This window comes from Microcebus murinus, chromosome 7, assembly GCF_040939455.1.
Source record: "Microcebus murinus isolate Inina chromosome 7, M.murinus_Inina_mat1.0, whole genome shotgun sequence".
Classification (NCBI taxonomy): Eukaryota; Metazoa; Chordata; class Mammalia; order Primates; family Cheirogaleidae; genus Microcebus; species Microcebus murinus.
In genome coordinates, this window is record NC_134110.1 from 100,769,560 (window position 1) to 100,913,738 (window position 144,179).

Below are 144,179 nucleotides of genomic sequence, written 5' to 3' on the forward strand. Positions count from 1 at the left end.
CTAAGTAGTATTCTATAGTATAAATATATCTCAGTTTACTCAACAGTGAATTTGGGGGCAAAATTAATTTCTTTCTTTCTTTCTTTCTTTCTTTCTTTCTTTCTTTCTTTCTTTCTTTCTTTCTTTCTTTCTTTCTTTCTTTCTTTCTTTCAAGATTAACAAGGAATGCCCATTTTCTTCTTGGATTGTTTGTTTTTCTAACCTTGAGCTTTGAGAATTCTTTATATCTTTTAGATACTAGTCCTTTGTTTGATATGTGATTGCAAATATTTTCTCCCCATCTGTAATTTGTCTTTTTATCCTCTTAAAAGGGTCTTTCAGGGAACAAAATATTTTAATTTTGGTGAGATCCAATTTACCACATTTTGTTTAATGGCTTATGCTTTTGGTGTCATTCTTTCCCTGGTCTTAGGATCTGAAGACTTTCTCCTATGTTCTTTTCTAGAAGTTTTATAGTTTTATTTTACATTTAAGTCCATGATCTATTTTAAGTTTTTTTTGGTATAAGGTGTGAAAGTTTTGTCAATTTTGTTTTGTTATAATTATGGATGTCCTATTGCTCTAGCACCATGTATCGTAAAGACTATACTTCCTTCAATGAATTCCTTTTGTTCCATTGTTAATTGGGCATATTTGTATTGGTCTATTCCTGGGTTTTCTGTTCTTTCCACTGACCTATGTGTCTAACCACTCACCAATACCACACTGTCTTAATTGCTGTACTGAGTCTTAGCACCAGGGAGAGTGATTCCTCCCACTTTATTCTGCTTTTTAAAAATTGCTCCATCTGTTCTAGGTCCTTTCCCTTTTTATATAGATTTTAAAAGAAGTTTTTTCCATGTCTACAAAACAGCTTGTTGATATTTGCATAGGAATTGCATTAAACCTATAGATCAATTTAGGGAGATTTGACATCTTTACAATGTTGAGCCTTCCAATCCAAGAACATAGAATGTCTTTCCAAAATGTTTAATTCTTCTTTGATTTCTTTCATCAGCATTTTATAATTCTCAGCATACAGATCCTGTCCATGTCTTGTTAAATTTATACTTAAGCATTTTATTTCCTTCAAAGCAATCGTAAATGGCATTGTATTTTTGATTTTTGTTTCCACTTGATCATTGTCATTATGTAGAATGGAATTAATTTTTGTGTGTGGATCATGTATTCTATGATATTACTGAGATTATTTATTAATTTTAGGAGTCATTTTATAGATTATTTGAGATTATCTGTGTAGCCAATTATGTCATCTACAAAGACAGTTTTTTTTTAAAATTTTTATTTATTTCAGCATATTATAGGGGTACAAATGTTTAGGTTACATATATTGCCCTTGCCTCACTGCCCCAGTCAGAGCTTCAAACGTGTCCATCCCCCAGACAGTGCGCATCACACTCATTATGTATGTATATATCCATCCGCTCTCCCCCACCTGCCTGACACCCGATGAATGCTATTCCTATATGTCCACTTAGGTGTTGATCAGTGAAACTAATTTGATGGTGAATACATGTGGTGATTATTTTTCCATTCTTGGGATACTTCATTTAGTAGATGGGCTCCAGCGCTATCCAGGATAATACGAGAGGTGCTATATCACCATTGTTTCTTATAGCTGAATAGTAGTACTCCATTATATATATATATATATATATATATACACCACATTTTATTAATCCACTCATGTATCGATAGGCACTTGGGTTGTTCCACATCTTTGCAATTGTGAATCGTGCTGCTATAAACATTCGAGAGTGCAGATGTCTTTTTTATAGAATGTCTTTTGTTCTTTTGGGTAGATGCCCAGTAATGGGATTGCTGGATCAAATGGTATCAGTTTTATTTCTTTTATTCCCAATCTATTTTTTCCTTGCCTTAGTGCAGTGGCTAAAATTCCAATATTACTTGAACAAGAGTATAAGAAAAGACATCCTTGCCTTTTACAAGTTTCAGAGAAAAAGCATTCAGTCTTTCATTGTTAACTTATTATCTATAGGTTTTTGTAGATGTTTTTTATGAAGTTGAGGAATTTACCCTTCATTTCCTATTTTTCTGAGAGTTTTTATCATGAACAAGTGTTGAGTTTCATCTAATATTTTCAGTGTGTCAATTGATATATTATTTTTCTTCCTTAGCATGTTGATATGGTGAATCACACAGTTTGATTATTGACTATTACATACTTGGACTAAATCCTTCCTGGTTGTAGTATATTATTCTTTTTATGCACTGTTAGATTTAACTTGCTAAAATATTTTTGAGAATTATTGCTTTTAAGTTTATAAGATACCCCCATTCCTTTCTTCTTTTCTGCTCTCTTTGCCTGATCTTAGCATCATCAATACTGGCTTTATAAAAATTAGGCAAGTGTTTCTTCCTCTTCTATTTCTGGAAAATACTGTGTGAAATCAGTGTTAATTCTTTGAATGATTGCTAAAAATCTCCAGTGTAATTAGTTACCTGAGCTTTAAGATTTCTTTTTCTGAAGTTATCAATTCCAAATTTAATTTCTTTAATAGTTGTGGGGCCCTTCAAGTTATATATTTTTTTTAATTTCAAAATATTAAAGGGGTACAAATGTTTCTGTTACATGGATAGCTTTTATAATGCTCAAGTCAGGACTATTAGTGTGCCCATCACCTGAATAGTGCTCACTGTACCTGTTACGTAGGTTTTTACCCCTTCCCTTCTCCCTTCTCACCAATTCTTGATTTCCAGGGACTTTTACTTGTCTCTGTGCCCACATGTGCCCATTGATCAGTTTCAAATTACTTGAGAGTACACGTGGTGTTTGTTTTCCATCCTTAAGATACTTCACTTAGGATAATGGTATCCAGTTTCATTCAAATTACTGCAAAAGATATCATTTCTTTTTATGCCTGAGTAGTACATCAGGTTGTCTCTTTCATTTTGACTGAATTTTGGTAGTTTGTGGTTTTTGAAGAGTTGCTCCATTTCTTCTAGTTGTCACGTTGAAAAGTGCAAAGTTACTCACAGCACTTCTTTATTATCTTCATAATAACTGCAGGATATGTTTTTATAGCTCTAGTTTTATTCTTGATATTAGTGATTTAAGTCTTCTCTTTTTGCTTTTGTCAATTTTGCAAGAGGTTTATCAATGTTATTTTGCTTTTGGAAGAACCAGCTTTTTCATTTATTCATTTTCATATTGTTTTCCCGTTTTCAATTTCATTCCTTTCTGCTCATTATTATTTCCTTTGCTTGCTTTGGGCATATTTTACTCTTCATTTTCTAGTTTTTAAAGTAAGAACTTTGACTATTGATTTGAGATCTTTCATCTCATGTAATGTAAATATTTAATGCCATAAATTCCCATCTCATCACTGTTTTACTTCATCCCACAAATTTTGATATGTTGTGATTTCATTTCCCTTCAGTTCTATGTATTTTTAATTTCCTTTGAGATTTTCTCTTTAGCCCATGGAGTGTTTAAAGAGTGTTATTTTCCAAGTGTTTGGATATTTTTCATTTGCCCTTCTCTTATTTATTTCTAGTTTGATTCTGTAATATGGCCAGAGAACTTACTCTGTATGGTTTCCATTTTTAAAAAAATTTGTTCAGTTTTGTTTCATGTCCCGGGATATTGTCTTTCTTGGTGGATGTTTCATAAGCTTTTGAAAAGAATGCATATTCCACAGTTGTTTAGTAGAATGTTCAATAATTGTCAATTAGATGCTCTTAGTCAGGGGTCCTCAAACTTTTTAAACAGGGGGCCAGTTCACTGTCCCTCAGACCCTTGGAGGGCCATTGGAGAGTGCAGCGCACATTCCACACATGCGCACTGTGGGCCCAGGATGAGTTGGCTGCTAAGCAGGACAGGCAGCGGTGGCAAAAACACCGGGTGGGCTGGATAAATGTCCTTGGCTGGCCGCATGTGGCCCGTGGGCTGTAGTTTGAGGACCCCTGCAAGTCTTACTTAATGGTGTTATTAAATCTTTCTGTATCCTTCCTGACTTTTTGTCTTGTATCTTGTAGTTCTGTTGGTTAGCTACAGTGTTGTAGTCCCCAAATTTTCTAATTATGGATTTGTCTATTTCTGTTTTCAGCTATATCACTTTTGTTTCATATAATTTGAATGTCTGTTGTTTTGTGTATGCACATTTAGAATTGCTGTGCCTTCCTGGTAGACCGACCCTTTCATCATTATGTAATGTTCATCTTTGTCCTTAGTAAATGTCTTTGCTGTGAAGTCTATTTTCACTGATATTGATATAGCCACTTCTGCTTTTTTTTTTTTTAAATTAATGTTTATATGTTTTTCCATCCTTTTACTTTTAACATACCCATGTTATGTTTGAAGTGAGTTTTTTTGGAGACAGAATAATTAGGTCATATTTTAAAAGTCGCTCTGCCATGCTCTGTCTTTTAATTGGTGTAATTAGACCATAATTACTTTAATCGTTATGCAGGGTTGAGTCTGCATTTTTCTCCTGCATTTATGTGTTTTCTGTTTGTGTTCTTTGTTTCTTCTATTTCTTTTTTCTCGTCTTCCCGTGGGTTACTTGAACATTTTTTAGAGTTCAATTTTTATTTATTTATAATGTTTTACTACATTGCATTGTACAGTTATCTTAGTCATTGCTGTAGGTATTATCATAGACATGTGTAACTTATCAAGCCTACTGGTATTGAATTTAACTACTTCTAGAATAGTATAGAAATTGTATTTCCATTTATGTCCCTTGACCATGCAACTTTTCAAATATTGTCTTCAGATTTCTTTTATTTACATTGAACAGCACATCATGTTCTATTATAATTTTTGCTTCAACCTAAAATGTGAGCAAGGAAACTCATGAACTGAAGGATAGTCTATTACATTTACTTCTAGTTTTATCTATTGTGGTGGTGTTCTTTCTTTTTGGAAGGATTTTTTTCACTGCAGGTAGAATTTGATGTTTCTTCCTTTTCAGCACTTAAAAAATGTTATACCACTTCCTTTGGCTTCCTCCAAGGAAAAAATGTGTTAGCATCCTAATTGATATCCTTGTATAGGTGATGTGTCATTTCTCTGTAACTGTTCTGAAGACTTTTTTTTTCTATCTTTAGTTTTCAGAAGTTTTTTTCTATCGTTAATTTTCAGAAGTTTAATAATGATGAGTGTTGAGGTGAGTTTCTTTGGGCATATTTTACTTTGGATTTGATCAGCTTCTTGAATCTGCAGGTTTGTATATTTCACCAACTTTGGGAAGTTTTCAGCTATTTCTTTCAATCCTTTTTTATTACCACATTTTTTTCTTCTTTTCTTCTGGAACTTTGATGATATAAAAGCTAGATATTTTGTGTTTGTTCCACAGATCCTTGAGTCTATAATCCATCTCCTGTCGAGATGGAATAAATTCCATTGATTTGTCTTTTAGTTTGCTGTCATCCTCATTCTACCAGTAGGACTTTTTAAAATTTTGGCTATTGTATTTTTCAGTTCTATAATTTCTATTTGTTTTTTTTTCCAGAGCTTCCATTTCATTGTTAAAAATTTATATTTCTAAATTTCTTTTAGAAATTTATCTTACAAATTTCTAAGGGAATTTATAATTAATTATCAAGAGTTTATGACAGCTGTTTTAGGACCCTTGTCGGATATCTCTAGTGTCTGACTCATGCTGGGACGGGCTTGCCTTGGTTGTCTTTTCCCATTCAAACTGTGGTTTTCCTGGTTCGCCATCTGGTGAGTGATTTTTAATTTTATCCTAAATGTTTTGGTTATGATGTTAGAAAAGTATTCTAGTTATAACTTCTTTTATTAGCAATTTCCCCTTTTGGGGATTTAGCAAGTAAGTCTGGCCTACGTTAGTATCCCAGTGGCAATTTGGTCTTCAGAGAGCTTGCAGTGCTGTTCCGTCTTCCCTGTGCTGTGGGTGCTGCCGGGGCTCCTCCTGGACCTCTGCTGCAGGAGAAGGCACTTGCCTGGGCTGCCTGCTGTCATCAGGTGACCTTCTGGGATTGGGGCTGAAGCTGCTGGGTCTGCATCTCCCTGTGCCACTGGGTGGAGAGCAGGGAGCCACAGAGTTCCTTTGGCTGCCACTGTGGGTGGATGGGGCCACCTATCTTGTCCCATCTGCTGGTAGATGGGGGCTGGGATGGTCCTGGGTTTTACTGTTGCATTGCTGGTGGACCAGGCAGTGCACAGGGGCTCCTGTTGTGAGGTGGAGGTTGGGGTTTTGCATGAGCTCTTCCTAGTTGGGCTTCTCCTTTCCTAGCCATTTGGCCAGAGAAAGCAGCTCTTTGTTTTCTTTTTCCTTTTCCTTTTTCTTTCCTTTTCCTTTCTCCCTCCCTCTTTCCCTCCCTCCCTCCCTTCCTTCCTTCATTTTTCTATGACTGTTGGTGGTCCTGAGTTACAGGACTGTCTCCAACCTTTGGAGGTTTGGAGGGTAGACGGTGTAGCAAAAGAAAACCCAGGTAACTCACCAAGTTATTGACCTTCCTAGTCAGGCTTCCTTTTGTCTTTGTAACTTTCAGAGTCACTTTATTGTTGTATGTGGAATAATCTCAAGGTATTTATTGTACCTAGAGAGAGGGAGCAGTGCAAAGTGAGTTGCACTTGTTGTAGCTCCGTCTTTTCATGTGCTAGAGGACCAGGTGTTGGTCAGATCAATCAATGGAGAATTATTGTTTATACACATCGTATGAGGCATTGAGTTTGTTAGAATTCAGACTCCATAGTGCCAGGACAGTATTGGGAACCACATAGTTAAAGCAGAGGGAGAAACCAGATAATTTAAAAATAATAATGATATTATAGTAATAACAGCAAATATTTATTGAGTGCTTAGTCTGTTAAGCATTTTGCTAAGCACTTTTGTAGGGTCATCTTATTTAATCCCTTAAAGTAGACATTAAGGAGGATACTATCTCCATTTTACAGCGAAGGGAACTTTTCTTTAAGGAGATTCATAACTTGCCTAAAGGCATATTTCTGCAATCTATAGATTGAGGATTCAAACACAGAGCTGAGCCCAGCCTCAGTCTTACCCATTTCCCACAGCATCAGGTGTCAATGGGAGAATGTTCCAGTCCTATAAGGCAGGGCATGGAAAAGATGCATATCCTTGGGCAATTTACAACCTTTCTGAACCTGTTTTCTCACCTATAAATGTGATTAATATCAATTTCATAGTATTGTTATTAGGCTTTTAAAAGGCCTACTTTGTAAGCTGCCAGGAGAGGCAGGAAGGAATGTAGGTCCACAGAGGACTGCGCTGGAAGGTCTGGTTGTAAGGGGAGGTGTTTCTTCATCTGCTCCCAGGGGGCCTGGGCTGGGGTGGTGCCAGCTCAGTGTGTCCTGACAGGCAGGAAGCATACATATGGCCACAGGGGAAAGGCTGTGTAGGGAGATGGGAAATTTCAACTCCAATTATTTTGTTGAGCCGGTCCTTTTATTTTTTATTCTAAAAGGAAATCCACTTTTAATATGTATGACTCCTAAATTACTCTAACCTTATTAGACAAAGCCCTTCAAGTACTTCCTCAATTATCCCTCTTTATCTCCATTACCTGGTAGCAATGTTCTCTGCCACTCTGTTCCTTTTTGTTTTGTTTCTTTCTTTTTTTTTTTAACAACTAAACACAAAAGTATATGGACTCATATTACTAGAATCTGAGAAAACTTCCTTAGACTTTAAAAAATAGGGTAATGGTTTACTCAAATATTTAACATCATTACATGTGCTCTTCTGTAATGTCTAAATATAAAAGTGAAACATCATCATTTATAAAAAGAAACCCAGATAGCCTGCCCAGTTATAGGCCTTAGCACCATTAGCTAATATTTATCGAATACTAAGTGCAAAAGGTTGCTGCTATTTTTTAGGCCAGCAAAGAGCAAATGCTGATTTTATGGAAAGAACGACAGCATTACCAAGCCAAGCTGCAGCCCAAACTGCACAGGGCTGGAAAAGTACAAGAGTATGTAATCAAAATATCAATTTACAACCTCCCCTAAAAACTGGGTGATACTCAGCAGGCCTGTGAAAGCAACAAATCCTATGAGGCTAATCAAATATTTCAGTGCATGGACAAGGCACTCTCTCGGTGAAAAATGGAAGTCTTCCACATTTCTGTGAATGCTAATGGTCAACAGGAACATTTCAAAATCAATACACATAAAAGCATAGGTGAGGATTTCATGACAATAGCATGACCCTCCTGGAAGATGAAAATATAGCCTGGAATATCTTGTAACTGAACATTTTACCTTAATTGTGATTTTTTAAACAGCAAGAAAAATGTATGGATAACAATACAGCATTCTTCAACATGTAGCCCCTAAATCTTCAAATAACTCGAAGGAAGATGGAATTTAACGGGTTTTTATTGTTGTTGTTGTTAAAATGTCCTCCCACGCTGAAAGCACGTGGTAATTTTGTAGTCTCACGGAGGGCGCCAAGTGCGCCGGCAGGTTGAGGACGCGGGGAGGGTGCGGCGCGGGTCTGTCGGCGGGCCAGTCTTCTCCCAAGTGCCAGGGGAGGAGGCGGGAAGGAAGCGTGGCCCAAATCCTTTTTCTGGTTATGGGAGGACCCGCCCCACTTCCCCAGGGCCCTGGCACGCAATGGGCACGCGGTCCCAGGCCTGCCCCGACGCCGTTCCTCGGTTTTGGTTAGGGGAGCACTTCAGCAGCCACAGGGGTGGAGATTCTGGGTCGGTACAAGTGCCTGCGGGCTTGCAGTAATAGATCTTGTGCGATTTTATCACGCTCAGTTCCCATGGCCCTTTGGGAGTTAGGATATAAGGATTTCCCTCCACCTCCCACTCAGCCCCTCAGTGAACTCTCTCAGCAAAGACCTTCTTACCCCTGCCAGCGTACTTTTCTCCCAGAGATACCTGGTAGGTGTTCTGCTTTCCTTCTTTTCCTCCGTGAGGTCCTAGCTTCTAATGACTTTTCAGTTCAACATAGTTTCTGCTACTGCCCAACCGGATGCCTTGCCCTGGGCCCAGACAGGGGCAATGCAGAGTCAGCAGGAGTTGCGGCACAGAAAGAGTTACTATCACACGGCTCCAAGGGAGGAGATGGGAGAATTTGGGGCGTAAGAGTTTTAAAGTTGGGTTGGCGAACAAAGGGCTAGGGAATTAGGTCCGCCGATTGGCTCGGAATGAACTCACAGGGGTGGGAAGCAGAAATTGTCTTCTTGGTAGAGTGGGTTCTTGCGAAGGGGTTGGTGGGACTTGTGGGATCTCTTCCCATGTGTAGTCCCTGGCCTGGCTGACATTGGTTGATCTCCCCAGTGCCGGGTCTGGAAGACATCTCAAAGGCCAGTCCTAGGTTTTGCAATAGTGATGATATCTATAGAAGCTATTGGGGGAGTCATAAATCTTGCCCCTAGCAAGGCTCTGTGATATTTAAGCAATTACAGCAGTAGGCAAGATAGGGAACAATGGCTGCTTCACTTTTAGCTATCTCTACACTTTTGTAGAAATCAGACTTTTATCACAGCTCCTGTCTTATGGCCTTACATATTTAAACATAGGCAGTTTCATTTCCATGTTTGGCATTATAAGCTCTGAAAGCACAAACTGGCGAAACATGCATATTCTACTTTACCTTAACCATTTTATTCCTCAAAGAGGGCTCTAGTGGTCCCCAAGCCCAGGTACTAAATAGAAATCTGTCATGTAAACAGTATATTTAGCACCAGGAAGAAAATGTTGGTCTTGGATTAAACTTGGGCAGGGGAGACAGGAACAGAACTGCACTTTGCACATTGCAAGTTGCACATATCACTGGGTCCCCCAATGGAAGGGACATCTTGTGAAGGATGAGTGGAGGGAATCTGTGTGGAGGCAGATGGGGAGAAGAGTGGAGCACGAGGAAGCTCTGTCTCATCAGCACCCCATACGGCAGTTTCTTGCCCAAAGTACAGCTGGAATGGAGGGGAGGCAGTGCAGGGGAGGCAGCAAAGAGTCAGAGGCCAGGAGGCACCTGCCCAGGGTTAGAGTCCTGGGACATCAGGTGTGGGTGCTTACCTGTGGAGAGACGGGCTTTCTTATCTTGCATTTTGGCTATTTGCATGCTAGACTGGTATTCCAGGGGACAGCAAACAGTTTAGCTTGACTAGAGATAGCATGCTTATTTTCATTAATGTGTGATTTTATTTTTCTTTTCTTTCTCAGGAGAGCTATGTATTAAAAAAATGTCTAGTAACTTCTTTACAGAAATATAGAGTTGAAATAAAAAATCAGAACAAGTAAGTACTAGTGAAAAGGGTACCAAATTATAACTGGGTGTTACATTTTTAAGATCATGTTCAACAGTATAGTTTTTGTATATTACACTTAATGTATTAATAAATGCAAAATTTCTCTGATTTTTTGTTTGAGTCTTAGATAACTGTTCCACAGAAATCCTAACCAAAATGCTACTCTCTCTATGCTAGCAGGCTACCTGAGTTTTTGGCAAAGTAAAGTATCCAAGAGGGAATAACCCACTGAGTGTTACAAAGTGTAAAGTTAATCCCATAAAGTGAGAGTAAAACTACAGGGAGAAAGGCAGTGAATGCAGCAGTCTAAGGTAAAAGGTATCATCAAAACAAATGAAATTTGATTGGTTTTGCTTGTAGTTCCTAGAAGTTGCATGGAGCTAAGAGAAGTCCTGTTAAATGCATTCGGAGATTTAACATTTTAATTAAAGATTACTTTTTTGGGTGATTTTTACATTACTTAAATTTACTTTTGAACTTCATTGCTTTTATCAAGGACACTTTTTACCAGCCAGGTGGCTGGGGTAGGAGTTTGGTTCCTCGGGGTTATGGCAAAGAATATTGACCAAACAAATATGAACAGACAAACCATGGTGACCTAGGTTCATTGGGAAAAGCTAAAATTTTAGGTACAGAGGGACTGTATTTAATCAAAATTCACCCAAGGCAGCCAAATTTTAAATATAGGAAAGATATATCCAAACAACCAGATCCTGGGGCCAGTGACAGATAATTAAGGTAGGCATCACAGATCTGAGAGGTAGAAGTCAAGCACTGTGGTACTAGTGTCTAAATACTGAGTGCAATGCTAGGCCCTTTGTGTGGTAGCTAACATGGTTCTAGATTATCCCCAATGTTACGGACGAGAGACGTGAACTCTGACAGTGACTCATCTTAGGTTGCATGGCTAAGAAATACTGTTGTGGATTGGAACCAAGGTCTACTTGGCACCAACGCCCATGCTATTTCCAGTATACTAGACGAAAATAAGAAGTCAGGGGCCAATGAGGAAAGTTGCAGGGAAGCTGCCATGATCATCGGTGCCTCTGTGTGTGTGTGTGTGTGTGTGTGTGTGTGTGTGTGTGTGGTTTGACTTCCTAAACTGATGGAGAATGGAGAATGGGCAGGTTGGACTGGCCTGATGGGTGAGGGGTAGGGTCCATAAAAAGTTGTGGAACTCTCCAGGGTTGAGGACCTGCTATTCAGCAGAAATCAGAGTAAAGGAAAGAGTGTGCCAACTCTTTAAATAAAATCTGTACCCCAAGGAGATTTGTTTGATCTTTTCCTACATGATGAGGTGTCCCCTCAGGAAGACCCCTACCTCTCCAGACACTGGGATAAAGCCGCAGTGGTCCCTGGTCAGTGAGAGACGATGGCTTCCGTCCATCCCCAGTGACATCTGGGTTCAGAAGGCATCCAGCTAGCATTTGCATTTCACACAGGGTCACCTTGGTTTCAGGACTGGAGGTCAACCCTCACTCTCATGGCTAATGATCATGAGGACCAATTGGTACCTGCTGGTGACCTAGGAACCACCCTTTTTTTTATTCTGGTGGAGTAAAATTTGAAAATCTAAATATAATGTAATTCTCTCCTCTGTGGTATGTGATATAGTCTGCTGACATTTATTTTCTTAGTGCTTGCGTGCGTTTCCTTAGGCATAAGTTTTGTTCAGCTGCTAAGCTTCTTTCTTGGTCCCTTAGCATGTAAATTCCACATGCTCGGCTTAGCAGTCACACGGAGCCTGCTGATGACCATCTCCTTCACGGTGTCCTCATTCTTCCACAAAGAGTTTGCGCTCAAAGACCCAGAGCTGATCATTACAAACTCTTTTAAAAGTGTGAGGAGAAGAAACCATTAAAAACTGCAGATTAGCATGAGAAAAGTCATTGCATATCTAGTTACTATCACATGCAGAAAGTACTTAATAAGCTATAGTTTCCTCTTTGTAAATCACATTCATATTTATTTAGTTTTTAAATGGTTATGGACCAAAATTGAAAGTGCTTATAACCTCCACATCCTCACTCTGCCCCATGTTGAGGTTGTCGTATCTTAATTTTTCCACAAACTTGTAAGTGAATTGAAAAAGGAGGCCATTCTTCCCATCTGAAACAAGTTTCTTGGACAAATTATCCTACTAATGTTAAAGAAAAACATTATTCAATCATGCTTGTTAATGCACAGTAAGGAAGACTTTATTCAGGACTTTCCTAATAGGTACAGGGACCATTGAATGGCATTGTGCAGTGGTGAAGACATTGGGCTTACCTCCGAATACAGCACAGGCAAGTGGGAATCTATAGCCAAGCAGCAGGGTGGGGCTCAGTGGATAAAAAAGGCTGAAAGGCAACATCAGGAGTGAGGGGGATTCTGAAACCGGCTAAGAGGATTCTTGCTGAGGCAGGCCAGGTGGTCAGACTCCCCTGAGGTGTGGTGGAGGATGAGGAACCTGATCAGATATCCAGGGTGATCAGACATTGAGGGTGGGGCTTAAATGGACTTCTGTTGTTCAAAGGGAAGATTCTTCACCTAACCAAACTTTAGTCAGACTCCTGACCCTTCTCCTAGGCCCATCTGTGCACATCCTTGTAAAATCCAGTTTTAGCGAGAACCCTGCTAAGTCACTTCAGCAAGAACCCCTACCCTTGGTATCTGATCCCCTCGATATCTAACTGGGGTCCTCACCCTCCACCATCCCCCAGGCGCTGTCTGATCAGCCTGGCCTGTCTTCAGCAAGACTCTTGTTATGTTGGCTTAGCCCGAACCCCCCTCACCCCTGAGGTTTCCGGGTAGTGATTTTCCATCCTGACCCCACCTTGCTGCTGGCTAACAGTGCCTACTTGCCCAGCTCTACACTGAGGTCTCTTTTCCCCTGTTGAGATAGCTCTGAATAAAATCTGTTTTTACTGCTTTAACTACAGCCCAGCTCTGCTTTTTCTTTGATAGCGTCATAAAAACCACAAACTAGTTTTATAGGCGGTGTCTTAGTTTAGGCTGCCTACCATAAACTAGGTGGCTTTTAAACAACAGAAACTTATTTATCACAGTTCTGGAGGCTCAGGGTCTGAGATCAGGGTGCCAGTATGATTGGGTTCTGGTGAGGACCCTCTTCTGGGCTGTAGACAGCCAACTTCTTGTTTTATCTTCACATGGCAGAAGGAGGGAGAACTAGGTCCCAGGCCTCGTCTTGTAAGGTGCTAATCCCATTCGTGAGGGCTCCACCCTCAGGACCCAGTCACCTCCCAGAGGCCTCCTCTCTATACACCATCACACTGGGGATTACATTTCAATGTATATGAATTTTGGAGGGACACAAACATTCAATCCATAATGGGGATGAAAAGCCAAAAACTATTATTTCCGTGCAAATTAGTAGGGGGTAATTTTACTTTTCCCAATCTGATTTCAGCCCCACTCTCTGCACTGCACGGCCTCCGCACTCTGCACCGCTCCTCTCAGTGCTGCATTTGTTGGGTTACATTGACCCGAGAGAGAGAAGCACGTTGACTCTTGCATTACTTAGTGTTGCTGGAGGGCGACAGTTGTCTCACGGCTCTAAAAGGGCAAAATAATTTATTATGTTCTTATTGGAACAGAGGTTTAAAGTCATGTGTTTATTTTTCATTTGTGTTAATAAATGGAAATATTAATGTGCTATGCACTTCTGAGGTACAGATGTACAGATTTTATGTTTAGAAGTTTCTCACCTGTGTTCATTTGCTGTTCCTATTTAAAGGAATTTAAAAATTGCTAAACCACATGGCACAGAGGCAATACTATACAGAGAACAGCTGAGTAATTATCAAGGAACAATAGCACTCTTCACACAGACTGTCTTTCTGGATTTGAGGAAAGAACAAAACTTCAATGAGAGTCCAATCTGTAAAAGCGCAGTGAATCACAAATGCTATGCATCTATCCTTGATTGTTTGCATAGGTAATAACCATCATTAAAAGAAATTTCATGAATAAAATTGCGTCTTCTCATTAAGATTCAAATTATGATAGAAAATTACCTCTGGTTTATTTAAAATATGAGTGAAGTTTTGCATATAGTCTATGTGCAGCATCAGTAGCTTTCCCTAGTCCCTTGTTCCAAGCAAGGTTAAAGGATATTTGAAAAGGGTAGCTGAATACTAGCAGAAGGATGATTTTTTTCCCTCTAATGTGAATTGAAGCTAATTCTCTAATTCTTTAATTTTTTGTATAAGATGGCGTTTTCTTAGTTAAGAAAAACATCACAGAATCACTGAATATTCAGAGCTAATAGAGAAATTAGGATTATGTGCTTTCTTATCATTTTGAGGAACTGGAATCTGAGGTCAGTGTTCCATCCAGGGAATCCCAGGTAGACCAGTAGACTCAAAAACAAGCAGGAGCCAGTCCCAGACACTTTCCACTGTGTGCAGACTTCATGAATGCAAAGAGAGAACATGTGCACATTTCCCTTCTCAAGTCCATTGCCTCTGCCCTTATTTAAGTTCTCATCACCTGTCATTGGATATAGTTTATATTCAGTCCTTTATGTTATGTGGCACCATGCCAACAACACAACAGAAAATTGTGTTGGTTTGTTAGCAAAAGTTTATCTTTATTCTTTCTTAATAAAAACCACTGAACTATCATTGAATACCAAGACCAACCACTTTTGTGATGTATTTAAATACTCAACAAATGTTTAGGATAATGAATCTATCAGTTTTTTTAAAGTTTTTTTTTTTTTGAAAGAGAATGAAATGGTTTGCTTACATTTCTCTACTTCAATGCATTCTCCACAGTTTCCAGCTGTCTTTTCAAAATCTGTATCAATTTACATCATTGCCCTCTGCAAAAACTCTCCCCTGTTTCAGTGGGTAAACATCTGAAGGCCTCAGGATGACATCAGCAAGGACCCACATAATTAGGCTTCAACATTCTACATAGCAGCACCAGATTGTGGTAAGCATACAGACTCAAGGTGAATATTTAGAAAATCAAGGATGGATCAACATGAAGTTGGAACAACTACTGAAGTGTAGTTAGATTTCATTTATTTCTTTTGTCACTTTTTAATAAAAGGCCATATAATAGTAATTCTGGCATTCATAATGTGATCTCAGACTGCAGTCCAACTTGTATTAAAATCATAATGAGTGAGATGTGCACCGTCTGGGGGATGGTCACGCTCAAAGCTCTGACTCCAGGGGGGAAGGGGGCAAGGGTAATATATGTAACCTTAACATTTGTACCCCCATAATATGCTGAAATAAAAAAAAATTGTTTTAAAATGCAGAATTCATATCTTTTACAAACTTTTGTGGACCACTGTTTTATTTTTCAAGCATATCTGAACCCTTCAGCTGGGTACAAGTGTCAGAATTAGTTGGTCCCCTTTAAAGTTATTGTAGAAAATTTTTAAAAAGCAAAAAAATAAAATCAAACAAAAGGAAACAAAAAATCTTGAGTTAGAATGGAGGTATGTCTTGAAATTATGTCTAGATCTAGGTGAGGTTTAGTATAATTTTAAATTAGGTGATATTGGTATTGCTTCCAGTATTAATTAGTTTTTCTGACAGTGTAAAATCTGGTTGACTTTTATTGGATTTCCTACATGGTTCTATATTGCTGAGATAGACACTATTTAACCCTTAATCATTGTTTTCTTTAGTTTGATAGTTGGGTACCGTTAAGTGAATAGTAATTTTCTTCTGTTGACAGGTGGGTAGACTTTCTCATATTACTCTGAATATAAAGGAAGATAAGATATTATTTTTCTTTCCTTTCATGGGGTTGCCTGTCTTTGGCACCATTCTCCCATAGATCAGGAGATCGGGCTCTCTGAACTCCATTTCTAAGGTTTTCATAGCCAGCAGGGCTAAAACAAAATACACAGATATATAAATAATTAAGGCAATAGCCAAATCCCCTGACCTTGGCTTTGGACAAATGTCTGCAATTTGTTTGACATCCCAGAGAGCACTTCCACTGAGGCCTCTGACATATGTTGAAGAGGTCCACGAAATACTTCCAATATCACAGTTCCACTGTCATCACATTATACACTTAATACGGGAAATGTTCCATCTCTCACTTATAGGCATATATCACTCCAGAAACATAGGAAGTAATCTAATAAAATATTCATTCCAATAGAGTAAAAAACAGAGGTTTACATTCTCTAATCTCTAGAAGAGTAGATATTGAGCCCAGCTTTATGAAATAAGAGAAAAAAACTCTGCTATCACATTACACCACATTCTATAAAACAAGGTCAGTTGAATAAGTTGCATAAAAGTTTAAAACTACTCAGATGGTATATTAATTAGTCTGTTAGGGCTGCCATAACACAATGCCATACACTGGAAGGCTTAAACAATGGAAATCTATTTTCTCATATTTCTGGATGCTGGAAGTCCAGGACCAAGGTTTCAGCAGGTTTGATTTCTCCGGGGACCTTTCTCCCTGGCTTGTAGATGATGCCTTCTCACTGTGTTCTTATGTGGTCTTTCCTCTGTGTGCACGTCCCTGGCATCTCCCCATGTATCCAAATTTCCTCCCCTTAGGAGAACACCAGTCATTCTGGATTAAGGCCCACCCTAATTGCCTCATTTTAACTTAATTACCTCTTTAAAGGTCTATCTCCAAATACAGTCACATTCTAAGGTGCAGGGGGATAGAGCTTCAGTATATGAATTTGGTGAAAGGGCATAATTCAGTCTATAACTGGTGGATCTCCTGAAATCATTCTGATCTCTCTCTTCATCCACAATCCTCTTCTAACTCTGCTGGCCTTCTTTCTGAGTCAAACCCAATTATCTATGGGTCTAAATATTGATAGTCCCTAAGAGGTATATGATGGCAACTGGCCCCAGTACCTCTGTTTTAGATCTAAGTTGGTCCCAATTTGAAGAGAGTTGACTTTTCATACACCATTTCCCACATCCTGTGTATTTACCAGATTTCATCACAGAAGAGTCTAAAATCCTTTTCTTCAAGATCCTGCAAAGATCTCCAGGATCCTGCAAGATCTTGCATTTTTGATTGAATATGCACTCAAGTTGATCACCAGCAACCTTAGGAGTCTTGGCTAGTATTCTTAAAATGACCATGAATCCAGACCATAGATACATCTTCCTAAATCTGTAAGATCTGAGTTTGACTTGGCTGGAGTGACACTCATTTGTATGCGATTCTGACTCTTTGGTCAGACTCTGAGTCTGATCTTCTGGCAGAATTATCTCATGGTTGGATTTTGAGTTATTTATGCATTGGAGACTGTCATTCAATATTGACCAAATATATTTTGTTTAACATGGAATCCAGAAATAACCCAGTTATACATTAAATATTTTTATAGGAGAGGAGAGTATCAAGAGTATAAATATTAATAAACTACATTATCTCTGCACCATTGGCTGTTCCCATTCTTTGGATAATTCCTCTACATTTCTAATCCAACATCAGTTAGAAGGCTTGGGGATCATAACTAATTCAAATAATTACAGAAAATAAGAGTTTATTTTGAGTGTTCTTTATCAAGAAGCAATGTGCTAAGGAAACACAATGAGAAAATGTGCTGCTGCTTCATTTGTAAAACAAATAAAAATTCATTTACATTCATTCTTTAAACATCTGAATTCTCAACACAAATGACAAGACTCTTGTCCCATTAGAAAAACAAGTATAGTTTCTTTAATGATTAGGATTATAATTGGGTAATATGCTTAATATATATTTACCAATTCAAGAAGTTAGAAAATACAACATAATACACATTGCTCACACATTCACATGAATTGCTCACACATTCATTTTCAATATTAATTCATTCTAGAACAAGCAATTATTGGTAATGACAATTATGTAAATGACAACTGAAATAATATAATTTCATGTGATAATATCTTCCCAAGAAACTAATAAAATTTGAATAGCAAAAATAATCTAAGATAAATGAATGAAAAGTCTATTTTTTAAAGTGCTATCGTAATTAGCTATAATGTAATCATTTGAAACTGCCGTGTTTTTCTCAAGTTGGAAGTTATTGCTGCATAGATAAGGAACTTCATAGCTGAATGGAACCTGGATAAATTACAAATGACAGGCTTTTAATATGTGTTATTTAATTCACAGCTTCAAAATTTTGCAAAGGAACAAATGAAATTACATTTTCTACATGGTAAGATGAGTGTCACTTTTAGTTTGTCATGGAAATATTCCCTTTATTGCAAGAATCATTCATTCAATTTTAAGTAAAATTGGGCAATATATATGGGCTACCTACAAGTGTTTGAACACGATCTTTTTAGAATTTTATTTGCTGTCAATGAAACATTCTTACTTAACTGAGAAATAAATGTGAACAGTATATTTTTTCCTTTTCAAAGTTTTCTAATGGTCTGGGCAAGAAGGTAGAATTTGGAGGCCTTCAGGAAAGGTTAGTGGATAACTGATGCTTGAATCTCTATTTCCTGCTCTTTATTAATATTTTCATCAAACTATTAAAAAACAGCTCTTTGGGGGCTGATTTTCCCTGTGTGCCTTAAAGATAGTATATACAGAATAAATCCTTGTTAAATGTGCTAGAATTCTGTAATATATGCAGAGATTAGAAGTGCATGTCTCTAGTACTAAAGTTTTGACATAGTCTACAAAGGAAAAATGTCTTAGCTATAAAGTGATGTAATTTTAGAGTTAGAAGAAAACTGTTGACTTAAAAGACAGTTAGCTTGATTTCCCATTCTTGTGCTGATTTGTTCACTTATTTATCTGAGATATATAAGGCCCCCCAGGCGCCAGGCGTGGGGCTGGGCTTGGGAGTGCAGAGACCGCTGGAAGGAGGGTCAGTATCTAAGAAGCTCAAGTGAAACGCGTGGAGCCAGGCTTCAAAAGGGCACCGTTCCCGGGGAGAGAGCCAACTTTGTACTACTGGATGGTCGAACGTGCACTTCCTAAGGTGACTCCCACTGCCTCGACTTACCCGAGACGGACTGGCCGGCTCAGGAAGCCACTCGCGGAAACACCGCGCCCTGCAGGCCCGGGAGCAACAGATGGATGCGGCCAGGACAGTGTGGCTGAGGGTGTGATCAGAACCCCCAGCTTTTGCTGACTTTCCTACGTTAAACAAGCACTTTCTTCTTGGGCGTAACACCTGCTCAGTGACATTCACATTTCGAACAGTAAATACCCTGATTGCGCCCCTTAGGCCCCTCTGCTCTGCACCCCAGCACACAGCGACTCTGCCGGCAAAGCCTCGCGCCGCTGTGCAACAGCGGGCTCTTTTCTTTGAACTGTTGATAGTTTTCTTTCGCAGACTTTTCTCCAGCGTCTGTGCCTCTGATTCTTGTTTACATGACCGCCCCACGCAACTCCCGCTTCCGCCTGGAACCGCCCTGGCGTCCGCACTCCTCTCTGTGCTCCAGAGCCTCACAGCCCCGGCCGCCCTGCGCCACCTGATGGGATCCTGTTTTCGGAACACCCCTCCTTGTCTCTTTCCCCAAGTCCCCTTCACACCCCACTTCCTTCCGTCTGGCTCCCTCGCTGTTTACACCGCATTCCCACGTGCAGATTATTAAACATCAGTCAGGCTAAAACATAAAAATAATCTAGTTTCATTCAATTTCAACACTGCACTCTGCCCATCTGCTCAGAGCTTAGTGTGCTGCAGAGGGGCCATTCTCCTGGGGCCCTGTATCCGACACCAGGTAGTGTAGTCTACAGTACTGTCAAAGAACAAAATTTCAAGAAATCGAGTTTTGAGATCTAATTGGCTTTTATTAGTGCTTCATGAATTGGACGACATTCCATCTGTGAAACAGAAAGGTGTTCTGCAGAGCTGAGCAGAGGGGTGGGCTCCATAGGCAGCAAAGACTGAAGAAAGCGGAAAGAAGGAACAAAAAGTGGATCTGTCATTTCAAAGTTCCCTTGATGAGTTAGACCACAGGGCACTTCTTTCTCATGCAGGCTCACGTTGACTGGGCCCCTCTCAGTTGGTTTTTGTGAATCTTCTAGGTTTCTTGTTTTTGTTTTTGATTTTTTTAAAACCTGGCTTGTTTTTAAGTTTAATTATGTAACATCTAGCATGACTGATTCCATTCCGGTGGAGTCTGGTCTGGTCTAATGTGGGAGTTTAGCCTACAACAATGGCCTTTCGTGAACTTTATTTGACAATTTCCTCCTTTTGACCAGACTCTCAGCCTATACTGAGAGATGTCATCAAAATCTATGGCACTAGCACTGCTCTCAGTCGCCCTGACAGCTGGGTTGTCTTTGTCTTAGCATGGAACTCAGAAGTCACAGTGTCGGGCTTGTGGAAGAAATGTTCCTGTTGTTGTTCACCTTGCTTTTGTTGCTCTAATCATAGTGAGACCATCTGGTATATCGTTGATGGCAACAAACAGACATTTAAAGCCCTTGAGAGAATGCACCAAGGAGATTACCATGAGGACTGTTGGGAGGATATACCAAGAGATTGCAGGATCCTTCTTAGCCGAGGCTCCTGCGAACCAAACTGAACAACAACAACAACAACAACAAACCCAAATAAACTAAACAAATAAATAAAAAATAAACTAAAAATAAACAAACAAAAAAACCCCTAAAGGTAATGGCTAGAAAAAACTATCAACTTGGACTCTGAGTCCAGAGGGCAGTCAGTTGACAAGATACCTAGAGGTCAAAGCATATTTTCCTGGTTGGGGTGTGACTGTCTCTGGTTATGGCATCGGGTGTTCCAGTGCGCTCCTCGAGCCACCCAGACATCAGGTGTGAGGGTCGTCTCCTGAAATCTACATCAAGCTGTCCTGCTCCAACTTGTAGGGTTTTAGGAAAAGAATAATCTTTGTCCTTAGCGATTCCAAATTAGGAAGGTGAAAGAAAATTGAAAACATGAGTTTGGAAAGCCACATTCAGATATTGGAGGAAACTAGAAGAATTCAGGATCCAGTCTTGTCTACAGATAAATAAGAGAAACCTTGAAAACAATGAACAGAGCTACAATCTAAAAACTGGTGTATTATAGTTTTCTTTTGAGGCATAATTTTTCTCTCTATAGCTGCCCCATTTTTGCCAAAGATGATCACAATAAGACTAATTTATTTGTAAAATAAGTCTAGTCTCACTAAACTGGCCTGATTATTTACTTAAGTGCAGCAAGAATAGTGATTGACCATATATAGGATCTTTTTAGGCCAGCCTTGCTGGAACTTTTGATGAGGTATCCCAGATTAGACTTTTAAAAGTCTCTTGAGACCAGGAAGCCAAGCCAAGGACTCACCATCAGACTTTGCCCACAATATCTATAAATGTGGGTGATTCTTCTCTTTTTGAGATCCCCAAAATGTTTTAAGGTTCCTGGACATTCTTTTCATAACACTGGTAAACCCTTAAAGCCAGGTGTTCTACACACATTGTCAAATATGGCATTCCAGTCAAAGCCTTGATAATATGACCAGCATTTCCTAATTGTGTTCTTTTATAAAGAAAACAAATTCTTATTGAACTTGGCAAATAGCTATATTGCCATGAAACTAAAAATACATGCTAATAGTTTTTGAAATCTGGAAAGATCATGTAGACATAAAAAGCAATTGTTTCAATTCTGTTTACAAAGGTATAATCTGACAAATATCTGTAAGCTATAAATAACTTAAGAGAAGAAAAAAAGGTTCCCTTAAATCTGGAAAACAAAACATTAAAGAACCAGCAAATTTTCAAATAAAAAGGCTGTAATAACCTGTAATTCCTGTAATAACCTGTAGTAACCTGTAAAATTCTTCCTCATTAGTTCATTGAGTCCCATGTTGTTAATTCTGATTATGCTTGATCTTGGTTGCCTGTTTCTTAAACCTGTGGACCCATCAGATTATTCATCAGAATTCTGGAAATTCTTACCCAGTCTAATGGTATAATTTTAAAGTTATCAAAAACTTGTACTTTTCAGTGTCCTTTAAATTGTGATCCCCAACCTCCAGGGCCGTGGACCGGTACTGTTATTTATAGCCTGTTAGGAATTGGGCTGTGCAGCAGGAGGTGAGCAGTGGGCAAGAGAGCAAAGCTTCATCTGTGTTTACAGCCGCTCCCCATCCCTCACATCGCTGCATAAGCTCCGCCTCCTGTCAGATGGGTGGCAACATCAGCTTCTCATAGGAGCATGAACCGTACTGTAAACTGAGCATGGAAGGGATCTAGGTTGCAGCTCCTTGTGAGAATGCAATGCCTGATGATCTGAGGTTGAGCTGAGGTGGTGATGCAAACCCTGGGGAGCGGCTGCAAATACAGATTCTCATTAGCAGAGAGGTTTGACTGCACAATAAATGTAATATGCTTGAATTATCCCTAAACCATCCTCTCCCTGACCCCACCCTACCCCTGCATCTTCCATGACACTTGTCCCTGGTGCCAAAAAGGTTAGGGACCGCTGCTTTAAATGAATCTCCTTGAAGATGAAACACTTAAGGATGATAGTGCTTGCAGAAGCTTTCAGGGAACGACTAGAGCAAACCAACCAACTGTTTTGTGAATGACAAGACTTAAAATGACCATAGTGAAAATGTGATGAGATTTCATTATAATAATGACGCCAGTGACAAGGAAATTTGGTTATTTCTGCAGCATACAGGCATACAACATTTAAACACAATAACTGAAATTAGGACTGACATACAAAGAGATATAAAATTTCTAGGAATTTTATACAATTTCTGGAATATTCATATCAATAATATACCCACAGAAAAAACTTAAAGGTTTAGTATTCCTTATTATTTGACAATGCTTCTTATATAATTTAATATATTAGATAAGCCTAATTAGTTTAATATTTCTCTTTTGCAAGGTGAGAGAAAATCCCTTTGAGACTTTTTTTGTGTGTGAATTTGTTTTTATTGCGGTATAGGACATGGGGTGGAAAACGTCACCATGGGGTATGGCCCCTCACAGGAATGTCCATTCTCATCTTCCTGGGGTGCTTTGTGGAGCTTTTCCTTCTTCTTGGAGCTGCTCTTGCTCCCGGCAGTGTTTTCAGGCCCGCTGCTGACTGTCCCTCCTTGGAAGAGAATTTCTTCTTTTTCCCGGAGACGTTCTTGTTTCCTGCTTCTTCGGGATCACTAACTGCTTCCTCTGTGGGTGAAGATTCCCTCCTCTGGGGACGACGTGTGCTGCCAGTGGCCTCCTTGAGGTCACGACTGCCCAGCTCCTCCTTGGAAAAAGGTGTTTTTTTCTTGGGTTTGGAGACAGACAGATGGGCAGCCTTCCACTCCATTCTCCCGAGGAAGCTCCTGGAGCTTTTGCTTTTTCTTCTTTTTGGATTTTTCAGCTGTCTCCTCACACTTCTCCAGAGCACAGCTGCTGTTTTCTGAAGACACAAGGGCAAGCGCAGCGGCTGTTTCTCTCCCTTCTTCAAGGGTTTCTTCTCCTGTTTCTTAGTTTCCTGGTGATCTCAGCCACTGCTTCCTCTGGCTGAACCATTACTTCCTTCCTGCCACCACCATCCAGATTCTGTCATGAATCTCTCCAGTCCCATAGAAGGACAGCCATTCCTCCACTTGTTTTCAAAGCTTCTCCCCAGATACACTCACAGGCACCTCAGAGAAGCAGTCATTCATGGGGCAATACTGCATTTGTTTGCCAGGTTTCAGAAGATACGGCCTTTCTTCTCGGCAGGTGTTCGGCCAGTGAAGGTGGGGTGGAAAATGAGTCCAGATTTTGGTGAGTTACCCTTGTCTTTAGGGCTCTGAACAGGGCCTTTTCGGTCCCAAGGATCTGTTCTGTGGATGCTAGGTACCTGGCCAGGCGGGGGAGGCAGCCAGCCTGAGGGATGACAGCACCTGCCACTTCCCTGGTTAGGGCTGACAGGCTGGAGGCTACTTGGCTCGTCTTGGAGTGCAGGCAAGTGTGTAGGCTTGGCAGTGCTCTGACAAAGACAGCACGATGGGAGAAGCTCTCAATGTTCGTCAAGCCAATGGCAGACATATCCGTGCCCATGGAGGACCATGAGGCATCCAGAATAGCCTTCGTCTTGGCCCCAACCACTGTTAGCTCCTCCAGCTTCTCCAGCTTTTCCTCATTCAGCTCCCTTCCCTTCGCAATGAACTGGATGAGGAGGCAGTATGTGGCATTGCTGTTGATCTTCACCAGCTCCAGAAAGTGACACCCATACCACTTTCTGTCACCCACAGAGCAGGTATTGATGTCTTTATCCAGTTGATCCAGGAGACTAATGGACTGGATGATCACACTCCCACTTGGTTCACATTACATTTAACTTTGGCACAAGAATAGCTGTGCCCCAGTGCCAGTTGGACTTTACAAGCTGACAGGTCGGTCAGACTCTTCACCACGTTATGGAAGTGCAGATGAACTCCTCGCAGGACCTCGGCCATCACGCCTCCGATCTACACCCTAACGCCTCTTGTACCACAGCACCAACTTTGGAATGCCCTACCCCCAGGAGTACTTTCTTCTTTCTGGAGGGCAAGTGGATCTCCAAAAGCCGATGGAGGTGCTCATGAGCAACACCTTCAGACTCCACACTGGCATCTTCCAAGGCAACCTGGGATGAGGCAGAGGGACAGACGGCCACTAGGGGAACGCGGCTGTGGAATCTGCCCAGGTTGAGCACGTGCTCCTCCACCTGCGGCCGCAGCAGACCCATCTCCTCCGCCTTCAGGGCCAGCGGTGCACAGCCCACCGCACTCTCAGCAGCACGTGCACCAGTGCCACGCGCCCACTCTGTGCGGCCGCAATCCCTGGAGATGTTGAAGGGGCTCTCTGGAACATCTGCAAACTAGTTAGATGTCAAAAAGATTGAATTTAGAGTTTTGAGAAGTTTGTCAAAAATATCAAAGGTTTGAGACAGTTGATCAAATAGGATCCCAGGTCATTGTGGAACAATATTCACTTAACCAGAGTAATAATTAAAAGACTTCAAGGAAAATACAGAAAGTTACATAGTTATAAAAAAATTTAGTAGAATGGATACAGTTTTCTTATGTTATCAAATATCTGATAAGAGACAACATGAAACATAGGAAATTATTTTATAAGACAAAAAAATCTTTGTTTTCAAGGAAGATCACTTAAAGGATTTTAAAAAATCTTTTAAGAAGATCAATGCTCCAAGAAAACTTTGTCCTTTTAACAGACATAATATCAACTTCTAGGTTTGTACCAATATACTTTTGATAGTAAGGCTCATTTTTAAAACCCTTAGATGCCTAGGAGTATAGAGAGATATGTCAAGATCTAATCTCAGGTCTTCCAAACTGTTACTCTCAATTAATAATTCTCTTGGAAGAAACCTAATGATTGTGACAACTACCTCAAATCTTTTATGGATATACAAAGAGAAGCATTTATATAAAATATTACAGACAGATTTATATATTATATGCTTATGTAAAGAGAAACATTTATATAAAATATTATAGGTAGGTTTTTCCCACCTGTGGTCATTTTGATTGCCCTGGCTAAATAAAACATATTGGTTGGGGTTACATGGCATCCCTGATGGGTATTTAATTAAGAGAAGGAAATAAAGAAGCATAAAGCTCACCACATGGTGCACGGTTGGAGCCAGCACTTTTTGATTACCATTGGGGTCAAATGAGACAAAAGCCACACAGTTGCAGGTCCTAGAATGCCCAGAGATTTAGCCCTTGGGCTTTTCCTTTCTGTCAGTAGCCCTCGATCATCAATCAAGAAATTGGTTAACATATATTTGGGAAAAGCAAGAAACAGAATATGCTTTAGAAACTTCAATTCTGGGGGGAAAAAGTTTAAAGAATGTATTTGGTTGTGTTTTTACCCACAAGGAATTATTCTTGTTTTTCATACCTGGCTGAATGTTGCTAAAGGACAGAGAATTCTTGTTTTTGTAATATGCATACTGGACCTGTACATCTCAAATAGAATCTGGCAAGAATTTTGCTCTGTATGGAGATACCTTTTATCTTGGTCGGAGTTATAATCATCATAAAATCTGTGAACTTAAATAAAATAAATAATACAAATTAAGCAATCATAGCAGACGAAGCTCTTAGTAATCTTTAAGTGAAAACAATGAGGAAGCATGTTATACAGCATGATATTGAGTTCAAATAACTATCGAACTATGCCCAAAGTACAGGTAGTAAATGCATATTAAATGAGTTCAATATGAAAGCTTAGGTGTCATTTAGATGTAAACATGATACTTGAATAAAATCTGGGGATATTTATTAAGGAAACAAAAATTGTAGGCAAAGATTACTATGTTGATAGAGTTTTTTATAGTCAAACATCTTTTACATACATTATCATCACATTTCATCTTCAATCATTCTTAGAGGAAATCAAAGAAGCATCATAATTTGCATTTTAAAGATGAGGGAAGTGAGGATGAGAGGGCCACACCACTGCTAAGTGTTCATCCCTAAAAAACTTCATCCATTGCTATATAGGAATCAGAAGGCACATCTCTGATGGGAACCATGCTTTTCAAGGTAGAATCATGGCATCCAGCATTTAAGTAAGTGGAGGGAACAGAGAGAAGTTATCAAGCAGGAGAATACCAAAGGCCACTGTGAGGTTGAAATCACAATTTATAAATTCACTGATTCCCACAACCAGGATGGATGTATTTTCTACGTAGCAGTTATGCAGTTGGCAGAGAGCATGGAGAGCAATACTAGGAAACTCCCACTCAGATATCACTGTGCGAACTTGAAAGTGACCACACAACACATAGTGACCACATAACAGAAATCATATTAACTAGGCAGAAATAAACTATGCCTGGGCAGATCAATATTTTAGATCCAAAGATGTTCAAAGAAGAGACAGAAGACCATATTTCAGGAACCCTACAATGTCATATAGTGCACACTTAATTAATGTATTGAATTGAATGACAGAGTGAGTGACATGGTTTTACTGATTGACAAAATCCTCTTCATCTACAAGCTACTGCTCAAGAAAATGGAACACATGTCCTAACTGCCTTATTCAATGTCTAGTTAAGCTTTTATAACATTTAACTTATCATTGAATATGTTTCTGTACCTATCTCTGGTTGAGACAAATTCTAATCAAGGAGTATATTTTCCACACTTCCTATTGGCCTTTAGTTTGATTATTTTTTAAAGATCTGTTTATTTATATGTGAAATGAAAATACTTTGTCTCAACTTTTAGAAATGGGGAAGAGAAGAGAGCTATTGTACTAGTCAGGATTCTCAATCCAAACATACGTATGAAGGGGAAGAGAGGGAGATTTTAAGAGGTTGCTCATGCAGTTATGGAGCCTGACAAAACGCACATGCTGGCTGGAGCTTCCTAAGAGTTGCGGTTGCAGTCTTGAAAATGAAGGCTGGAAACAGGCAGAATTTCTATGTTGCACTTTGGAGGCAGAATTCCTTCTTTTTTGTGGGAACTTAGTCTTTATTTTGGATGCCTTCAAATGATTAAATGAGTCACACAAACATTGTGGAGGCTTATCTGTTTTACTCAAAAGACCACTGATTTAAATGTCAATCATGTCTAAAAATACCTTCACAGCAACACCTAGACTCTTGCTGGGCCAAAAAACTGGGCGGCATGACTATCCAAGTTGACATAAAATTAATCATCATAGCCTTAAAAAAAAGAAGTATATGTTATATTTTATATTCTTTATTCCATTTTGTTCTCAACTCACAAATATCACCTGTCACCTTTCTATGTCACACAAACATAATGGCAAGAGTTTGGCATTGGTAGTCATTGTTTATGTTGATTTGAATCATTGGATGACTTGTGAAACAAGACACCAATTTCAGGACAGAAAAGGGATGGTAAAGCCTGCGTAGAGGAACCTGATCTTCTTTTCTATTTGTTTCTTTCACTTAGGATGAGTTTCCTTACTTATATGTTTGTAATGTGCAGCTATCCAAGAGCTAAGGAAAATCCATTGTATCAGCCATGGTCCTTAGTTCCAACTTTGCTTCATATTTCACAATAACAATGTAGCATTGTACTTAATATGTTTATGTTTCTGTATGTTTATATGTGTATAGAGTCTTCTAAAACTTTTCTGTCTACAACTTAACAGTTGTAAACATTTTCTGAACATGCCCCCGAGTGTTGCTCTATTGCTGTGTCTGTAATTTATACACACTATGCTGTACGTTGTACACATGTGTGGTCCCCAACCCCTGGGCGGTGGATTGGTCCTGGTCTGTGGCCTGTTTCGGAACCAGGCCACACAGCAGGAAGTGAGCAGGGACAAGCAAGTGAAGCTTCATCTGTACGTACAGCCGCTCCCCATTGCTCTCATCACCGCCTGAGCTCCACCTCCTGCCAGATCACCAGTGGCATTAGATTCTCATGGAAGTGTGAGCCCTCCTGTAAACTGAGCATGTGGGGGGAGGGATCTAGGTTGCACACTCCTTATGAGAAGCTAATGCCTGATGACCTGAGACGGAGCTGGGGTGGTGATGCTAGTGCTGCGAAGCGCCTGCAAATACAGATTATCATTAGCAGAGAGGTTTACTGCACAGACACCATAATAAATCAATTGATTAGAGACTCATACCAAAACCTATCAGTCAGTGGCAAGTGACAATTAAGCTGCATCTAATAGCAGGCTTTATAGTGGCAAGCGAGTTGATGTTCTTCAATTGTACGGCTGCATTTGGTGGCAGGGTTTAAGTCAGAATCAGACACTGATTTTAGTCTGCACATGGCATGCCCATTATTTTAGTTACCACTTCTGTCTGAGCCTCTTTCCCACACTAATCCTAGAGCTAACCCACAAGCTAACCCTAGCAAAAATGAGTAAAAACCCAAACATCGCTGGAGAGCTTCTTTGGAAAGGGGGAAAGATCCAGTGATGAAACAGCAGAAGACGCTAAGGCTGCCGACAAAATGAAAGCTGCATTTAAAAGAAAATTTAAAAGAAAATACCAAGAGTCCTACTTAAATCGTGGGTCTATTGCAACAGGTGATTCACATTCCCTAAGCCCACTTTGTACAATATGGGGCGACTGGCTTTCCAACGAAGCCATGAAACCTTCAAAACTGCTTTGCCACACGGAGACCAAGAACCCTGCATTAAAAGACAAGCCTTTGAAGTTTTTCAAAAGAAAAGAGATGTGAACACAAAGAACAGAAGCAATTATTGAGGGCCACCACTCCGTCAACTGTGTCTGCACTGAGAGCATCATTCTTAGTGGCTACCACATTGCTAATGCTAAGAAACCCTTCACTACTGGTGAAGAGTTGATCCTGCCTGCTGTTAAGGCCATTTGCTATGAACTTTTAGGAGAGGCTACAGTTTAAAAGGTGGCACATGTTCCTCTTTCAGCTAGAACCATAGCTAGACAAATTGATGGAATAGCAGAGGATATCGAGGCACAACTGTTAGAAAGGATTAGTGTGTCACTGTGGTTCACAATCCAGGCTGACGAGTCTACTGATGTTGACAACTAGGTAACGATGCTTGTTTTGTGCAATATAATTTTCAGAAATATGTACATGAGGATATGTTATGTACACTTTTATTGCCAACCAACACCATAGCTGCAGAACTATTCAAGTCTTTGAATGATTACATATCAGGAAAAACTGAATTGGTATTTTTGTGTTGATACCTGCATGGACGGAGTAGCCTCCATGACTGGACAGCTTTCTGGTTTCACTACTCAGGTCAAAGGAGGTCGCTTCCGAATGTGATTCTACACGCTGTGTCATCCATAGAGAAATGCTGGCTAGCCAAAGAATGTCATCTGAGCTAAACAACATTTTGCAGGATATGGTTAAAATTATCAACCACATTAAAGTGCATGCCCTTAACTCACATCTGTTTGCGAAGCTCTGTGAAGAGATGGATGCAGAGCACAAACGTCTTCCCTTATACAGAGAAGTGAGATGGCTTTCTAAAGATAGATCACTGGCCAGAGTTTTTGAGTTACAAGAGCCACTCCAGAGATTTCTTTTAGAAAAACAATCACCACTGGCAGCATATTTCAGTGACACAGGATGGTTCAAAAAACTTGCTTACTTGTGTGACATATTCAACCTGCTCAAAAACTCAATCTTTCACTTCAGGGGAGAATGACAACTGTCTTCAAATTGGAAGATAAAGTGGCTGCATTCAAACCCAAACTGGAATTATGAGGATGACAAGTGAACATGGGTATTTTTGACATATTCCAAACATTAGCAGAGATCATGAAAGAGGCTGAGCCAGAGCCTTCTTTCTCCCAGTTGGAGAATGATCACTTATCTCAGCTTTCAAAAGAGTCTGAGCATTACTTCCCAACCACAAAAGATCCTGAACTGGGAAGGAATGGATCCATTTGTGAATAAGCCAGGTGAATCAACTTTGTCTGTGGAGGTAGAGGATTAGTTGCTTGAGATCACAAATGATGGTGGCCTTAAAAGTATGATTGAGACAACTTCAAATCTCCATACTCTCTGGATTAAAGTCAAGGTGCAATATCCTGAGATTGCCACAAAAGCACTGAAAAGCCTGCTTCCATTTCCAACATCGTATCTTTGTGAAGCAGGGTTTTCTGCAGTGACAGCAACCAAGGATTATGGAGTAGACTGGACATAAGCAACACCCTTAGGATGTCACAGTCTCCCATCACCCCCAGATGGGACTGTCTAGTTGCAGGAAAACAAGTTCAGGGCTCCCTCTGATTCTGCATTATAGTGAGTTGTATAATTATTTCATTGTATATTACAATGTGATAATAATAGAAATAAAGTGCACAATAAACGTAATGTGCTTGGATCATCCTGAAACCATGACCCATGCCCTGCCTGGTCCATGGAAAAATTGTCTTCCATAAAACCAGTCCCTGGTGTCAAAAAAGTTGGGGACCACTGGATACATGATAAAACATATAAAAATAGAATAGAAAAGGATGAGAGGGAAATAAACACAAATGGAGGCTCTGATAATTTTTCTTGCTCCCAGTGGATTGTCCTGAACACAGCCAGGGGGAAGCTGCTCTTCCTTGGGTGTTCACTGGTCTGGAGCACGCACCTGCCAAACTGCACAGGCTGTGCTCATCAGAGACGATGGACGTGCACCACCTTGGAGTGCCAAAGCTATCTTCATTTTGTGAATTTTCTAAGAATCTTTCTAAAATGTGAAGCTCATTGCACTGCCCTTTAAAAAGAATATACCAACTTAATCTAACCTTTTTAGGTGATTCATGGCTGTCAAGTTTTATGCAGGAGTTTGGAGAAGGCCCTTTGAGGCCAGGCTGTTTGGTTCTTCATTAAAAGGATTCCACGCCTTGCACTGCTGAGCCTCCTCCCTGTAGCTTCATCTCCTCAGCCGCGATCTGGCCTCGGGTGGCATTCCCGGCCTTCTCCAGAGGGCTTCCTCTCTGCCATCGGTAAAGAAACTGTAACAAATAGTTTTAAATTGTTATAAATAGCATTGCCACAGAAAAATAGAAAATGAATCATATAATAAATGTTCCTCCCTTGGGCATTTTATCCTCAGGCTCACCTATTCCGTCTAGAGACCAGGGAAAGAGTAATGACAAGTTGTTCTGTTTTTTTCTTTGAGGAGAATGAAGTGAACCATTTATATCTTTAAGGTCAAATATTTAAAAATTTTTGGTACATGGAGAAAAAGCTACATTATTTTCAAATCTTGATTGTCACAGATTTACTGTATTGAATTATTATGATTGCAAGCAGGATTTGGCACATTTCTCCATAAATGACCAGAGAGTAAATATTTCTGGCTTTTCAGAAAAGAAGCAAAATTAAGGATATTATATAACAATAGAAAAAAACAAATTTCTATAGTTATTTTATTGGAGAACTTCAAGATATAAAAATTAAGCACTATGTCTTTTACAATACAGGTCTATTAATGAGAAGAATGGTATACTTTTTTTCAGGCCATACTGTTTCACTTCACTGGGTTTCAAAGTTAGTGTTCCTCCCAGCAAACTGATTGCAAATGTTCATCTGGAAAACTGTACCTTACCTTGAAGGCCACAAAAACACAGGCAGCCATATGACCCCTGCTCTGATTGATTTTCAACATTTTGTTGTTTATAATTCTTGGGAAGATTGCCGTGAATGCAGACTTCTGGGTCCCACTGAGAAGGTTTTGATTCCATTTGCTTGAAATAGAGGCTAATAAGTGCAATGCTAGAGAGTGGCTGCCCCACGGTGGCCTCACACCTGCCATAAGGGACGACGGTCAGACTGAAGCCTGAGACTGGCTTTGGGGTCTCTGTGAAGGGTAGAAGGAGAGAGCAGATGCTCAGGTTTGGGTGTCTTGAGGCTGAAGTCTCAGGGTGACAGGTTAAATGGTATTTTCACTTTGCTGCAGGACAAAAGCAGCTGGTTGGGATACCCTCACCAATGTTTCCACGTCCAGCGGGTTTATGTCCACTGTTTTTCTCTCCAGTCAAGAAATCCTCCTTCACTTTCTGATTTTGGCTGGTTGCAGTTGCAGAGTTGGACTCACTGATGAGTGAGATTCTGTTATATATCAGTGTCAACGCCAGGCCCCAGCCCAGTTATGACTCCAAATTCTGCACTCTGCTTTTCCACCATTCTCCAAGCCATGTATGATCTAGTAGCAGACAAATCCAGTATTTTTTTTTCTCTCACTAAATACCTAAAGTACAGGAAACTGCTAAAGTCTCTGGATAAGAAAATGAATTCCAAGTAGGTTCTAATTCACTTGAGGTGATACAATCTCTTCCTGAGTACCCACCAAACAAGGAGAATGTGACCAGTGCCACAGAGATGTAGCTAAAAAGCTATGGAGTTTAGTGGAAGGTGACATTACCCGCAATTAGGAGAAATCTGGGAAGACTTTGTGGAGGAAGAGGCATTTGAATCAAGCCTTTAAAGAATAGACTTTAGATATGTAAAAACAGGAATGTGGGGAGCTGGTGCAAAGGGCACCATTTCAGGTAGGAAAATAACGAGCAAAGACACAGGTGTGAAATACTGGATGCAGGCCAGCAAGTTCTTTAACTAGTGAGCATGCAGGTCATATGAAAAGAAGCAGCAGCAAAAAGATGGGGGATTGAGGCTGAAGACTTTGAGAACCATGTAGATCTTTGAAGACCATATTACAGAACTAGATGTTTCCCAGTGTAGATTTCCTGCAGAGTTTGGGGAAGGGGAGCAAGAGAAGGCTTGTTCTTTAGGAAGGTTAGTCTGGAAGCAGGTTGCTGTAGGCCTGTAGCAGGGAAAGCGTGGTGTTTAAGAAGGGGGTAAGGAGGGCCTGGCTCCCCCAGGCTGGGACACCTACGAGGGAGGAGAGGGGTGGATGTCAATACCTGGGACATGAAGTCTATGGAGTAGGTGACACTGTGTAGTCTGGGACAAGAGTAAGTGGGAGAAAATGTCACAGTGTGGTGGGGTCATCGGCAGGTGATGGTTGCAGAAGGAAAAGGACTGGCTTGGAAAGGGCAGTGCTCAGGTGCGCCATCCTACCACTGCAAGTTCAATTACCTAGGTCATAGCTAAATTATACTTGCTTGGTTGAGATGGCCACATTGGGCTGGAGCAGGTGCAACACTGGGTACCTGGCAAGGCCTGCACCAGCCATGACAGTGAGGTGGGCGTTGCTGGACAGAGCAGCTTGGTCCTTCCTGCACATCATCTTTCTGGTCAGCAGCGCAGGCCACAGAGCCAGGCGGCCTGCCTGGGAGTCCTGGATCCGTGCTTGTTTGCTGTGAAACACCATGCAAGGCACTCGACCCCTCTAGGCCTGTTTTCTCCTTGTAAAATGGGGATCATAACAATGTGTACAAAATAGGGATGGTGTGACAGTTAGATGAGAATGTAAGCAAAGTGCTTGGAGCAGTGGCTGGCATCTGTTGAGTTAGTGATTGTCATCATCATTTTATACTTGTGATGGTTAATTTTATGTGTCAGTTTGACTGGGCTAAGGGACACCCAGATAGCTGGTGAAACATTCTTTCTGAGTGTGTCTGTGAGGGTGTTTCCAGAAGAGCTTGGCATTTGGATCAGTGGACTGAGTAAAGAAGATCTGCCCTCACCAACATGGACTCACATTATCTAATCTGTTGAGGGCTCAGAGAGAACAAAAATCAGAGGAAGGGTGAATTCTCTTTCTTCTTCTTCTCCTCCTCCTCCTCCTCCTCCTCCTCCTCCTCTTCCTTCTTCTTGACAGACTCTTACTCTGTTGCCCAGGCTAGAGTGTTCTGGTGTCAGCCTACTCACAACCACCTCAAACTTCTGGGCTCGAGCGATCCTTCTGCCTCAGCCTCTCAAGTAGCTGGGACCACAGGCTTGTGCCACATGCCCAGAGAATTTTTTTCTATATATTTTTAGTTGTCCAGCAAATTTCTTTCTATATTTTTAGTAGAGACAGGGTCTTGCTCTTGCTCAGGCTGGTCTCAAACTCCTGAGCTCAAATGATCCACCCGCCTCGGCCTCCCAGATTGCTAGGATTACAGGCGTGAGCCACCGCACCTGGTCTCTTTCTCATTTCTTAAGCTAGAACACCCTTATCTCCAGAGCCCCAGGTTTTCAGGCCTCCAATCTCAGACTGAACTACACCACCAGCTTTCCTGGTTTTCCAGCTAGCAGTCAGCAGATCATGGGACTTACTGGCTCCATAATCACAGGAGCCAATTCCCATCATAAATCCCCTCTTATATATCTCATTTATCTATATCTATTCTATTGGTTCTGTTTCTCTAGAAAACTTAATACAACGTTTAAGGCTTCATCCCTCACCTTTGAAGAACTGATATCAATAATCAGTGTACTTATTTTAGAGATGAGTTGTAAATATTGAGAGTTCCCATTTCTTGACTCAAATTAGAGTCTTTACCCCTCTTCCTCATCTTTGGCAAGAAAGGGAGGTCATCATCCAAGGATCCCCCAATCTCCCCTCCTCTGGCTGTGCAACACTGTGGAAACATTTTTCCTACATTCTATCCTCCTTACACTGATTTAGTTCCCATTTATCTGGAATATTCTGATGCTCAGTTTGGTCTAAAAACCACACTCAAAAACCCATTTACCAAAAAAAAAAAAAGAAAAAAAAAACAAACAAAAAAAAAAACAAAAAACAAACCCATTTACCCAAAGTAGGGGACATTAAATGTGTGGTTTGGGATGTATTTGGATTGTGGTATAGATGCCAGAGATTAACCAGTGTTTTCAACTCCCTTTAGAGCAACACCAGGACCTTATGGAATGGGATGGGACTTTCTAATCAGTGCTTCTTTCAACATTATCAATGATACATGGTACCTTATTTCTTCTCTCTTCCCAGACTGAATCTCAGAAGCCTTTAGAACTTCACTTACAAAAAGCCCTTCTTTCCCTGTGCCATGATTCTCTTTAGTGTTCAAAGTTTGAACTTTGTGGTCCCCAAGTAGATATTTAAAACTGACCTGGTTACATGTTTCTCTTAGAATCTTTAGCCATCTTTAATGCCTCCTCATAGATGATTTTCAAAATATTTATTAAAAGCTCAAGTCCAATTCCTGAGTTTCTGAATCAGATTCTTCACTCTCTACATTTCAAGTTTCTACCATCAAATTTAATATGTCTAAATCTAAACCCATTAGCTTTCCCACACCAGATTTGCTTCTGAACGTCCAGATTTCAGTCAGTATCTCTCTCTACTTCATCATCTTGCCTGGCACAGGCAACCTGTCTCTGTGCCTGAAAAATTGTTGGTTATTTGTCAGCTTACATTCCAGTGTTCACTGCCTTGAGACTTCCTTTGCTTCTGTTTGGTTGGCCAATTCCTTAGGAAGAAAGAAAGATGGGCAACCTAATAGAGGTTTTACTGCTCTTCCATGTTTTCCCTTTCCTCCCTGCATTAGAAGCAGGATCTTTTCCTAATTCTGAAAACCACACAACTAAACACCTTCTCTTTTACCTGGTACTCACATTTCTGCCTCCTCACCAGGAGACAGACGGAAACTCTGTCTTCACATATGAAACTGCACATGAATCTACTGCCATGGGAGCAGGGGTTTGAGTTGCTCCTTTCCCAGAAGTCATGAGAGATTTACTCAGAGTCATCTGTATTTTGTTCCTGGCTCAAGGTACAATTTACCCTCCACGTTGCAAGATGGCTGTTGGCTGCCTAGACCAGAGGACGTCAGTGGCTGTTCACAGGTCACATGTGTTAGAAGTCATGACTGGGCCTAAGTAGCATAAGATAGGCTAGTTGATCCATGAATCCCAGACAAGTGTCCTATGGATATCAGCCTAAGAATTCTCTCTGTATGTATTTCAAGAAATAAAAATAGGCAAGAACTGCATCTTAGGTTTGGTAAGATGGCAATAAATGATACGACTTGCTATGTTTGGGGGCCTAATAAGGTTCACTATTTTAGAAACAGGTTAAAGGTAAACATCAACAAATGTTATGCACTCCCTGCAGAGTACCATGTTGTATCTACCTATTTATAGCTTCCTCCTTTAGACTCCTTAAGGATGTGATTTGTGTCCTTCTCCCATTGGTTTTCTTTGGGCCTAACACAGGGCCTGGCACCCAGGAAGCCCTCAGCAAATGCTTATCATTGTAGGATTGAGTCCGTCTATATGATGGGAGCCTTTCCATTGATTCTTTAGTCTGTTTTCACTGATTCTGGGGGAAATGCTAGTCTTGGCCTGGGTATTCTTTCTTAATTTGAATACTGTTGAAGTAGTCAAAGACTATGCCATACAAAAAGTAGTTATTTAGGAATAAATAGTTACTCATTCTAATTCTTTTATCCATTGTTCTCTATTTTTTTACAGTTTGCCCCAGCTACTTGCAATATTATGGCTCTTTCTAAAAAAGACATCAAGAGTGCGTGTGTGCACACGTGGTGTATGTGTATGTGAGGTTATGCACGCATGGGGGCTGTGTGTGTGTGCCCACCTGGTGTATGTGTATGTGTGGGTATGCATGCATGGGGGCTATGTGTATGTGTGCACACGTGGTGTGTATGTGTGGATATGCATGCATAGGGGCTGTGTGTGTGCACCCACCTGGTGTATGTGTATGTGCGGGTATGCACACATGGGGGCTGTGTGTATGTGTGCACACATGGTGTATGTGTATGTGCGCACACAGGGTGTATGTGTATGTGCAGGTATGCATGCATGGGGGCTGTGTGTGTGCACACGTGGTGTATGTGTATGTGTAGGTATGCATGCATGGGGGCTGTGTGTGTGTGTGTGTGTGTGCACACGTGGTGTATGTGTATGTGTAGGTATGCATGCATGAGGGCTGTGTGTGTGTGCACATGTGGTGTATGTGTATGTGTAGGTATGTATGCATGGGGGCTGTGTGTGTGTGCACACGTGGTGTATATATGCACATGTGGTATATGTGTATGTGAGGGTATGCATGCATGGGGGCTGTGTGTGTGTGTGTGTGTGCACACAAAAGGAATAGTAGCTACACACAGATATGTAAAAGACCTTATGACAAAATTCCATCTTTAATTACCTTTCTCTTTCTTTCTGATAAGAAGCAGTACCAGGATGAATTGGCTACAGTGGCTGAGGTCAATTAATCATGTTTGATGGGAGGAATATGATGTCACCCCTATGAGTTCATTGAATTGTGTTTATTTCAGAAGTCAGTACTGTGCTCCAGCCCAGTGCTCCAGAACCCTGGTATCTGTCGCCCGCAGCACAAATTCAAACGTAGCCTCATCAGATGCTTTCTTAGAATCATCTAGTTAGACCATGTGACGTGGCAGCATGTCATTAGGGTAAATTATCTCTGTTCACAGAATACTCATATTTTCTGCCTAGTTAGAAACATAATTATAAATGTAGAGATAGCAGAAATCAATAATAAAAGTAATCACTCTCTCAGATCACTTATAGTGGACTCAGTATGTTTTTATTTATTGAATTCATGAGCAGAATGGAAAGAGACTGAGTGCAGGAATTTGGAAGGAATGAAGATTTAAGAATGACTAAATGGATTAATTTTCCCTCTTTTTTTAAAAAAGAATTAAAATGTTTTAAATATACACAAAAATGAATGAATTATGTGCAGCATATTGATAAATTTCATAAACAGAAAGTGTCCATCGAACCAGCACCCACATCAGGAAACTGAATCCACCGGCGTCCCGTACCTCTGCCTGGAGCCCTGTCCAAGCTACTATCCCCCAAACCCACCTCTTAGGCACTGTCATGACTTGCAGCCCCATAAATTAATTTTGAGACTGGCAATATTTTGGGAGGATAAATGCAGGTAGAGTAAAAGGATAACATAAACATTCATATCATTGAGGATCAAAAATCTTCTAAGGATGAAAAAAAGTCAAAAATAGTGAGTTTGTTTTGGTTTGTATGAAGTAAAAGGAATGGAAAGAGTAGGCAAAAAGGAAAATAAATCTATATAAGGGTAGTATAAAATGAGTTTTTCAGAGATCACATTTAAAAATGTATAGTTTGGTTATTTTGGAAAGTAAGTTTATAAGTACGTATGTGGTCCTCTTGATAGATTATAAGTATTTCAAATGTGAAGACTGCTAGAGTCTCTTCACAGGAACTTTCCCTAAAAGCATTGGACAGTGCCAATATTTATTTAAAATCACAGAGTGGTATGTTAATAAGGCCAGGGAGAAAACATTTAGGGATGGAGTGATATCATAGAGAGAGAGTTGTTTTAGATATTACATAGAGGAGGTATTTGCATGCCAGCGGTGGCTGTGCCATGAGGTCTGTTCCCTACAGAGCACCCGAGCACGGGTGTACCCTGGGGCGTAGGTGCTGAGGGGAGGTCACAGCTGGGGACCTTCCACAGGAGAGAATTAAGTTTTATAGACAGCAGAGTGAGTCCTGCAACTCTGCACCTTGGAATCTGAGGTTTAACTGTTACAATAAGTAAGCAGTGATAAATAGTAAAAAGTTCAGAATGGGGAGATCCAAAAAATATTTGAAAATCAGCATCCTTGCCAAATGGAATTTTTCAGGCTGGAGGAAGTAGGGTGAGGAGGGGGTTGACCCGGAAGATACGTCCATAGCAGATGTATGGAAACCACCCGAGCTTGCCTGATAAGCATAAAGGAATATAAGGCCACATGTGTGGGGAGACATTGCATATGTTCCTTGTTCCTTTTTCTTTAAAGAATATACTCGGGGCTTTTAAAAAGCTAACTAGCAGCAATATAATTGCACAATGAAATAGCAATACCTAAATTATTTGGGGGAATTGAATGCTCCTTTGAAGCATTCTTGGCACTTATCTTAATGTAGTCTGTTTAAGCCTTCTGTAAAAGCAGTGTCAGTTAATGCAGTGCCTGAAAGTACCGAGCCAAACACAGCCTGTTGAAACTGCCCCCATGGTGCACAAGAAACATATCCACAGATGATTTAGCGAAAGAGCGGTGTCATCTGATGACTCTCGCATTCTAGATCTCAGTGTCTGAGTAATAAACTTGTCAGACATGTTCTTTCCTTTATTCCAGCTGGTGTTTTATCTCCCATAATCAGGGAAGAAAGTTATTGAGGAGAAATACAAGCAGTGCAACATGTGCTGCCCACCACAAAAGGCCCTGCCAAGTCCACAATCAATAATATGCCAATTTGGTTTTATTTATTTATTTTCTTTTAGACAAAATTATCCTTTATCTTTCAATAAAGACCACATTTTTATGTCATTCTTTTATTTTTATTTTTTTTTTGAGGCAGAGTCTCACCCTGTCACTCAGGCCGGAGTACAGTGGTGCTATCACAAGTAACTGCAGTCTCACACTCCTGGGCTCAAGGGATCCAGGGATCCTCCTGCCTCAGCCTCCCAAGTAGCTGGGATTATAGATGCATGCCACCATAGCCAGATAATTTTTCTATTATTTTTAGAGATAGGGTCTCACTACGTTGCTCAGGCTGGTTTCGAAATCCTAGCCTCAAGTGATCCTCCAGCCTTGGCCTCTCAAAATGCTGGGATTGCAGGCATGAGCCACTGTGCCCAGCCTAATTTTTCTTTTTATTTATTTCTGCATATTATGGGGGTACAAATGTTTAGGTAACATATGTTGCCCTTGCACCCCCCCCCCAGTCAGAGCTTCAAGTGTGCCCATCCTCCAGAAGGTGTGCATCGCACTCATTATGTATGTATGTACCCATACCCTCCTCCCCCTCCCATCTATCTGACACCCAATAAATATTATCTCTATATATTCACTTAGGTGTTGATCAGCGAAACCAATTCGTGGGTGAGTATATGTGGTGCTTATTTTTCCATTCTTGGGATACTTCACTTAGAATGTTTTGAATGCCTTTCATATTATTTGTGTTGAAAAGGTCTGAAAATGTATCTGGCTTTTCTGCACTATGGTGTTAATTATATGGGATGGTGGCAGTTGATTAGCAGTGGCGTATCAGTGTGTCTAAGTCTCAAAGCAGACGTGCATTTGCACAGGGTGTGTCCTTAGAATCAGTGGGAACATGGAGCTTAGGGAAATGTGAAAGGGAAAAGACAGTGCACAATGGGGGACCATGTCTCAGAATCTGCAATTCCACATCTAAAAATGCCACCTTATCTGTTAAAATTGAACAAGTGGCAAGTGCAAACGATGAAATATCAAAGTGGATTGGCTAGATTGATGCTAACAATGAGTCAGCATCTCCCTATTCAGAAAGTGTTTGAAGATGGACTTCACACACAGAAATGTGCCGATGAAAATTTGTAATGGAAATTATCTGTTAAAACCAGTTCAGGAGTTCAAGCAAAAATAGAATTAGCCAGGCATTGTGGTGCACACCTGTAGTCCCAGCTACTTGGGAGGCTGAGGCAGGAGGATTGCTTGAGCTCAGGAGTTTGAGATTGCTGTGAGCTAGGCTGACACCACAGCACTCTGGCCTGGGCAATAGAAGGAGACCCTGTCTCAAAAAAACAAAAACAAAAACAGTTCTTACTGTAACAAATGGAAAAGCAGTTATCCTATCTTGTTTGCTACACAGACATTATCCAAAACACTTTGAGCTCAAACACTTACTTGAAATTGTATTTTATAGAAATGTAATTTATTTTTGTATATCAAGTGATATGTCAGAGTTCAGCTGGAGAAACAGAACCACTAAGATGTATATGATATATGATGTCTTAATATATAAATTATTTATTACATAGTACTTAATCTTATATAGAAAAGAAAAAATGCCATAAGAAAATGGCCATAAGAAAAGATGTGTAGGATACACATATATCTGAAGGGATTTGTTACAGGACTAGACCCTGCACAACTGAGAGAGCTGATGAAGCAATCTCTGCAAGGCTGCTGTCTTCACGCCTGATCTGGACCTTGACTTCCGCAGGGCAGGCAAGTGGGGAGGACAGATAAATATAAACAGGGACAGAGGCTGGAATCGAACCCCTGCACATGAGTGGGAACTCACAAGGAGGGACTGGACCCTGGGCCAGTCTCTCAACCACTCTAATGCCAACGTTGCAGATGTCCTTCAGGAGAAAAGGATGCTCTTTCTTACAGAACCACAGCATGCACTTGGACCAGGACTTGGGGAGCTGAGGGAGGAGCCAGGGCAAGGTGGAGCGACTGTGGCCTGGCTGCTGCCCGGCTGCTGCCCCACTCCCAGGGGACGAGCCAGCAGAGCCTCGAAAACATGAGTGAGCAGCAACAGCACCTGGTGCAGCTATGGCTCCTGCTTCATTGCACCTTCCAAATCTTGCACAAAATGTCTTTTATCCCACTATAATGGGAAAGATACTGGGACAGGAACTCTGGAAACCATAGCTTAGTCTAGTCAAGGTGACATAGTACAAAGCCAGAGTAGTCCAGTCCTTGTCAACTTGGTACCTGTAAATGCTCTTTAACCATACTTAAATTACAAATAGTAAAGTCACGCTTTCACCTGGTGACTTACTACAACTATCTATGTACATTAGAGAACATACTGACCTTCTCCCCACAAAAAGGTTGCAATGCCCCTTTTTCTTCTTTGGCTCAAAGTCACACTCTTTCTTTCGTATCTAGTAATACCAAGATATAAAGTTTAACTCCTATTAATACACCTTATGATAGTTGGTAGGGGAATGGGAGAGGGGAAGAAAAAATTAAATATTTACAAACATATTGATATCAAAACAAGGAAAATGCTCATAACTAGTTCTCATGGCTGTAGTGAGTCACGTGGTCATAGCTAGTACTTACACCTGCCTTCTTCCACTACCTATTCCATAGCCTCTTCGCCTCCAGCAAGCCCTGGTTTCTTACATGTGGGGTGACTTAGAGCTTCTTTCTGAAGAAGTCCTTCCTGTAATGAATTGCTGTAGTCTTTTCAAACTCCTGACCTCAAGCAATCTGCCTGCCTCGGCCTCCCAGAGTGCTAGGATTACAGGTGTGAGCCACCGCACCCAGCCTTCTGTAGTCTTTTCATGGGCTGAGATCACAGGACACAAATGTATTAAAAGGCACCTTTGGGGATCGTCCATGTTTATCAGATCAATAGCTGCATACTAATTAATGCCAGGTGTTGTATTTATTTGCGCCAGCAATAAGATTATATCTAGAAAAGCAGCTGATATTGGAATCACTAGCTGATTTTGTTTTTGGTTATCACTATAATTCATTGGGATGCATTTGTCTTCTGCCCAGGCCCAACAGGTGAGATAAATGGGGATGTGGCAGGAATCACCTTCCCCACATTGGTTGAGTCCTCAATGGTGGCACTAACCTCTGTAACCCCTTTTGGAATGTGCGATCACTTTTGGTTTATTGTTTAGGTAAACAGAGGCAGTTCCAGTGGCTTCTAAGTAGTCTTTCCTGCCATAATCACCCCCACTCCACAGGCAAGAGATTTGGGAATGGTTTAGTTAGGCAGTTGTGGATCAGACTCTGTCATGGGATTATAGTCAAGAAGTTGGTCAGGACTTCAGTCATCTGAAGGCGGGACTGGGGCTGGAGACTCTGCTGTAATCAAGATGATGTGGTGATGGTGAAAGGATCAATATAGATCAATTGGATGAACAGAGTCTGGAAATTACGTATATGTTTATGGTCAAATGACTTTTGACAAATGTGTCAACTCAATTCAATGGGAAAAAGAAATGGTATTAAAACAACTGGATATCCACATGGAAGATAAATAAACACCAACCCTTACCTTACATTATACCCTGAAATCAGCTCAAAATGTCCTGTAGAACTAAATGTAAAAGCTAAAACAACAAAACTTCTAGAAGAAAGTATAATAATATTTGCAATTGTCTTATAGGAAAATATTGCTGAGGATACAAAAATCATTAATGATAGAGGACAAATGGATAAATTAGACTTTTAGCAAAAATCAAAGATACTTTTAAGAAAAGAAAGAAAAAGCCACAGGATGGGAGAAAATACTTGTAATACATATACCTAACAGAGAACTTGCATGTAGACTATATAAAAAAACAGGTAAGCCTCAATAAGACATAGTGAAACCACCCTCTAACAAGTGCAAAATTTTTGAACAGTCCTTTTATATAAGAAGAGAAATCAATGGGTAATAAGCTCAAAAAAAGACATTGAACATCTTATCAGAGAAATGCAATTGAGCTACCACTACACATCCATTAGAATGGATAAAATTAAAAAGACTGACAATACCAAATGTTAGTGTTGATGCAGTACAAATGGAAGTCTTAGCCATTAGTGGGAATGGAAGATGCTAAACCATTGTGAAAACAGTGTGACAGTTTCTTAAAAAGTTAAACATACACCTATGATATGACTCAGCCTTTTCATTCCTGTGTATTTTATTTAAGAGAAATAAAATTTAGGTACATATAAAGACTTGTATACAAATGTTTACAGCAACTTTATTTGCAATAGCCAAAAATTAGAACAATTCAAATGTCCATCACATATTTTCTCCCTTCCTACAGGTTGTCTCTTCACTTTGCTGATTATTTCCTTTGCTGTGCAGAATCTTTATAGCTTGATATAATCCCATTTGTCTATTTTTGCTTTTGTTGCCTGTGCTTCTGAGGTCTTACCCAAAGAAATCTTTGCTAAGACCAATGTCCTGTAGCATTTCCCCAATGTTTTCTTCTAGTAGTTTCATAGTTTCAGATCTTACATTTAAGTCTTTAATCCATTTTGAGTTGATTTTTACATGTGGTGAAAGATGGGGATCCACTTTCATTCTTCTGTATATGGACATCCAGTTTTCCCAGCACTGTTTTATTAAAGAAACTACCCTTTTCCCAATGTGTCTTCTTGGTGCCTCTGTCAAACAGTGAACAGATAAAGTTAATATATCCATACAATAGAATCTGACTCAGCCACATAAAGGGCTAAATTACTGACATAGCAATAATGTGAAGACATCGCAGAATCATTATGCCGAGTGAAAGAAGCAAATACAGAACAATATGCACCAGATGAGTCCATTTATATTAAATTTTGGAAAATGAAAACTAATTTGCAGTGACAACAAGCAGATAGGGGATTTCCTAGTGCCAGGAATGGAGGAAGGGGTGGGCTGCAAAGGGGCAGGTTTGGAGCTGATGGAGATGTTCTGTGTTATGAGTTTGGCAGTGATGTGATACATTTCTTAAAACTTATTGAGTTGTATATTTTAAGTGGATGCAGTTTATTATATGTAATCAAGGTGTTTTAAAAAAGGAACTAGTAAAAGGAATCCATTTTCAAATGTTTACCAAAATCCTGTGAATTTCTAATGAAGCCCTGCTCCTTGTCACAACCTTAGAATTCACTCTGTACCTGAGCTTCAGTGCCTTGAAGGCAACTCGCGATGCCAGCTGTCCTGTGCACAGGAGGAAGAAAATACCAACTGCACAAGCATGCTGCATTGTCTCTGTTCCCATCCCTTTGAAGTGTGCCCTAAACCTTTACATTTAGTTGAAATTTTTCATATGTAGAACTTGCTTTTCTTCCACATTTCTTGTGTATACATTTAGTGAGTTAAGATAGAACTGTGTGTGTGTGTGTGTGAGTGATATTCTGATTAAACTTTCTTTCAATGTACACATGGGAGAATAGCTTTTTTGTAGTGAAGATTATCTGACAAAAGAAGTGAGGTAGGCTGTAAAATCAACCAGTTTTCTGTAATTTGTTAAAATACAGTCCAATACAGGGTGAGACAAAAGTAAACCAGTGTATGCCAGAACTTCTAATTTGCAATGAAGCTGGACTTAAATCTTGGAACGGTTGAACAGACACTACCAAACTTAATCTTCTATATAATGACAGAGAAAAGAAGAGGAATGACTTACACAAAGATCATAAAACCCATTATTTGCAGCAAGCCCCTAAAGCCAGTGCAGACGGATGAAGAGGAGTGCAGGGCAGGTGCGATGGCTGGCGGGGCAGGACCGCTGACACAGGCATCTGCAGTCTGACTCCCACATGTGGATCAGACTTCCTCTAGGTTTCTGTGCCAGAGTTATTTTCAGATCAGTCTTTAAACTACACCAAGCAGCCTTTGCCACTCTCTGGCCCTCTCCTACTTCATTTCCCTTATCATATTGTATTATTCGTTGTACATATGCCTTCATCCACTAGATTTTTAATCACCTTAAAGGCAATGATTGTACCTTTCCTTCCTTCCCTTTCTCTCTCTCTCTCTCTCTTTCTCTGTCTTGCTCTCTCTCCTTTAAAATCACTGTGCACATTGTCTACCTGTGTGCCTGGCAACCTCAATACGCTTCTCCAGTGAATTAATGATTAGTGATATATGTTATATGTACATATGCACATATACAGACATATATTAATATAACTATATATATATATATATATATATACACACTGATTGGTATTCTAGTATCAGTTTTGTGGAACTGTTTTTGTGCAACTGCTTTATCTTTACACAATATATGCTTTTCCTTTACTGAAGATGTAAATTTTACTACATATTAGCAAAGGTAATTACTTTTGTAGCACTACTTTTCAGGAGAAAATTAATCAATTTCCCCTTTTGTGTAGTGTTACCTCTAAGCTTATTTGAGTGAGTTTCAAAGTTTTTATGGATTGTTCCCACCCTCTCCAAGTACAGCAGTGTCCGGCTTTTCATCATACACTTTATGATAACTTGAAGTTAGTATAAAATTAAACTGTAGAGAAATCCAAGGACAATGACAATCTTGAAGTCAACGTTGAACAAAATGATTGCATCTAATTTATCTTTCTTTGGTTCCTGACTTGCCACTTGATGTTTCAGAATGAATTATTCATTTATTTGTTCAAATTTAAAGTCCAATCATGAGAAAATTTTAATATGCCAATTGCCATATTTAATTTTCTCTAAAACAAGAGCGAATACTTTAGCTTTTTTTTGAAGTCAAAGGATCTTCCAGAAAAAATGAGCAGCTGTCAAAAATGAACGTTCTTGCAAAACAGCTGTTATTTATAACAGTGCCAAAGGGAGTTATCTCATTTCTTCCTTGAGTTATTTCAAGATACCGGGAATGAAAGATAACAGACAAAACGACAGGCAAACTATACAATTAAAATCTTAACCTGTTCCAGCTAGTTAACTCCAGTGAAATGTACTATTTTCTTTTTTATCTGTACCTAAAAAGCTCCTATTAGCTCAAATTACTTTTGTGATTACTTCATCTAAGATTAAATGAATAATATTGCTTCACAAAATTATCTCAAATCTTAGATTAGATTTTGTGACTGTACTTTCTATATATATACATGTGAGAATTTATCAGGGGACTGAAATCTCTAAAAGAAAAACTAAAAATGTCATTTAATCACAATATAAATAATTAAATCATATATATATATATAAATTAGAACTAAAATGAGTTTTCTAAATTACATTAATAGTGTTCCCAATATACCTGTTTTAGACACTCATATCGAATTGAGTATTTGACATTGACACTTGAATGGCTTACAGGTATATCAGACTAAATGTAGCTTTCAAGTTCTCTATCACCCTATCTGTTCCTCCCACGCTGGCCACCTTCATAGCAGCAAAAGACCACATGAACTGTCAAGTTGACCCGGCCGGAAGTCTTGGAGTGGCCTTTGGTTTCTCTCTTTCCTCCTTCTTGCTGTAACTCTGCCACTTGCAACCAGTGACGAGTGTCTTGCCTTCCACTTGGCCTGGCTGCACGGCCTCCCCAGCCCAGCTCCGGGATGCCACTCTCGGCTCTTGCTGCTCCTCTTCCTGCTTCCCCAAAGCCACCTCCACTTGCCACCTGCATTCTAGAAAGTAAATCAGATCACGTTGCTCCTCCATGTAAAACCTTTCGGTACATTTCCATTGTTCTTGGGGAAAAAAAATCCACTCGCTGTGCTGGGCTATGATGCCCTGCGTGCTGTGCTTTGGGTCATACTCTCTGTCCGTTTCCTCTCACTCCCCTTCATCCCTTGCTCACCCTGGCTCCAAGCAGCCTCTTTTTTTTTTTTTATTTCAGCATATTATGGGGGTACAAATGTTAAGGTTTCGTATATTGCCCATACCCCTCTCCCACCTTGAGTCAGAGCTTCAAGTGTGATCATCCCCCAAACGTTGCACATCTCACTCATTATGTTTGTAATCCCCTCCTCCCCCCTCCCACCTGCCCGACACCGTGCAGCCAGGCCACGTGGAAGGCGAGACACTCGTCACTGGTTGCAAGTGGCAGAGTTACAGCAAGAAGGAGGAAAGAGAGAAACCAAAGGCCACTCCAAGACTTCCGGCCGGGTCAACTTGACAGTTCATGTGGTCTTTTGCTGCTATGAAGGTGGCCAGCGTGGGAGGAACAGATAGGGTGATAGAGAACTTGAAAGCTACATTTAGTCTGATATACCTGTAAGCCATTCAAGTGTCAATGTCAAATACTCAATTCGATATGAGTGTCTAAAACAGGTATATTGGGAACACTATTAATGTAATTTAGAAAACTCATTTTAGTTCTAATTTATAATTAGATATGTGTATAATTCCTATGTGTCCACTGAGGTGTTGATCCGTTAATACCAATTTGCTGGTGAGTACATGTGGTGCTTGTTTTTCCATTCTTGAGATACTGCACTTAGTAGAATGGGTTCCAGCTCTATCCAGGAAAATACAAGAGGTGCTATATCACACCTTTCACCTCTCACAAAAATCAACTCATGCTGGGTAACAGACTTGAATCTTAGGTGTGAAACTATTAGAATCTGGAGGAAAACGTTGGAAATATTCTTCTAGACATTGACTTAGGCAAAGAATTTATGAGCAAGCAGCCTCTCTTTACAAAAGGCCCTTTTCTCCTTTAAGGCCTTTGCTTTGCTTTCTCCTTTGCTTAGAATATTTTCCCTAGACTCTTCGTATGGCTGGTTCTCTTCTTGGTTACTTGAATGTCAGGTCAAAAGAGGCAAAGATGGAAGCAGCAGATGATGAGGGCAAAGACCCCGGCCACCAGCCAGCGGCTGTGTCGGGCAGGTGGGGCGTGTGTACATTACAGCACACTCGACTATCGCACACTCTAGCCATTAATGGAGGAATGAAGACCAATACAAGCACTGTCAAAGAGTTTTTTAGATCACAATTTGAAATAAAAATACTTTCTTGTTAATTTTGATTAAAGCAAAATATTCACTTAACTGAGAAAATGTGAGCCTACTAGATAATTGAAATTCTGTTGCATAAAGTACTACAGGACAATACCTCTCGAAGCCAGGATAGTCCAAAGTAGAGTAAGGATCATAGATGGGTATCTATGTTAATATACTTATTTTCTTAAGAAAAATTATCAATATTCTAGGCATGTTAATTTTCATACTTAGTTTTTTGAAGATTTTAAAATAAAAAAAATCTATGCATAAATAGTGAATCTTATTTAATGCAAAATGAATTATAGATATTTTAAAATAAAATACTGGATACTGTGTCATCATTAAGTGGTAGTTGATTTTGGAAGTAAAGTTTTTTTATGATTTAAAACAATCTGTGTAAACTATATATCTATATGTAGTAAATTTTCAACATTTAATCATCACTTTTAGATAAATTTTGTATAAATTGTTCCAGTGTATTATTAAATTAACTTCGTAAACACTGATCAGGTTTATCACTGATAAATTGCTTCAGGAAATCCTAATTTGATATAATGCTATAAATGGTCTCTAAATAAGACCATTTAGAGTTGCGGAACACTGTGTTTATCAAATTATGTTCTTTAATCTTGAAGGGAAAAGATTATTTTCCTGATATGAATTTTTAAGTAATAATTAGAGCAGACTTTATGAATTTAATAAATGTTAAATTATGCATAATTACAGACTCAAGTTCAGGGACAACTTCCGAAATATTTTTTCACCAAGAACATAAGCATCCATACTATTGGAGGTGGTGAAATAAAGATATCTCTGTTCCTCTTCTCCATGAAAATAAACAGAGGATATGGAGAATGACTGCCACATGAAGTGGAAATTAAACCCTGGCGAAGTCTGAGCAGCAGAGCCCTCTGAAGTAGGTGGCTACCCTGTGTAGTGAAATAAATCACCTCTTGTTTGTAACGTGAGGATCAGGGAGTACTCTGGCTGTTGGAGCATTCCTGATCTGGCGAAAGGTCTAGGTCTAAAAAGGGAACACACCATTTTTTTTTCAAAAAGTAGGCTTTCTATGTAATAGGGGAATGCAAAAAAAAAATTAATGGCAAACAATGTAGCTTCAGATCTTGCATACCAAGAAAAGGCTCTGTTTCCACTCCCAGACATAAATGTGCACACTTTGGCACATTCTGAAAGTTCAGAAAAACTAGTTTCGCATACAAATGATCAAGAGATAACTTCCAAAGTACAAAATTATTATAGGAAAAGACAATGACCAATTTTCCACTTACCATAATTTAATTCACAGAAACCCTTCTGTTGCTAATGGATCTACTTTATTAAAAACAAACAATAAGTAAGGAAAATGTTTTAAGTGTTAGAAGACAAATTTGATAGTAATTTGTCTTTCTTGAAATGCGTAACTTGGAATTTTATTAATGTCTGAGTAATGGTTAGTTCCTACAAATCCAAGTAATATTATCAGGTTGGAAAATTATAATCATTTATGGACATTTCTCACTCTTGTTAACAGTTTGAGGTAAGAATAACCTAGTAAAAATCACAGAGTCATTCAAACAGTGTATGAGATCACTGAAGTCTGAATGGAATATTCGAATACACTTGCTGTGTAAGTTACTATATAGGTTCCTAGGTTACAGTTAAAGAGCTGGGTTTTCTAGACCCAGATTTACCATTCTACTTGGCTAGAATTTAAGGTGCCTGTGCTCCAATGTTTACATCTAATATACATAGTTAATAAATATTAACTGTCTTTAACTCCTTCCAGTTAACCCATAAAGATAAAAGAGGTAAAATATATTAATTTGAAAGTCCCAAAGAAAGGAAATCTTGTAAACCAAAGTTAACCAAGTAATCTATGAATTCTGAGGTTTATTTTTTCTCAAAGTTTTACTTAACAATAGACAAAGATGCTAGGACAGATTTTTCTCCCCAAAATGTCTATAAAAGTTATGTCACCCAAAAGGCCATAAGACCCCTTTATACATACCCAAAGACAGTTATATGCTTATTAAGTCATCTTTTACCTTTAATTGAGGAGGAAAAATAAATTTTTCTATTTAGAGGAGAGGTTACTGTACACCTCTAGCTAGTAATTATATTATTTAGAGAGAGAGAGAAATTGAGATTTGTATGTTATCAAAAGTTCATGTTTTGAGGAGAAGGAAAGAGAAGTTTATTAATTTGCAGGCAAATGAGGAGGATGGTGGACTGTTGTTTTAAAGTACCACCTTCCTGCCTTTAAGCAGAAATACAGAGCTTTTAAAGGCCTTGGGGGGGATGGAGTGAGGGGTAGGGGTTCAGCTTCGAGCTATTGCTGTTTAACTGTAACATCTCTAGTGAAAACAATCTCATGATCTCTGCCCTCTGCCCTGGACGATTCAGTTGAGCCATCTCCTGTTGTATAAAGAAAAAAGGGACACTCTCCTACCCCTTTGATTACTGGCCTCAGGCAGGAATGCAGATTTTAATTCCCCAAAACAGTGGGGAATCACAACTCATGAAGGAAACACCAGGCCTGGGGTTTTACAAGCAGATTCTACCGAATTTTCAAGGAATATGAAAGTCCTTCCAGACGACAGATGAAGAAGGAATATTTCCTTATTCTATGAAGCTAGTTTAAGGTAAAAAAGAAGAGTATGAGAAATAAAAATATTGGTTAAAAATCTTAAATTATTAGCAAACTAAATTCAGTTTGCTAATGCAATACATTGTGATCAAGTTTAGTTTTTTCTACAATTTCAAAGTCTATATAGCATTAGATCATTCATATGTCATTCTTCCCATGAACAGGTTGGAGGGAAAATAATCATTCCATTATTTCATCTATATGATCATCTCAGTAGTTGCTAAAAATGTTTTTGATAAAATTCATGAAATCATAAACAAAGTATGAATAGAAGGAATTTCTTTAATTAATAAAGGGCAGTTGCTAAAAATTTAGAGTAAGCCTCATTCTTGATAGTGAATTGTTAGTAAGAATATCTTTGAGAATATGGACCAGAAATTCATGCACACTGCTTTTACTCCTATTCTATAATATACTGGAGACTTAGCTAGCACAAGAAGACTAGAAACAGATATACAATATATGTACTTTGAAAAGAATGAATAAATATGATTATTTACAGATCATCTATATACCTACCTAAAACCCCAGAATAATCTACAAATTATTAGAAATAATAAGATTGCTTACCTCTCTGCCTAGCTATGAAATGAAATTACACAAACTAATTACATTTGTGTACATCAGTAAAAGTCAATTAGATATGTGATGTGATAATAATAAAAGATAAAATTTATAATAGCAGCAGAAAATATAAGGTACAACTGAAGAAATTTAACTAGAATTATGTAAGACCTGTATGGAGAAAATTATAGAATTTTATTAGAAGATATTAACGATGGCATAGAGATATATATCATGTTTATCACAATGAAGACCCAATATTATTAAGATACCATATGTCCCCACATTTTTATATAGGCTCAAGACAATCCTTCTCACGATCTCAACAAAGGTGATTCTAAAATTTATTTAATGTAAGGAAGAGCAATGGTCCAATAATAGCTAAGATACATTTGCTGAGAAGATGGAGTTTATTTAACAGTTATCACGAATGATGTTGACGTTACCATAACTAGGGCAATGTCTTGGCACCAGGATCAGCGTGACTGAAAAGGTAACAGCATAGCATGGAGAGGTTGGAGGTGGGGTAGTAGCATGCCCACATATTTAAGAAATATGACCAAGGGGGATGACATTGCTAATTCATATGAAAAAATTAAATTGGTTTGTTATCTCACATTATATACAGAAATAAATTTCTGACATTTTAATGTTTTAAATGTAAAAAGAAAAATTTTAAAGTTTTTATATTCCATCAGGGTAGGAAAGCTTTCTTAAATAAGACAAATTTTTTTAGCCATAAAAGATTGACACATATGATTACATTAAAATTAAGGAATTTTGTTCATCAAAAGAAACCATAATAAGAGTAAAAAATAAGCCACACACACTGGAATACATTTTCAACACACAATCAATAAAGAATAACTATTTAGAACATATAAAGAACCTATGAAAACAATAATTTAAAAGAGTACCGTCCTCTAGGAAAAAAAGAACAAAAGACAAAATAGGCATTTTATAGAAAAATAAATATGAATGGTCAAAAACATGCAAATATGCTTGGCCTTAGTAATTAGTAAAATAAAAATTAAAACCAAACTGGATTGCTTAAAATTAAGATTTCTGGTAAAACATGAGCTGTCAATGATGTGTATCAACAGGAAATCTTGTGTACTAGAGGGAGTGCAAATTGGTATACAACTTTGGAAAACAATTTGGTGCTATCTTGGAAAGATGAATACATACTGTGTATAGTGCATCCATTCGACGTGTAGGTTTCTACCATAAAGAAGGTCTTGCACTTATGTGCCCTAGACACAGAAAGAATAAGCATGGGATCATGTTCACCTTAGCAAAAAACTGGAAACAACTCAAATGACCATAGCTGGGGAAAAGTATAAATCGTTATATATCTACAAAATGGAATAATCTACAGAAATTAAAATGAATGGCCTATGGCTTCAAATAAAAACCTAGATGACGTTTGGAAAGAGAGAAAAAGTACATTGCAATAGTTAACATATGGTATGATGACATCATTTTTATGAACCTGAAAGTTGAATAGCACTAAATAACATCACTTAGGGATACAGAGGTGCCTAATAAAACTATATTAAGTAAAAAACGAAGGGCATGATCTACACTGAAGTTGAGATGATGTGTGCATGTGTTGAGAGGAGGAGGAGGCAAGGGGATGAGGTGGGAAAAGAACATGAGTAAATACAAGGTTCATGAAATATTGTAGATTTTATAAATTGAGAGAGTAGGTTCATGAGTGTTCACAGTATTGTGTTCCATAGCAGGAGTCCTCAAACTTTTTAAACAGGGGGCCAGTTCACTGTCCCTCAGACCGTTGGACGGCCGGACTATATTTAAAAACAAAAGCTATGAACAAATTCCTATGAACACTGCACATATCTTATTTTAAAGTAAAAAAAACAAAAGGGCAAAAACACTCGCATGTGGCCCACGGGCCGTAGTTTGAGGATGCCTGTTCCATAGTTTATGACTATGTTAGTTATGGCTTTGTAAATATCATGTATTGTTTAATAATTCTTTTTTTTTTAAATAATTCTTAAAGTAACCTGAATTATAGGCTTGCAAGCCCAGAATGGCTTTCTTTTTCAGAGCAAATGCACAGTGGCTGATTGATTGAATATTGTGTAAATTATGAAAACTATAGCTTGAATCTAATCTGAGAGGAAGGTGAAAGGAAGAAAAAAATGATTTCTGAGGAAAGTCTGGGGGGCTGAGTTTGCTTTTCCCTACCAGAAGGCAGATTTCAATGTTTTGAATGGTTAACAGCCTGGTAAATGCATCACACAAACAGAAGTTTAAAGATCTGTTAAATGATGTTTATGTGTTGGTTAGAACCAACTCTCCCAATAGGTCTTGGGCTGACCAATGAGATCTTACCTGAAAATTAAACAAATTCTGTACCTAGAACCCACTGACTGGGAAGAAAACAAAGCCAGCAGAGCTGTATGATTGAGCAAGCCTCTTAGCTTTTCTATGAAAACATAACCCAGCACATTGCATTACATTCCCCACTGAAATTGTAATATGCCTTCAGCCCCCCTGAGATCAAAGTTTGTTACTCTGAATGGACAATGGCAACAGTGCTTATATGTTCAAGAGTGGAGGAGTGTGTATGTGTGTGCGTATATATATAAGAGAGAGAGAGCAAGAGGGTGGGAATGGGATTTTCTAGGCTTGAAACTGTGATCAGTAAGTCAATGGGATATTGGTCCCTTGTTCTAAAATTTCCTCTCTGAGACCTCTTATGTATAAACAGAGTTGTGTTTTTATTTGATCCTGGGACATCTAAAATTCATTACACATGCCTGTTTGCCATTTTCTCTGACTTCATTCTCTGGATAAAGAGAACAGACTTGTGGATTTTGACTTTGCTGGTTCCCAATGGCTCTGGGACATGTTTGTGCCTCAGAAGTAGAAGAGTGAGACCGTGTCACTGGATTCTTAGGATTAAATGAATTATCACATGTAAAGTATTTGGCTCAGTGCCCAGTACATTGTAGGCACTAAATACATGTATGTTCCCTGCCTCATCCTTCTTTTTGTGGTTTCACAGGCAGTCTAGAGATTTGATCAAAGTCTAGAAAATGTGCAAGGGGCTTTTTTAATTACATGTAAGTGGCGTCCTCATTTTGCACACTGAGCTAAAGCCACCCAAAACATCTAGGATTTGCTGCAGAAAACTCAGCCAGATGCTAGCAGGCAGAACTATAACTCCAACATCTATCTCGCAGTCGGGCCACCCTGGCCAGCATGCCTCACTGTACTGTATGGAAAACACTTCATGTGCCTCTGGGAAGATGACCAACTACTTGTATATACTTGCCTTACGTCCATGCAGTCTGAGAACTCTGCCTGAATGCTTGGTAATTAAAAAGCTCTTAAACCTTTCTGCAATCACATCATTTTATTAGTACATTTCAGTTTGTTTCTTGGGAGTAATTAGCAGCTATCTGATGGATAGCTTAGCTTTGATAGCCGAATTCCATTTTTTCTTCATAAAATACTTCCACTTTATGTTTTTTCACACATATAATTAATTTCATCAGTCTCTTAAAATTTGAAAATGGCTGTATTTCACCTCACTGGTTTATTCTGCATAACTCAGGTTGAATTCCTTTAAAAGTAGTGCAAAAGAAGTTTCTTTTTCTTAAAAAAAAAAATAGCCAAAATGTTCTATTACTCATCTGTACCTTTTCAGTGAAATAATCTTGAAAAAAAAAATAAAGGGGTTGTCCTTTTCTTTTCCTGTCATGTTTTTCAAAACATTTAGTACATTGTCGATATTTTAGGATTCTAGAATTTATATATGGAAGTAGATTTTCAAAGTAAGTTAAATATTTCTCCCCAAGAACATTTGAAGTAATGATTTGCTACATAAGTCTACTTCCCTCTAATGTGCCCCAAATGAAGAAAACAGCTTAGAATAATAGAAATACAAAATTTGGATGGACTGAATCCAAAAAGGCACTTCATCTATCCTTTAATATGTAGACCAATATCAAGATTTTAAATGATAGTGGAAAGCAATGAGCATGAAATATTCATGCAGAAATCCCATGCCCAAGATCCCAAGTAAGGCAGCATTACTTCAAAACTCTTAAAGATATAAAAACCTCTGGATATATTTTTCATGTCTATAATTTTGAAAAATTATATAGGAGTTGGTATACAGCCTGAAACTAATACAGATTGCTATTTCAGAGAGAAACTTCACAGATAGAGCCTTAGCATGGAATAAAATGAATTTGAAAATAATATTTCACGGGATGCTAAGGAGATTTGTGTAAAAATGCAATTCATACTAATATGACAATATAAGTGCAATTATACTGTAAAATGTGAGGAATTACGTTTGATGGTCCTTATTATTATCCTCTAGTTCTGTTGATCAGGACAGTAGTTCTTAGATAACATTTCTATTTGAGTATAGCTTCAAAGCGTTTTGCCCTTGCACATGGCAAAGGTGTATTTCTTTTATCTCCATATAGCACAGAAGACCTATTATGATTATTTTTTTGGCAGGGCACAAACAATGTAGATTTCTTTCAAAGGTGTGTAGGGCTTGATTGCTATTGCTGGTGCATTAGTTGGAAGATACAGTCCTGCATGCATTAGTTTCCAGCCCTGGGGGCTCATCTGTCCAGGTGGTGACAGTGTTATACCAACCTAGACATGGTTTATGAACCACTGTATTTGTCCACCTAACTACTCTGCATTTAGCATTCTTATTTTATTTAAAAGCCAGGCAAAAATATAATCTGCTCATAAACATCAATAATCCTTATTTTACCAAAATAAAATAAGGTTCAAGAAGTTAAATATATGAATCAGAGAACTGTGGGAAGTCCCCATCACTTGGGGGCTATGGATTGAACACACAGAAATTTCATTCAGTTTGGATATGGAAATTTACCAACAGAATGTGCAAGATTTGCTTAGGCTCTTTAGGTTAGGCTTATCACTGTACAGTACACTGCTGCAATCTCAAAATGTTCTATAAAATTTAACAACCAGCTTAATTAAAATTGATTTATCCTACCTGACTTGCCAGATGTTGATAATTTAACCTATAATTCATACTTAATAAATCATTAGATTATTGCTTTGTAGAAAATTGGCAATATTAAAATCTCACACATAGAAAGTACTTTTAATGTAATTGCATTAAATATTTTTGTTATTTATCTAATTTTAGTAAATATTTCCCTTTGAATAGCACTATTTATTAATATTTTATTACTTCCCATGTGCATTATCAGTTGATTTTTATTTTGCAGATTTCTCACAAAGAAGTTTACTAATTTAGGAAAAAAAGATTTATCTCTTAACCTTGGCATATTCCATATAGAAGTTATCTTGTGCCTGAGAATCAATCTACTTTTATCTGGGAAATATGTCCCTTACTGTATCAGATATCATACAAAATGATTTTACATTTTTAAAATATAATTTTCTCACTCAAATGCACTTACTTTTATTCCTGTTTAGAAATAGCCACTTTGGGGGCATAAGCATTTCTGGGGATCCCCTATCCTACTCCCACTGCCCGTGCAGAGCAGGGTGATGTATTCTGAGCATGGAGACGGCAGTTGGACGGCAGGGTGACGTTCCTGCCCTGGCCCCAGGCGCCTGCGCAGTAGGCAGCGCCCCAGAAGCCCCCGCGTGAACAGACCCCACACGATCCTTTTAAACGGTCCGAGTTGGTCTACATGCCTTCGCCTCTGGAGCACGTACCCCCTCCAGTCCTTACTCCGAAGACAGTTGCTAGACTATGTGATGCCTCGCCTCCGGTTTACTATTTACGGCATTTTCTCTTTTTAGTATTATTGGCAGGGGGGTATCACGTGATTAAGGCAACCACGAGTATCTGAGCATGTGTCGTTCACTCTCCTCTGGACTTTATCTGCGGAAACTCCAGATGTGTGCTACGATTACCTTTTGTGACTGAAAAAATACAAATATTCTCCTGTTTCCACCTTCTTATTTTGCTTTTCTCCCATGATCTTGCTGATCTTTATACATTTCCTTAATGTATTAATAATTCATTTAATTTCTACTGTTGATGTTGGTATCTTTCCTTACTCCTATTCAACACATTCCTCCCTCAGTTCCCTCTTGATTAGCACTGCCCTTTGGAAGCGGAGGGCTTTTCTCTTAGAGAACCGTTTTCAAGTGACTCACGGAACCACACGTTCTATTTTAAGGCAGGGTGGGCTGGGCCACGCAGGGATAGGGTTGGGGCAGGCTGTTGGAAGGAATAAAAGAACTTTTGGTTGCTAAGCAACTCATGAGCGCACTCAGAGTTCGCAGATGCCATCCCACGTGACATGTGACCGGAGACTAGGAGTGTAGTCAGGCATAATGACAATGATTTATTAGCTTTTTTTAAAAAAAAAAAACTGGAATGTTTCTGGTTAAGAAATAGCATGTTCTCTCTCCGTTCCCTTCTCTGAAACCCACAATTATCAACAAAGAGAACAAGAACTGCAAAACTCACATGTTAAAGAAATAAGGAGTTGGCTAAACCCCCAAAGCACAGCCTTTGAAGAGTATGGACAAATATGGTGAACCTTGGGCCAAATAGAGCAAAAACATCAAAAGCCAGTGCATGCAGTTCTAGATTTTAAGTAGATTGTAGCAACCGACATTTGGAGAAGGCAGATAGGCAGAAAGGAAAACTGGGAACATCCTTGTAGAATGGGGAGGGGAGGAAAAGAGAATGAGTCAAAATTCCCTACTGAGAAAAGTAGAGGGGACGGTTCTAGAGGTGAGAGGACATATTTTCTTAACTTTATGAAAATGTACCTCCTTACAATGAGAAATAGCCTGGAGATAAGGTAGGACAGAAAAAGGAGGAAAAACACTAAACTTTCTTACGGATATAGATCTCTGTGTACATACTGCAACACGGGGAGTCACATAGATGTCTCTGAGTGATATGCTCACTCCACAGTGGGCAGCATAACACTCTTGCTGAGAGACATTCCCAGTCAAAGGATGTAGCAGATGTGGTAGACTGAGCCACAAAATAAAAATAAAGAAGAAAGAAAATTTCGAATCCTCTGTTCACTCACATCTTTCCTCCAACAAAATCTCCTACCCGCACCCCAGACCTGCATGAATAGCCAGCTAGGTGGAATGGTCTTACTTTAAAAATAAAAAGAAAGGATCCACGGGGAAGCTCACCATAGATATTATTTGGAAAAAATAATTAGAAATAAGCATAATAAATGAACAGTAGATGAAGAATGCACATTAGAATTATTTCAGAAAACATAAAAATAAATTTAGAAAAAGACTCTCTACTAGCAAAGTATTTTAAATTAATAAAGAAAAATATTTTAAAGGATAACTGTAAAAACAATTCTTTAAATACAAGATATTGATAAAATAAGAAAAGCCCATGTAAAGAATTGAAAAATAAGGTGGCAGACCTTAGCAACCTGAAATTCAGCAATAAAACTACCACAGAAATAAACAGCTACAATCAAAGAGGGGAGAAAAATAAAGTATTACTGAAAACCAAGTCAGAGATATAAAGGGTATACTTAAAAATATTACATAAAATACAATGGGAAAGAACAATAAGATAAAAGATGAGATGTTGCAAGAAAAGATGAAACAGAGACACAAAGAAATCCTCACAAATAAAATTGTATTCCTGAAAATGAGAAGAGATAATAAAACTAAAAACATTCAACAATAAAATGAAGAGAACATTTCTAACATAAAGAACTAAATCTGTACATTGAAAGTATTTTAAGGAAAACTATAGAGAATGGAATATATCCTTGTAACGTTAGTAAATGTCAACAATGACACAACAACAGAAATTCCTGCGGACATCGCAGTAGGAAGAAGTCACCTCTGATGTGTTCACCCTCCCCAGCAGCAGCGTTGCCAGAAGACAGTAGACCAATATCTATCGGCCCTGAAGGGGAAAAGGTAGTGTGGCCCCTGGGTTATGTAGCCCAGTTGCTATGTTGCTATTGATAGGTAATGGTTATACAGCTACTTCACTTGTAAAGATTTGGTGAATATAATGACCACAAGATGTCTTGAAAAGAAAATCCTTGAAGATGTGATAAAATACAGCCAAACAAGAAATGGAACAAAATGAAGAATGGAAAGCTGAAAAGGAGTTGGAACATGGCAGTGAGCACTGAGACCACTGAAAACTAGAAATTGGGCCAAACAGCTGTGGAGCATGTCATTACATAATATAAGGCAATATTATAAGCTTATATTATGTGAAAAAATAATTATTAGGAACATGAGAAGTACTTTTTGGTTAAAGTAGGGAATATAAGTGTCCTTGCTTTCTTCTTTTTGTTGTTGGGAATAAATAAATGCTGTCTAAATTTACTAAAACATCACCAAGAGGCTCAGGAAAAGTACCTAATGCTATTTTTTGATTTCTAAAAAGAGAAAGAATTCATAAAATGCCACTGGTGAAAAAAGAAAACAATTTACCAACAGGACCCAAAGTAATTATAAATTTTCCAAATTAGCATAATGAAAAACCCACTCAGAAATACACAACACAAAGAAAAAAGAACACACTGAACATATTGCAAATATAGTAGGGAAAAGGAAGTAATAAAATCAAGAATTTATATTGTAAAATAAATTTATGACATTAAGGCCAGAGTATTATTTTATAAATATAAATACAACATAGATAACAATAGGCTCTCAGAATAGCTTTAAGAGATGTGAACTACAGACCATCTATAAGAGATATGCCTGGAACAAAGTGGCACAGAAAGATTAAAAGGGTAAAAATACGTTAGTCAAAGGTAAACAAAATAAAGTAGAGGTCATGCTATTTAGATAATGTTGAAATAAAAAATTAAATAATTCCTAATAGGAGTGCTTAAAATAATATGTATAAACCCAAATGAATATCTAATGTTTATTTTCTTTTTACTAAATAACAAAGCATTTAAAATTGCAAAACTGCAGAAAATATACAAAGATCTTGACATAGAAAAAATTATAGTTAGAATATTTAGTTCACTTCTTTTATCCCATAAAAGGTTGTTAGTTAAAAAATAAATAAGACTATGAATCCTAATAACATAATTATTAAGGTTGACCACAATATCCATCCAACTTTATGTACTTAAATTAGAGAATTAATTTTCTTTTCAAATGTCATTTAATTTTAACAAAACAACTATATATATGCCCCAAAGGAATCTAAGTAAACTACAAAGAGAGGAAGAAAAATCCAGGAAAACATTTTTGAATCACTGATATTGAATTACAAATTGAGATGTAAGGTTTAACTTGTCTGGGATGGATTTCTTATGGCCTAACATTCCAGAAGAGGGATTGGCCTTCTGAAAGATCTGTGGAATCCAGATTTAGCCCAGTGCCTAGGCAATCAATTCTGGACAATCACAAGTTCTGAAGCCTGTCCTCAATCATGCCAGGAGGCAGGCTGGTGTTTCCCTAACCCTGAATGCTAATGTTCCCATTCTTGCATGTTATACAGCTACAAACCAAAGGCTTGGACCCCAGCCTGTAGTGATGCCAGGGGAAAAGCTGGTGATTTCCCCAAACTTAAATGCTGAATTGGCAGGACAGGTCTAGAGCCAGCGTTCTGCCACTTTGTATTGCTAGTGTGTCCTGGTTCCCAGCCACACTATGGGAGGGGCCCGTGCTTCCCTAATCATGATGCTTAAAAGCTCCAGATCAGAGGATTGGGTCATTTGCTCAGAGTTAAAGTCCAGACCTTCTAAATCCCTGTGTGATACCCTAGAATGCAGTGGGAAAGGGGACCATTGCGTCCTGTCTCCCTGAGGTCTTCTCAGTAAATGTTTCCCCTACTGGCCAGTATGTGTATTCTCTGGTCACTTGCCCTTGTTTGTATCATATTAATGACAAAAAAACAAGACATTTTTTAAAAGCTAGAAATTTTGTCATGCTCTTCTAACTTTTCGTTAAAAGGCAAATAAAAAGTAAAATTGCAGAAAAATAGATAAACACCATGCATAAAAACCTAAAAGGCTATAGGTAAAGTTAAGTTCAGAGCAATGGGTATATTGTAGTGAATATGTATAACATGTATGTTATAAAATACTTATATGACCTAAAAAGGGATGGCAATAAATCAATTTTTAGTCTCAAAAATTAAGAAACATAGATCTGAAAAAGGAAAGAACTAAAAATAGAAAGTAATACATTAGAAAACAAACAAAAAAGAATTTAAGAATAAACCAAGAGTTGTTTCTCTGAGTAAATAAGCAATAACATGATTAAGCTAGTAGCTAATCTTATTGAGGATAAGACATTTCAAAACCCCACACATTTAAAGGAAATTAAGAATAATAGTGGGAAAATGTATTCATTCATTCAACAAATGACTGTTGAATTCCTACTGCATGCCAGCATGACAGGCATATTTTTAGGTGGGTTCTGAGTATATAGCAGTGATTAAGACAGACTGGAAAAAAAAAAGAAAAAGAAAGAAAGATAAAGAAAAATACTGACCACATGGTGCCTGTATTACCATGGGGATGACAGAAAATAAAAACGATAAAATAACATGGCATGTTGGATAGTGTTAAGTATCAAAACTACAAAGGGAAGTGAGATATGCAGTGTGGTTATTTTAAGGAAATTGTATTTTCAATAGGGTGGCCAGGGAAGTGTCTTTTCAGGAACAACCTGAAGTTGGTGAAGAAGTAAGCTCAGAGTGTACTGGAGGAGGTGATACAACCCAAAAGGAAAAGTGTATGCCAGGTCCTGAGGCAGAAGCGGATCTGGCCATTGGAAGACTTTTGGCAAAGAAGTGACATGATCTGACTTACTTTCTAAAAGAATCAATTTGGTTGCTGCTTCAGAATAGACTGAATGGGGGCTAGGATAAGAACAGGAAAATCAATTTATTGAAAAGATTATTACTGTCAAGAAATAAATAGATCTTACTTATACAAAAGGAGAAGTCTGTAATTCACTTGCTCCCTTTATGTGGGTGAGAATTGGGGGGCCACACTCCTGGAAAAGAGAGAAGGCAATGCCCCAGTCTATTCTCTTTATAAACTTAATAATGGCAGGCCTCCTGGCCAAAAAGCTAAGTAGTTTGTGCTAGCAGGATTGCCCTTATCTTTGGAGTGCTTTCACCAGGATGTACCTGGTTTCTAGCATTCCTTGTGGTAAACAAATCTGGCATTCGTGGATTTATGGGGCATGGCCTCTCTAAAATATGTTACGTATGCTATCTTTCATGATCAAAATCCTATCTGTGAAAATCAGGTTATTGAAGATCTCACTTAAAACCTTATCTACTTCCCTAGAGTAAAGTTAAAGTACTTCTGAGGAGAGAAGGAAGGGCCACTGAATCTCAAGTAATCATGACATGATTCTAATTCTCTCTCTTGCCTGTTCCCTTGAAATTATTAATAATACTTTTGATTTGGTGGCCTAATTTGATAATCCAGTCCTTGGGATTATCTAAACAATAATCCAGATGAGAGATGATGGTAGCTTGGACCAAGGTAATAGCAGAAAAGATGGTGAAAGTGGTAGGATTTTGGATCTAATCAAAGGTGGAGCTAACAGAATTTCCAGAGGAATTGAATGGGGGGTGTAAGAGAAAGCAAAGAATCAAGGATGATTTCAAAATATTTTGCCTGGGCACTAGGAATCATAAGATTATCACAAATGGAGAAAACTATAGGAGAGCAGATTTGGGGGGAATATTAAAAGTTAATATTAGACATGTTGCATTTGAGATGTTCAAAAAGTACCCAAGTGGAGCTGTGTAGACAGTTGGCTGTAGAAGCCTAGAGTTCAAGGAAGGACTTCAGGATAGTCATAGAAATTAGGGAGCCTCAGCATATGGTAGTATTTAAAGTCATGTGACTAGAATGAGGTCCCATGAGCATAGACAAAAAAACAGAAGAGGTTCAAGGAGTAAGGCCTGGAACACTCGGTGTTGAGGGGTCAGAGAGAGAATGAGAGGACAATACAGCACTGGGAGGAGGCAGCCAGTGCTGTAGGAGAAAGTCCAGGGGATCACTGATGGTCTCAAATGCTCTTAGGCCAAATAAGGTGAGGGCTGAGAATTCACCACTGGTGACCACAGCTGGTATCTAAAGTGGTGGTGGGGACACCTGACAGGAGTGGGGTAGGAAGCATGTGGGGGCTGTAAGTCAGAGACAGCCAATACAGGTAACTCTTTTGAGGACTTTGGCTGTGTAAGGAAGGAGAGAAATGGAATATCAGCAGGAGGTGATATAGGACCAAGAGGATTAATTTTTGAAATTGGGAGAAATAATAGTATATTTGTAGAGTGATTAAAAAAAAAACGACTAGGGAGGAGAAAAGGGCTGATGTAGCCTAAAGGAAGAGCACTGCCAAAGGCAGCCTGGGGAGCAAGCTGCGGCAGGGAGCACAGAGGCAGGAGGTGGGATGCCATCGGATACTTCTTCTTGGTGACACAGGTAGCAGCAGCCGTTAGTGGAGAGTGAGACGCCTCTCGCAAAGAGAATAAAGTATGAAATAGGGGAGGGAAAGAGTGGACAAAAAAGGGTTAGTGTATTTTCCCAGCTGCCATAAGGCAGCCTCCAGAGTGAACCTGCAACAAGGCTGTGGTTTTCTCTCCAGCCACATCCGGGGGGCAGTGAGGGTGCATGGAGGAGGCAGATGGTGGTTCAGCCCAGAGAACGGGACAATAGGGTTGAATGTGCCTGCAGGGGAGTGATTTCACTGCTTGACATGGATGGAGTTTAAGATGTGTAAGTAGGGAAATCAGGACATGAGATGACTTTACACTTTCGGACACGGGAATCTTATGTTTTCTGTGCACTTGTAGGATCTTATCAGGCATAATATACTTAGAGCCCCATGTGTTTTATATAACAAATAGCGAATAGTATCCCCAGATTTCTACAGGCCTTCCCCGCTGCTGAGATATCAGAGAAACAAGGAATCCATCCTGTGTAAGACTATTTCAAGGGGGGGGGGGACCACGCATTGTGGTGTTTAGTTCAGGGAAACAGAGTTACCTTTTTCTATCCATACAGCTTCTGCTGTCTCTTGCAAAAGCAAGAATCATTTTTTCCCTTGTGGCTTTTAATTTTTTCCCTTAACCCCTAATAATGCTTTATTCACACATTGTAAGGTATTATACAGAGCAATACAAGTTTAACTACTCCTTAAAATGAATTACAATTCTATTTTTAAGAATGATTCCCCCTTTTAAAGAAGAGAGGCCTCAGAATTGTCACTGGAATTAGCATTTGTTATGACAAAGCTATGTGGACTCTAATTATCACTTAGCATTTGAAGATTAGATGATAAAATAATGTAAAATTTCCAATTTGGAAAAAGTTAGTGTGTCTGTATTACCACATGTTTTTTAAACTTGTTTTAGTAAGCCATTGAAGCACATTTCAAGTGATGGTTGGCAGATCTATTTGTAAAAGTAGAACAATATGCTATTCATGGAAGTTCTAAAACAAAATCAAGCCTACTCTTAATTTGTTTATATTCAAACACTTTTTTAATGAGAAGTCAACAAACCTAATCTTACTGGAATGTTTACATGAATGTTGCTCTGAGTTAGCTTATGTATGTCTTATTAAGGAGGTAAGTGTTTTTACTGAAGGTGAACAATGCTCTGGTGGAATCTCTACTGTGGGACTCAGGGTGCCAGTTCAAGTAAACAATTTCCTTTGTCTTCAAACACTCCAGCTTTTTTGAATTTATTAATGAGCGTTAATGAGTCAATTGACTACAGAGGTATGTAGACACAATTTATTGATTCACATAATGGTCATTCATTGTGGCCCGTTGTGAATCAGGTGCTGCACTGCATGGCGGTGATCTAACCATAAACAAGCCTTGGCTTTCATCCCTGAACGTGGGAGACAGACACACATACTTTTCGTTACAGAACAGTGTAATAAGTGCCATTAGATACATTAGAAAATGATATTAGAAGAACTAGTTAGGATGGTAATAAAATACTTCCTGGAAAAGTGGTCTGATATTAATAGAATATGAAATATAAATTTTTTTGTATAATTCATTTCTTTTCAATTCAGCAAAGCATTTACAGGACATATGGTGACAATACTTTGGAAGCAATGATGCCTTGAAAATACAATTATGATGACAGTAATCTCTTTTGGGAGATGATACACATATGAGAAGAACAATGTAGTATAATCTAGTAATGTAATGCTGGAAAAAAAGTTGGAATAGAATAATGAGTGTGGTGCTTTAGTCTGGAACTAGTAGGAAAGCCAGGCTCTGAATTTAGAAAGGATGTTATTTAAAGCAGTGGTCCCCAGCCTTTTTGGCACCAGAGACTGTTTTCATGGAAGACAATTTTTCCACGGAGCAGGGGCGGATGGGGAGTGGGGTGGGGATGGTTTCGGGATGATTCAAGTGTATTACATTTATTGTGCATTTTATTTTTATTATTATTACATTGTAATATATAACAAAATAATTATACAACTCACCATAGGTTGGGACCCTTGATTTAAAAGACATGGAGAAAATGGACCCTCAGGCTCTAATTCCTCTCCTGAGATGGACCTTATACAATTTGAACATTGCTACCATGGCCTCTTAAGTTCTTTTTCTTGGCAGACCAATGCATAAAATGATTTGAAAAAATTTTAAAATATAGTCTTATAATATGTTTTATCTCATTTTCAAGGTACAGGTATCTTGTACCAAAGTCTGATAAAGATAGAATATTTAAAAATGAAAATTACAGGACAGTTTTACTTCTAAATATGGAGAAATTCCAGATAAAATATTTGCAAACAAAATTCAGGGGTATAGTATATTAAAAACACATAAATATTATTTCAGATATACTAGAACATTTTATAATTAGGATTCTAGCAATAAAAATTATGTTAACTTACTAGAAAATATGAAATTATTAAAACATTTTATCAAAACTTTGATATAATTGGAGTCATTTTTGTTTAAGATGAAAAAACTCTAGGTAAAATAGGAAAGGAAAAAATCTTCTTAAACACAATTAAGCTCAACACTATTTAAACCTAACCTCAACTAATATATTAAATTGAATATTATAATAGGCTTTTCCATAATATTGAGAAACAGATACAATACCTGCTAATAGCACTATTATTTGACAATGTTTTTGGCAGTTTTTATGAATACAAGACAAGAAAGAGATATAAGTAGTACAAATATTGAAAAAAGAGATAAATTCTCATTATTTGAAGATAATTTAATTATAAACTGAGAAAACACAAGAAACTCAATTAAAAGATACATTATCCTAAATGAAAGTTTCAGTATGATAGGTGAAGCAAAGATTTTATTTATACTTTAGAGACTTTAATTAGAAAGAAAGACTATTTATAGTAGGAAGAATGCTCCAATCTCAGAGTCAACCAGAAAAGCCTTTTGTATTCTTGAGTAAAGGAGGAGCAGAAAGACATAAACAGAACACTTGGAGGCAAAGCTGGAGTAACAAAGGGAAATGACCAGTGGGGTCTCACAGCAGAAAGTTCTTACTGTGGTCACCGTTCCTAGGAGAAAAGGAGATACGAGGCACTTTCCACTTTCTTGTGCTTTCTTGGGCTTGGGGAGTAAGAAGAGTTGGGGGTCCATAGGAAAGAGAGAAACCTGAGGAAGGTTTGGTCAAGACCAAGCAGAGGGCAACTCCATACATTGGCTATACATTTTTACAACCTTATATTCTCCATACAAGAAAATATGGATTAGTCTGTGGCTAACTTTAATAAAGGTAAAAGGCCTGTATGATGAAAATTACAAAATTCGTGATCAAGAGCATAAAAGGCCAGAATACATACCATATTCCTGCGTGATCAGCCCTACTACCGTGAAAATGTGTATTTTTACCATATTGAGATAAGTACTTAATGCAACCAGATTCCCTCACCTTTTTGTAGATCATATGCTGATTTTAAACTTTGTGTAGAAAAGTAAGATGTGTACACATCTTGAAAATCTCAAAAACTTGTTGGTGGGGATTTCTTCTACCAAATATTAAAGTGTCTACTGTCAAAACAGTATATTATACATGGCTAATATTGCATTTAATGGTGAAAGAATAAAACATTTCTTCTTAGATCAGAAACAAAGCAAGGAAGGATTCTCACTTCTGTCACTTAAATCAAACTTTGTACAGGAGGTTCTAGTTAAGGCAATTAAGCAAGAAAAAGAAATAAAAGGTATCCAGACTGGAAATAAAAAATTAAAACTGTTTCTATTTGCAGATGATGATCATGTATATAGAAATTCACACACATACACATACAAATTGTTAGAATTAGTAAGTTTAGCAAAGTTTCAGAATATAATGTTACTATACAAAAATCAATTGTATTTCCATAAAGAAGCAAAAAGCAATAAAAAGTTTAAAAAATACAAAATATCATTGCTAGAAATGAAAAAAAAACCTAAATAAATGAAAACACAACCCATTTTTATGCATTGAAAGACTTAATATTGTTAAAATGGTAACCCTTCCCAAACTAATCTACAGATTCAATGCAGTCCTATCAGAATCCCAAGGGAATTTTTTTTTTTTTTTTTTAAGAAAAATGGCAAGCTGATCCTAAAATTCATATGGAAATGCAAGAAAACCAGAATGGCCCAAGCAATCTTGAAAAGAAGAACAAAATTGGAGACCTCACGCTTCCCAATTTCAAACAATACAAAGCTACAGTAATCAAGGCTGAATAGTACTTGCATAAAGATAGATATATAGACCAAGGAATAGAATTAAAAGTCCAGAAACAAACACATACATTTATGGGCCACTGATTTTCAAGAAGTGTTCCAAGACAATTTATTGGAGAAAGAATGATCTTTCCAACAAATGGTGCTGGGACAACTGGATAACATATGCAAAAAAGAAGTTAAGCTCTTACCTCATGTCATATTTAAAGTTAACTAAAAATGGATCAAAGACCTAAGTGTAAGAGTTGACACTATAAAGTCTCAAAAGAAAGCATAGATGTGAATATTGTGATCTTAGATTAGGCAAGGATTTCTTAGATGTGATATTTAAAGCACAAACAACCAAAGAAAATAGATGAAATGGAATTCATCAAAATTAAAAAAAAAAGAGCATGTTTGAAAGGATACTATCAAGAAAGTGAACACACAATTCACATAATTAGGGAAAATATTTGCAGATCATATACCTGATAAGGGCCTAATATCTTGAATATATAAAGAAATCTTAAAACTCAACTGCAAAATGACAATGCAATTTAAAAAATGGACAAAAAACTTTAAGGCCTTGGCAGAGACCAACACCTGAGAGGCTTAGAGTCCAATGAGAAGGGTAGGTGGAGCGGTTTGTATCTCCCTCACTGACATCTCTGACCGTCAGCAGGGTTCTGAGCTGCCATAGAGACTTTCTGCCCACACAAGCCCAGAGGCTGCTGTCATCAGTGAGCTGGGAGCTTTTTTGGACAGATCACCAGGCTCCCAGCTCCCCTGGGGCACTTCCCATTACCACAGACCTGAGCTGGAACAACAGGTGCCATATTGCTTCTCTACCCACCATGCGTTTTTGTCCTCCCCAGGGGGCTTCAACTCCTCTGATCTCATCTTGCTCACTCCCACACAGACGTTATCCAACTCTGTCCCTGAGTGAAGGAACCACAGAGTCCAGTGGGACCCAGTGATCTGTGTGACTCCAGTGTCTAGACATTCTGGGTGGGCTGCCCCCCCCCCCGAAAAAGGGATGGAAATGACCAGAGTGCTAGATTTCCTCTATCTAGACTCTTTTCCTCCATTTTCCTCCCCCACTTGGCTGTCAAGGGAGACAACTGAGCCACCACACTGAGACTTCCACAGAGAGTGGGACTCAGACCTTTTCTCTTGGGGTCCTGAGTGGACTGAGGGGTGCTCAGTCAGTGAACTCTCTGCTCACCAGTCCCCCCCCCTCCCCAGTGGTTCTTTCCCAACAGCCTCATCAAAGCAAGGAACACCGTGAGGCAGAGGCCCATGAAACCTGCTTCAGCACCCTGGAAACTACTAGGGAGCAGGGCATTTCTCCCTGCCATGGCCAGGAATTGATCTTCTGGGACCCAGGGATGGGCCTGTAAACCAGATCCTGTACCCCAAGGTCTTGGTCACATTGCTCAGGGGCATGGATGAGAGATTTGTGAATTAGTCTTGAGAGGCAAGGGAGCCCACGGCAGATACGGGCAGGGGTGAGTGCAGTGTGGGTTCTAGCTGCAATGGGCTTGTGGGGCACAACTTCCCCCACAGGAGAGCTGTACTCTCACCTCCAGTTGGGATCCTGGGCTGAGAACTTCCCAGCCCAAAGCACAGTCATGGAGGAGCCCAGCAGGCTTAAGCTCCTGCCTGCTGGCAGATGCCAGAGGGAGACTGTGGAGCAGGGGAGAGTGGAGAGGAGCAAGGCTCACTCCAGACTGCTAGATTGTGAGTCTCAGATGGTCCCACCTCCACAAGCAGGCTTTCTAGTTGGGTGGGGCCACTTCAGCCCCCACTGGAGGCTTTATCCAGAAGCTGGAAGCAGACCTTTGGCCCCTGATAACAGCTACCTTACCAGCTTTTATGAAGCTTGAGGGCAAGCTCACCCAACCCAACCCTGCCGAGCCATACTCCCCCACCCACCTCTGCTGTGGCAGAGAATAAGGACTCCTCTGGAAGTTCTAGGATCCCACCCTCCACCTGGGGCATTCAAGAGCTCTGAGGGTCTAGAGCCAGTCACAGGACCCAAAATCAGCATTGTAGCTTGTTCCTTCTGGCAAGTGCCACCTACTGACAGGGAGATCAATTTGCACATCTTCACAGCATTAACTGACTCAACTATACAAGCTGTGATTGATTCTCCCCCACAAGCACCACCTACTGTCTCAGAGAATAAACTGGGTGTGCCATTACAACTCACACTGTTAAGAAGACCACAGGGCTGGAGAAAGAAAGGATTTCAAAGACCTCCATCCTCCCTCATTAAAAAGAGACAGGGAATATGCACAATCACACAGCTCACCATTTCTACAGCCTACACACAACTAGCAACTGAGAAAACCACCACAGTGAGGATATCTATAACCAAGGCATCCATCTAAAACCTAGATTGCCATCAAAGCACCCACAAACAAAGCCACAGGTTCTTATCCCAATATATGCTATAGATACACCTGTACAAATGAGAGGAGGGGGAAAGGCCCTATCTAAATAAAAGAAAATCCAAAAATAAGCAGCAGATGTTCCAGATGAGAAGGAATCAGCAAAAGACTGCAAACTACTATAACCTCTATGGAAAGTAGTATTGAGATACCTCAAACAACTAAAACTACCATTTAATCCAGCAATCCCACTACTAGGCATCTACCCAAAGGAAAAGAAGTCATTTTATCAAAAAGACATCAGCACTCAAATGTTTATTGCAGCACAATTCACAATTGCAAAGATATGGAATCAACCCAAATGCCCATCAATTCATGAGTGGATTAACAAAATGCAGTATATGTATACAAAGGAATACTACTCAACCAGGAAGGATGACTTAATGCCTTTTGCAACAATTTGTGTGGAACTGGAGAACATTCTCCAAAGTGAAGTATCTAGAGAATGGATAAAACTAACACAACATGTACTCACTATTAAATTGGAACTAACTGATGAGCACACATGTGCCTGAAGGGAAATAAATCTCCAAAGAAATCAAGCACTGGGAAGGGGAAGGAAGGGATGGCCGAAAACCTTCCTAACGGGTACAAGGAACGCTATCTGGGTTATAGGCACAGTTTTAACCCTGGTTGAGCATTACAAAAGTGATCCATGTAACCAAAAACATTTCTACCTCCATAGTACTTTGAAATAATAAAAATAACCTTTAATTGCCGTCTCTCCAAAGAAGATGTACAAATAGCCAATAAGCACATAAAAAGATGCTCAACATCATTAGTCATAGGAAAATGCAAATCAAAACCCTGATGAAATACAATTTTATACATAGTAGAATGGGTATTATACAAAAGATGGACAATGACAAGTGTTGGTGAGGATTTGGCAAAACTGGGACCCTCATTTGTAGGTGGGGGGAATGTAAAATGCTGTAGTTGCTTTGGAAAACAATTTTGTAGTTCCTCAAAAAGTTAAAAGATAGACATGCCATATAACCCAGTAATTCTACCTCTAGGTGTATAACCAAGAGAATGAAAAATGTATGTTAACACAAAAACTAGTACATGGATATTCATAGCAACATTTTTATAATAGCTAAAAAGTAAAAACTTTTTTAGTAAGTGTCTATCAACTGGCGAATGGATAAACAAAAAGTGGTATATACATACCATAGAATATTATGCAATCATAAAAAGCAATAAAGTACTGATAAGTGCTACAACATGGATGGACCTTGAAAACATTTTGGTAAGTGAAATAAGCCAGACACAAAAGATCACATATTGTGGGACTCCATCTATATGAAATTCCAAATAGGCAAATTCATAAGGACAGAAAGTAGATTACTGATTGCCAGTGGATGGAGAATAAGAAAACTGGGGAGTGACAGCTAATAGGTATAGGATTTTTTGGGGGATGATGAATACATTCTAGAATTAGTTGGTGATAGTTTGCATAACTTTATAAGTCCACTAAAAACTGAATTGTACACTTTTAAAACAGTGAACTTTATGGAATGCAAAATATATCTCAATTTTAAAAGAGGAAAAAATAATGGCAAAGAATTTTTTAAAAGTATGGTACCAATAGAACAATAAATAATTATGTTAATCCAGAAAGAGGCACAAATATATATGAGAACTTATTTGTTAAAAGTTGCATTACAAATCAATGGAGAAGGTAAATTCTTCAATAACTCATGTTCAGAAACTTAGATTTCTACGTGGAAGAAAATAAAATTAGAATTCAACTTTTTACTATATAAATAAATCCCAGTGGGATCTCAACGTAACAGATAAAACTATAAAGTGTTTGGATAAAATTTAGAAAAATATTTATATAGCCTGAGTGCGGGATGACCATCTTAATTTAAAAAGTTAAAATTCATGGAGGAAATAATTGTTGATCTCTTAAGAAGACATTTAAAAGTGAAAATTGCATGGCTATAAACATATATACATATATATCAAAAGAAAATAGAGAGTAAATATCTGCAGCTGAGATGTGAAAGTACTACTATTCCTAATACAAAGTTGATGACAAATAAAGAGAGAAAGGATGTGAAATGTTCATAAAACTGTAAATGACCAATAGAGACAGGAGTTGGATATATGACATTTTTAGGCTGAAAAGAAATATTGGGGTAAGGGACATCTCTGTTGTCACATATAATTATCTCCAGGAGTCTGCATCTAGTGTCATCTGTCTAGGTATATCGTTCCAGCCACTTTCTCTTTGGGTTCTTTTACCTGCCAGCCAGCTCTACCTGGGAAATTTTTATCTCATCTTGATGGAAACCTCACATCCTGGTTCTGGCCAAGAGATTTTATATAATAACATATTATGTTCCTTGCTGCAGCTTAGAGAATTGGGGTCCATATTAGTCTGCTCAGGCTGTCATGATAAAATACTATAGACTAGGCAGCTTAAACATTAGAAATTTATTTCCTCACAGTTCTGGAGACTGGAAGTCTAAGATCAAGATCCTGGTTGATTTGATTTCTGGTAAGGGCTCTCTCTGGATTGCAGATGACCAGCTTCTCATTAGGCACATGGAAAGAGAAAGCTCTCTGGTATCTCGTTTTATAAGGATACTAATCCTATTGGATTAATGCCCCCCTTATGGCCTCATTTAATCTTCATTATCTTCTTAGAAGTTCTATCTCCAAACACAGCCACCTAGGGGGTAGGGCTTCAATATATGAATTTTAGGGGGGCACAAACATTCAGTCTATTACAGGTCTTCTGAGCTATTTCTGCCTCACATCTTCTAACACCCTTGCTGAGGCTGAGTCTAGGGTCCCTGATTATAGTGAGAGATAGGAAGAAGGAAAATCAGGCACAAATATCTCAAAAATATTATCCCACCACATTGGGAATAGCAAAAATGTAAAATCAATTTGAATGTTCATTAATCAGGGAGATAGTTACTACATTATGATAAACTCATACTAGAGATCAGGGGTCCCCAAACTTTTTAAATGGGGCCAGTTTACTGTCCGTCAGACCGTTGGAGGGTTGGACTATAGTTTAAAAAAAACTCTGAACAAATTCCTATGCACACTGCACATATCTTATGTTGAAGTAAAAAAACAAACGGGCAAAAACACCTGCATGTGGCCCACAGGCTGTAGTTTGAGGATGCCTGCTAGAGACTATCATGAAGTTATTAAAAAGCATGAAGTAGATTTATATGTATTGATCTGGCAGGATAGTCAAAATATAAAAATGAAAAAAGCAAATCACAAAATAATATGTATAGAGGGATCTCATTTGAATTAAAAATTAAATCATAACCTCTATGTTGGTACATAGATGCACCAGCAAAGAAAAGGTATGAAAGTGAGGCACGGGTTGTCATTAGGGAGGGGACTGGGCCTTTGAGCACCCATCAGTCAAGCTCCCAGGTGACACTGAGGCAGCCTGCACATTCACTGCAAAACCTCTCTGAAACTAAGGTTGATTTTCCTCTACTGTCTTAAAAAGGAAAATAATTTTCACTTTACCTTTCTTATTACATGGTTCAGTAATTATGTGGAAGAACAATCCATATATTTAAATCATAACATATTGCCAAAAATTTTGGAGATTTCAAGTTTTGACCAAATCATTGCCTCTTTGCTGCATGAAAACTCTGCGTTTTAACTTTCTCTGTAATAGTTGCATACCAAGGTCTCAGTGTTATAAATTTGGATTTGTAATCCGTAGGCTCTTAAAGAAAGCTTATCTGTATCTACTTAGCATACCATTTCATAGACTAGCCACAAGAGCATCATTCTGTGCTAAGTGTTTAGTGTTTAGTGAATAAATAGCACTGCAAGCACTTCAAACCTGTTTATTCACTCAGGAGAGATTTTTTTTTCCTTTGGCTCAAATCTCAGAGGATTTTGGCTTTGGCTTTTATGACAAAGACATATTCTCCCATGTCACATCCATTTCCGTGAAAATTTTGGGTTTGCATTGTTCACTCTGTTTTTAGATTGTTACAAAAAATCAAAGAATTGAGAGACTGTCCAAAAGGAGAATCTGTGGGTGGCTGTTATCCATAGTGACTGAGTGAGAAAATTGCCTGGGTCCTGGATCAATAGGGAATTTAAAAGAATGGATCAAGGGAAAGACTTTGAGCACAGAGTACCCACGAGGCAGCTAAAAGGTCATGTCCTAAAATCGAATTCATGACAAATTATTTTTATTTCAAATGAGAACGTCAATGCACAGGGAAAATATGTCACATTCAGTTTATTACTTTTTCTAATCAGTGTAACCTGGATCTCCATTTCTATACAGTGTAAACAAAAATAAACTTTATCCGACTAATTTAGCTTTACCTATTCTAAGCAAAATAAAACTGCAGTTTTAGGAACCATTTCAAGTTATTTGAAAACTTCCATTTCCTATGTCTATGGAGTTTAAATGCAGAGAATAGCTCAATGTGCCTTTAAAGGAAAGAAAAACATGAGTATCAATAACTCTATACAGAGAGCATTTCAGGGCAATCTCTTTGGTGTAGCCTAAATATCCCAGACTCAATGACCTCACTATTCTAATGCAACAAGACATCAGGAATTTAATTAAAATTTAAAGATTTATAAGATCCATTCCTCGCTAAAGTAACATACACACGAACACTATATAGAGTTTTTCTTCCTCTTTCCACTTGATTTCTACTATGAGTTGCTCTAATTGAGAAGTCTTTACCTAAAAAAGAAAAAACTACCAGTCTAACAGCTATCAATTCTATAACATTAACCTCTGAAGGTCACTTTTTGTAATATTTTTTATAAGAGAATGATTAGGACTTCTGTTAGCTTTGACAGAGTAGCTTGTTATCTATCAACCTGTTAACTCTATCAAACCTGTCATTAAGAAAAACCATAACTTCTGAATAAAATATAAATGCAAACAAAACAAAACAGCTGTTTGAAGGCATCAGAGGACTGCCAAGAAAGCCAGGCCTTGTGGGACCAAGTCCAGGAAGTGCACTGAGTGACACTCCACTCTCTCTTTAAGACATTTACTGATTCTTAAGGTCGCAGTGACTGAGCAAAAGTGCCCAGCTTCTGGCAGTCTCAGTGGCCTTGGGAGAAAATAATGGGAGTTCGGAGTTATAAAACAGCCAAGATTTGAGGGACCGAGATCCTGAACAAAATTGAATCACAGAGAAGTCGGTCCAAGATTTCGCACTGCTTTTCTCCTTGAAACATATACCAGTTCCTACACTGCATGGAATGGAATAAGAGGGCAGAAACAGACTAGAAGCAGCAGCCCAAAGCCCAAAGCAGAGCTTTCAGTAGTCTCATGAGGCTGAGGACACGAAAGCTGGAGTTTATGGCTTCCCAAAAAGGAAGGTCCCTAATCACTTCAGGCTTTCATTAGATGTCCTTGAAAGGATACACTCGGGGAATAAAGGAAAACCAAATGGTCACAGCCTGGCAAAGAATGGACTCTGTCTTACGTCATTTCAGTCCATGGTTAAATTCATAACCTCCTTTCTCCTAACTGCCTAACAAAAGACAATTAAGTCCTTTCTCTAGAAAGATAATGTCATCCAGAGTTCCTGAAATTTTTCATAGATAATGTCTAACACTCAAGTAAAATTTATCTGTGTCAGGAGATGTCCAAAAGACCAAACACTGAGAGCAGGAAAAATTCATTAGGAACAAATGTACAAGTGGTCTATTTAGTAGATATTAAAGTTTAAAGACTTGACAATAATAGTGACAAATATGTTTGAAAGAGAAATATTACGGTGGAGAATTTAGCCAGAGAATTGACTATAAATAAAAGGCAAATGGTAATTTTAGATTGGAAAGCACATTAACAGAAATTAGTAACTCAACAGATGAGTTTAAGAGCAAGTTTGACTCAGCAGAAGAGATATTTGGCAAAGAAGAAACTAGGTCAGGAGAAAATATCCAAACTAAAGAAATATAAAAAGAAAATGAAAAATAAAAGTGTAAGAGACATATGACACATAGGTACAAGATCTAAAATGTGTATAATTGGAGAGAAGAGGAAGATAAGAACATTATATGAAGAAATACTCGGTATTATTTCCAAGGTGTAAAATATTCAAACCACTTATCCAATAAGTTCTATGAAGTCCAAACAGGATAAATCAAAGAAATCCACATATAGGCGTATCATGGTAAACTGCTAAAGAGCAAAGAGAAAAGATGAATCTCCTCTGCCATCAAAGGAACAACAAGACCTTGACTTTCATGGGAACAACAAGACCAAGCGCTAATATTTCAACATAAGTAAAGGAAGACAGAAGACAATGGAATCATATAACTAAAAAGCTGAAAGAAAATAACTGTCAATCTCGAATTTACTACCCAAAGACCCTTAAAAATAGAGGTAAAATCAAGACATTTTTGATAATTAAAAAGTGAGAGAATTTATTGCTATTAAACCTTTACTAAAAAAAATACTAACGCACATTTTTATGCAGAGAGAAGGTAAAGAAAACAATATAAATAAAAAGATAAATATATCTTAAGTCTAAGTCTAATTGGCTATATAAAACAATGATAATATATTGTGAGGCTTAAAATATTTAGAGTTAAGGTACATGTTAACAATAGGGAAAACAATGGTAAGAGAGGTAAGTGAAATTGAAGGATTATGTTCATCTTAGCAGTGCTGGAAAAGTAGGAAAAGAAATAATTGTAAAAAGTGTGTGCATATCTGTGTGTACTAACGAAGAGAAAAATGGGAAAATATACTTGATTAACCAAGGGCAAGTAAGGAGAGAAAAAGGAACAAAGGATTGATGGGACAAATGGAAATAAAATAGTAAGAGAGTAATTTGATTCCAAATATAATAGTAATAACATTAACTAAAATTCAAATGTATTACTACAATTAAAAGACAAATATCATAAGATTGGATTAAAATACAGAACCCAACTATATGATGTTTATCACATAAATATCAAAACAGAACAACTGGGCCGGGCGCGGTGACTCATGCCTGTAATCCTAGCACTCTGGGAGGCTGAGGAGGGCAGATCATTTGAGCTCAGGAGTTTGAGATCAGCCTGAGCAAGAGCAAGACCCTGTCTCTACTGAAAATAGAAAGAAATTAATTGGCCAACTAAAAATATCTAGAAAAAATTAGCCAGGCATGGTGACACATGCCTGTAGTCCCAGCTACTCAGGAGACTGAGGTAGAAGGATTGCTTGAGCCCAGGAGTTTGAGCTAGGCTGACACCAGGGCACTCCAGTCTGGGCGACAGAGTGAGACTCTGTCTCAAAACAAAACAAAACAAAAACATGGAACATCTGAAAGTAAAAGGATGGGTACATAATGGAAACATTAACCAACAGAAAGCTGTCGTGCTAACAGCCAAGGTTGACTTTAATGAAAGAAATAAATACTACTAGAAGTAACGAACAACATTCCATAATGATAAAAGGGTCAATATATTAGAAAGATACAGCATTTCTAAATTTGTAGGCTTATTGTATTCTTTTGTTGTTGTTGTTGTTTTGGGACAGAATCTCGCTTTGTTGCCCAGGCTAGCTCATAGCAACCTCAAACTCCTGGGCTCAAGCAATCCTGTTGCCTCAGCCTCCCGAGTAGCTGGGACTACAGGCATGTGCCACCATGCCTGGCTAATTTTTTCTATATATATTAGTTGGCTAATTAATTTCTTTCTATTTATAGTAGAGACAGGGTCTCAATCTTGCTCAGGCTGGTTTTGAACTCCTGACCTCGAGCAATCCACCCTCCTCGGCCTCCCAGAGTGCTAGGATTACAGGCGTGAACCACCGTGCCCAGCCGGCTCATTGTATTCTTATAGCCTAGTGTCTCTCTCTCTCTCTCTCTCTCTCTCATATATTTATATTTACATACCTAATTATATATAAAATTTGACAGAACTAAAAGGAAAAAATAAAATCTACAATCATAATGGAAGGTTTTAACATATCTTTCTAAGTTACAAACAAAACATGCAGATGAAAATTAAGAAGAATATAGACGATTTGAACAGGCAATTAACAAACCTTACCTAAATGTATGTCTAGGACATTCTGCCTCACATTTGTGAATACCCTGTAATTTCAAGCATATGTGGAACACTTACATATAAAGGGCCATGAAACAAATTTCAGAAAATTACACAGAATTGTCATTGTGTTCTCTGGGTATAGTAGATATAAACTGGAATAATAAAATAATTCCTAGGCAATCCCTACATACTTATTAATGAATTGATTATTAATTATATTTAATATTAAGCAATATCCTTACAAATAACCCATGGATTCAAAAAGAAATTACAGTAGAAATTAGAACATATTTTGAACTGAATGATAATAAAAATAACCTATTAAAATTTTGTGGGATTCAGGCATAACTGTGGTTAAAGAAGCATGATAGTCTTTAATTCATGTATTAGAAAAGAAGACTGAAAAACAATGATATAAGCATTCAAGAAGTTAGAAAAATAATAAATTATTTTTGAAACAGGTAGAAGAAAAACAATTTAGAAAAGGTAGAAAACAACAGAACAGAAAATTATGTGTAATAGAAAAATTAAGCTAAAGGTGTTTTTTAAAAACATGAACAAGATTGATAAATTCTTGGTATGACTGCTTAAAAGAGAAAGCCAAGGCACAAATTCTCAACATTAGAAATGAAAAAGCAGACATCACTACAGAGCCTGTAGGAATTAAAAATATAAAAGAAGGAAATATGAACAACTTTGTGCTAATAAATTGAACATTTAGAAAAAATAAGCACCTTTTATAAAATAAAACTTGCCAAAATAACACCAAGAAGAAATTTAAAAATCTAAATAATACTATATCATCTAAAGAATTTAATTGATAAGTTAAAGTCTTTCTCTTAAAACAAAAATAAAGCAATAACAAAAAATCTAAAATAACATCCCAGTCTCAAACTGTCTCATTAGTAAAATATCTTAAATATTTAGGAATGAAATAACACTATATTATACACATTCTTTGAGTGAATAGAAACAAAAGGAATGTTTCTCAACTCATTTTATGAAGCAAGTCTTACCTTGACAGGAAAACCTGAGAAGGACATAAGAAATTCAAATTGTAGGACAATTTTTCTCATAAATATAGATACGATAGTCTTAAATAAAATATTAGCAAACTTAACTATATATAATGAAACTAATTCATCAGGAGCAAGTTGGAATTATTCCAGTTATGAAAGGTTGATTTACCGTTAGAAAATAAATTAATATAATCTACTATTTTGGGGGCACAAATGAGGGAAAAAAATAATTTCAGTTTATGCACAAAAAAATTTAATAAAATTTAACATCTATTTATGATAAACACTTTCAGCAACCTGCAACTAGAAATCAATTTCCTTAATGTCATAAAGAAGGTGTTTATAAGAGAATACATATGGAAAATAGCATATTTAATGATATTGGATTAAAAACATTTCCTTCAAAAGAAAACCATTTCCTTCAAGATCAAGACTAATGTTTAAGTGGTTTCAATAAGGCAAAAAATAAAATAAAATAAAAGTTATTAAGATTAGAAAGAAAGAAATAAAACTATTATTTTTCTCAGACTGCATGATTATGTACATAGAAAAAACATTAAAATCTACAGATAACTCATTAAATTAACAAGTAAATTTATCATAGACTACAAGAGCAATACACAAAAATCAATAGTATTTCTATATGCTAGTCATACTTATAAAATAAAATATTAAAAAATATACTATTTACAATAACATCTGCCATAGTTCAGGCTGCTGTAACAAATGCCTATAGACTAGTGGCTTAAACAGTGAACATTTATTTCTTAGAGTTCTGGAGGCTGGATATCTAAGATCAGGATGCCGGCATGGTTGAGTTCTGATGAGGGCCTTCTTCCGGGATGCAGACTGCCAATTTTCTTTGTATCGTTACATGATAGAAAGAAATTTAGAGGGCTCTTTTGGTCCCTTCCACCACGGCATTAATCCTATTCATGAGGGTTCTACCTTTATGACCTAACCAGCTGCCAAAGTCCCCATCTCCTACTATCATCTCCATAATACTTAAAGATTTCAACATAGAAAATCTAGGGGGACATATTGAATTCACAACACTATCAAAATAAAAATACTTGAAATAAATTTATTGAGAGCAAATTGAAATAACCAATCTGGAGGAAAATTTGGCACTATTTGCTAAAGTTCACATAGCGTACATTACCCTTAAACCCAGAATTCTACTATGTAAATACCCCACCAAAACTTGTGCAGAATAATGTACAAGTTTCATGTATTATTTGTAATAGCTGTGTGACCTCCAAACAAAGATTTTTCCTGGGCTCTATCAGGATCAGAAAAGAACATTTTATCTTTCATATGCAGACATCATATTGGCTAATTGAATTTTGGGGGGTTAACACGGGTGGAAAGGTAGGAGTGTTTCTTGTTTTTCTGTTCTTCAAGATGAATGTTGTTTGCCTAGAAACAAAAGGGGAAATCAATCTGTCTGGATACAGCTTATATTCCAAGATGTAGTAATCAGTAGTAAAGGAAAAAACCTGTTCTTGAGTTTTGAGTTATTTGATATCTTTGTATTTCATGCTATTTTAACCTTAAAGCATTTGAACTTCCAAGTCATCTATGTAAGTAATATATTTTGACTTAAAGATGAATGGTCCTTGGAAACTCTTTCAGTAGGATTATAATATTGATTACCTTTAGAGCAGTGTAGCTGAAGCCAGATAGGCAGCAAATGGTCTGTTAAAAATAAAAAAGATGCACTGTTGTGTAAAAATATCAGGCAACTTCAAAAGAAACTAAGGCATAAGTAATATAAAGACTTTTTGTTCGTAAATTCTCTGTTCTTTTGTGTGTGTGTATGCTACAAATGGAGTGTTTGCAAAAGGTGTAGCTTTTTAAGGTTTCAGTTTAGAAAGTCATTTTACTCACTAGTGGTAGGTAAACACAATTTCCTATTAATATGCTTGTGATTTTATGTGAATATTTTACTAACAGGACACGGGCTGGGAGGCTTATTATCAGGGTGTTATTGTTGCTGTCATTGCTCCTGTTGCTGTGGTTGCTGTTATTACTATTTGTTTTTAAAGACAAATCATGTTTTTTCTGGTCTCGAAGAGTAAGTTATGGCTGCATTCTGCCTGAGTTCTTCCCAGACAGAGAGAGAGAAGGATGATTACATAAACACATCGAGGTCCCATTATCTGAGTTATTCTATAATTCTCTCCTGCTGACTTGGAAAAGTCATTTAGGCTCATTTTGGATGAAATGAGGAGAAATGAGATACAATGAAGATTCATTCTGTCCCATCTGCCAGAGTCTTGACAGAAGCTCAACCCCTGGCTTGGCTTCTGTGTTTCAGCTGATGAGACTGTATTTGTTGTTTGATTGACTGAATGTCAGGAAAAAAGTATCAGCATACTTAGCTATATCTAAAATAATAAAGGTATAATGGTTTAAAATGTTTTCAGCTTACAGTGTCTTTTTATGTATATGAGCTCATTAGACTGTGAGATTCTTAAGATAAGAGAATCCTCTCTTTGTTTCCTTAATCTCTAATACAGTTCCTTCTCTTCCTATACATAAATACTATCCTGGATGTCTAACATTATACTCTTGCCTGCTTTTGAACTTCACATAGTTGGAATCATATGGTGTATACTCGTTTGGGTATAGATTTTGTCAATATTATATTTATGAGATTCACTCATGTTGTTTTATGTACTAGGAGTCTGTTCATTTTTATCACTGTATGGCATTCTGTATAACCAGAATGTCTAAACATTTATATATGCATCGTAGTGATGATGGCCATTTTGGTTATTAGCTATTATGAATTATGATGCCATGAACATTTCCATACATGTTTCTTGGTGTAAGTGTGCACAAATTTTTCTTGTGTATGTACCTAAGAGACAGAAATTGCTACATCATAGGTTATGTTTATGTTTGAATCTTGAAGATGGTGCTGCACATTTCAGAAGAACAATTTATGCTCCTACTAGCAGGGAATTAGAGTTCATTTTGCTTCAATCTTTGCTACTCCTTGGTCTTGTCAGACTTTTTAGTCATAGCTATTCTGGTGAGCGTACAGTCGTATTGCATAGAGGTTTCCATCAGCCTTTCCCTGATGAGTACTGAGGCTGAACATCTTTCCATATGTTTATTGGCCATTTGGACATCCTGTTTTGTGAAATGCTTGTTCAAGTCTCTGGCCCATTTTTTCTATTAGGCTTCTGATCTTTTTCTTATTTGTCATTATACATATATTTTGGCTATTAGCCCTTTATTAGATGTTTATGTTGCAAAACTCCTCTAATGCCATAGCTTTCCTTCTCACAAAGATATTCTTGATGACCGATATTTTAAATTTTAATGCAGCCAAATTTGTTAACCATTTCCTTTATGGCTAGTGCTTCCTGTGATTTTTATGAAGAAATTGTTTCCTATTGCAAATCATGAAGATGTTCTTCTAAATTGTATTATAGAAGCTTTATTGCTTTTACCTTACATATTTGTAAGGTAAATAATTCACCTGAGCTTGATATTTTTATCATAGTTTAAAAGATAGGTAAATGTTGATTGTTTTCCATATGGCTATCTAATTGGCTCAACATTATTGAATGAAAATGCCATTCTTCCTTCATTATTCTTTGTATGTCAAATTGAAGTGTCTCTATATAAGCGAATCTCTTTCTGAGTTTTCTACTCTACTGATCTCTTTTTCTGTCCTTGCACCAGTACTACCAGTCACAGTTACTGTAGGTTTATAATATATTTTGATATATTCTATATCATATATAGAATATAGCCATATTCTATGGCTATAGAATACATTCTCCTACTTTGTTCCTATTATTGGGATTTATCTTGTCTATTCTGTCCCTTACCTTCTTCATATATGTTTCACAACTATTAAATAACTTCTCAGTTTCCACAAAATATGTGCTGGGACTGTGATTTGGATTGCTTAAATCTGTGGGTCAATTTGGGGGGAATTGAAATTTCTTACAAGTGAGTCTTCCAAATTATGGACATAGTTGACTTCTTCATTTATTTCTGTCTTCTATACTTTTTCAAAAAATTTTTGTATAGTGTTCTTTGTAGAAGTTGTATATATCTTTTGTTAGATTTATTCCTAGATAGTGACTTTTGGTACTATTGTAAATAGTATCTTTTAAAATATTTTTTAATTGTTTCCTGCAGCTATATGAAAATATATTGACTTTGTATGTTGATCAATGTGTAGCAAACTTGCTGAACTTATTAATTCTGGAATTTATCTAAAGACTTTTGACAAAATTATATCATCTTTAAATAATGACAATTTTCTTCCTTTCCAATCCTTACATTTTTGATATTTATATTTGTTTACATATTGCAGTAGTCAGTATCTACATTAAAATGTTTAATAGAAGTAATGATAATAGGCATTTTTAGTTTTATTCCCCACTTGAAAGGGAAAGCTTTTTAACATTTCACCATTTAGTGTCAAGTAGGATTTTTTGTAGATTGTTTTTATTAATGGTTACCTACTAAAAACTCTTAAGAATTTTTATTATTAATAGATGCTGAACTTTATTAAATGTGTTTGTGCAGCTATTGATATGCTCATATAATTTTTTTTTTTTGCGAGATGGGGGTCTTGCTATGTTGCCCAGGCTGGTCTGGAGCTCCTGCCTCAGCCTCCTGAGTAGATGGGATTACAGGCACAAGCCACTTCACTTGCTTTCATTTGAGTTTTCTTCTTTATTAGTATGTGAGTTTTGTTGATTGATTTTTAAAATGTTAAAAAAAAAAACTTTGCATTTCTGTAATACTAAGCTTGATCATGATGTATTATTTTTAATTATTTGATTCAGTTTAATAATATTTTATTTAATAACTTTTTCATGGTTACAGATTCTTTTTCTTTAGGAAAATTCAGATAGTCTGTTTCTTCTTTGTTTAGTTTTGGTAAATTGTCCTTTTATATGAAGTGTTCATTTGGTATAAAATTTCAAATATATGTGAATAAATTTGTTCATAAAACCACTTCTTATCTTTTGTAATGCCTGTGCTTAGATTTCCTTTTCCATTGCTGACATTTAATTGCTTGTTGCCCTTTTTTTTCCCCTAGTGATCGTGCCTGCCAGGGGGTTAATTGTATTATTCTTTTAAAGAATCATTTTTGTCTTTTTAAATATTTTCTATTTGATTTTTATTGTATTAATTTCAGCCTTTTTCTTTATTATTTAGTTTATTCTCATTTCTTTGGCTTTTATCTGTTATTTTTCTAATTTATTAAGTTAGATCATCACTCTTCTTTCTTTTTTCTAATATACATATTTAAGGGGATACATTTTTCTCAAGTATGGTATATATACATCTCGCCTTTTTAAGATGTCATATTTTTATAATTATTCAGATCAAATAACTATTGTGTTTTCTTTATTGATCCATGGGAATTTTGAAGTGTATTTCTCAATTTCAAAACATGCTGATTTTATCGTTCTCATTTTGTTATCTACTTTATGGTAAATTGCACTGTGGTCAGAAAGCATACTTGGCATGACTTTAATCAATTGAAATTTGTTGATATTTCCTTTATGGCCCAGCAGATGATCACTTTTAAGTGAGAGAGCTTGAAAATAATGTGTGGTCTGCAATTCTTGGGTGTAACATTCTATATATGCTAATTTTTTATTTGTGCATTTTAAATCTTCTCTGTCTTACTAATTTTTTTATCTGCTTATGTTGGCAGTGAGAAACATGTTAGAAGCTCACACTATGATTTTCTTAGAGTTTCTTAGTTTACTCAATTTATTTACTCATTCATTCAACAAGCAATTATTCTGCCCTCATCATATTTCAGAAAATATAGCCTATGCATTGCATTGAGGAAACTTTTGCTAATTAAGGAAAGTAGTTCAATTTTTATACATTTTAAGGCAATGTTGTTCATTGCATACAAATTCAAGATTATTATATATATTCCTATTGAAATAATAATACTTTTATTTTAATGAAGTGTTCAACTTTATCTTTGTTCATGTTTCTTGCCTTATAGTTTACTTTGATATTAATATAGTTACACAATTTTTCTTTGGCTAGTTTTTGCATTCTCTCTCTCTACTTTATTCTTTTAATTTTACCTTTTCCTGTGAGGATTCCAAACACATTCACTTTTGGAATCATATTGAATCTGCAATGTGAATTCATATGAAAAGTAACAATAATTCTACGGTACTTAATATACTAGGCCCTAGCATATAATAATTCATTTAATCTGCACAATGATCTTATGAAGTGAATGATTATTGTTATTGTTAGGACTCTTGTTTTACAAATGGGGAAACTGATGCCCAAGGAGAAAAAACAACTTGCTCTAAATTGTACAGCTGGTAAGAGGCAGAGCCAGGTTGTAAGTCAGCAATCTATGTCGGGTGTCTGTTGTTTTATTTAGTATGCCATGCCACCACTTTAGGATGGACCCCAAACGCAGAAGACGACAGGGGGATTTACCACTGGTGCAGTGAGCCAAACCTTGCGCTTGGAAGGGGGCCCTGTGCTTGCGGTTTAATGCTTTGCAGTCACCATATAGAAATCCTTAATAATTTCATCTTTGGATCTGTGCTTTGTAAGTGAAGGTCTACGGCATAATGGAGAATGCTCTGAGGACTTGGAACCTCCTTGCACCCTGGGACGGGCTCTTAGCCACTCGCTCCCTGGACCCCACCCATGGACCGCTGTTGCCTCACCACCAGACGTGGGCTGGGCACAGAGACAGTGTGGCTAGGCCCGGTACTCTGAGGTATGGGGAGGGTCTAGCACCTGTGGGGGGCTGTACACACCCTCTGAGTACACCCTGCCAAACAACACATCATCAAATAGCAAATCAAAAACACCATGACAGATAAAGAGAAACAATGAAAGAAATGTCTCGTTCCCCTTTTCTCCTGATTTCTGAAAAGGGGCCTTACGTTTTTATTTTGTGCTGTGACTATAAATTATGTCGCTTGACCTGGTGGATGTTATTTGGTGTGTTGTTTGCTGAGATCACACTGTCATTATCTTTTATTTCTTAAACATCTGTCAAATACATTTTTTTATTTATTATTCAAAATACATGATCCTCTCCTAGTGCCTCCATACTATTTGTACTTTACTTGGGTGTTCACAGTTTACTGAGCATGGCTGTGTGTATTAGTTTACTTCTGCCTCCTGAGCCCCCAGAGTGACATGAGAGAATAGTACCACCCCTACTTGGAAGAGGAATGAGTTACTCAATGTTTTGTACAGAATAAGTGCCTGAACTGGGGCTTGAACATTGGTGTTCTAATTATAAAACATTTTTCTTTCCATTAAATCACAAGTCACTTTTAAGAAGGCATCTTTTTGAATCTCAAGGAGTACAATTTTATGTCCAATATTGGCTCTGGAATTCCCATATTGCTTCTTTAGAATAGCTATGTATTAAGTACAAGCTTCTACTAGTGTGTTTTATTCACATGGCCCTTTAGTGCCAGTTTTACAATGTTTGCAGCTATAGGCAAAGAAATGAGTAGCTGAAAGTGGGTAATTAGGATTGTACTGGGAGTTTTGGAAGTGGGCGGGAAGTCCTTAAAATCTGAACATCTGGTGGTTATATGTGGTGAGCAATAAATGATTAAAGCATTGCTGACACTGGTTTGCAAAAGTATTAAATATATTTTAAAGCTATAGTTTATGTGAGTTTTGTTTTTAAAAGGACCCATTTTAAAAATATAATAATCTCAAATGTGACTAACCTACATGATTCACCTCTCCCTTGTTAATTCATCCTTTTTAGTATATTGAAGTGTTTGTTTGGAGAAATGTTCATGATCATTGCTATGGCTACAATCCCTCCCAAGTGCTGATGCTCCTCGACTTACGTTGGTGCGGCCCACCCACATCATAAATTGAAAATACCATAAGTCAAAACTGCATTTAATACAGCTGACCTACCAAACACCATAGCTTAGCTTACCTACCTTAAATGTGCCCAGACACACATTAGCCTGCAGCTAGGCAAAGTCACCTGGCAACACAGCCCATGGCAGACCGTGGTTGTTCACCCTGGCAGTCCTGTTAGGTCTGGTAGAGGGTAAACAGGTGGCAAGGAAGTGGCTAAGGGCGGAGAGCAGGAACCAAATTGTAGCTAAGAACTGCTCCCTAGTGTGAGCATACGTAACAAAAAGCTTGTAATGACCTTTAACTGATTACCTTTACCATCTGATTAGCATAACATGGGTGGAGGTTCGTGAAGGGTTCTGGGGAAGATGCATGTGCAGGTAGAGAAACTGTTACATAACCAACCTGTTATGTAACCTGTCATGTGATCTGTTATATAACACCAACCTGTCAGTCACCCCCAAAGCGGGAAACGGCAACCAATCCTGCCAGGGGAAAGGCGGGGCAAACTCATGGGTTTATATAAGGGGAAGTGTGTGCTTGCTCGGTCTTCAAGGTCTTTCTCCACTCTTGGAGACTGACCTCTTCCACTCTCTGTGGAATATATATTCACTTCCTGTCGCTTCCTTATGTACTTTCATTCTTTCTTTTATGTGATAAACTGTTTGTATAAATTGTTCTATGTTTGTGATCACTCCGTCATCAGCTGGACTGGGTACCAGTGCTCATTCTTGACACTGGGAACCGGGGAACCAGGGAACATCCACACAGACCAACCTACCAGTCGTGCGGCTCGCGGGGAGCTGTGGCCACTGCCTAGCATCGTGACAGGGTATCTACTGCATAGGGAGCCTGAGAAAAGATCAGAATTCAAAGCGCTATTTCTGTGCATGCATATCACTTCACCCCATCACAGTCAATCCGTCATTAAGTGGAAGCATCATAAATCAGGGAGTGTCTGTACGTCCAAAGAGTCTTCCTCATAAAATCACTTTGAGATCTTCCACGCTTACCACTGAGAACAGTGTTGAGATGACTGTTATTTTTATAGTGCTGCCTCTATACTAGTTATATATATGTAGTAACTCAATTCACTTATTACCTGTAGACATCATTAACACAACAGAAGGCAAATTATTTTAAAATATAATAAGTTTATATTAATAACAATGCTGAAAACAGTGGAGTAGCTTGATTCCAAAATTATTTTTCCTGAATGTTTTGTTTATTTTATAGTACACACAAAAGTTATGCTATTTGTGCTGTTTTCTGGCAGAGTAGTGCATAATGGAATAATTGCATAAATTGAAACTCTCCAAAGTTCTTGAACATTACCTTTAGAGTTTCCTACTGGATTTGAACAAAACAAAACATGTTTAATTTTTCCTAAAAAGGAGAATAGAACCAGCAGTACAATAAAGAAAATTCCTTGTGATATATAACAAAATGTTCAGAAGTTGAACCAATTGATCTATGAAGCAGGGAGGAAAGTTCCGAAGCTAGGATCATAAAATATCATTGGGAATCTGGAAGCGGTCATGGAAGACAATATGGCTGATCATGCAGGATTCTAGATGTTGGACTACATGTTATAAGGAAGTCTGGAGACTAGCCAGTGGTCTCAGTAAATTTGATTTTGTTTCATTACTTGTTTCTCTTTCTCTTATTTTGTCAAAGTTAAAAGATGATAACAGCTCTTAGGAAACAGAGACTTGAATGAGGAGTCAAGGTAAGTCAAGTGTTAGGTAATGTGAGCTAGTTACAGAGAAGTACTGTGGATAATTTGTTTAATATCTTTCAGTGGATCAAGAATTTCTGAGATCATGGCTGTGTGTTGGAATAAAGAACAGCATCTTCTCACCTCCCCCCACAGACACGCGCTGGGTATACTTTTATCTTCACAGAGTGTTTGGTCCTGAGGGGCAGTCAGGACTAGCCTTCTGTACCCTCTCTCTCCCCTTCCTCCTTGGCTTTCTGGGACTGCCCTCTGTCCCAGCCGCCCCCCCTCCATGCTGCTCTTCCCAGCTTGGAGTAGCAAAGACAAAAGGATGATTCAGGGACAGGAAAAAGATCACCAAGATGGGGAAGCCAGGCGCGGTGGTTCACGCCGGTAATCCTATCACTCTGGGAGGCAGAGGCGGGTGGATTGCTTGAGGTCAGGAGTTCGAAACCAGCCTAAGCAAGAGCGAGACCCCGTCTCTACTATAAATAGAAACAAATTAATTGGCCAACTAATATATATAGAAAAAATCAGCTGGGCATGGTGGCACATGCCTGTAGTGCCAGCTACTCGGGAGGCTGAGGCAGCAGGATTGCTTGAGCCCAGGAATTTGAGGTTGCTGTGAGCTAGGCTGATGCTACGGCACTCACTCTAGCCTGGGCAACAAAGCGAGACTCTGTCTAAAAAAAAATGGGGAAAACACTTTAGTAGTTGTTTCAAAAATATATTTCTTTACTTGTCCTATTACTTTATTTTTATTCTCCTCTTTCTTATTGAATTAAGGATGTTCTCTGTCCTCTGTTTAAGAGAGGGTCGGGGGTCTACCCCTCTCACCCCAACCCTCTTCCCCACCCATGTGCCAGCACTCATCCCCTGCTCCCAGGCCCCATCATGGTTAGCCACATGTTGAAAGGACAGGCCCAGTGGTCCTACCGGAGATACCCTGTGGATCAGTCTCAGCGCTCATCAGCCTTGAGAATATACACAACCACATGTGGAATTATTCTTTAATCTTCTTCTAACAAACTTACGTATAAAAGGTTATTTTTGAGGTCCTCATAAAAGAAGAGAATGCTCCTGATCACGCCTAATTAAGTGCATACATGATATTCTTCTTTTTCTTGATTCAGTAGGCTTAGGAACTCCAGACAGCGAGGGAATGGCAGCGCAGCCACACATCCATAGCTCCTGCGGCAGCAATGGTCTGGTGGAGAGTAAGCTCAAGATTTCTTTCAAGAAGAAAATACTCCCCAGAGAATACTGATCAATCACGTGAATAAGTAGGGAAAGCACTGTTTCACAGTCCAAGTGAAAAAACTATTTTAATACTGTATGTCAGAATCCACAGAATGAAAGTGATAGATGTGCCAATTCTCTCCTTGCTCTAACCTAAAACAGTCACTCGGGAGCGGCGTGTTGGTTAGGCAGTGTTATGGGCATGTGCTGATACACTGGGGGGGGGGGTTGTGCCTTGGCCTTAGAGCCGCAGAATTCTCAAGTCTAATCCCTGCTTGCCACATAGTAGCTCTGTGAGCTTTGGTAAGTAAAATGATTTGAAATCACCTGATTTCTCTGTGCCTCAATTTCTTCACTTTCTGGAGATCTTGTAAAGATTAACAGAGTTAACGCACAGAGAGTATCTAGCTAGCTCAGGATACAGCAGCATGTGGCACATATAGATGCTCAATAAATATTAGCTCCCTTTCTCACCTTCCCCTCCTTTGAGTTGCTTCATTTACCTAAAAATAACACATCATCTTGCATTTATAAAGAAATAGCTTTCCATGGATTTAGAGTGTTCTTTCTCACATCAGGACTGATTGCTGTTGGTTTAGTAAACAAGGCTAATCCTATCCTTAGAGAGGATCAGAAATTTGCTTTTAGCTTTGAACTCTGCCCCCAGAACTGCAACTTTAACATCAGGTCACTTACAGAACAAACTACTTGCCAATGTGTAAGACGTCTTTCTATATCTGTATTTTGGAAACAGTGGAGCTTGTAGTATTTGGAGACAACACAAAGCACTTGTGGCAAAGGTGGCTACTGTCTACCAAAGCTTCATGTTTCCTCTCAATGTGCAGAATGGAGGTGGCTGCCCAGCCAGCACCCACACTCCTCAGATGGTCCTGCGTCTAGTGGGGCTGGGCCTGCAGTCTTCAATGGCAGAGTTAGAGCAGAGTGCTCCCTGCCCCTTCTGATGGAGGCTGTGGAGAATCAAGGTGCCCTCTTCACACCTTTTTTCTTCTCTCATGTGATGGTCAGGTTGACTTTGGAGACCATGTCTTGAAGGTGGCTGAGTTTCCATCATACCAAAAGATACATAGATTGCCCCTAGCAGCCCACTGGGACTAATTAGCAACCTCTGTGATTCTAGGGCTATAGCCCCACCACTGCTGCTGCTTGAAGGGACAGACCAAGCAGTATTGGGGACCAGTGGGCAGGGAGTAGGGTCTGGTTCCAGAAAATTGAGTTTGAGCAGATGCTATGGATTAAGTGGTCGGGGGACCAAAGGTAGACTACTCAATCCACTTACTTCATTGTAAAACATTTAGTTCATAAACACATAATTTGACATTGCAATGTTCTTATATTAGTTTTAGGAGCTTCAGTAATGTGACTTCAGTAGTTTAGGAGCTTCAGTAATCTCTTCAGTGTTCTGAAGAGATTAACATTATCTCAGTGTGTTAAGAACATCCCATTTCTGAGTGGTCAGGTGGAGAGCCCTGCCTCCACAGTGGTGATCTCCCCAGGGCAGTACGTTATATGTAACTTGAGAATCAGAATTTAAAGTGAGGACTGTGAAGATCATGCAGCTGTTTGTATAAAACTTCAACTTTAAGACTTGCTAAGCATAACTAAAGAAATGACTGAAAAGAAAGTCTATCAGACCATAGCTGAGTATTCAAGCCATCATCCTAAAAAAAAAGATCAACTTCTCAGTGGTAAATGGGAGATGAGTGCAAAATTCTAAAATGTCCTGTGTGCCAGCAGGTTGTTTCCCATTCTTTTGTAATATTTGATATTTATAACCTTAGTTGATGATAGTCCAGGTGCTTTCTTTTAGAAGATTAAGAAGATGGAAGAGTTGTACCTAAAAGGCAATCTGTAAGTTAAATGTCTGTACCATGCATCTTCCCTGTAATGAAGCCCCTCATTTGCTTTTGGAAAACATGAGTTCCTGTGGTGAGCAAATGAAATAATGCATACATAGCTCAAAGCACTGTGTAAACTATAAAGCATGATCCAAATGTTAAGTATTTTTATTTTATAGTAGAGTAATTTTGTGTTTTCCTTGGGATGTTTTTTAAGCCCTAAGAGTATAAAGGGTCCATCATGTTATAATATGAGAACTGTTTATTTGTTATGACTCAGCTTGTACATTTCCTTTGTACTTAAATACCCCAAACTGCCTCCTTCCCTAAACACACATGCACACGCGCGCACACACACACACACATACACACGCTCAGCTCGACGAAGGGGACTGCTTTTACTACTAACTACTAGAAATCTAAAATGATTGTCTTCAAAACAACTTAAGATTGTAGGGCAACCAGTTCTTTCTCATATTCACCAAGCAAAGGGGGGATGCATTTCTATTTTTCTGAGATAACACATGACGGTTTGCTATGTAGTAACATCTGTAGCAAAATCCCTGTTTAACCTCGAGCATAGATTCTGGAGAATTAAAAGAAATAATTGAAAATAAAGCAAATGGTTTTTGGTAGCGCAAACAGAAACCCGTGCGTATAGCGGTAGCAGGTGTGAACAATGTCATTGTATTTCACTCTCCTGACTCCAGGGCAGCCGGCGCCTGCAGAGGCGCGCAGCGCCGCGCTCTGCTCCCAAGGCTGCCTGTAGGAGTGTGCGATGCAGTCACTGCTGTTGTGGTAAATTACAAGTATTTTGAGATGTTTGATCTTTTTATTTAAACAAAAAGGTTCTTCTGTAGGCGGGAAACCAAATGTTACGCAGCAGATGTAGCTGGGTATGGCACGTTGATAGTGACTGACGTGGTTATAGTGGTTTACAATTTATTTTAGGTTCATTACACACAGGAACTTTTTATTTTCATTTTGAAGATAAAAATAGATTTAAACTGTTCATTTAAATATTGGGTTTCCAAAGCATAACACATAAAATACATATAATACTAATTTTTATTTACTTAGTTATTAATATTTTTAACATTGAGAAACACTGATATACTTTCTAGTAGTGTAAATCTGTTTTAGTCAATAGGTAGGGAAATCTGCCCTGTTTTGGAAATTAAGCCCTGTGTTATGTCTTATGCCATCTTTGTGTCTCTAAGAAATTACAATATAGCCTGAAGATAATCTGTATGTGCTTTAGAGAAGCAGCAACCATACAAACAGATAAAAGCAAAACAAAACCAAACAAACAATAGCTAAACCCCAAGAAACTAGAAAGGTCTTAAGGACAAAAAGGACATTTATTCAATTTATTATTTAATCTTGATAGTTTTGAAATGAACATTATGTAGAAATTTCACTCACATTATGTAGACAAGAAGGGAAGCTGAAAAGAAGAAAAATGTTTCATAATTCTAATTGTTTTTTTCTGGAAGCAAATGAAGATCTTAAGTTTTCATTATAAACATGCTTGGCAACTATTCTAAAAGCCCCGAGGCTCTTGGAAATGACGATAGCTCCTCATCTTCCTCAGTGAGCTGCAGCCTTCATTTGGATGAAATGACTTACCCTGACTTTCCATCATCTGATGAGTCAGTTATGACCTAAATATTTGCCAGAAGTTAAAACTTTGCTTCACGCTTTCATACAATGTCATTCCAATGAGAAAAGAATTTTCAGGTTTTGCCTGAAAGTCACTGAGAATTGACACAGAACAAACATGCAGGCCTTCCCTAGAAGCCGGGAAACCCTAAATCCTGTTCACCTAGCAGACATATATGGATGACCTCCTCCTCCTCCTCCTCCTCCTCCTCTTCCTCCTCTTCCTCCTCTGTGTTTTCTCTGATCCTGTGTGTATCTTCTGCCCTCATCTTAATTTTCTTTTTATTTTAAAATTACTTGAACAAATAGAAACTCATTCCTCCTCCTTCTGAAGCAGACAAAGGGAAAGGTACCTGGGGGCAAGTGGGAAGACAGTATCTTCCTTTCAGTTATCCTTCCTTCTTTTTTTATTTCATCATATTATGGGGGTACATATATTGTTAAGGTTACATATATTGCCCTTGCCCCCACCGAGTCAGAGCTCTTTTCTCCCCGTGGCTCTTTTGTTCTCCAGAACTTGATCCATAGTGTGAGTGAGTTGAACACGGAGAGGGAAAAGGGATGCTTACCGCAGAAAATTTAGGTCGCATTAGCTCAGTGAGCACTCTCCTAAATGGCGCCGTGTTTCTCTGCGCGGAAATGTCGTTGTAGGTGGCACTGCCACACACAGCTTCCCCGGCGGACCCCCCCCCCTCGTGCCCTACGGCTGCCTTGGAGGGCTCAGCAGGGGACAGCTTTCCAGCCAAGCTCAGTGTGTCTTCCCTGCCTGTTGGCTTCTGACCTTCTCCTACGCAGCCTCAAGCAGCCACCCTGGTGGTGGTGGCAAAGTGGCCAGGGAGGGGGTTCATCTCCAGGGGGCCCTCTTCATCTTCTAGGGACAGATTCTGAGGACTGTCCCCAGCAAGATTGAACCCAGTTGCCCGCAGAGTTAACCAACTTGCTATTACACACTTTACTGAATTTTCTTTCATTCCTGCTACTCTGACACACTTCTCCCACTTCCTCTCTTGTGCTTCCTAGCGTCGCACCTGAACTACCTGTGCCCAGGTGCTGTGCTTAGTTAGGTTCTGCCCTAGGAGGAATCCAACTTGGAATGGTCACTGCACTGAATATCACTGAAGATAGAGGGACTGGGAAATATTTCATTATATGAACAACACCTATGTGGTTCTTGTATATACATGTTAATGGGATTTCCTAATGGTATGTCACATTTAGATGGTGCTTTATGGTTAACTACAAGCCTCAGGGACATTATTTAATTTGATCCTTGGAGGTTGTTACTAACTGCAATTATTATTAACCTTTTACATATAAACAAATAACATCAGATAGGATGAATTACTTATCTCAAGTCACAGGGAAGATCTGCAAAGAAAACCCATGTTTCATTTTACTATGTGACCATATGTGTGAAATCCTATCCTAGAGTTGGACATTTGTCCTTTACTGTCAAATTTATGGAAAGAGAATTTTACTAATTTTGATTTGGTTTTACCTGCTGCCTTTATATTGGCTTTCTGGTTGAAGGCCTCAGAAATAGTAATATAGTTGTTTCCTACTCTTCCCAGTGAGGAATATAAATGAGCCATTTGATTTTGTGAACTGCAGCCATAGCCCATGCCTGTGTACAACGAGCAAGTGATGTAATCAAGAAGGGAGTGATATAATCCCTGGAAATAGCTCATTAATTGGGAAACTCTGTTATATGGTTGTGTGATGATTCTTTTCTCTTGTTCCCAGAGCAACCCCCTAGGAGAGATGGGGATGGAGGTGGATGGGGTGGGAGTGGAGAGAAAAGATGGAATTATGTTTAGCAAAAAGAAGCAAATCTTGTGTGATTCATTTCAGATTGCCTCTGAAGACTGTCATCTCACAAGAAAGCCTATTCTCACAAGACATTCCGACCCACTCTGCAGGATATTAAAGGAAAAGTTCCTTCAAGATAAACATTTCATCTTTGCACAAGGCATAGCACTTATATTCTTGAAAAAAACTAATGTGCCACATCTGCAATTCTTAATGCTAAAGCCTCAAGTTAAAACTACAATGAAATTCTCAATACTAAGCAATTAGGAGGTAAAATTTCACATGCAGCCAGGACAGAAGTGTATATTGCTAGCATGTTAGTGTACACAGAATGCTGGAATTTATTCCCTAGCCTTAGGTAAGTATAAAACAAAATCCTTTTAAGTTTTTTATAAAGATCTCTATTTTAAAGGTGGCTTCAGAAACCTCTGAAAAGAAATGAATAGAGTGTCTGTTGACAAAATTTCAAAAATAAGGACAAGTTTTATTCCTAAACCTCCATCGTATTTAACTTCCTAGTTTGATTGAAATTGCAGTTTGGGTTTTGTAGTGAAGAATCATGATGTTAACCACAAGGAACATAAAAGTAAACATAAAATCTGCTCTAAAAAGAAAAACCTTAGATATCAATTTCTTTATTAAGCAAAGGTCTTATACTTGATGTCTTAATTTTTATTTGAAACTTTTCTGGGATAGGATTTCTTGAGGGTTCCCTGTACCTTTTGTCTCTGATTTCATATCTAATATTATAATCATATCAGACTATCAGTGCTTTTGTTACTTGTTTGTTGTTTTGTTGTTATTTTATTTTGGGTTAGGAATGTGGACATAATAATATATTGGGACTTTGATTTCCTTCCCTTAGGGAAAAAAAACTAATTTGAAAGAGGTTTTTATTTCTGCGAAGCATAAAAGAGAAAGAAATGTTTTCATGCAAAATTTCCAACCTCCTCTTCTTTTAATCCAGAGTTGAGAAACATTTTTAAAATTAGGATCATATTTGATACATATAGTTGTGTAGGTAGGTGAAAGAGAACTCAACTGAACTTGGCTGGAGACTTAAATAAAAGTCAGAGTTGAAAAAAATATTTTTCTTCAAATGAAGAAAGTGGAAGCTTTGCATTCATATTGCTAATTAACTCAAAAATTAATTGAATAGTTTTTTCTGATGGTTTCTTAAATAAATCTTGTAGGGATAAGATGGCTTTTGGTATATACAAGAGTAGAATTATTTGAAAATTTAAGTCTAACAGGTCAGATGAAGGTTAGAGTTAGTTCCTGAAAATGCTACTACAATTCCTTTCTCCCAAGATTTTTTACTACCTGTGAGACCTTGGGATATAGCAGTGTTTTCATTCAGTTGCAATATTTTCTCAAGATCCAATTTCATTTCTAATACTACTTGTTTGACTTAAGCTTTGGAAAAATCCCACTGTTGTTTTGTAAAAGATAGGTTTTTATTATGAAAAAGGAGAAATTTTAAATTTTATCTTCTGACAGGTAGAAAGTCTTAGAACAAAAGAATTAACATTTATTTGCCAGCATAAATGTAAAAAGTCTCTAAGGGTTTCTCTTTTGGGGAAAATATATTTCAATCAACCTGACTGTTCTGCTAAGTAAGGAGTGAGTTCTTTTTGTTTTAGTATATTCTGAATGTAATGTCTAAGAGGAATCTCTGGAGAGAACAAGGCCATTATTTGTGATATAGCAGTTGCATGATAATGATGAAAACACCTTCCTGTATTTGAGAACACGCTTCATACATCTTCGCTAAATTTTAGAATAGAGCAAAGCTTTGCATTCCCTCGTGTTCTGAAGCAACTTTGAAGTGGGAGCACTTATTTGAATTTCTATGCCAGTGTCGCCACTGATTAGCCATGTGAAGTTAAATAAGTGATTCAGTTCTTTTGGGTCTCCATTTCTTCATCTATTATACGATGAGGCTTTGTTCAAATCTTCCTGGTGCATCTCATAGGCAATATCCAATACTCCATAATGATTTTTTCAAACGTGGCAAAGCTAATACACAATCCATGGTCATTGCTCTCAGATTCTTTAGCGTTTTCAAAAGAAGACTTTGAATTCTATATTCAAATCAAATGTGAGAAATATGTGCAATTATCTATCAGACAGTGTTATTTTTTCCTCTTACTGACTAATCCCACAGGAAAAGAATTAACATAATAGGATTCAAGTCATCCTGAATCTTGAATCTAAACAATAGCTTCAGAAAAAAACGTAGCAGTGGGAGCCGTTTGGAGGCAGCAGCAAAGATCATGGGAACTGTAGAGGCAAAGTCAGAAATAAAATTTCTTAAATAAGACCTAAGCACAATCACAAAGGAAAAGACTGAGAATTGTTCCTATGTTAAAATTAAAAACTACTGCATGACAAGAGACATCAGAACAAACTTAAAAGACCAAGGACAATTGGAAGATTTTTGCAAGAAATGTAACTGAATGGGTTACCACTATATGTGTACATGTATGCGTATATGATTTATAGACATAAACACTTAAGTTCCTATAGAAAAATGAATAAAATATATTTGAAACTATAAGATGTAAAAATGGTCATTAAATAAATAAAAAATGTTCATCCTTTGTTAATCAAATAATCACAAATTCATATTTCAGAGGAAACATCTATTACCTATTAGATTGGCAAATTTTACGAAAAATGTTGCTATTGATGTAGAAAATCTCTTTTGATAGAATTAGAAATGGGTACAATATTTTGTGGCATATAGACAAAGATATCAAAAGAACTTAGAAGAATATACCTCTTGATCCAGCAATTCTATTTCTTAGGAATTTATTATAGGAACTAACTTGTAAAATATAAAACTATGCATTGTGATTTTTATAGTATCATTTATAGAAGCAAAATGTGGAATTGACCCAAATGTTGAAAATAATAGCTAAATATATTATGGTACCTCTGCAACGTAAAATACTACACAGCTCTTAAAAACTATGATATGTGCATTTAATAGAATAAATCATTTATATATCATCAAGTTTTAAAAGCTGCAAATCATAATGTAGGCAGGACAGAATATTTATTTAAAAAAGAAGAAAAACCATGGACTCATATTCATTTGCTATAGCTGAATAGAAAAAATGCTAAAAAACAAAAAAACAAAATGAGGCAATCAGTTGTCACTGGGCTTTACATTTTGGATTATTTAAATTTTCTTTTTTGTGTGTACCTATATTTTCTAATTTTTCTACAGTAAAAATACATTCTTTATGAAATAGAGAAAATAAGTATAATAAAATTTATACCATTTATCATTGTAATTCCATTTCTAATAACTTTGTTAAGCAAATACAAGGTGCCATAGAAAGGACTTTTATGTAATTATGTTTACCACAATGTTATTTAAATTAGAGAAAACATGGGAGAAAACCTAAATGTCCAATGAGAAATGATTAAATAAACCATAGTACCTCCATGCAAGGGGATAATTATTCTTATTAATATAAGAAAATACCATATCATGGATGAGTGAAAATATAGTAAGATCCCAATATGAACAACAACAAAAACATTTACTCATTACATAAAGTGGAAAAAAAGATTGGGTAAGCGCACACACACACACACACACACACACACCCCTACATGCCTGTCACCACCCTCTGAACACACATACATTCAGGCGGGCCAAAAGTATTCATAGTATTCATGTCTGCTTAGTGGGGATTGTAAACCGTTTTGTCTATTTTATATGTGTTTGCATTTTCTAAATTCTCCACCTTGTGTACTTATCACTATTTTAAAACACCTCAGATCACACTTGATGCCCTTCATTCCTGGCAGAGGCTTAAGGGTGTTAAGCAAAAAAGCTATACCATTACACAGACGTGTTGCCGTTGTATGACTGTATCTTCCTCTCCCTAAAAATACTCTCCACACTCTGGCTGTTCTTCTGTCACCTCCTTCTCTCCTTCTACTTAATTTTAGCATGAGTACATTTTTTTAAAAAAATTAGGTTTTTAGATACATTTTTATGGATGGTTAAGCAAATACTTCTCCATGATTATCACTTCACAGAGACTATACACACTATAGTCTTTTGGTGAGTATAGCATAGACGCCAAGTGAACAGGGAAGACCGCAGTGGCTAACTGGCACTTCTAGAGCTCTCTGACAAAAGGGTAGAAACCTCTGTGGTAAAGAGATTGAGTTAAAGGCTTCCTTTCTTTGTTCATATTCTTTTTTTTTTTTTTTTTTTTTTTGTTTGTTTGTTTTTGAGACAGAGTCTCGCTTTGTTGCCTAGGCTAGAGTGAGTGCCATGGCGTCAGCCTAGCTCACAGCAACCTCAAACTCCTGGGCTCAAGCGATCCTTCTGTCTCAGCCTCCCAAGTAGCTGGGACTACAGGCATGAGCCACCATGCCCGGCTAATTTTTTTATATATATTAGTTGGCCAATTAGTTTCTTTCTATTTATAGTAGAGACGGGGTCTCGCTCTTGCTCAGGCTGGTTTCGAACTCCCGACCTTGAGCAATCCACCCGCCTCAGCCTCCCAGAGAGCTAGGATTACAGGCGTGAGCCACCGCGCCCGGCCTCTTTTTTTGTTTTTATTGAAAATAGGTTTAGCTTGTATTTCCCTGATGATTAGTGATATTGAATATCTTCAGGGAAATGCAAATCAAAACTACAATTAGATATCACCTCACACCTGTTAGGATGGCCATTATTTAAGAGAGAGAAGGAGACAGACAGACAGATAGATAGGTAACAAGTGTTGGGGAGGATATGGAGAAATAGCAGCCCTTCTTCACTGTTGGTGGGAATGTAGATTAGTGCAGAACAGTATGGATGTTCCTAAAGAAATTAAACATAGGAGTACAGCTTAAGCTAATATTTAATACCACTTGCTATTATTCATACTTGCCTAAGTGTGTGATGCTTTATTGGGAATAAACTCAAATAAACGTGTGTGGATTTGGTGTTATCTTTGCACTTTGTGTTTGGGGACATGACGACTTGTCAGCTGCGTGGACCTCCAGCTGTTTTGCTCTGTGCTCACTGAAGGACATGTAAGGCTGTGGATAAAGGCTACGTGTAAAGAAAAAAACTTGTCTTACAGCTATGAACAGACCAAATAGAAACAGAAGATGTTTTCCCTATGTTTACTATTAAATGAAATACACAGCATGTATATGAATATATGGTATGTTCACCACAACATTAAAAAATTTTTCCACAACAGAGCATGTCTTTGCTGTTGGATATATGGGGGATTTTTGTCTTTCATTTCTATATTTCCTATATTGTCTGTTTTATTTTACTTTTATAATAGAAAAATGACTATATTTTGTCTTTTCTGTTTCAAACTTTTTGCTTGAGTCAGAGAAAATTACTACTTTCCATAAGATGATTTTCCTATTTAAATTTTCCTTGGAAGTACATCCAAGTGGTCATTATAATTGACTAAGAATTCTCTTTCAGTAGAGGATTGTTTATTATATCAATTTTGTATGTCTAAATCCCACTGTTAGCACACAAAGTATTTTTTAATGTGATCTTTATTTTGGAAACTTCTAAGTAATAATCTACCTACCTTCTATCTTTTAAAATTTGGTTTTGATTTTCCCTGTCAGTGATGTTTCTAATCAATATTTCTTCCTTGAAAGAAGCTGTGGCATCATAATCCTGTTGAAGCTATAGCACCAGGCACATAGAAGATATCCAATGAACTCTCCATGCACATTGAGTTGTGTCTTGCATTGTTACCTTTGATTTTGTTGAAAGTTATTTGTCATGGCCTGATTGCAGGACGGGGGATGAACACAGAAAGACACACACGAAAAAACACATAGACACAAAAGATGGTACAAGACTGCAGCGCTTAAAGCACCAGTCGTTTTATTTTTATACTGTTCAATTTGGCAAGCATCCTGCAGCTACTTTCTCAGCTGCTTTCTGGTACGTGACTTGCCATGGGTCAACAGCACCTGTTCCTCTAGACATAGCACAAGAGATCCTCTTCAAGGTCTGATACCGTTTGCGGATAACAAGACGCCTGGCTTGGTTGCGTAGCACAAGAGAAGAAGATGTTTGCATTCTATCCTTTACCGTCTGGTACCGTGTGCAGATAACAGGTAACCTTGGCTCGCATGAGAAACCACAGGTCCTTGGCTGTTTGCCCTGAGGAATAGTTCTCTCTGCTGGTCAACAAGTCACATCCTGCCAATTGTGGGAACAAGCTAGGGACATCTCCTTCAGTTATTTGACTGATACTAAATCCTAATAGAGTTGATGTGAAATCTAAAAGTGCAATTTTACATGAATTAATAAGGGATTCCTGGGCCTTGATGACCAGTACCCTCTCTTTCTGAGAACCCCCTGCACTGTCGTGGGGGAGTCCTGTCAGGTCCACCTGTGCTCTCACCTTCTCACAGAGCAGTCACCTGTCAGATGTGAACACCCACTGCACTGCACCTTCCTCGGGGTTGCTGTATGTGGCTCAGGACTTGTATTTTATAAGCATTATACACACTTTTTGTCTGAATGGACTGAATATTTCAAAATATTAATTTCATTACTCTCCAGCCCCACGGTGGCCTGAGACAGAAGTGTGCTTTGGTATGGAGGGTACAACACGGCAGGAGGGAAAACACCCTCCTGTACTCCCCAACCACATCCTGAGACATAAATAGCTGACTTCAAAAAATATGTAGTCTTGTTATGGTTAAAAGAGTGTAATGTTTATTTAGCTTCTTTGATGGTTGTGGAAGTCTTAGATGAGAGAGAAAATTATCATCAGTTATTTAAGAAGAGTTTTACAGGGAAACTTGCTGAGGGTCTACAGATCTCTAGTGGTAAGATCATGCCTTGCATTTTCTTAGTGTTTTACATTTCCCAAAGCACTTTCATATATACCACTTCATTTTCACTTTTCTACCCACCTAGTAGAGTAAGAAAGACTGGTATTATTTTCAGTTAAAGCTCAGAAAACTGGAACAAGAGAGGTTTTGTCCTAAGTGAGAATAGGGACATTGTTTGTTTGGTTCATGGTGTATTCTTAATGCCTAGAACAGTACCTGGAATATATTTAATTTCCTCTAGATCTGTGTTGAATAAATATAGAAAAAAGCAGGTTTCATAGTCAGGACTAGCATCTCCCAACCCCTCACCAGGGATTCACATTCCCAGTCCAGAGTTTCTTTCTTCACACCACTTAACTTAATTCTTAGAATAAGAGATTAAATACCTTTGTTTGAATGATAGACTAAATAAATAAACAATAAAAGGTATACAGAGATAATATTCTGGGTTACCCAAATTTTAACTGAAAAATGTTCAGCCTTCTATTTGTGGACTTGCCCATGTGTAGGATGTGGTTACTGAAACTCCAGGTGCCTGCTTTGTTATGCGAACTAAAATAAAATGTTAAGCCTTGCAGCTGACTGAATGGACCCCAGAGATACTCTAAGGTTGAATTGATGGCCATGAGAAGGGAGGTCACACATGCCTCATCATACCCACCTCCCTTCTTGGAAATACCCTTTGTAACTCATTAATAGGCCTAAAGCCATGGAAAACAAAGCTTAAACCACACCTTCAGGTCCTCAATTTATGTAATAAATCACTTGAGTTTGTGTATATGGCTGGTGAGTTGTCTCTGATTAATAGACTTCCTTATCTTAAAACATTCCAAGCCTTTAGACAAAGCTTCATTTCTTTAATCAATTACAAATCAGAGAGTCTGTAAACCCAGCCCCTTCTACTCCCCCACTTTGAGATGTCTCACCTTTTCCTGCCAAATGTATAAAACCAAACTGTAACCTAATCAGAGTGAGTCTACTGGCTCAAGGATTCTTGGGTGTGGCTCTGGGCCATGATCCTCAAATTTGGCTAAGAATAAACCTCTTTAAATTATTTTACAGAGTTTGGGTTCTTTTCCATTTGACAGTTAAAACCTGTTGATATGCATAGATTCAGTGATGTCAAGGGAGGGTAGACACCAAAGGGAAGTAAATGTTTGGTAGCTCAAGTACATATAAAAGCAAGTTATGAGCTGTGCGATCTGCTTACCTACCCACCTTTGAAAATAAATCAATGATCAAACAAACAAAAAATTTATGGAATCTGAAATACTTGTCTAGCTCACAGCTACCTGATCATTGCCAATGTGTCACTTTATTTGTACTGTAAAAAATTACTGAACAGATATTTATTACAAAAGCCAGTGCTACAAAACTTCAAAATCCAAAAAAGAGAAGCTTTATATCTTTACATTTGACTCATATATTCTGAAAAAGTAAATAGGAAGTTGTCTTTCAAGTTGAAATTACTAACCCAGTAGAATGTCTGAATTGAAAAGACCTTGTTATCAGTGTAATTCACTTGCAGAGCCTAGGGCTAAGCAGTACTGGCTGTAAGCCAAGAATTGATTGAGCTATCAGAGCTGAAGAAACAGTTTGGTGATAGAAATCTGGAGACAGTAACTAGCTCTGCTCAAAATCGCAGCCCTAAAATATCCTAAAATCACCTGTTGCACAGAAGACAGGAGACTTGATTTAAAGAGAGAAAAATAAAAACCCAAAATGCTGCAATAACAGTGAATGGATGTGGAACATTTTTCCATATCTCAGAGCCAACCACTGTTACAAATTATGAATGTTTCTTGCCCTCGAAATGAAGGGGTGAGGGTTCCACAAAGCTGGTCCTTGCCTGTTTCCCACTGGCGCTTACAGATCTTTTTATCATCCTGACAAGTATTAAAAGTGAAAGCTCTTTTGTGACTCCAATACGTTTCTGTAAAACTCATAAAAAATCCATTTCTGGCTGGAATAAAGGGAAATGATGATGACAGATTTTTTTTAATGTTTTTGTGGTATTAAGAAATAGTTTAATATGTCATATATAAAATCTTTTATTTTTCTCTCTCTTCATTAAGAAGAAGCTCTTTAGGGCACTATCAATAAAAATTATCTCAAAAATACTTCTGCTAGTATTTCTGATTTAGTCAACTATAAATTTATAAGTTATAAGTTTGGGTGATTTAAAATAAAAGGTTTTTATTCTCAATAACTACTTTTATAGACGGCAAAGAGACATTATTCAGGTTCTGGGTACAACCCAGTGGAAGGAACCACCTCTTGCCTCCACAAATGTTATATGTTTAATATTCTTCTAAAAAGAACATTATCAGTGAAAAACACCAATGATATGGTATCCAGGCCTAAATTTTTTTTCCTGCGGAGAACTTTAATCCTTTCACAAAATAGTATGTAAATTGCTAAACTGTATGTATGTATATATTCCTCAATAAATGTGCCTGCGTGTGTGTGTGTACGTGGGTGTGAATGAGACTTGGATATAACTTGGATATAGACTTCTTTATATACATTCTACTATTTTTCAGTAGTATAACATTCATCCTTGATTTAAAATATTATATTTGGTAATTTTCTGCCACTTATTCTTTCCATATCCATCGAATCTTCCTACTTTTCTTTAGTTCTTATATATTAGTTATCTATTCCTGCCTCTCAAATTACTCCAAAATTCAATGGTTTTAAAACAACAAACTTTAAAAAAATTCTCATACAGTTTCTTTGATTTAGGAATTTCATGTGGGCGGTTCTGGCTCAGGGTTTCTCATGAGGTCGCAGGCCAGGTAGTTGACCAGAGCTTCTGTAATCTGAAAGCTCAACTGAGGCAGGAGGATAGGTTTACAGAAAGCTCACCCAGATGACTATTGGCCAGAGCCTCAGTTACTTGCCGGCTGTTGGTTGGGGGCCTGAGTTTCTTGCCACTGGGGTTTCCCCACAGGGCTTCTCATGGCATGACACCTAATTTCTCCCAGAGCAGGTGATCTAAGAGAAAGAGAGAGTGAGAAGAAAGTTGCATTACCTTTTAGGACCGAGACTTTGCAGTCTCACATCGTCTCTTCAATTTTATTCTTTTCATTAGAAGTGAGTCACTAAGTCTAACCCACACTCAATGGGAGAAGAATTGGACCCTGCCACTGGAAGGTAAGATTATCAAAAATAATTGTGGACCTTTTTCTTTTATAACACCGTTGCATCTTCTAAGATTTCTTTTTCCAGTCACATTATAGCCATAACCCAGAATTTCTTCCTTCCACTCAGCATAGGTCTTAGACTATATTTCCTAAATAAAGTTGCTGTCTAGATCTAGAATGTCAAAATAAAACTTGAAAATCACTACTGCAGATTAAATAAAGAGGATTGAGTGCACCTGTCTGCTTTTTCTCCTGATTCATACTTATTGAAGTTAGAAATACTAAGTTAAAAAAGAAAGCACAGTTATGGTGCTATAAAAGAAGAAAAGGTTTCATAAGTGGACCGATAGTTAGGAGAAAAGTTTGGAAGCTAGAAAGATAGTAAAACAGTCAAAGAGCTGAATAAAGCATGGCCCCAAAAATGGGCCAGATGTAACAGCAAGCCATCCTAGTGCTCTAATTCAGGGAGGGCCTTTGAGAGCAAAGGACCTAAGCTTTCCAGAAGAACACAGCCCAGCTACCTGTGATAATCAGTCTTCCCCCCCCCCCATATTATTAATAAAACAAATATTATGAGACATTTTGGAAAGTCATTATGACTTTCCAAAATAACATAAAAACTAATGACATATAAAAATATGACATATAAAAACAAAAGTGAAGAAAAAGAATTTACCTAACAGAGGTAAAGGTCTGAAAAATGACAAAATGTGTTGCCAGCTGTATCTTTAAAAACCTCCACACTTTTTGGGCATTAAATACATATATGACATATAAAAACATATGACATATAAATGACATATAAAAACAATGACATATAAAAACATAAAAATATATACAATGACATATAAAAACATAAAAATATGACATATAAAAACAAAAGTGAAGAAAAAGAAATTATCTAACAGAGGTAAAGGTTTGAAAAATGACAAAATGCGTTGCCAGCTGTATCTTTAAAACCCTCCACACTTTTTGGGCATTAAAACCTGCATTGCTGCCCAAGGCCAGTAATCAACAGGGCAGAAAAATGTTCTTTTGTTCTTTGTATCTTAAACCACAGGAGATGGCTCAACAGAATTGTCTGGAGGTCACAGATCCATCTTCACTTAACTATAGTTAAACAACGATAGACACTGGTCACATTGACCTGAGCCAAACCTCTAAAAACCCCCCTTTAATAAGCCTTATATTTAGTTTAAAGGCAGAACGGTGGTACTTTAAGATTAGAGTCTACCATCCTTATTTGCCAGCAAATTAATAAATTTTTCTTTCCTTTTATTCAAACCATTAGTCTTCGTTCTTTGTTCTTCGTTCTCATTGATTCAGCCTTGGGGACAAGTACTGAACTTTTGCTAACATTTATTCTGGGGGAAAAAGATAATTCAGCTAATTCTTTGAGGATTTTCATTTTCCTACCCATTCAATGATACATTTTATTCACTATTATTAGTTTTGTAGTGGGAAGTTATTCCAAGTATCTATTCCACTATCCTACCAGAAATGGAAGTCTAAAGACTTTAAAAAATATAAATAAAGTCTCGCCCACCTTCAAATTCATTATGATTAATGTCATCTATTGGACCAGGGCTGAGGTTTGTATTGGGAAAAGAATTCAGGACCAGAGAAAGAGAAGAAATATAAAAAATTATTTTAAAATGCAACAAATTGTCTGACCAAAGCAGTCAGGTTCCAAGATCCAAGCCAAGACAGAAGTTGAATGGATGGTGAAAGCAGGCAGTCAGACTTGCACAGAACTCTTGTAAACTTAGAAGACATCTGGTTACCTTTGTAGAGACAACTGCAAGGGCTGAGCCCTTCTTACTTAACTTGACTAGCTCATCTAGGCTTCCAGTGAGGTGTTATTAGAAATGCATAATGATCTTACTTCTTATGCTTAGAAGAATCCTGAGAAGTGATTCTCTAATAATCCCCAAGTTGGTTTTTGCCTTTAATTTCAGAAATGGAGAAATGAGTTTCTGTTTAAAGAATGCCACATGTGGCATTATGTGAACACAGACAGAATTTACTTCCTCTTCTTCTTCCATCTTGGTCTGGTCCAGTGATAAGGAAATAGTTAGTTTTAGTTGGCAACTACCTTGTGGAAGAGTGATGACACATAGGTCATTTTGGCCTTAATTTTGCTTTGAAATGTGCCCCGTGCCCTGTTGTGTTGCATATTTGCTTTTCACTGCTTAATTTTCATTAAAAGTACACTATTTCTTGCTACATGATAAAGTAAGTGAGTGTGGGAAAGTATTATTGTAAATCTATAAAATTGTACAGTTTCAGTTATGGTGTCCTGTATTTTTAAATTGAAGAACCCGAAAAAAAAACTGTTATTATGGCTCTGAAGATAATATATAACTCCCCAAGAAACCCTGTATAAAACAATTCAGAGTGTGTGTTGTCCCCAGAAAGGAAGCAAGGAAGGGAGAGAGGGAGAGAAAAGGAGGAATGGAGGAAAAGGTTTAGTAGACCATTGTCAGTATTGTCAGTTTCAGAAAATGTAATGAAACAGAGAATCAAGCTTGTAGTCAAAGAGGAAAAAAGAAGTTTTATGAAAATTCTTATTTGATTTTCTTTCTTTAGGTCTTTTTTTCCTTTAACTTCTTTTTTTTAAAACAGAAAGTATTTAGATCATTAGGGCTAGTTCCTAATAATTCATGAAGACAATGAGATCACTGGTAATCTCTTGTCAACATAAAACACAGAAATGTGAAGCCATAAAAATTTTATGCATTTATTTGTTGCTTGTTTTTAAATATATAACCCATTTCATACTTTTGTTCCCTTGCATAGTGTGAGTCAGCACTGTAAGGTAAAAGAGGTCTGAATGAAAGCGATATTTTGTCTGTACTGTGGGCCCTTCTTACAGTAGTCAAACCACATCAGAATATTGCGTTTAATTCTGCATACTATATTTCGAGGAGAAACTTAACAAACTAGGAAATATCGAGAGTACAAGATATTGTTCAGGCTCCATCAATTATTTCATAAAAGAAAAAGGTGAAAGAACTGGGGTTGCCTCATCTAAAAGAGAAAAGAAGTATGTAGACCGTCTTTAGATAGTTTAAGTATTTTGTTTTGTATATTTGTGGGTGTAGTTGAAGGATGTGAAGAGTACTGGGGTAAAAAAGTAGACTGGATCTAATGTGAGCATCTCCAGAGGGAAAAATTGGGAACAAAAGGAGAGCTATGCAGTAGATTTGAACTAAAGATAAAAAGATTTACCTAAGAACTGGAGTGACACCGCAGCGGAGATTCCTTGTGCAGCAGTGGGTCCCTATCATCTGAGTCTGTCAGAGATGTAGAAAGAGTTTTCTCAATCTAAAAATAAACTTTGGAAAGATGATTCTATGCATTCTTTAAAACCCACAGGTATAGTTGAAGTCAGTTTGTTGCACCTTAGAAAAGATGGGTGTAGAGGAAATCAAAGTAGGACAACTATTAACAGAATGACCGAAGACGACAGTGGTTTCTTATAAAACTATAATAGAAGTATTAGGACTTTCATCTGTAAAATTAAAAAATAGGATTTAAAATTTTTTAAAATATGAGTTTATTTGCATTAATGGTAAGGCAGACTTTGTAATGCATCTTACTCTTTAATCCACATTTTAGAAAATTGAGGCAACATCTAGTTTTAGAAATAGAAGCAACAAAGAATGACAGCCACGATGCTATTGATGTAGCTCTGGAACAAAGGCTGATGAGTGTTCCCCGTGGGCTCCAGATGTCTCTGTCCGCTCAGTCATGGACACTCAAGGCACACTGATCTTCCTAAAGCCTTCAGCCAAGCCCTGACCTACCCAGAACCTTTCTGTGTCTTTGGGATTCACACCATCAAAGTTAAAATTTAATGTCTTCCAGGATCTGACATCAACTACTACATATACCCAGATCCATATGTACCAGACAGCTGCCTTGTACTTTCCAATTTTTAAGTCTTAGTATTGGGTATTTCCTTATATCAGAATTGCTTTCTTTCACATTTGCAAATGTGCACCTCCTAGTCTGTGAAACCCAGCTCAAATGCTAGCATCTCCACAAAGCACCCCCAGATAGAAATAATCTCCCCTTCTGAACTCCAAAAGCATTTTACATTTTTTAATGTCATTTTAATTCTTTACGTTTAATTGATGTAAGTACATGTCCTAGTTCACTGCCCAGTTCACCTCTACAAGCAAGAGCCAGCCCTTATAATTCCTCGCAGGGACATCTTTATGGGTGTTTTCTGAACACCTGTTAAGTGAATGACTCAGTGAATGAATGTTTTGGCACACCCAGTTATTACAGGGAATGCCGTTCAGTCCCAAGGACAGTCCAGCCTGCTGCACTGTTCATGCAGGGCTGACACCAGGGTCCTAGCAAGGAAAGACAGCACCAGCCCTGCGAGCAAATTACAGAGCTGCCCAAACCCAGCCTTGATCCCCTATGCAGATTTCTCTTGATCTCTTGCTTTTCTTTCATCCTTTTATGTTTATATTACATTGGTAGTTCCCAGAAAGCTGGACGTAGGGCACCCACATTGGATATTAAATCTACAAGCACACCTTCCTTCAAATTTCCCGCGAGTCTCTGAGTGAAAATGCTCTCTAGCCTTTCCCACCCACCCTTGCCACCACCATCCACAGCGATCCTTCCTAACTGTCCATTCCGTTCCTTCTATTTCCTGTTCCTTTCTTACCTTTTTTGTTGATGCGTTTAATTGACACTTTTCCCAACATGTACTTCTTATTTTCTTCCATCTCATCAAAACCACCTCTATTAAAAAGCCAATGTTTTAAACAAACACATTTGAATGATCTCAGTGATTCTTCTCTCATATGTCTTTATCAGTAGAACCATCAGCCTTGAAGTTCACGGTGCAATGAACACAATTTTATAAACAAAAAAGCCACAGAGTAAATTTTGGTGAGATATTAATTATGATGTGTCCTTACGGGATTTTACTGTATCATTTCTTTCTCACTATCTTTAAGTTATTTTTGTATGAATACGATCGATTGCATCAGTGACAAAATCGAATGTTGCTACCTCTTAACAATTTTTATAGGATAAATGAAAAGATTTTAAAATAAATTCAGATTTCTTGCTTGCAAATTATATTCATATGAAAAAATATAATACTTAAATTATAGGATCAAGCACTAGAGATTTCCATCTCTTTATTCATAATCTGTTTTCAAAGTTATTCCTATAGTATAGTAAACTTAATTCTAGCCACCTCTAGCTGATTCCAAAACAGGATTGAAAACTTGAAGGTGACACTCATATAGCTGACATTTGATTTCAAATCTGGATGGATTTGAGGACACATCTGGGCATGTCCCCCAGGTGGGTTGTCAAGATGCATATTTGCACATGGGACCAAGAAGCATAGCAAGAGAACACTCATAATGAAGGAGAGATCAGGACCCATCAGCTGAAGCCTATTTAAAGTGTGTAAATAACTGGAGGGGAGGAAAGAGAAATTCTGAATTTGGGTGGTGTCTGTCAGCAGGATTTGTCTTTAAAACTTCAGAGGACTGGATCCTATGGAGAATGGAGAACGGTAAGCAAAAACAAAAGAACATTTCAGTAGGATTTCTGCAGCAGCACCTCTCCATCCACACCATCAAAGATGTGCCATGAGCTTCCCAGCACCTTAGGTCCTGTACTTGGCAGTAGCCGGGCCCAGCAGAGGCCCATGGAGTCTGAAGGAGAATCTTCAGTGTCAGAGGGAACAGAAATGTTGTGCACGGTGTCAGAAACACCACGGTTGCACTTTGCAATAGTTTGAGACCATGTTGGCAGATGGGGTAAGAACCAGTGACATTAACCACTACCCTTATTGGGACTCCACTGTGCCCACTGGCTGGTCAAGGATGGGGGTACTGAGGTTTCACATAATATTACCTGTAATCTACCCAACACACTGAGACAACACAAAAAAGAATAACATGCACACACATGCCATGACCCTCAGACTATGTGTTATGCTTGTGTGACTGCTCATCTCACCTTTGAGACTTTCCTTGATAATCATTAAACCATCTGTGTGAAAAATTAGAGATTGGAAGAGCATGTGGCTTAGTCTTCCCTGGAGCCTGTGCTCCTTAAAATGCACATACCCTTTAAAACCCAGCTTTGTTGCATGGGTAAACATAGAATGATGTCTTTCTTTTACAAGTGCAGCAGAGTATAAATAATTCAACACCAAAACCTAATGTACTTCTAACAGTGTTTTTCTTCTGTATTCAATATCATCACTAAATCCACTAGCAGGGAGTAGAATTTACAGCCATACTTTTTTATAAGCACTTTCCTAGGTAATACCAAAGAACCATCACTGACAGTTGGATGACATTGATATTCTCAGAAAGGCCTTCTGGGGGTAGCCAAGGGCCTGAGACACAGCTGTACAAATCAGTGGCTGGTGTCTCTGGTTATTGCTGCTATTAGGATTGAGCAAGAGTCATGTTCTCATTTTAGCTTCTGACAGTGGTTCTCTCTGGGCCTTCTGTAAAGAGCCAGTTGGTGCTAATAACTTAGAAGAGGTATAAACATTTCTCAGAATTGGATTTTGGTTCTGAAGTAGGTTTTGCACTGTCTCATCTTTCATCGGTGTTTGTGACCCCAATGGGACTGTGCCAACCAGTTATAGCTAAAAAATGACTAAGAAAGGCAGCCATTAACAGGAGCAGTGCTTCTCGAACTGTACTGCACACAGAGACCAGCTGAGGGGTCTTGTTAACATGCAGATTCTAGCTTAGCAAGCCTGAGGTGGCCCAAGAATTTGCCTTCCCAACAAGCTCTCAAGTGATACTGGTGCTGGTTCAAGGACAGCAATTCGAGTAGTGAGGGTCCTAGATGGCACTTTGCATGCCAAGCTGAGAAGCTAGGGGAATTGCTCTGTGGTTAAACAAACTACAGTTTTAAGTTGAAAAATAACGTGACAAATTTAATATTTGAGGCAGATAAGGTTCTGCACCAAGTGGAGTGCTGAGATTGATACAGTGGAAACAAAAGGAATTTGAAAATGCGATCTCTGTGCTATAAGGACATTGCCACCTGGAAAGGACAAAAGACACTGGGCATTGATATTTTATTGTAACCCAAATGTACCACCTGCCTACAGGCTCAGGTAACGTCAGATACAATTTCATCCGTAGATTTCACAGCCGAGGTTCTGACCTACAGACTTCTGGGACCTCGAGCCTTGCCGCCCACTCCCATCGTTCCAGAGAGCTGCGTATGTCGCTTGTGTTTAGGAGCTGTTGTTTTATGTGTTTGGTTCTAGTGCCCTTAGTGGTTGATGTCCACTGCAGGGAAAGTGATTTGGGATTAATGTCTCATCCCTGCCAGTGCTCCCGGTGACTCACTGCACTCCTCACAGGGCTGGCTTCTGGTGGTCCCAGAGCTACAGGACTCTGGGTGCAAAGGTCAGGACATGCTGTTGAAGGGAACCCTTATTCCCCACCCCTGAGATTTTCTTTCATGCGGAAGAACATCCATTCATGTAACACTACTGGCCTCTCCCCATCTGTCCCCCATCCTGACAGTGTACGACCAGGAAGGAGGTGTGGCTTAACTGGACTCCTGTGTTTGGGAGGAAAACTCCAGTGTGTGATCTAGCTTCTTTTTTTCCCCTTTCTCTGTAACAGTGGGTCTCAGAATGTGGACTTTGACCCAGCACATCAGCACTGCCCGGAGCTAGTAAGAAACACAAATTATTGGGCCCACCCAGACCCACGGAATCAGAAACTTGGTGTGTTGGGGAGCGAGGTCCAGCAATCTGTGACTTACACACCTGCTCTTGTGGATTCCAGGGCAGTGGTTCTCGAACATTAGAGGGCAGGAGAGTCACTCTTACAGTTTCTGAGTCTAGAGAAAGGACTGCTATCCTTCAGGAAATATTTTTCCAGGACTCTTAGAGGAAAGATTTTGCTTTCATTGGCTTAAATTGTATAAGAGCAATGCCTACTTACTCCACCCATAGCAAACTGACACATTTATCCAAACATTTAGGTTTTAAACCAAAATAATGCAACATATAAACGTCTACTTGCAAGAATAACATGACACAATTTGTGAGAAAAATGACATAGCTGTTGAGGAGTAAGATCACTCTTTCTGACATAGCTGAGAATTTGTAACCAGAAAGTAATGGGCTGCTCGTTTTGAAAAATAACAAAGAACTTTGCACTTCTTTATGGGAAAGAATGTTTATGGGTAACATTAAATTTAAATGCATGACCTTAAAGAGATTCTTCAGTCAGCTGTGATTCTGTATTTACTGCAGAAGACACTACACCCCAAACAGGGGGATGGGGAGATGATTAGGAAGGGGCACTGATAAACACGTATGTACAGGACACCCGTGTGCGGTGCTTGCAGGAGAGCCAGGCACGTTCACAGCAAACACACCTCTAGAAAATATTTAATTCATTATCCACACATGTTTCCATTAAAAAATTCCAGAGATTGTTTTTGGAAATACCTACTATGCTCTAAGCTCTGAGGTTATACACATAATTTATAAGAAATTTGGCTAATACATAAGAGCATTTGGCAATCATTTTATTACCAATAACCGTGTGAGTTTGACAAAATGCTTATACATGGAATATCTCATTCAGTTTTCTCAAGAACTTTATGAGATACAGTTCTGTCTGTCCACTTTTTATGGATGAGGAAACTGAAGGAAGCTCTGGTCAAAAGGGCAACCCAAAGCCTCCTGTCTCCGAGTCCTGCTCTCAGAGCCCACTCCCGTTGTCCTGTCCATCACCACGTGGGCCAAGCTCCTCACACGTGGGCCCGGCTCCACCTTGGATGGGAACTGTGGATGTGAACTCATTTGGTAAAAGGGTCTTTGCAGATATAATTAAGTTCCGAATCTTGAAATGAGGTCATTCTGTATTATGTAGGTGGGTTCTAAATCCAGTGACAAATGTCCTTATAAGAAGAGACAATAGAGAGGAAAGATGGGCCTGTGCAAGCAGGAGCAGGGATTGGAGTGACACTGTCACAAGCCAAGGGACATGTAGAGCTCCCAGAAGCTGGGAGGGGCAAAGAAGAACCCCCCTTTGAGCTTTCAGAAAGAGTGCAGAATGCAACACCTTGATTTCTGACTTCTAGCCTCCAAAATTGCAAGAAAATAAGTTACTGTTGTTTTAAGCTACTGAGTTTGTGGTAATTCACTATGGCAGGCCTAGGAAGCTAATATAGCAACCACCAATTCATTTTTGAAATTACTTTACTCTCCTTGACAGTTCTAAACAGTGTCATCTTTCTTCAGTTCTTAATCTCCTGATGCAAGGACTGTGTTTGCAGTTGGAACCTGTTAAAATGCTTGCCAGTGAAGCATCCTTAAAGGGATTGAAATAATGGAATAAATTTCTGTGTTTTAATGGGTATATAATTATCCCCAAAGGATGAAAAAGAGAGAAACAAAGTCTTATGTAGTTCTTTGAAATTACTTTACATTTGTAATTGATTTTATTCTTCACTTAATTTTAAGGTGACTATATTTCTCTAACTTGATCATGCTGTTTTCTTATAGAAGGAAAACATATGAAAGCTGCAGAACAAGCAAAGTGCTCTGCCAGGCACTGACTTTTCCCAGGTGATGGCTACAGCCCCAGGCAGCCTTACGCTCCTGGGGTTCCTGCAGTCGTGTCAGTCACCCTATTCCTGCTTTTAAAGAGTTGGAGCATGGTATCCCCTTTTAGGAAAGGGAAAGATAGTTATGTGCAAAGCCTCCCAGTGGATTACACTTGCAAACAATTATTTTTGTAATTGTCTTTTATTTGTTCACTATAAAGAGTAAGAGAAGGCTGAATAGTACTCCATGGTATACATATACCACATTTTATTAATCCATTCATGAATTGATGGGCACTTGGGTTGTTTCCACACCTTTGCAATTGTGAATTGCTCTGCTATAAACATTCAAGTGCAGGTGTCTTTTAAATAAAGTGACTTTTGATCTTTTGGGTAGATGCCCAGTAGTGGAATTGCTGGATCAAATGGTAGATCTACCTGTATTGCTTTAAGGTATCTCCATATTGCTTTCCACAGAGGTTGAACTAGTTTGCAGTCCCACCAGCAGTGTAGGAGTGTCCTTATCTCTCCACATCCACGCCAACATTTATTGTTTGGAGACTTTTTTTTTTTTTAAACTACTGCTATTTTTTTTTTATTTTGGTATATTATGGAGGTACAGATTTTAAGGTTTCAATAAATGCCTATTGCCCCCCCTCCCCCCACAAGTCTGAGTCTCCATCATGACCATCCCCCAGATGGTGCACATCTCACTCATTATGTGTGTATATACCCGCCCCCCTCCCCCCTCCCACCTGCCCAATACCCTATTACTGTAGTACCTATGTGACCACTTAGGTGCTGTTCAGTTAATACCAATTTGCTGGTGAGTATATGTGGTGCTTGTTTTTCCATTCTTGGGATACTTCACTTAATAGTATGGGTTCCAGCTCTAACCAGGAAAATATAAGATGTGCTATGTCACCATTGTTTCTTAGAGCTGAATAGTACTCCATGGTATACATATACCACATTTTATTAATCCATTCTTGGATTGATGGGCACTTGGGCTGTTTCCACAGCCTTGCAATTATGAATTGTGCTGCTATAAACATTCGAGTGCAGGTGTCTTTTTTGTAGAGTGTCATTGGATCTTTTGGGTAGATGCCCAGCAATGGGATTGCTGGATCAAATGGTAGAATCACTTGTATCGCTTTAAGGTATCTCCATATTGCTTTCCACAGAGGTTGAACTAGTTTGCAGTCCCACCAGCAGTGTAGGAGTGTTCCTCTCTCTCCGCAACCACCCCAGCATTTATTGTTTGGAGATTTTTTGATAAAGGCCATTCTCACTGGGGTTAAGTGATATCTCATTGTGGTTTTGATTTGCATTTCCCTGATGATTAGAGATGTTGAGCATTTTTTCATATGTTTGTTGGCCATTCTTCTGTGTTCTTTAGAAAAGTTTCTGTTCAAGTCCTTTGCCCACTTTTTAATGCGGTTATTTGATTTTTTCTTCCTGATTTTCATGAGTTCTAAGTATATTCTAGTTATCAGTCCCTTATCGGATGCATAGGATGCAAAAATTTTCTCCCATTCTGTAGGTTGTCTGTTTACATTCATGACTATTTCTTTGGCTGTGCAGAAGATTTGTAGTTTGATCATGTCCCATTTATTTATTTTTGTTCCTGCTGTGATTGCCCTTGGGGACTTCTACATAAACTCTTTGCCCAGGCCGATGTCTAGGAGAGTGTTTCCAACTTTTTCCTCTAGAGTTCTAATAGTTTCATACCTTAGGTTTAAGTCTGTTATCCAGCAGGAGTTGATTTTTGTGAGAGGTGAAAGGTGTGGGTCCTGTTTTAGCCTTCTACAGGTGGCTATCCAGTTTTCCCAGCACCGTTTATTGAAAAGGCATTCTTTTCCCCAGTGTATGTTTTTGTCTGCTTTGTCAAAGATTAGATGGCTATATGAGGATGGTTTTATATCAGGATTCTCACATCTGTTCCACTGGTCAATATTCCTATTTTTGTGCCAATACCATATTGATTTAATTACTACAGCTTTGTAGTAAAGTTTGATATCTGGCATATTAATGCCTCCCATTTTGTTTTTGTTGCCTAGAATTCCTCTTGATATTCGGGGTCTTCTTTGGTTCCATACGAAGCGTAAAATTATTTTTTCTATATCTGTGAAGAATGCTGATGGGATTTTAATAGGTATTGCATTGAATCTGTAGATCAGTTTGGGTAGTATAGACATTTTGATGGTGTTGAGTCTGCCGATCCACGAGCATGGTATGGATTTCCATCTGTTTACATCCTCTGCTATTTCCTTCCTCAGTGTTTCATAGTTCTCCCTATAGAGGTCTTTTACCTCCTTGGTTAAGTATATTCCTAGGTACTTTAATTTCTTTGTTGCTATTGTGAAGGGAATTGAGTCTTTGATTTGATTCTCAATTAGATAGTTGTTGGCATATATGAATGCCTCTGATTTCTGTGTATTGATTTTGTATCCTGAGACTTTACTAAATTCATTGATCAGTTCCAGGAGTTTCTTGGTTGAATCTTTGGGGTTTTCTAGATACAATATCTTATCATCAGCAAACAGTGAAAGTTTGATCTCTTCTGCCCCTATTTGGATACCTTTGATTCCATTTTCCTGTCTGATTGCTGTAGCCAAGACTTCCAGCACTATGTTGAACAGAAGTGGAGATAGTGGGCAGCCTTGTCTGGTTCCAGTTCTAAGTGGGAATGATGTCAATCTTTCCCCATTCCATATGATGTTGGCTATGGGTCTGTCATATATGGCTTGTATCATTTTTAGGTATGTCCCTTCTATGCCTATTTTCTTAAGTGTTCGTATCATGAAAGGGTGTTGAATTTTGTCAAAAGCTTTTTCTGCATCTATTGAAAGAATCATGTGGTCTTTGTTTTTGCTTCTGTTTATGTGGTGAATTGCATTTATAGATTTACGTATGTTGAACCATCCCTGCATCCCTGGGATGAAGCCCACTTGGTCGTGGTGGATTATTTTTTTAATAAGTGTCTGGATTCGGTTAGCTAAGATTTTGTTGAAAATTTTTGCATCTATATTCATTAGGGATATTGGTCTGTAGTTTTCTTTTTTTGTTGCATCCTTTCCTGGTTTTGGTATCAGAGTAATATTTGCTTCATAAAAGGTGTCGGGGAGGTTTCTGTTCTTCTCGATGTTGTGGAATAGTTTCTGCAAGATAGGTACTAGTTCTTCTTTGTAAGTGTGGTAAAATTCAGGTGTGAAGCCATCTGGACCGGGACTTTTCTTTTTAGGGAGATTTTTAATTGCTGTTTCTATTTCAGCTGTTGAGATTGGTATGTTCAGGGAATCTATTTCTTCCTGTTTGAACCTAGGGAGGCTGTGTGTTTCTAGAAATTTGTCCATTTCCTCCACATTTTCCAGTTTGTGTGCATAAAGATTTTTGTAGTATTCATAAATTGTATCTTGTATCTCTTTGGGATCAGTTGTGATATCTCCTTTTTTATTCCTGATGGAGCTTATTAAAGATTTCTCTTTTCTGCTTTTCGTTAGCTTAGCCAATGGTGTGTCAATTTTGTTTATTTTTTCAAGGAACCAACTTTTTGTTTTATTAATCTCCTGAATAGCCTCCCTGTTTTCAATTTCATTTAGTTCTGATTTGATCTTGTTGATTTCACTTCTTCTGCTGGGTTTGGGGTTGGTCTGTTCTTCTTTTTCCAGCTCTTTGAGTCCTTTCATTAGATTGTCTATTTGTGATCTTTTCTTTTGGTTATTGGCATTTATGTAGATAAACTTTCCTCTCAGAACTGCTTTAGCTGTGTCCCAGAGGAGTTGATAACTTGTCTCTCCATTGTCGTTTTCTTCATAGAATTTTTTAATTTCCATCTTGATTTCTTCATTTATGAAGTAATCATTTAGTAGGAGGTTGCTTAGTTTCCACGTTTTTGTGTAGAAATATGAGTTTCTGTTAGGGTTGATTTCTAGTTTTATTCCACTGTGATCTGAGAAGGTACATGGTATGATTTCTATTTTTTTAAATTTCTTGAGATTTTCTTTGTGTCCTAGGATACGGTCAATCTTAGAGAATGTCCTGTGAGCCGATGAGAAGAACGTATATTCAGTGGATTTTGGGTAGAATGTTCTGTAAATGTCAGTCAGACCCATTGTTCTAGAGTTTTGTTTAAGTCCATTATTTCTTTATTAATTTTCTGTTTGGAGGATCTGTCTCGTGCCGTCAGTGGGGTGTTGAAATCTCCGGCGATTATGGAGTTGCTATTAATCCATTTGCTTAGCTCCAGTAAGGTTCGCTTTATGAATCTGGGTGCACCTACGTTGGGTGCATATATATTTAAAATTGTTATCTCTTCTTGTTGAAGTGTGCCCTTCACCATTATATAATGACCCTCTTTGTCTTTCACTACTTTTGTTGGTTTAAAAACTAAATCGTCTGAAATTAGAACTGCCACACCAGCCTTCTTTTGGCTTCTATTTGCTTGGAATATTGATCTCCACCCTTTTATTTTTAGTCTATATGCATCCTTGCAGGTTAGATGTGTTTCCTGAAGACAGCATATACTTGGCCTGTATTTTCTTATCCATTCAGCCAGCCTATGTCTCTTCAGTGGAGGGTTTAAGCCATTCACATTTATTGAGAGAACTGATAGGAAAGGTAGATTACTGATCATTCTGTTGGGTTGGATGTTGTTGCTATGATTTCTGTCTTGAGCCATTGTAATATCTGGCCTTTAATATCTTTGGGTTTTGGTTGTTTTTATATTCGTGGGTTATTATTATGATGTTCCGTGCGTAACGCTGTTTTAAGTACTTCTTGTAGGGCTGGTCTTGTCTTGGTGAATTCCCTGAGCCTTTGCTTGTCTGAGAATGTTTTTATTTCTCCTTCATATATGAAGCTTAGTTTTGCAGGGAATAATATTCTAGGCTGGGCATTGTTTTGTTTCAAAAGAGTGAGAATGGGGCCCCAGTCTCTCCTTGCTTGTAAAGTCTCATGTTATTCGATGTTCTGATGTTATTCGAATTGGCTTTCCCTTGTATGTTACTTGCTTCTTTTGTCTTACAGCTCTTATAAGGGCCTCTTTAGTTGATACTTTGGTCAGTCTAATGACTGCATGTCGTGACGTCTTCCTGTTTGCATTGAATCTCCCAGGGGTCCTCTGAGCTTCTTGAACTTGTATATCAAGATTTTGAGCAAGGCCTGGGGAATTTTCCTCTATTATATCTTCAAACAGCTTGTCCAACCCTTGAGTGTTGTCTTCTTCCCCTTCTGGTAACCCTATGTCCCTCACATTAGGTGTCTTCACATAATCCCACAGCTCTTGTAGGCTTTGCTCTTTTCTCTTGTTTCTCTGCTCTATTTCTGTGACTGATTTATTTAATTGGAGGGTGTTATCTTCAAGCTCTGAGATTCTTTCTTCTGTTTGATCTACCCTGTTCTTGAGACTTTCCACTGTATTTTGTATTTCCTTGAATTGATTCTTCATTTTCAGGAGTTCGGTTACACTTTTCTTTCTTGTGTCTATTTCTTTTTCCATATCCTGGAGGCTTTTTGTGGTTTATTTGTGTTGGTTATTGAGTTGTTGTTTTAGCTCGGTGAGTGTTCTTATGATCGACATACGAAATTCCTCTTCTGTCATATTGGTTGCCTGATTTTGGTTGGTGCCCGTTTCTAGGGGGCTGGTGCTCCTCTTTGGGGATGTGTTTTCCATTTGCTTCTTCATATTTCCTGAGTTCTTTCGCTGATTTCTTCCCATGTCGATCAGTTGTTGTTTCTTTCCTTTAGGTTATTGTTTGGGTATTCACACACCTTGTTTAGTTTCTGAGGTGTTAGGTGGTGTCTGTGGGTGAGAATGGACCACTCCCTGTATATTGAGTCAGTGGGTGCCATGGAAAGGCTGTGCAAGATGCCGTCCCTGTCAGTAGGTGGTGTTTGCTTGGAGGAACAGGCTATGCTGTTGATTTTGTGTCCTGTTATCAGCTCTTCTTCTGGGTGGAGCTGGGTTGGGTAAGCCTGCCCTCAGGCAGTTAGCAGGGGTCAAAGTTCTGTACTCTGCTTCCAGGAAAAGCTGTCAGGGCGGGGCTGGAATGGTCCCGCTCAGCCAGAAAGTCTGGGTGTGGGGGTGGGGCTGTCTGAGACCCACAGTCCAGAGCGGGCCTCGCTTCTTTCCACCCTTCCCAACTCTGCAGCTACTCCTGGGCCTCTGCTAGCAGGCCAGACCACAAGCCACCAGGCCTCCCCGGACTGTGATGCCGGCGGGGAGGTTCCCTGCACAGGAACGCCACCTGGGCTGGGCGCACGGCCTCCTCCTGGGAGGAGGGGTGCCCTCTAGGATGCTGTTCTGCCCCTGGAGGCACACACACCTCTGTAGGCCATTCACGTATAAGCCTTCTGTGTCCCACGCAATGCTAGCCCTCGGTGCAGTGGATCTGGTCTGCAGGTCCGACCTCTGGGTCCCAGAGTTCAAAGTGTATCCCTAACAGGGAGCGGATTTCCGGTCCCAATTCACCCACAGGGAGCCCAAGCTGGGTCTATGTCTCTAAGCCTCTGAGTCGGCACCATTCTCCTGGGAACACTGTGCCAGCAGCACCTGGGAGAGCTGGCAGGTAGGGAGCTCACAATCTGAGTTCCCCTGAGTCAGCTGTAGGGTCCCAAAGGGGAGGTACCGTTCCCTGGAGGTGCCTCTGGCTGGTGGCTGTATTGTCTCTCTGGGCAGCCACGGGTAGGGTCGGCGTAGGGGTGGAGGAGGCAATATGGCGCCTGCCATGCGGCTCGGGTCTGTGCACATGGAGGTGCCTGGAGGAAGTTGGGAACTTGGTGCCACGTCTGCTACAGGCTCACCGCTGGCTGGTGGCGGCCATCTCTGGGCTGGTGTCCGCAGGTCTCTCCACCCGCTAGGGAGCCCACCAGCAGTCCCAAATGCAGGGGAAGGGAAAGGTGATTTATCCACCTACCCTTGCCGCTGGTCTCCGGGCTGCTCATGCGGTCTCAGCTTCTAGTTCTCCTCCACAGCCTCCTCCCGTGGAGTCTCCCGGGGTCTCAGGTACCCCTCTTTCTGGCCCTCGTCCACTGTATGCTCGTCTTCTTGCTTCTTTTTTCTATTTTCTGCTAGAATCTGTCTTTTCTGCAGAGACACTCTTTCTGGCGGTGTTTCTCGTCCGCCATCTTGCTCCACCCCCCCCCCCTTTGGAGACTTTTTGATACAGGCTATTCTCACTGGAGTTAAGCAATATCTCATTGTGGTTTTGATTTGCATTTCCCTGATGATTAGAGATATTGAGCATTTCTTGTATTTTCCTGGATAGAGCCGGAACCCATTCTACTAAGTGAAGTATCTCAAAAATGGAAAAATAAGCACCACATGTACTTACCAGTAAATTGGTATTTACAGATCAACACCTCAGTGGACATATAGAAATAACACTTACTAGGTGTCGGGCAGGTGGGAGGGGGGAGTAGGGGATGGGTATATACAAACACAGTGAATTGTGCAACGTTTGGGGGATGGTCACGCTTGAGACTCTGATTCGAGGGGGGAGCGGAGGCATGGACAATATACATAACCTTAACACTTGTACCCCCATAATACGCTAAAATAAAAAAAATAAAGATAAAGAGAAGGAAAATCAAGCGAATTTTTTACTAAATAATTTACGCACAGTATGCTACATTATATAATTACAAATTTATCATAATGACCGAATTCAGATTGATATTTTAATTGCATCTATAGCTAGCCAACTTTAGAAGTATGTATTGGAGATTTAAAACCTAAAAGCAAACTTACAACTGACCACAACCCTTGCCTCATGCTGCTTATACATGCTGGTGGCTGAACTTCTGAGCTAGATTTGCTGAGAAAGAAGCAAAAAACTAATGACTGGATGGCCCTTGGTCTTTAGGACTGGGAAAAGTATATGTAAATCACACAGGATGGGCTTTACTATTGCTTATATCAAAACATTTTAGGACATAAAGCAAAAGTAATAAATGGACTGTGTAACCAGATATTTTAAAATAGAATGACCCGTGGTCTAACAATCTGGGGATGGTTTCTTAACAACTCATTTAGGTGAAATTTTGCTTGAAATAAAACGGAAATAGGACTCTTTACTTAATGTTTTTAAAGAGTCCATGTACCTGGTGGAATTTCCTTAGTACTTTGTGTGAATGTTTATTTTCGAGGTGTTTCAGACAATAATCTCACCTAATTTTTCTTGCGCTTTTAGGAAATTCAGAAGCTTTTTGAGTTTGAGTAAAGAAAAAATAGAGAAAGGTTTTTCTGTTTTATCGCTGCCTGAAACTTTTTAATCAGAGCCACTTGGCTAGCCATAAGTTCTGAGTAGCTTCTCTCATAAGGATTGCCAAGGCTGCATTGTAACACCGAAGATGATAATGAATCATAATTTCTTTCCATCATTTCAAGTTGATGAGACCTTTCTTAGCTCTGTGTTAAGTGCCCTCTGATACACTTGATAAAATTGTTCAGCACTGTAAAAGTTATATCAATTATGTCTGTGGGCGAGACAGAGCCATTCCTTGCCAGATAGCAAGATGGTAAAAGATTAAAAAGCATTCATTGTTTAAAAGTCAGGGACAGAAACCAATTCCAGGGCCCAAGATATGGGATCTAAGTAAAATTTCTCCTCACATTTGAATATGTTATTACTAATACTGAGGAACTTATCTGTGGTATGCAAAGATCATGAATAACAACTAAAGTCTATTCCACCTGGCATTTGAATGAAGACTATCTGGTCTTGCAAATTAATTCAATTCAATTCAATGTTATAAGCATTAGAAGATCATTATGTTTTCAAGGAGCAGTCTAATGGGACAGAAAGATATTTTCAAAAACTAAATATCAAGTAGAGTGTGACAAGTTCTTTCATTAGAAAGTGGGTAAGGTGGTGGGCAAGATTAATTTCAACTGGGTTGCTTAAGAAAAACAACAATCAACTGAAAATCAATTAAGAGCTTAAATATAATACCTATAGCTACAAAACTACTAGAAGAAAACATAGGGAAAAACTCCATGACATGGATTTGGGCAATGATTTATTGGATATGGCCCTAAAAATATAGGCAACAGAAACAAAAATAGACAAATGAGATGGTATCAAATCAAAAAGCTTCTACACAACAAAGGAAACAATTAACAGAGCAACAAGACAACCCACAGAGTGGGAGAAAATATTTGCAGCCTCTATATCTGATAAGGAGTTAATATCAAAAATACATAAGGAACTCAAACAACTCAATAGCAATAAAACAAATAATATGATTTAAAAATAGGCCAAAAACCTGAATAGACATTTCTCAAAAGAAAACATGCAAATGGTCAATAGGTTCATAACAATATGTTCAACATCACCAATCATTAGAAAAATGCAAATTAAAACCACAATGAGATGCCACTTCATATCTGTTAGAATGGCTATAATCAAAAAGATAAAAGATAACAAGTGTTAGTAGCAAGGATGTAGCGAAAAGGGATCCCTTGTACACTGTTGGTGCAATGTAAATTATTACAGCCACTATAGAAAATGATATGGAGGTTCCTCAAAAAATTAAACATAGAACTACCATATTATTCATTAATTCTATTTCTGGGTACATAGCCAAAGGAATTGAATACATTATGTTGATGAGATACTTGCACTCCCATGTTCATTGCAACATTATTCACAATAGCCAAGATATGGAAATAACCTAAGTGTCCATCAATGGAAAAATGGAATTTAAAAAAAGTGGTATATATTATGTGGTATATATTCACAGTGGAATATTATTCATCCTTTAAAATGAAGGAATTTCTGTTATTTATGACAGCACAGGTGAACCTGGAGGATATTAGTCTAAGTGAAATAACCCAGGCACAGAAAGACAAAAATAATATGACATAATCTCACTTATATGTGGAATCTTAAAATGTGGAACTCATAGAAACACAGTACAAGGGTGGTGACCAGAGGCTGCAGGCAGGGAGGGAGAGAGTCAAAAGGTACAAACTTTCAGTCAGACAAGAAAATAAGTTTTTTAAATTATTTATTTCAGGATATTATGGGGCTGCAAACAGTTTGGTTACATGCTATGCCTTTGTCACATCCAAACCATGATTTCGAGTGTGCCTGTTACCCCCTACAATGCTCACCATGTCCCTTAGTTGTGAGTTTACCCCCCCCACTCCCTAATCCCTGGAGAAATAAGTTTTTGAGAAATATTATACAGCAGGGCATTATGGTTAATAATATTTTATTATATATTCCAAAATAGCTAAGAGAATAAATTTCAAATCTCTCACCACTAAAGGTGAAAAGTGAAGTGCTGAATATGTTAATTAGCTGGCATTAATCATTCCACATTGTATACCTATGTCAATACAGCAATTTTACCCCTTAAATGCATACAGTTATGATTTATCGAGTAAAAATAACATTAATTTATTCAAAAAGAAAGGCTTTGTTAAGAAAGTAATATTTGAGTTGTGGCATAGAAGCATGGTTAGGATTTTGGCAGGCAAAACTGACTGAAAAAGGCACTTTGGAGCTAAAACATTACCACAAAACAGGCTGATAGATCACAATGAAACCGGGGAAAGAGCATTTCTAGACTGGGAGAAACACATTTATATACTCCTGTAACTTGAGGAAAGATAAAATGTATACAAGACCAGCTCCAAGGCCTCAAGGATGACCAAGGATTATTCTCAAGTTTCCACGGTCCACACATTTGGGCATTTTGTAAATTTATTTCATGAGCCACATTTCTGATCAAATTATTCTGTTGACTCTTTACTTTTTAGACTGTTGCAGTTATAGTAATTCTCTGTACTGATGGATTTTTGGTTCACCTCTCAAAAGACCTATCACAGATAGGACGCTGAGGTGAGCTGGAAATAATAGTTTGTTAAGAAAAAAAGACTTTTCCAAATCTAGACATTAGTTTTCAGAGGATAGTTGGAATCATTTCTTCTAATTTGTGTGACCCAAAATATTGTTTGTAATGAGGAGGAAGCAGTACTCTAAGATGCCACTCTATTTATAGTGATAAAGTTGAGATCATTTTTTATACTTTAAGAAATGGGCAAATTATTTGAAAAGTCATTTCATTTTACTTTTTTATCTACTTACCAGAACATTGTGAAGAATTGTACAATTATTATTTTAAATTTATGTAAATAGCAAATGCCTGCCTATTGAGCTCTATAGGGAGATGCCTTCATTTCTTTTCCTGAATCCATTTGTGAGGAAACACTGACTCGGAAAGCAATTTGGTTTCATGAAAGAAGTACCACACAGGAAACTGACATGTGGTTTGGGCAGGGACTGTCACCCTCTTGTGCCTCAGTTTCTTTTACCATTCTTTTATATAAAAGAGAGGATATTAACTAACTTCTCTTGTTTTCTCACATGGGTAAAATGGGAATAAAGGAAGATGGGTAGATGAGACTGTTTAGGTAAAGATATTTCAATCATTCTGATCACTCTCTAGTAAATTCATGTTGATCCTGCTAAGAATTTAGAAAGTTAGGCAGGGAAGTCTACTAATAAATACAGGGTTTTATCCTGAGCCCTACCCTTTATGTCTGATGTGATGTAGATTTTTGATAAGTCAAATAATGAGAAATTTGAGAAATAACCTTAAAATCATTCTGGCTAGAAATCAGGTTGCCTTAAACTTCAATCCATAAAACATAATTAGAGGTTTTCTTATGGGAAGCACGTTAAATAAAGATCAGAATACCAATATAATACTCCAAAATTTAAAAAAAAAGATTATGAGTTAGCCAATAGTTATAAACTCCCTAGCAGATTTATTTATCTTCTGAGTGTCTTAACAGTTTTGTGTGCCATATTTCCCTCTTTATACTCCACGTGTCTGGCACATCAGATAAATATATTTTATTGTATTATTCTCCTTTTTTTTCCTGTTTCAGTCTACTTTATTTTTTTATTTTTATTTTATTTTATTTTTATTTTAGTGTATTATGGGAGTACAAGTGTTAAGGTTACACATATTGCCCATGCCCCCCTCTCCTCTAGAGTAAGAGTTTCATGCCTGTCCATCCTCCAAACGTTGCACATCTTACTCGTTGTGTTTGTATATATCCATCCCCTACTCCCCCCTCCTACCCTCCCGACATGCGATAAATGTTACTCCTATATGTCCACTTAGATGTTGATCTCTTAATACCAATTTGCTGGTGAGTACATGTGGTGCTTGTTTTTCCATTCTTGAGATACTTCACTTAGTAGAATGGGTTCCAGCTGTATCCAGGAATATAGAAGAGGTGCTATATCATCATTGTTTCTTAAAGCTGAGTAGTATTCCATGGTATATATATATACCACATTTTATTAATTCACTCATGAATTGATGGGCACGTGGGTTGTATCCACAGCTTTGCAATTGTGAATTGTGCTGCTATAAACATTCAAGTGCAGGTGTCTTTTTCATAAAGTGATTATTGATCTTTTGGGTAGATGCTCAGTAGTGGAATTGCTGAATCAAATGGTAGATCTACATATATCACTTTGAGGTATCTCCATATTGCTTTCCACAAAGGTTGAACTAGTTTGCAGTCCCACCAGCAGTGTAGAAGTGTTCCACTCTCTCTGCATCCATGCCAGCATTTGTTGTTTGGGGACTTTTTGATAAAGGCCATTCGCACTGGAGTTAAGTGATATCTCATTGTGGTTTTTATTTGCATTTCCTTGATGATTAGAGATGTTCAACATTTTTTCCTATGTTTGTTGGCCATTATTCTGTCTTCTTTTGAGAAGTTTCTGTTCATGTCCTTGCCCATTTTTTGATAGGGCTGTTTGATTTTTTTCTTGCTGATTTTCCTGAGTTCTAAATAGATTCCAGTTATCAGCCCTTTATCAGATGTGTAGCTTGTGAAAATTTTCTCCCATTCCGTGGGTTGTCTGCTCTCTTGACAGTTTCATTGGCTGTGCAGAAGCTTTTTATTTGATCAGGTCCCATTTGTTTATTTTTGCTGCAGTTGTGATCGCCTTTGGGTCTTCTTCACAAATTCTTTGCCTAGGCCAATGTCTAGAGGAGTATTTCCAACATTTTCCTCTAGAATTCTAATAGTTTCACACTTAAGGTTCAAGTATGTTACCCAGCGTGAGTTGATTTTTGTGAGAGGTGAAAGGTGTAGGTCTTGTTTCAGTCTTCGATATGTGGCTATCCAGTTTTCCCAGCACCATTTATTAAATAAGGATTTGTTTCCCCAGTATATGTTTTTGTCTGCTTTGTCGAAGATTAGTTGGCTATATGAGGATGGTTTTATATCTGGGTTCTCTGTTCTGTTCTACTGGTCAATGTCCCTGTTCTTGTGCCAGTCCCAACCTGTTTTAATGACTATAGCCTTGTAGTATACTTTGAAGTCTGGTAAATTGATACTTCCTATTTTGTTTTTTTGCCTAGAGTTGATTTTGCTATATGGGGTCTTCTCTGGTTCCATATGAAGCATAAAATTATTTTTTCTATATCTGTGAAAAATGATGATGGTATTTTGATAGGGATTGCGTTGACTCTGTAGGTCACTTTGGATAGTATAGACATTTTAACAATGTTGATTCTGCCGACCCATGATCATGGTATATTCTTCCATCTGTTTACGTCCTCTACTACTTCTTTCTTCAGTGTTTCATAGTTCTCCCTGTAGAGGTCTTTTACCTCCTTAGTTAAATATGTTCCAAGGTACTTTATTTTCTTTGTTGCTATTTTGAAGGGAATTGAGTCTTTGATTTGGTTCTCACTTTTACTGTTGTTGGCATATATAAATGCCTCTGATTTCTGTGTATTGATTTTGTATCCTGAGACTTTACCAAATTCATTTATCAATTCAAGGAGACTCTTGGTTGAATCCTTGGGGTTTTCTAGGTATAATATCATGTCATCAGCAAAGAGTGAGAGTTTGATCTCTTCTGCTCCCATTTGGAGGCCCTTAATACTGCTCTCTTGTCTGATTGGTGTAGCGAGGACTTCCAGCACTATTTTGAACAGAAGTGGAGATAGTGGGCAACCTTGTCTTGTTCCAGTTCTAAGTGGGAATGCTTTCAATTTTTCCCCATTCAGTATGATATTGGCTGTGGGTTTGTCATATATGGCTTGTATCATTTTTAGGTAAGCCTTGTCTATGCCTATTTTGTTGAGCATTCTTATCATAAAAGGGTGTCAAATGCTTTCTCTACGTCTATTGAGAGGATCATATGGTCTTTGTTTTTGCTTCTGTTTATATGGTGAATTACATTTATAGATTTGTGTATGTTGAACCATCCCTGCATCCCCGGGATGAAGCCCACTTGGTTGTGATGGATTATTTCTCTTGACAAGGACCTGGATTTGATTGGCTAGGATTTTGTTGAGAAGTTTTGCATCTATGTTCATAAGGGATATTGGTCTGTAGTTTTCTTTTTTTGTTGCATCCTTTCCTGGGTTGGTTATCAGGGTTATGCTAGTTTCATAAAATGTGTTGAGGAGGTTTCCATCCTTCTCGATGTTGTGGAATAATTTCTGCAGGATAGGCACCAGTTCTTCTTTGTAGGTGTGGCAAAATTTGGAGGTGAAACCATCTGGTCCAGGACTTTTCTTTTTAGCAAGGTTTTTTATTGCTGTTTCAATTTCAGTACTTGATATTGGTCTGTTTAGGAATTCTATTCCTTCCTGGTTGAGCCTAGGGAGGCTGTGTGTTTCTAAGAAATTGCCCATTTCCTCCACATTTTCCAGTTTGTGTGCATAGAGGTTTTTGTAGTATTCATAAATTATACCTTGTATTTCCATGGCATCAGTTGTAATTTCTCCTTTATTGTTCCTGATGTAGCTTATTAGAGATTTTTCTTTTCTGCTTTTCGTTAGTCTAGCCAATGGTGTGTCAATTTTGTTTATTTTTTCAAAGAACCAACTTTTTGTTTTATTAATCTTCCGTATAGATTCCCTGTTGGCAATTTAATTTAGTTATGATTTGATCTTAATGATTTCACTTCTTCTGGTGGGTTTTGGGTTGGTCTGTTCTTCTTTTTCCAGCTCTTTGAGACAATTCATTAGGTTGTCTATTTGTGATCTTTTCGACTTTTGGATATAGGCATTTATGGAAATAAACTTTCCTCTCAGGACTGCTTTACCTGTGTCCCACAGGTTTTGGTAACTTGTGTCACCATTGTCATTTAGTTCAAAGAATCTTTTGATGTCCACCTTGATTTCCTCATTTATGATCATTCAGCAGACAGTTGTTTAGTTTCCATGACTTTGTGTAGAAATGAGGACTCCTATTAGGATCGATTTCTACATTTATTCCATTGTGGTCTGAAAAGATAAATGGTATAACTTCTATTTTTTTAAATTGTTTGAGACTTGCTTTGCCTCCTAGGATATAGTCAGTCTTAGAGAATAACCCATGAGCTGATGAGAAGAACATATATTCAGTGCTTTCGGGGTAGAATGTCCTGTAAATGTCAGTCAGGCCCATTTGTTCTAGAGTTCTGTTTAAGTCCATTATTTCTTTGTTGATTTTCTGTTTGGAGGATCTGTCCTGTGCTGTCAGTGGGGTGTTAAAGTCTCCAACTATTATGGTGTTGTTGTTTATCCATTTGTTTAGATCCAGTAGAGTTTAATTTATGAATCTGGGTGTACCAAGGTTGGGTGCATATATGTTTAGAATCGTTATGTCTTCTTGTTGAACTGTACCCTTCACCATTATATAATGATCTTCTTTGTCTTTTAATACTTTTGTTGATTTGAAAACTAAGTTATCTGTAATTAGCACCGCCACGCCAGCTTTCTTTTGGCTTCCATTTGCTTGAAATATTGTTCTCCACCCCTTTACCTTTAGTCTAATTGGATTTAGTCTAATTGCAGGTTAGATGTGTTTCGTGAAGATAGCAGATACTTGGCTTGTGGTTTTTTATCCATTCGGCCAGCCTGTGTCTCTTGAGTGGGAAGTTCAAGCCATTCACATTTATTAAGATAACTGATAGGTGGGGCAGATTTCTTTATGTTGGGTTCATTATGTTGGGTTGAACTTTGTTGCTTTGTTTTCTCTCTTGAGCCATTGTAGTATCTGGGCTTTGATCTTCAGCTTTGAGTAGATTTACATTCGTGAGTGTTTATTGTGCTGATCTGTGGGTAACACTGTTTTGAATATGTCTTGAAGGGCTGGTCTTGTCTTGGTGAATTCCCTCAGTCTTTGCTTATCTGGGAATGGCTTCATTTCTTCCTTCATATACAAAACTTAGTTTTGCAGGGAATAAGATTCTAGGTTGGGCCGGGCGTGGTGGCTCGCGCCGGTAATCCTAGCAATCTGGGAGGCTGAGGCGGGCGGATTGCTCGAGTTTAGGAGTTCAAAACCAGCCTGAGCAAGACCCTGTCTCTACTAAAAATAGAAAGAAATTAACTGACCAACTAAAATATATATATACAAAAAATTAGCCGGGCATGGTGGCACATGCTTGTACATGCTTGTAGTTCCAGCTACTTGGAAGGCTGAGGCAGCAGGATTGCTTGAGCCCAGAAGTTTGAGGTTGCTGTGAGCTAGGCTGACGCACTCATTCTAGACTGGGCAACAAAGTGAGACTCTGTCTCAAAAAAAAAAAAAAAAAAAAAAAGATTCTAGGTTGGGTATTGTTTTATTTCAGAAGAGTGAGAATGGGGCCCCAGTCTCTCCTTGCTTTAAAGTCTCAGTAGAGAACTGGTGTTATTCTGGTGTTATTCTAATTGACTTTCCCTTGTATGTTACTTGCTTCTTTAATCTTACAGATCTTAGAAGGGTCTCTTTAGTTGATATTTTGGTCAGTCTGATGACTGCATGTCGTGACGTCTTCTCGTTTGCATTGGATCTCCCAGAGGTCCTCTGAGATTCTTGAACTTATATATCGAGATTTCTAGCAAGGCCTGGAAAATTTTCCTCTATTATATCTTCAAATAGGTTGTCCAACCCTTGAGTGTTTTCTTCTTCCCCTCTGGTAACCTTATGACCCTCACATTAGGTTTCTTCACATAATCCCACATCTCTTGTAGGCTTTGCTCTTTTCTCTTGTTTCTCTGCTCTATCTCTGTGACTGATGTATTTAATTGGAAGGTGTTATCTTCAATCTCTGAGATTCTTTCTTCTGTTCAATCTACCCTGTTCTTAAGGGTTTTTACTGTGTTTTGTAGTTCCCTGATTGATTCTTCATTTCCAGGAGTTCGGTTAAACTTTTCTTCATTGTATCAATTTCTTTAGTGAATTTTTTTTCCAGGTCCTGGAGGCTTTTTGTGGTTTCTCTGTGTTGGTTATTGAGTTGTTCTTGCAGGTTGTTGAATTTTCTAATGATCCACACTCGAAATTCCTCTTCTGTCATTTTGGTTGCCTGATTTTGGTTTGTGTCCGTTTCTAAGGGGCTGGTGCTCCTCTATGGGGGTGTAGTTTCCGTTTGGTTCTTCATATTTCCGGAGTTCCTTCGCTGATTTCTTCTCATGTCAATCATTTGTTGCTTCTTTCCTTTAGGTTTTCGTTTCGGTATTCACATGCCTTGTTTAGTTTCTGATCTGGTAGGTGGTGTCTGTGGGTGAGATTCGACCACTCTCTGTATGATGAGTCAGTAGGTGCTGTGAAAAGGGTGTGCAGAGTGTCCTCCCTGTCAGTAGGTACTGCTTACGTGGAGGAACAGGCTACTCTGTTGTTTTTGTGTCCTGTAACCAGCTCTTGTTCCTCTAGAGAGGCACTCTAGTGCCTCGGGTGGTCAGTGGGACCCTGGGACTTCCAGGTGTGTCCTTTTCTCCTCCTCAGTGAGGACTGGTCTAGGAGTGAGTCTGGGCAGAGCTGGGTTGGGTAAGCCTGAACTCAGGCACCACCAATGCCGTTAGCAGGGGTCAAAGTTCTATTCTCTGCTTCCTGGAAAAGCTGCCAGGGAGGGGCTATAATGGCCCTGCTCAGTCAGGAAGTCTACGTGTGGGATGGGGCTGTCTGAGACCTGAAGTCTGGAGTGGGCCTCGCTTCTTTCCACCCTCCCCAACTCCATGGCTACTCCTGGGCCTCTGCCAGCAGGCCAGACCTCATGCCACCAGGCCTGCCCTGGCTGTGATGCCGGCCGGGAGGTTCCCTGAGCAGGAACGCCACCTGGGCTGGGTGCACGGCCTCCTTTTGGTCAGAGGGTTGCCCTCTAGGATGCTGATCTGCCCCTGAAGGCACACACACCTCAGCAGGCTGTTCACGTATATCCCTTCTATGCCCTGGGCAATGCGAGACCTCGGTGCACGGGATCTGGTCTGCAGGTCTGACCTCTGGGCCCCAGAATTCAAACTATATCCCCACCAGGGAGAGGAGTGCCAGTCCCAATTCACCCACGAGGAACCCAAGCTGGGTCTATGTCTCTCAGCCTCGGGGTCTGCCACGTTCTCCTGGGATCACTGTGCCAGCAGCACCTGGGAGGGCTGGCAGGTAGGGAGCTCACCGTCTGAGTTCCCCTCAGTCAGCTGTAGGGCCCCAAAAGGGAAAGTCCTTTTCCCTGGAGGTGCCTCCAGCTGGTGGCTATATTGTCTCTCTCGGCAGCTGCAGATAGGGATGGGAGAGGGGAGAAGGAGGCAATATGGGGCCAGCTGCGCTGCTTGGGTCTGTGCACAGGGAGGTGCCCCGAGGGAGTTGGGAGCCTGGTGCTGCCTCCGCTACTGGCTTACTGCTCGCTGGTGGTGGCGGTCTCTGGGCTGGTGTCTGCAGGTCTCTCCTCCTGCTGAGGGGCCCACCGACAGTACAAGATGCAAGGGAGGGGGAAGTTAACCACTCCACCTACCCTTGCCGCTGGTCTCCAGGCTGCTCGGGAGGTCTCTGCTTCCAGTTCTCCTCCACAACCTCCTCTCATGGAGTCTCCTGTGGTCTCAGGTACCCCTTCTTCCGACCCTCGTCCACTGTATGCTCGTCTTCTTGCTTCTTTCTTCTAATTTCTGCTAGAATCTGTCTTTTCTGCAGAGACACTCTGTCTGGCGGCGTTTCTCATCTGCCATCTTGATTCTCCTGTATTATTCTCCTTCTGACATATGATTATTTCTTTATTCCTTTCAAAACTCTCTTTTTTCCTGTTTCTGGTTTTTCATACTTGAACTACCTGTACTTTTAATATTTTATAAGTATCATTTTATGTGTCATCATAGCACACGCAGGAGATAGTATGAGAGTATGTGTTTCCTGCTTTGGGCAGAGAAAATGGAACAGAAATCATCATTGACAATTGAGTCCATTTTTCAGGGTGTTCTTACCTGCCCCAAATTGTGTACCCATCTCTACCTCAGCAGACCTTGCAAAGGTCTTAATTGAGTAAGTGATCTTATAATTCTAGATTCTTTATAAGACTTTACACTAATTCACAAGGCTGATATTTAAGCTTTATGGAAGAGCTACGATACAACTCTATGAAATGAAAATAAAATCATCAATAGAACATGAAAAAAATATATTTTAGAATGTAGAGGGGGTATAGGTCAGTTGTAGAGCATTTGACTATAGAATGTATAAATAATTATTGATTTTAAAGAAAAACATACCATGTATGTAAATAAAGTCAATTATTTAGTTGTCATATACTATATTTGATGTGTTGATTCTGAGGCAGGGGGGATTTCTAGCTCAGATTATATACTGTTGAAGGAGTACAGCTAATGGGGACAGTTAAGGGTTTTGTTTTGTGATAACAGAATCTGGTTATGCTACCAATCAGGGTAACTAATAAATTAAGAAAATTTAAAAATAATTTGCCCAAAACATGCTTGTTCACTGTGCATATTTTTCTCTTCTGTCATTCTACCAATTAAATTCATACAAGCTGGTCTACATGTTCTGACAACACTCCACAATGAGGGCATGCATGCCCTCTTAGTACTTCTCTTTGCAGCAAAACTCATTAACCTGTGATATGGGGACCCCAAATGGCTTAAGGATGGTCTTCAGTAGCTCTATTCATGCCCTGGAGTTGTGTGTAGAATTTTGTGGACAGCACACACATGGATTCTTCTGCATAGAGTAAGAGTAACTTTCATTAAAAGATCTGTGTTTCTCCAAAACAAAGAAGCCCTAAATGTCTGTTCCTTTAATTTAGACATCTAAGAACTCACAGATCTGTTTTCTGAGTCCTGATTCCTACAACATGCACAGAGTAGATTTCCAAGAGAAAAATCAATGAAAATCCTGACTACATCCAACAAATTTTAGTTTAAATGCTAGATTTATTTCAAATATTAGTTATAGTTAAAGAAATACCTGTATCTAAGGTCCTGTTTGACTTAAAGTTCTTGAAGTGAGAGACTCTAGGATTTGCATAATGCCCAATAGATAATAAAAGTAGACAGAGAAAAAGAAAAGAAAGAATTTGGGGGAGCAGGATCATGAGTACCTTAAACACATTAAGACCACATGACCAGTCTCCCAGTTATAGTACAGCACACATAGAGGATGCTAGGTGGCCAGCTGCTCTTCGGAGCTGACAGGTGCTCTCTGCCTCCCTTTGTTCCCGTAAGCACCTAGTTTGGGCATGTAGGATCCTCCCCAAATCTTTGTCATCCAGTGGCTGTAAAAGTGAACAAAAATATCAACACTCTACAGAATGCTAAGAAAATTCACAACTTTTTTTTTAAAATGTGAGAAGTATAAACAGTGACTCTGACTTTGGAGCCCAGAATTTCTCAATTTGTGTGTGTGTTTGTGTGTGTGTGTGTGTGTGTGTGTGTGTGTGTAAAGCTGTCATACTTATTTTCTGTAGTGAAAATAAGAAACGTTTTCTTTTTCTTTCATTTTTTCCTAACATTGTTATAATAGCTAATAGATCACATTATTTAATTCTTGCAGTACCTCTATCTGGTAGATGCAACTGTATAAATATAGAACAAAGGTGGAAACAGATTAGTGAACTTGAGTCACATGTGCAAGGTCAAGGTTAGACATTGGAACTATACCCAATGATTACAATACCATCTCTAGTGTTAAAGATTTTTGTTGTAGCTCTGTTACATAGTTTTTCGGAGGTTTCCAATCTTGCCTTTCAACTGAGGCTCCAGCTCTGACCACCTTTCAATCGTGTTCTCAAACTCGAATGCGGAGACAATGCTTAGGAGATGAGCTCCTGAAAGAAAGTTTAATGGGAAAGAATGGAGTTTTGCAACTACCTTTATGATCTTAGACAAAATTTGTGAAATTTTGTAAAATAGGGTTAATAATAGTTAAAATAATGAGTGAGTATTATATGGGTGAGGCAGAGCTAAGATCTTTATATACTTTTTGTAATGTGCACAATAATATCACAAGATATGTGCCACTGTCTTTCCTATTTTACAAATAAGGGCATTTTATCAGTGTGCTATAATGCCATAATGATGCACCACTTACTGGGTGGCTTAAACAATAGAAATTTATTGATCACAGCTCTAGAGCTTAATGTCCAAGACCAAGGTGTCAGCAGGGCTGGTTCCTTCTGACGGCTGTGAGGGAGACTATTCTAGGCCCCTCTTGTGTCTTTACATCATCTTCCCTCGCCCCTGTCTGTGTCCAGATTTCCTTTTCCTGTAAGGACATCAGTCATCCTGGATGAGGGTCCACGCAAATGACTTCATCTTAATTCAATTACCTCTTCAAAGACCTTAGCTCCAAATCTGATTGCATTCTGAGGCACTGGGGATTAGGACTTCAACATATGAACTTTTGAGGGTACACAATTTAGCCCACAACAGGCACGGAGTGCCAGAGAGGTTTAATAACCACCTTAAAATCATACAGCTAGGGTGAGGCCACTAATTAGATTGGCCACAAGGACCACACATGATCCTGTTTCCTCTACCCTGTGGTTTTGTTTAATTGGTGAGAAATCTACAGGGAGAAGCAGGGGAGAGCACAAGAAGTAAACTTTATATTTTGATAAAGTTTAGTAGCAATATAGTATCATTGGGAGTGTGGATTGAAGCAGGTTTGGTACAAAGTGACCAATATATCAAATAAAATTAGATGGGTGTTGGGGTAGGGAAGGCCCTACTGTCACCCTGGGGTGTGGCCCCTTTGCCCTAACTTATCTGCACATTTCTTAAAGGCATTTTGGTTTTTTAAAATCTGTACAGCAAAGTGACCAATATGTGGCCCTACAAGGACCACTAAATTCTGGTCAGATTACCCAGGTCTCTGTCCGTCGGGAACTGCCTGACACCTAGGCAGCATGCAGAGCTGCATCCAGGCTTGGGTGGGCTTTCCAGCTCACTGTTTCTCAAGAGTGTTGTTCAGCTACTCTGCCATGGTGTCTTAGTTGGTTTTGCACAGTTGTAACAGAATGCCAAGACTAGGTAATTTACAAACAATGCAAGTTTATATGCCCTATGGTTCTAGAGGCTGGGAAGTCCAAGACTATGGGACCCACATCTGGCAAAGGACTTCTTGCTGTGTCTTAATATGGCGGAAAGCACCACAGGGTTAGAGAGCATGCGAGAGGGAGTACAAGAGGGCTGAACTCGGTTTTATAACAAACGCACTCATGAGATAAAGAACCCACTCCCACAGTAAAGGCATTAACACATGAGGGCAGACCTAATCACCTCTTAAAGGACCTACCTCTCAACACTATCTCACTGGGGACTAGGTTCTCAACATACAGGCAAGTGCTCCAGGCAGAATGGCAAGTAAAAAAAGCCCCCAGGTGGGATTGGCTTGTCCACTCAACGAATGCCCAAAAGTGAGGGTGAGTGGGGCGCAGCGAGTGGGCAGGGGGAGGTGATGGAAGGTGGGTCAGGTGGTTGGATCTGCAAAGCCTGATAAGCCAAGGGGTTGGGATTTTATTCTAGGTGTAATGTGAAACCTTTGGAGGGTTGTAAGTGTGTGTATTTGTGCGTGTGTTTGTGGAGGGAAGTACACACTCTGATTTATGTTTTGAGAAGATTGTTCTGGGAGCTCTGTGGAGAATGTGCTGTGTGTTGGAGTTGGCATGGGAGAGGGAAGAGGGACCTGGGTAGGGTCACTCATTCACTTAATCAATCAGCATGTCACATTACATAGGGGTATATATATATATATATAGACAGAAGTATGTCCCTGGAGTCTCAAATCCTGGGTTTTGTTTTTGGCATGGTCATTCACTCATTTTCTGTGATGTTGAATCAGGCCCTTAAAATTCCTCAGAGAGAGGCAAATGTGCATCATCAAATAATGAAAAAGTTTGATGATTTTCTGCCTTAGATTTGTGAGCTGTGTTTGATGAAATATGAGCTTCCGCATATAGAGAGAATGTCGGGACAGTCAGAATATTGTTTGCCTCCAGTTGATGGAGCCAGTGTGGCCATTATATTCACTCCAAAAGGTCACATCAAGGTAGAGAGAAGCACTTAATGCTGGAATTATTGATGCTCCTGTTAATACGCTTTCCTCACAAAAGTAGCCTTCCTGCCTGGCTAGCGGCCTGGGAACAAGGCCGCCGCCAACTGGATCTAGCGCCAACTTTGCTACAACTAATCCCCTGGTATCCTGTCTGGCTACCAGGGTGGAAACTGCCTTTGCTTTCCAGGCAGCCCAGAGATTCCTCCACAATTCAATTCTTTTAAAAGCTGAGGGCCAAGTCCCACAGAGCAAGAGCCAGGAAATACTGGCCACCTAAGCTTTTGAGAATCAAGCAGTCAAAGAACCTAACAATGTTGTCTTATAGTGGTTTACTTGGATCTCAGCCTCCTGAGAAAGATTCCTGTAAATGGCCTGAATATATATTTTGTTTCTCACTGCAATAACATTCTAGGACATTGCCTCTGTTCAGAGCTTTCCTAAGCAGGCAGTAATTATGGGCACAGACCTAATCACAGCACATATAGCTCTGTAAATCTGGCTCTCACTGGTGGAATGTTTTTAACACCCTCCCCCAAAAGTAGAGTATATATTTTCTTGGCGTTAACATTAACCTGAGCCTTTAAGGGACTGTCACAAAATATAACACTGGAAAAATGAGAACATGTGGTAGAAAAGTACAAAGTTTCCATTAAATTCTATATACTGGTCCCTAGACATGAAGTTTAAAAAAGGTTTTAGGTACTATTTACCTTTTTGATGGATTAAATCTGAATCAAAATGAGATGAAAGATATTAGCTACTTTAGAAATAAATCATTTTATTAGTAAGAAACTATTGATTGTGTTTAGGGCCTTAGATTATATTTAAAAAATGATAAAAAAAAAAAAGCCCTGCAGATAACTTATTATATCCAAGGTAAGTATTTCCTTTTCAAAATAAGAATATAATCAATTTCAAAAATTGCTTTGAAAGAAGAAATGAATATACTCAGTGGGGAAACTTTCAAATGTATCACAAACTAGCAAAATCAATTCTTTTTCTTCCTGTTTATTTTTTCATAATAACTTTTATAAGTTTTTTAGTCATAAAACATATTTTGGTTAAAAAGGGTTTAACTGATTCTGAATTTGTCTTCTATGAGCTTTTTAAAAAATAGATTGAAACAAATTTAGATATTCCTTATAACCAGAGAAATCAATGCACGTGAAAAGCACAGAGGAACTTTCTTGAAGGTCTAAGCACTAGAGCAAATAGTTCTAAAGGAGGAAAGAGGGATGCTGTTTAAATGAACTCACCCTTAAATACTCTACATGACAAAGGAGAGAGAATATGAGTAAAGTACAATAACTATTAATTGTTATATGTTTAGCACCAAGGATAGAGGTGATAGTTTAAACAGTAAATTTTACAAAGATAACTTAGATTATTTTTCATAGTACCCTACATTTCCCTCTCTCTTTATTGCACATCAGCTACCATTAAAATAAGTTTGTGTTCTTGGAGCACACATCAACGCACAGTGGATATAAAACTTAGAAGCATGTTAGCAAGAAGGTAAAGCTAGCCCTAGTCTAAAATATTTACAAACCATCTGCAGATTGGTTTGTCCATATGCACATGACTGTACTTTAATTTTTTTATAGATCTGATGCCAAATAATAAAACAGCTAGCCATTGGTCTGGTGACTCAGTTTCCAGGAACATCCTGAGTGCGAGAATGACAGTTACTCCATCTCATGTGGCAGGTTTTCATTTTTCAGTGTGTCTGCCAGACTGGCAGGGCTTTGAGATGGGGCAGAGGCAGTGCAGCGGCGTTGGGAGGGCGGATGCACAGCCAGATCCACACTCAGGAGGGACACTGCTCTCCAGCCACGCCAACCTTACTGCTGGATCCAGACACAGATTTAGAATCTGTCTCAACACAGCACTCGGGGCAGCCCTAACCGATTGTTTCAGAAGCAGGCACGCAAGATGAAGCCTCCTTACCATCGCCCACATGCTACGTGCATGCTCCCGATGTTTTGACTGAAATCTTAACGGGCGAGGTGAATGTCCTGATGGGCAGACAGGGGGAGTGGTTCAGAGGCGCCACCGTTGACAAGACAGCAATAGCTAAACACCTCACATGATGGGCCAAGTCTTTTGGCCTTGGGAGTAAGTTTTTGGGTTTAAGAATAAGTTTTATGTGACATGCCACAGGACTCCATATTTGTCCGATATTTTAATCACATAATTAAATGTAGAGAGAGAAAGCATTCTGAATATTATCAATAAGGGAGTGATAGTGAAAGTAACATCACTTCTTATTTACCGAACACCTACTTTCTAGTGGGTATGAGAGGCATATATATATATATATATATATATATAATCTCTGATCCATTCACTAACCCTGCAACGTGGGCTCAGAGAAGTTGAGCAACTTAAAGAAGATCAAGCAGGTAGAAAGCAGAGGAGACAATGTACAAACTCAGTTTTTTATGGCCCTAAAATATATGCTCTTCCTAGTCTATAATGTTCACAAATAACACAACAGCTGAAATTTTAGGTGACATCCAAGACAAAAAAAATGATGTATCAGTTAGAATTATGACTCTGAGCTGAGATTAAATTGAACAGCAATCAATTTTAAAGTCATATAGGACAATTATTCCTCTAAGATATGGGGAAAGTATGTGGCTTCACAATCGTTCCATTGAAAAGACTTGGAAGTTTCATTTTACTAAGCTTACAATGTGCGGTTTACATTGGGTTTCATTAATAGGCAGAAAGTGTCTGGATTAAAGGGGGTGCTATGCCAAGTGCAGCCAGTGTGGCGGTCCGGGGAGGACAAACACGAGGGGCTCACTTCTCTTCTTCCCAGGAACTGGCAAGGAATTGCCTGTGACGAGGAAACCATTTTTAATATTTTTGTTCAAAATGTATTGCGTGGGAATGGGAGAAATTGATTTTTTATTAATTAAAAAGTCTGTATTTCTTCTTTATCTTTAATATAAACAATTTACTTCTGGAACTAAAGATTACATTATAAATTTGTTGAAATGTTCTTTTATTTCTGCTTTTCTGTCAGCGGAAGTAGATAGTATTAGTTACCCAAACACAAGTTGGATAGAGGTAACTTACACAGACATTGCTACAGAGCATGACTCAAAGCGTATCTTTCTTTGTCTGATCTCTCATGTCTTCAAAAGATTCTGTATTTCTCTTTTCAGCTCTTTTTTTTATGTAATTTTCTGAACCAAATATCTTCTTGGAAAACTTATTAAAGAGTTTTAGCTTTAAATGATCATTCATGATTTGCCACTTAATGTTGGACTTCAGAGCGCGGCTCCGTGGCGGCTATGCTGGGTGACCGCCAGGCCGCTGGTCTCAGAGAGGTCTGTGGGGCCTGTTCCTCCATCTGGCAACTTGGGACTTCCTGGTCCTGTTGCAAAAATATTCACTGGAGTATTTTTTTCTACTAAACTGTGGAATGTTGGACAAATTTGCACACTCTAGTTATATAAGAAGCGATGACTGAAACCTGGTCACCTGTGGCCACATTCCATTTATTCCAATGATATTTCAATGTTCATTATAGTTCAGTGCCCTAGTCAGCTGCAGACTAGCCCGCATGGTCTGGTTCTGAATAAAAAGAAACCAAACTTTATTTTGAAGCATTCACTATTGAAAACGTTATGACTTGAAACACAGAACTCCTTCCCTCCCCATTATTCATAGTTCATAATTAAACTGAAAGGGAAATAAGTCAATGCTATGCAAGCTCAAATATAGGTGCTCCATATATGGCTCGTATTGTGCTGAAGGGCATGGATGTAAAATTTGAGAGCATCGTGAAATATGCTTCCTTTACCCCTAAAATGAAAGAAAAAGTCTTACATAGATAGTGTTTTTGTTGCATTCATAGGTGTTAGGTATTGTCTAATTCTGTGAAAATGCTGTAAGTAGGGCTCCCAGTTTTAGAACATGTTTGGCTTAGAGTTTTCCACATTACTGAGAAGTAGCTAGTGCAGCTTTGTGAAAGTCACAGTATTTTTGAATGAGGCCTGACGGGACTGGGCTGTACAGCGTAACTAATCTTGATGAGCTACACTGGCAAAATTGGGGAGAACAAAAAATAAAGAATGTCCTTAATGACTGCAACCTAAATTTCAGCAGGTATAGTGTGAGTGTTTGCAGTACTTTGTTTTCTTACCACTTTGATCATCAAAAATCTCATCTCCTACCGGCTGCTTGTTCAAACTCAGAGGCGTTGCCATACCCTAGTCCTCCCTCTTCATGGAAACCTTACAGAAAAGCAAATAAAAAAATAAATATTTTATTTAAAAGCTCCTGCAAACCTTGTTACCCTGGAGGCTTCCTAGTCTCTGAAGCACAAAATTTTAGTGTTTCAAGGTTAGAGTGATACTGGCTGGGACAAAGTATGCATGTCTCAGCTTTGACTGCTGAATCAGATTTTTGCTTGTGTTCAGAGAAAGCAATTTGCTGAAAAGTCAGGTTTTGTTAAAGGTGAATTTGCTACATGGTTTGCATATCAAAAATCAGGCTTGAAAGATTCAAACTACAGAGTTTTTAATACACATAGAGAAGCTCTCCTGACCATGGAGTCCCTGATCTCTGTGGAGAAGCTGTTCTTTTTATGTCAGCTAGGCTGTAAGATTTGATACTACAGGATAAGCTAAAAATGTGATGTAGAGAGAAGAAAAGTTCCAAACCTGCAATTTCTAGCCCAAAGCATTCAGGGGAGGAGGAAGGCAGGGTGGGAGAGAAACAAGCAAGTGTCAGCTCTTCTCTGTGTGGTCATAGGCCTGGACAGGGGAGATATTTTAGGCAGGTTAAAGGGACTTTGAGAAACCAAGGACCTGGGCTCATGAGGGTGGAATTCTCATGAGTGAGATTAGTGCCCTTATAAAAGACACTGCAGAGAGCTCCCTCACTCCTTACCATGTTAGGACACAGTGAGAAATTGCCATCTATGAACCAGAAAGAGGAGCCTCACCAGACATTGAATCTGTCAGCGTCTTGATCTTGAACTTCTGGCCTCCAGAACTGTGAGAAATAAATTTCTATTGTTTATAAGCCACCCAGTCTATGGTATTTTGTTGTGGCAGCCCAAATGGACTATATGACAGCTGTTTTATAGGTTTCTTAAGAACAAGATCTTTGAAATTATTCCAG

General features: G+C 38.5%; 2 long non-coding RNA genes and 1 pseudogene across 2 annotated transcripts; 1 reads left to right on the top strand and 2 right to left on the bottom strand.

Moving 5' to 3' along the window:
* Positions 1 to 5,649: 5,649 nt before the first annotated feature.
* LOC105876407 (uncharacterized) lies at positions 5,650 to 99,318 on the top strand. Its single transcript, XR_012920050.1, has 3 exons — positions 5,650 to 5,692; positions 96,225 to 96,540; positions 98,350 to 99,318. It is a non-coding gene; the product is annotated as an uncharacterized LOC105876407 (long non-coding RNA).
* LOC105876418 (nucleolar protein 56-like) lies at positions 23,074 to 26,338 on the bottom strand (annotated as a pseudogene).
* LOC105876408 (uncharacterized) lies at positions 44,183 to 57,438 on the bottom strand. The gene is made up of 3 exons (XR_001156455.3): positions 57,319 to 57,438; positions 53,054 to 53,118; positions 44,183 to 44,379 (listed from the first exon to the last, which is right to left on the bottom strand). It is a non-coding gene; the product is annotated as an uncharacterized LOC105876408 (long non-coding RNA).
* Positions 99,319 to 144,179: the final 44,861 nt, after the last annotated feature.